This window comes from Felis catus, chromosome F1 (assembly GCF_018350175.1).
Source record: "Felis catus isolate Fca126 chromosome F1, F.catus_Fca126_mat1.0, whole genome shotgun sequence".
In the NCBI taxonomy this organism is placed as follows: domain Eukaryota; kingdom Metazoa; phylum Chordata; class Mammalia; order Carnivora; family Felidae; genus Felis; species Felis catus.
In genome coordinates, this window is record NC_058384.1 from 48,120,826 (window position 1) to 48,265,004 (window position 144,179).

The window sequence follows — 144,179 nt, forward strand, 5'->3', positions numbered from 1 at the left end:
CAAAATATAGAGTTCTCTTCCCTCCACTGGAATGATCCTACATCTTGCCCAAGCAATCAGAATGCTTCTGGCAGAGGAAATGTCTCTACAAGCAAGTACAGAAAAGATCAATTTTTGGGGATAGATATTATGTCAATAAAAATGCTATATTCTCTGAGCTTGGACCTAGTTTGTGGGAATATGGCTAAAATGCACCAGAAGTTCAGAATCATTGGTAATAGGGGATTCATTATGGTGTCTCCCTCAGGAAAATGGCAAAGAAAATTGAAATAAGCCAGCATGCCAAGTACACTTGCTTCTTCTGTGGCAAAAACCAAGATGAAAAGAGGTACTGTAGGCATGTGGCACTGTGGTTCCCAAATGAAAACAGTAGTGGGTGGTACCTGGTCCTACACCACCGGCTCTGCCATCACAATGATGTCTACCATCAGAAGACCGGAAGAATTGAAAGACCAGTAGGAGCTCCACCATCTGAAACATTGCTAACTTATAATAAATGGGTTTCTTTATGTAACAACAACAACAAAACTATAATGGCGGTGTGAACCAAATAACTTGGGAGATCAGAAGAAGTATTCACTCGGCCTGGGGTTTGTCTGTGAAGTTTTAAAGAAATCAATTTTATCAAGAATTTGAAGAAGGAATAAGGAAATCCCCATCAGTGGAAAGAAGGACATTTCAAGCAAGAAAACAATATGTGCCAAGGCCTGGGGTATGGAGCCACCTGAGAAGCTTGTTCTGTCAAGGAATGTTGAGATGTCTGCTTTGATGCGTTAGTGGAGAGTGAAGAGCACAATTTAAGAAACTATCAAAGAATGCTGGAAAAGTACTAATAGATCTGGAACTGATTGTATCAATGACACGGGGTTGCTGAACAGGCTTTCTTAGATGGAGAAGTGAAGTGATTTGACTTTAGGAAGGGAAGGGGAGTTAAATTTAGATGCCTCTATGTGCCCGCACGGTGGTAGGTACAATGCCTGCAATGATTCTTAGATTTCTTAAAACTGTTTATGAAGCTGATATAATTTACAAGGAAAAAAGCAATCTGAGAGAGGTTCAGTGTTGTGCCAAAGGCTGAACGACTAATAAAAACTGTGGAATCGAGTCTGATTAGTCTTTTAGCTTCATGTTCTTTCCACTCCTTTCCTCAGGATGAACTGGAGCGGGTCCAGTCTGAAGGTGGGAGAACTTTCAGGAGAAAGTTGTAGTCAGGAATTCAGCTGAGAGGTGGCAGGAGCCTACCCAAAGGCAGACTGTCTTCATGTAGTGTTTTTTGTTTTTTGTTTTTTGTTTTTTTTTTAGAAAAATGGTGTTATCCTAGAACACTTAAATGCTATTGTTGTTGGTTGTCTTCATGTAAACTTAAGGAGTAGAGTTCTGAGGAGAATCTCTGAGGTTTAGTGACTCAGTAATATGAGTGGGTGAGTTTCTAACTTTCACAAAAAGTGTACATAGTGGCAGGTTTTTGGTCCAGAGGATGGTGTGGGTGATGATGTCAGCAGCATGATAGGGCACTAGCAAAAGAAGCAGGATGCTACCTAAGGAGATAAACCATTAACAATTAATCAGAAGGATGAAAGCCATCTAGAAATGTTAGCCTGGAATGTCAAAATAACATTAGCAAAAAAATTTGGATAAACCTGGTATCTTTAGTGATTTGAGAAATACCTCAATGGACAAGTTATTTTTTAAAACTTAAAAAATACCGAATGTAATATGTTGGTGAAAAAAATTATCATTTTTATGGATAACTATTATTTTGGAATTAGTAAAAGTTATGGCTTAGCTAAAAAAGTTGCATGGCTCTTATTTAAGAGGCTTTGTTGTTGCAAAGCAGAATCAGGCTTTGTTTTAGTTAATCAGTCAGTCAACACAAGTTCAGGGAGCATCTAACAACACTACACAATCCTCCCTGTCTCACCACTTAGTTTATTTCTTTTACAGGCATTTGTCATAATCTAGAAGCATCTTGCTTATTCACTTGTTCATTATATATTGACTCCAGTGGAATGTCAGTTCCACAGAGGCTGGGAACCTCTCTCTTTTATTCAGTGTGGTGTCCCCAGTGCTTTGCACACAGCAGGCACTCAGGAAATTTTTGTTGAATGAAAAATTGGAGGCAGAGATAATAAACTGGTGTGCTGTGGGAACACGAGTTGGTTCTTGAATAGGATATGGGTAGAATAAATGGAGTAGGGGGGCCTGTCCAGACTGGAGGTCAATATGAGTGAAATGATGGCGGCTTTGTGTTATGGGGACCGAGAGCAGAGCAGATGGAATAAACCGATGAGTATGTTAGATTGTTTGGGGAAAAATTTAAAATTGTTAGGGTAGGGTAAATTTCAAGGAATATCCAAAGCTAAGAAGGATTTTAGAGCTGAAAACTTTAGAGTTCCAGTCAACTCCTTACACATGAAATAGTTGAGAGGTAACAATCCCCATGTTAACCAGTTAGTTAACGCTGTTACAACCAGAATCTCATCTGTGGCCTTCCAATCCAGTGCTTTTTCTATGCTACTTAGGAAATAGAGGGAAATGAAACTTTTTTTTGTTTTGTTTTGTTTCTTTAGAAAAAAAAGCGTGAGTGCTAGCAGGGAAGGGGCAGAAAGAGAGTTGGGGGGAGGGAGAGAATTTTGAGCAGGATCCGCATCCAGCGTGGAGCCCAACTTGGGGGGCTCAATCTCACGACTGAGATCTCATGTGAGATCATGACTTGAGCTGAAATTAAGGGTGGAACACTCAACCGACAAAGCCACCCAGACGCCCTGCAATGAAACTTTTTGAATGGAACACAATACATAGTTAAATAAACTGATGTTTATGAGGGATAATCTGCTTCCATATGTAGGGTGAATTGGAAAGAGGAAATTCTAATTCCAAGAGAACAGGCAATAGACTGAAGCAATATTGGCCTGACACAAAGGAGATAATGATGGTAGAGGAGGGGAAAAGGGCAGATAATCACTGAAAGACAAACAGGCTGAACTAGATTAAGTTGTGCTACTTCTAAAATGAACCTTTATGTGATAAAATATTCAACTCTTACCCTTAGAATATTTTTGTTCAGGGGCACCTAGCTGGCCCTGTCGGTAGAGTGTGTGACTCTTGATCTTGGGGTTATAAGTTCAAGTCCTATGTTGGGTATAGAGGTTACATAAAAACAAAATCTTTAAAAAAAATGATTTTTGTTCAATCCCACCTAGAATATTTACATGTTTTGCTTTTAATCTTTGCAGAATGCATTTTGAGTGAAAAAGTGTTTATTTTTTTTAACAGTTTATACAGATTCAAAAGAAATGTATGTAATTGTCTACATAGTAGGTATGAAAAATCATATGTCAACATAGGCCTTTATTAAATCATATCAACAGTAACTAAAGACTTGTCAAATCAAATATACAAGATTGAGAACTGCCTTCCCCAAAACTTGCTGTTTAGCACTTAAAGTTTAAAATTTTCCTGTTAATGATAATAACATGATTTCTATTTTGCATTTAAAGCTTATGAATTTCCTTTGACCCTCTCTAAGACTTGAGGTTAAGAGATGAGCTGAGTGAGAAAACTGTGGGTCATAGAAGTGACATTTCCACACACAAAATTGTAGGAAGTGGAGTTGCAAATCAAATTTCTAAAGCTGTTCCTTGTGTTATTTGCTCATTTAATACTTTCCAGCCTATTTGAACTGATAAAGACAACAATGCATGCAGTCAGGATAAAATCATTTGCATTCTGGGTTTCATTTTACAGTGACCCATTTTGTGAAATTCCCAAGCGTGTACTGGGTCACAGATTGTCTCTTCAGTGACTTTAGAATACTATACCATTATACAAGTTCCTCTCAGCGTTGTGTGATAGACACTGCTGATTGATCACACAGTTTCACCTCCTCCTTTCTAACAAAACCCTAAATTTTTTCAGCTTACCCATCCCTTCCCTAGGCATGAGCCCACTCCTAGACTAAAGTGTGGTATTGGATCCTGGTGATTCTATACCCTCTACCAATGCTCATTCAAAAATCCAGCTGTCCGCCAATGGGCGCTGGATTTCTTCTCTGGACTGCTACAGGTTGACCTAATTAGACTTAAGCAATCAACTTTTCTCCCTAGAGGTAGAGGGGCAATCTTTGGGTGTCCATTGCTCCTCGTGCTAGTGGCAACCATTTTGTGACCACGATGGAGGCCAGGCTCTTGACGAAACTGAAGTACAGAGGACTGAGTGGAAGGGAATGCTGAGTAACAGCAGGAGCTCTGCTTGCATGAGGACTGGTATCTACCCTATCTTTGAATTTCTGTATTTTTCAAGCCAGCTTGAATGGGGTTTTCTAATACTTGCAGACAAAAACCATCCAAGTGATAGATGTAAGCAAGGACAGCATACAGGAGCAATCCACCCAAGCAGAAGCTCCACTCATGACAGAAACCATATATCTTGTCCATTGCTCAGTTGGGTACCTGGATGAATACTGTTGAATACATGAAAGCAACATTCTAATTTGAATAATTCTAATGAGTAAAGGAGTTCTTTCTTTTGAGAAACTGGTTCATTCAAGTCAGGAGTTTCATATTAACTGCGATAGTAGCCTTCCAGTCAACAATATTTGCTGATCTCCATCATGTCTAGAAAATGATACAAAGTAGTGTTAATAGGTAACTGTTAAATAATATTATTAAACATCATTTGCTAACACTGTCATAAGCACTTTACATGTACCAATCCACTTAATTTGAAAAAAATTAAAATAAAAAAACCTGTGTGTGGTGTAAGAAATGCTCCAACTTTATTCTTCATGTCGCTGTCCAGCTCTCCCAGCACCATTTGCTAAAGAGACTGTTTTTTTTTCCATTGGATAATGGAAAAGATTATCTGCTCTGTCAAAGATTAGTTGGCCATACATTTGTGGGTCCAATTCTGGGTTCTCTATTCTATTCCATTGGTCTATGTGTCTGTTTTTGTTTCAATATCATACTCTCTTGATGGTTACAGCTTTGTGTACAGGCTAATGTCTGGGACTGTAATAACTCCAGCTTTGGTTTTCTTTTTCAGCATTACTTTGGCTTTTTGTGGTCTTTTGTGGTTCCATACAAATTTTAGGATTGTTTGTTCTAGTTCTGAGAGGAATGCTCGTGCTATTTTAATTGGGATTGCATTGAATGTGTAGATTGCTTTGGGTAGTATTGACATTTTAACAATATTTGTTCTTCCAATCCATGAGCATGGAATGCTTTTCCATTTCTTTGTGTCTTCTTCAATTTCTTTCATAAGCTTTCTTTAGTTTTCAGTGTACAGAGCCTTTACCTCTTTGGTTCGATTTATTCCTAAGTGTTTTATGGTTCTTGGTGGGATTGTAAATGGGATCAATTCCTTGATATCTCTTTCTGTTGCTTCATTATTGGTGTGTAGAAATGTAACCAATTTCTGTACATTATTTTATATCCTGCGAATTTGCTGAATTCATGTATCAGTTCTTACAGTTTTTTGGTGGAGTCTTTTGGGTTTTCCATATAGAGTGTTATGTCATTTGCAAAAAGTGAAAGTTTGACTTCTTCTTTGCCAATTTGGATGCCTTTTATTTCATTTTGTTGTCTGATTGCTGAGGCTAAGGCATGGGAGACCTAAAGGTGAAACAGGAAACCATCAAAATCCTAGAAGAGAAAACAGACAACAACCTCTTTGACCTCGGCTGCAGCAACTTCTTACTTGACAGGTCTCCAAAGGCAAGGGAAATAAAAGCAAAAATAAATTATTGGGACCTCATCAAGATAAAAAGCTTCTTCCTAGAAAAGGAAACAAGCAACAAAACTAAAAGGCAACTAAGGGAATGGGAGAAGATATTTGCAAGTGATATATTTAAAGAGTTAGTATCCAAAATCTATAAAGAACTTACCAAGCTCAACATCCAAAAATACAGTGAAGAAATGGGCAGAAGACATGAATAGACATTTTTCCAAAGAAGACATCCAAATGACTAACAAACACACGAAAAGATGTTTAATATCGCTCATCGTGAGGGAAATACAAATGAAAACTACACTGAGATATCACCTCACACTGGTCAGAGTGGCTAAAATTAACAACTCAGGAAACAACGGATGTTGGCGAGGATGTGGAAAAATGGGAACCCTCTTGCATTGTTGGTGGGAATGCAACTTATGCAGTTGCTCTGGGAAACAGTATGGAGTTTCCTCAAAAAATTAAAAATCGAATTATCCTTGAAACCAGCAATAGCACTACTAGGAATTTATCCAAATGATACAGGAGTGCTGATTCATAGGGGCACATGTACCCCAATGTTTACAGCAGTGCTATCAACAATAACCAAATTCTGGAAAGAGCCCAAATGTCCATCGATGGATGAATGGATAAAAAGGATGAGGTATACTACTTGGCAATGAGAAAGATTGAAATCTTGCCATTTACAACAATGTGGATGGAACTGGAAGGTATTATGCTAAGTGAAATAAGTCGGTTAGAGAAAGACAGATATCATATGTTTTCACTCATATGAGGAAGTTGAAAAACTTCACAGAAGACCATGGGGAAGGGAAAGAAAAAAATATATAGTTCAAACAGAGAGGGAGGCAAACCATAAGAGACTTTTAGATACAGAGAATAAACTGAGGGTGGAAGGGAGTGGGGGCATGGGGGAGCAGGGACAATGGGTGATGGGCACTGAGGAGGGCACTTGTTGGGATGAGCACTGGGTATTTTATGTAAGTGATGGATCATGCGAATCTACTCCTGAAGCCAAGAGCACACTGTACACACTGTATGTTAGCTAACTTGACAATAAATTATATTTAAAAAAACCTTAAGGGAGTTTATTAGTCCTCTGTTTTATAGATGGGAGACAGTGAAGTTAAAAGTTTCCATGATATATATATATATATATATATATATATATATATATATATATAACATATTTCTTTAATAATTTATTGTATGGATTATTGCAATATATATATTGCAATGATGACACTATTCTGAGTATACTGGGTTATATAAAATATATCGTTAAAGTTAACTTCTGTTTCTTTTTATATACTTTAATGTGGCTATAAAATTAAAAATTATATATGTGGCATATTATATTATTTTTTTACTGGACAGTACTACTTTTCTGATTTTATATTCAATGTTGTTTCTGGGTTCTTTCTACATTCTCTGGATAAAAAAATGACTCAAAGTTTAGAGATACTTCATTAATATTAACATTTTAAACAGTAGATGAATCATTGACTTTAAAAAAAGTTGTATGATGACCAAAATTATTAAAAAAATTTTTTTAATGTTTATTTATTTTTGAGAGAACGTGAGTAAGGGAGGGGCAGAGAGAGAGGGAGACACAGAATCTGAAACAGGCTCCAGGCTCTGAGCTGTCAGCACAGAGCCCAATGCGGGGCTTGAACTCTTGAACTGCAAGACCATGATCTGAGCTGAAGTCAGACGCTTAACCAACTGAGCCACTTAAGCAGTCATGACCAAAATTATTTTTAAAATTATTGTAATTAGCTGTCCTAAAATGTTCATCATGTTACTTGTACCACTCTGTAGAGTGCTTAGGGTTTGTGAGGTTCTGGAATCTGAAAACAGAAGTAGAAGAAATAAGGGAGGAGTGGAGCTTAAGTCCTGACACTGAGGTTACTATGCTCAATGGCCACATCTGTAAAATCACTCTGTATGAGAATGCACTGGTTTGTGCCAAATGGAGTCTTAACGTCATAAGCTTCCCTGCAAGAAGGGCAAAGGTCTACTGAGCACCACCTGTTTGTTAAACCAAAGCTGTATGTCTGGTTTTTCTCAGACTTCACCACAGGTCATATAAACTGCATACTTTTCTTAGCTTTTACAATATTGCAGTTTCAAAATGCACTCATCGTAGAAAACTTGTGGTTGCATTCCAAAGCTAAAGACTGAGAGAATGATTTGGGATGGAAGCAGAATGGCCTATGAGACTGGATGCTGCAAATGCATTAAAATAGAAAACAACCAAGAAAACCAAGTTCCTTCTCATCCCAAAGCAGACGGCAGCAAATAGTTTCTTCTCACTTTCCTATTTGGCCCTTCTCTCTTTTTCATTTATTTTGATTTTGATATGACGTCTGTACATGTCTAAGATATACACCAGCCAAATAAACACACAAGCCTCATTCCTAAGGGAAGCTTCCATATAGGTCAGTGTACTTTTTAAACCATATAAATATCAGATTAACTTGAGGCTCCAGAAAATCTGATGTTAGGATCTTATCCAAGATCCACATAGTTTAGTTTTTTTTTCCTTTAAATTTGCAAGGCAAAAATGTAGAGCCAGACTAAAAAGCTTTCCATACTCTTGAACATTTTTTCTCTTTTTTTGCAAGTGAGTTTAGCAAATTTAAATGAAATCATTTAGATCACTGCATGCATTTTTATGGAAGAGTTTGTGAATCAATCAATTAATTCTTGGGCTAATCAGTTAATCAATCAATGATCAATGTGGACTATCTTCCATGTTTGGAACCTTAGTAGTTACTCTGAAAATCAAGTAGAATAAACCAAAATGGTCCAGTTATCAACCATTTAGTAGGCAGATAAGATGGACACACCCTTGGCAACCTTGCAAGAAGGGGAAACTTGATCTGCGTCTTGAGAAAGGAGTCAAGTTTACCTGAAGGAGAGCAGTTCTAAGCAAGGGCAACAATTTGATCTAATAATGGGAGAAAAATAATATATCTCAGGAACAATAAGAAAATGCAGCACAGATTGCTTCTGGTTAGTGGTGAGAAATAAGACAGGATGGGCAGAAAAAACAAATAGTGGAGAAGATTTAGGCTCAGGTATCGGAGTTTACCTTGATTTTGGGAGATGCCAGAGAGATCTGGTTGTGAGAGTATCATGAAGACATCAAAGTTCACATGGTAGTCTAGTGAGTAAATTCGAAGCAGGACCCAAAACCTGAAGTCTACTCAGATCCGGTTGAGAGAATGATGATCACGGTGTGTAAGTTCGGCTGGGATACCCTGAAGGAAGATTTCATTGAGCCTGATGACTAGGCTGGTTGATGATCTTACCGAAACCTGTTTTTAAGAAAAATAAAGTGTAGATTTTAGTTCTGAGCCTGAGCTTCCAGCCTTTCTCTTCCTTTCTTTCTCAGTAGATGACCATTGCTTCTACTCCTTCACATCTTCCTTACCCAGAGAAACCCTTCGTAAATGGTTGCCAAAAAAACAAATCAACAAAATAGCTTTCAAATATACACCCCCACAAAAAATATCTGCCTGCAAAAATGTCATAGTACAACGCAAGATCTGATCTTGCTTTCCCCTTTGTTTACACTGTTTCTCCCATCCTGAATATTCGCCCCTTCATCCTTATTAGATCTACTCGTTCTTTAAACCTCATCAAAAATGCCCCTTTCCTTTTTTCCTTGGTTGATTCCAGCTAAAGGTATTTGCATTTTGGTAATTAATCACCAGTCATAGCCCACCTTATGTTTTAACTTTTGTATATTATCTCATGAGATGTTTAATGAGTGCCTCTCAGAGGACAAGCTGTATGTCTTACATGTCTTTATATTTAGTCTCTCTATGGTGTAGTGTTCTGCATACAGTTGGTAGTATAATCTGCTATTGTCACATTGAATTATTTATTTGGTGGCTTTGTCCTGGTTTAGGCATGTGGCATTTCTCGTCTGGGCTATTGGTACTGTCTCCCAGCTCATCTCTCTGCCTCTGATTCATCTTCCAAATTGCCACCCAAGTCATTTTCATACATTTTAATTGAGATGGATATTTATTGCCTCAGGATAAAATCCCAACCTTTAATATTCAAAACCCTCTATCACCTGGTCCTGGGCTATTCTTCTATACCCTTCCTGGGCCTTATCCTCCACAAAGAGTGTGGTCTGGTCATGCTGGATCATGGGCCCCAAATGGTTAATAATCAGGTCTTTGTTTAATCCTATCACCTTAGGCTACCATGTACTTCTTACCCTGAAGGTGATTCTTTTTTTTCATTCTTCAGGTCACAGTAGAAGCTCTTTTGGTCTATTATTGTCACTTCAGGCAGCTCCAAGCTACTCCTTAGCTAGAATGCCAAAAACAAGATAAACCTCATTTCTTTGCCATTGACAACAACATAGAAACTTGTTTTCCAAAGTTGTCAAAAGGCATCTAAGCCAACACACAGAAATCTCTGTATAGGTCAAAGCTCACTGTTTAATAGTGGCCATGTTCTCCGTAAAGTCAGACTACCTCCTTTTTTATTTGGGTTTTTGGTATAACACAGGAAAACAAAGTTAGAAGTAGGGTGGTGCCTGATATAGGACGGGGCTTTCCTAGTACAAATGCACAATGCATCCCCATCTGTAAGAGACTCATTGCCAGCACTGATCAAACATTGTGGTAAAACAAACCAACCCTCTCCCAAAGCCCCATTTCCTATGAAATTTTGAGTGATCGCTTTAAGCCATCTCACTGAAACTCATATATTGCTTCTCTGTGCTCACATGACAGATAATACACAATTTCTTCTATTTTTTCCTCATGAAATTGCTGTAGTTAGAAATGCTCCTGAGGTTAAAATATATGAAAATATGAAATATTATCAAAATAAATAGCCTCTAGATCCAAAATGTATGAACTCTGAGAAACTGGAACATTAAGTAATATTTATTTGTGGAGGTATGTGGCTTCCAATCTTAAATCTATTTCTGTTTGTTCCACACTAGAGAACATTGGAAAATACCACCTGAAAAAAGCCTGTGCTTTTAGCAGCCATGAAAAAGTCAAAACTTTTGTTTTTTGTTACCATAATCTGGCTTCTCCCTCAATTAGAGACGAAAAGTTACAGAGAACATGCTGAGTAAGAGGTCTTTACTTTTTGCCAAGGGAACTCTGCAGGTATTTTCAGACATTTGAGCCAATGGGCCTTTTAAAATCTTGTATTTATTTCCTTGTGCATTGGTAGATACTTCTTGTTTCACCAAAATTTGTTTACAAGACCTTTTAATACTCCTTCATTTAGTCAATAGTGATTTACTCAACTTCCACTGCGTGCCAGGCAAGGGGCCAAGTGTTGGGATTCAGCAACGAGCAGAAAAAGACACAGCCCTCAAGTTGTGCTATCCACAATCTGGGGGAGAAGTCAGAGAATTATCAAATAATCATACAAATTAATGAGAACTTTATTAAGACTCTAAATTAGAGAACCTGGTGCTAGGAGAATGCCTAAAAAGGGATCTGACCTCGGTAAGGAGGTCAGGGAGGGTACCTCTGGGGAAGCGACAATTGCACTGACCTATGAATGATGAATAAGAACTAAAATTGCATTCCACACAGAGGGACTATTACATGCAAAGGTCCTGTGGGACCAGAGGCAGGCATCTGCAAGGGAATAGAAGTACGCCAGTGTGTCCAGCAGAGAGAGCTGGGGAAACATGGCAAAGACAAAGTTGGAGTGGAAGAAGGGGTCAAACCATGCAAGGGGTTTGGCCATATTAGGGATAATACCTTTAATTCTAATTGTTTGGAAGACCTGTCAAGGGTTTATAAGCAAGAAGACACAAGATCAGGCTTACGTTTTGAAAAAAAATTCCCAGAGTTTAAAAGCAGGAGACATGTGGGGGTACGGGTAAGAATGAGGGGAGTTGAGACCATCACAGTTGTGCAGGCATCAGGTGTTGGCATCTTTGATCAGGGTGGCCACGGAAAGCAGGCTAGAACTATATTTGAGGTAAAATAAATAGGACTTGGTGACAAGTTGAATATATGGCATGACTGCTGAGTTTCTCTGTTGGCCAAAACCTTTCCAAATAAAGGCTTGTGCAGATATGACATATTTATTTGCTTAAGAAACATCTCTTTTAATGACCCCTCACATTCATGTATTCAACAACTATTTACAGAGCACCTATTATGTGTTATCCTGGCTGCTGGTGACGAAGGAGTGGACGAGGTAGTCTTTCATGGAGCTAATGCCTGCTGGTACCAGAAACTTTGGCTAAAATGAAAATTAGTGCAAACACCATGAAAACCATATTTAAACTATGGGGGGGGGGGGCATGTCAATTTTTCTTTTGGCAAATCAGAATGCTTTTATAGGTACTTTACAATTTCTAAAGCCCCTTACTACCTCACAGGCAGTGGGAAAGACAGGAAGGTATAAATTGAGGAACCAGGGAAGATGAGGACTCCCAAGATCATGAAGCTATGAGAAATTATTACTTCAGCTCAGGTTTTGCAAATCTAAGATGAGGGCTCTCACACCTTTCCAGAATTAAGGCTGTGATCAAGGAGGTTGGAAGAGAAGCCTACAGAAGTGTATTCCTTTTTTAAATAACCATTTGATTAAGAAACAAAAGTGTGCTTGCCTTCATCATTGACAAAGTAACCTAACCAGATTCTTTACTGGCCAGATGAAGGCAGGTGAATCAGGAAGGTCTTGATTTTGTATCAATCATGGAAGTGAGCAGTTGCAGGCATGCATCTTGGAAGTTCATGCCAGTACCCTGTGGGGGGCACTCAGAACCAAGGGAAATAAAAAAGGCAGGCCTATATTCACCTTCTTTGGATTCTTTTTTTCACTTGAGAAGCTGAGTTATGTGAATAATTCTGGTGTTTTGTGTCCATTACATTATTTCACTTTTGATACTTACCTGGCCTTTACTAGATACCCATGAAGGGCTTTAAGGTCATGCCTTTTGTTAGCAAGAAGCTTGACTTTTTTTTTACAAGATTATATTAGAAATTTTGATCCCAGGGTGGTTCTAAGGAGGTGGTCTGACTTTTCTTGGTCCACATACTGCTTATTAGGTTTAAAAAAAGATAATTGCAGGGAAGACATACTCCTATCACTTCTCATTTCTGAGCACTGTCAATTCTCACTGAACAGGCACATCACCTATGATCTCTCTCTCTTTACTGGAAAGAAGTGTCCTTTGTATCTGCCATTTTTCCAATTTAGCCAACCCCCCAACCACAAAAACAAAAAACAAAACTCTTATATCTGAGCCAAATATTCAATGACATTAATTATCAAAATTAATTTATTAAAAGTATTCAAAGACCACGTCAAAGTTTAGCTGCCTTCAGGACAATTTTTGGCACTCAAAATGGACAATGTAGTTTTCTACACAGCAACACTCATTCTATTACACACACCATTTAACAATTCAAACATAGACCATTTCAGTTTTAGTGTTATATGAGATAACAGTACTGATGATCTGTAGTCATAAGAACTTCAACACCCTTGCACACAGTAAACATTTTAATATTACTTACTCGTAAATAACTAAAACTAAAACCACTATGTGGTAACATGGACTGGTTTAGGGAAAGATATACAGCCAGCTAGCTAAGGCCACATAATCCCAGATCTATTGATTTTAAATGCTCTTGGACCAACAGTATCGTATCATACCTTTTATGAGAACTTTTAGCCTCACATTCCTCTCTTTCCAGTGTGAGACACACCACATTTCAACCACTTTCTCCCTGTGTTCCTGACATGGCTATGGAAGCCGTCAGAATACAAGCTTCTCCTAGACAGTTACCAGCTTCCTGATTCACTATCTAACTCTGAATCAATAGTTCTGAGTGATGTTTCCTGAACACCCAGGCTAAATTCAAGGTCAGTCTTTTTGGCAGGTCACAGCCTGTCCCCTTAGGAAAAAAATGAAATGTCCTCCACTTTTGGGCTCCCTTTTTCAGCTCATGTAGCATGGGACTCTGTGGTGATCTGTGGCTTTTTACACAAGTCCTGGTAGAATTCCGACTCCAAGAAACGAGGATAAGAGTTGTTCTCCATCAAGCTGTAGACCCTTTTCTGGGCAGTTGTAAAGCAGCCACTTGTAGCCTCTTGTATATTTTGGGCAATCAGAGTTTTGGTTTGAAAGTCTATGTTTATCTGAAATTTAAAAAAAAAAGTGGTTTAATCCATATTCAAAGTTATAGATTGATACCGGTTTAATATTTGAAAACAAAAAGGAAAAGCTATAATGTGTAATTAGCCTCACTGGCCAAGTCATTGAAGAAATTAAATTCACCTAACTGAAAACAAGAATTAAGTGAAAAACATTTTTACTCCCCCCACCCCTTAAATTTTATGTCTTCTGTTTCGGTGCTAAGAATGTTAAAAATACTCTGAAATGAAGAACTTTTTTCCCCTTTACCTCTTTTGGAGCTTCTTTTTCTATGAAATCAGTATATATTTTTCTTGCTTTTGAGGACAGCTTTTGGGGTGACTTGGTTTTTTTGAAGTCTTCACAGGCCAGCCAGAATTCAATATTTTCTTCACAAAATTCAGATTTTAAAAAAGCCCTGAATGCAGCAAGACCATCTGGGGGGGGGGGGGGCGCAGAGAAGAAAGCACACAGAATGTGAATTGAGTGAGCAATTAATCTCTTATATTTTGTTTCCCAGAACTACCATTCCACCCGCCCTGCCCATATTTTATTATTTCTGGATGATAGCAATTTTCTAGATTTCATTCCAGCCTCTAATCCTCAGAATTTAGATCTTTAAAAGCTAAATTTCTAGTAGGCAAAATGCTTAAGTTGGCACACTGCTACAAGAATATAAATAACTTTGCTGTTAATGTAAATATTTATAGGGGAGCCATAAATTCTCTGGGAACTAAACCTCCTGGTAACATTGCATGCAATGGAAACGCTGATTCAACCTTAAGGAAGAGCCACTGCCAGTACAATCTAGGCTGATTTATGTAAAGTGAATAAACCACACTTGCCCATGGTTAAATAGAAATGAAGGAGAAGGATAGGCCTTATAGTACTAGTGATTGTAACGTTGAATTCCCCTTGGGCAATCTGCTCTTCTGTCATGTGAGCACCTTTCTAGGCTCTTGTGATACTTGACGTAGATCAAATTCAACAGGTTAACTTACATTTACTGGCTAGCAGCTCGTCAAATGCTTCCGACCACAGTTGTGCTTCCTCAGGGGAAGGCCTGCAAAAGAAGGTTTGCATCAGCTTGTGCACTTCACACTTCCCCTGTCCAGTTTAGCAGCTCGCTATTCACATTGGCAAGTATAAGACTTTCAACTTACTTGATGAAGGTTTGCTGTTTGCTTTTCTTGCCATTTTTGGGCTTCCCAGGAGAGGATGAGTTTTGCAAGAAGTAGCTCAAACGGGTCTTCCAATCTTTTAATCTTAAAAAAACAAACAAACAAACAAACCTAACATTTGAAATTGCTCCTGCAGCCGAAGGCATTTTTACCAAATAAAGTCACTCAGTAGCGACCAACTAAATAAGACAAAGACCTCTTCAAGTCGGTCTTACTCATTTAACATTTAAACCTAGCACCTATGCACTGAACACAATTACTTTCATTCATGCATTTGAACATAAATACTACTTTTATAACTGAGGATAAAACTACCTAAAATTACTAGGGTATTTAAATGAATTTAGTTTGCATACTTCAAATGGCAGACGCTATTTCTGGCCCACAAAAGGCAGTAGTTTTTCTGCAGCCTTAATTACAATTCTGAGACATTTCACACTTGATGAAACTGCCTGGAGCCAGCGGGTACTCATTTCCCTCCTACCCTTGGAGCAGGAGGCCCTGGACCACACTAGACGCAGTGAGGTGTGTGTGTGTGTGTGAGAGAGAGAGAGACAAAGAGAGAGAGACTGAGCCCCCTACTCCCACCACAGCACTCATTTTAAGCAGATGATGCATGCTCCACCGACGTTCCTGAATGATATGCCGTTTAATTTTAAAAAACAAAAACGATTTTAAAACGAAAATATTCAGAACCAGCCGAAAGATCTCCATCCCACAAGCTGATCAAAACATACAACGCAAGGTACCAATGCTGGGGATGCGCTTCAGCTGCAGGATCGTCTGATGTTATTTTAAATTCAGGGGACAAAAAGCCAGCTCGCAATTTCTTAGGCGCATCTACCACTGTCTCCGTATCAAGAATATTTTTTTCAGTTGCTAAACTACCCGAGTCCTTCGCTCACGTCACAAAATCGGCACATAACACACAGATTTAACCTTACTTAACGAATTGACCTTTCCCATACATACATATGGAAAAAATATATATATTTTTCCTGCAGAAGCAAAGGTTTCATAGCTTCCTATGCCAAAACCGAGCCCGAATGTGTCGCGTTTGCAGCAGACCCGCAGAGCTAGGTCCGCAGCGGGTGGTGGGAGAGAGAAGAAAGCCGTACTCACAGGGTCCGCTTCATTTTCCCCCTCTTCTCCTCGCTCTTGGGGCTGTTGCCTGCGCTCTTGTCCATGGATCCGCAGTCGTGCTGGACAGCCAGGAACATGGCACTTTGCATTCTCCTGCTCCTGCTGGGGCCGCCGCTGTGTGCGGCCGGGCGCGCGCCGCCGCGGTTATAGGAGGTGAGGCGAGGGGGCGGGGCCTCACGCCTCCGGTCCCGCCTTCAGCGGGCACCGATTGGCCGGCTGCAGACGGGCAGGGGGCGGGGGCAGCCCCGGCCTGTGGCTGGCCCGGTGGCCCGCGAAGGGTCTCGAAGCGAGGCCTGCTGACGTCTACGGCCCTGGCTTCGTGCGCACTCGGGCCAGACGCGGCGGCTTGCGGGGTTTGGTGTGGGATCAAAGACCTTTCGCAGCGACCTTCGTCTTGCGGTGGCGGCCCCCGGCGACGGCAGGGAGCCGAAGTTGGCTGCGGGCCCGGCGGGGGCGCTCGCCGTCTTCTCCCCTACCCCCCCCCCCCCCCCCCCCCCTCCCCGCCAGCCTGCTCCTGGCCGCGTTCGGAGCGAGGATTCCCTGGCTGGCAGGGAAAGCTGCTTGTTGCGAACCAGAGTGCAATTGCCTTATTTCGAATTAAGGTTGTTTTCGCCTCATCTCTTGGTTTGTAAACTGAGGCCGTGCGAGACCCTCACCTATTCCTGTCTGCGACTCCGTTTAGTTTGGGGGGAGGAAACGATGGAGGAACAGTGACGATTCGAGGGGCAGGTGGTGTGACCTACTCTGCAGCTTGCCGGGGCGTCTTGAACACTTTTGGCAATGAACAACAAAACAGGGAAGGAACAGGAGAAAGTGACTTTCTCAGACGACGGTTTTTTTTTTTTTTTTTTTTTTTTTTTTAACTGGGTGTGCACTTTTGGTCACCAAAAGATAACGTGATTGGGATCGTATCTGTCCATGGGGTTGCGAGCTATTTCTCCGGAGTCCTTGGCTGCTTCTTCCAGAGCAGAAATCACAGATCGCTTTATGATGCGATAGAGGGAAACACCAAGACCTCGCAGCTGTAATGCGCCAGAATCGTTGTACTTTCAGAGTGCAAGGATGCAGGATTTCCTCATGAGTCATTCCTGGTTGCTTAGAATTTACCAGAACACTTAATAACTTGCAAGGTGCGGGAGGGTGGGGAGTGGGGGGGTGGGGGTAGAGAGGAGGAGGAGGAGACGTTAGTAGTTTAATAAGTTTAATTTGTTAATTCTTCAAAAATCATCTCTACCGTAGCCGGCTTTAAATGTTTTGATTGGGAAGGACAAATAGATAACCTCAACAAAATTATTTGACTTCAGGTAACATTAGCAGTGTGCAATGGAATATTCAAATGGTTCCCCCAATTAAGCATCTAAGTAGATAATAAGATTAACAGCAATGTATTGATTAGGCTACAGATATTCTCCATACTTTGCGTTAGCGCTGCTAAAAGAAAATTGGAACTAGTTTAAACTTCTGAATGTGAGTTGCCAGAAGTTGGAACAACAAGTTTGGCTTGTAGGGTAAAATCTGCAATGATTACCAAAGAGAACAGCTAGGTACTTGATTATGGAAAGGAAAATCATTTAGATTTTAGTAATAAATACTTTAAAGCAGGTTTGTGAAATGTAAGAACGTTATGTTTTTCATGCATGCACTCTTTATCTCTAAAAGAACTTTCCATCTATTTCCATCTATTTTCACTTTCTGATGATTCAATGCTTGTTTGTTAAATACGTGTAATAAATAGGCATTGGCTTTTTCTTGCCACTCTGAACCTTAATACATCATTCACTTAGAACCTTGGATGGTAGAATTCATTCATAGTGGAATGGCCAGGAGTTCTGACAAAGAGGCAGCAAGGAGACAGAGCTGGACTTGTGTCTGGAGACCTAATTAGAGTCTCAGCTTAACCAATAAATGCTAAGTAACTGTTGGGACTGTCTCATCACACCTCCTTGAGCCCGTTTCTCATTTGTGTTAAGAGTAATGTATCTTTCTTGCCTATCTCTTTAGATGTTACCTGACTCTTGTGATGGGCCTTTGTAAATTCTAAAGTACACAAGTTTGGTATTATTAATTTGCATCTGTGTGAAAAAGGAAATATCTAGAAGCATAGCCATTCAAGGTAGAAAAATCATTGAAGGATTAACTCAGACTTAATTAGGTTATAAATGTGTAATTACTATTAAAGTATCAAAATAATGTCCCAGAGATTTGTAACGTCTCGAGCTCTTGACAGATACTTAATAATTTCTCTCTGGATAATAAATAAGGAAAGTAAACAGTTTTCCATTTAAACTTTTCCAGAGATCTCCAAGCCAGGGAAGTTAAATCATCTCAATATATTCACAAAAGTGCATATATATGTATCCATGTAAGCAATTGGTCTAAATGTAGACTATTCTAGATGTTTCTGATATTTATTCACTTTTTTCATAAACCATTTCAGATTGACAACTGATGCTAAGTAGCAGCAAATTATTTTTTTCCTGAGAATTATGAGGTCAATTGATAGATCCGAATGCATATTGATTTATCATTTCTGTATGTTTAGGTAATTTTAAGAGTTAAGGCAATACCTACTGCAGGCTGAGAAACTCTTCAGTCAAAGAGCTGCCATGTTAATGTCTTTTATAAAGGCAGCAGACATTGTAGCCAAACAAAAGCTACAATGTTTGATGACTTCCCTTTGTTGTTTTTTTTTGTTGTTGTTGCTGCAAGTGGCATTTAGGTAAAAGGGATTGCTCAATATTAAGATGACACATATTTTCCATTCTGTGGTGGAGAGAGAAACAATGCAATAGGTTGTAAAGACTGCACAGCAAAACCACTGTTTTGCTTGAGAATATACATTTTCAATGTTGAATCTACCATGCCCTCTACTGGAGAGGTTCTCTGAACACATTAGTGGTAGAGGTTCTCAGTGTGGTTTTAGAACTTTTTGTATTAAAAAAAAAAAGTTGCAGAAGAAGGCAAACAAAAAAACACAAGTTTCTAGCGATACCAAAAGTAGAATTTGGAAAGCAAGAGTCTCCCCTGCTACAATTCTGCCCCCTCCCCACCACTGCATGCTATTAATAATAAGAATTGTTAATTATTATTAGCTAAACCTTTATACATAAAAGCTTTCATACTTAGGCTTTAGAAATTTAAGAAATAAGAGAAATGCTTTAAAAAACCACAGAAGAATAGTTCTGTGTATTACTCCATGTTTGTTTTTTTTCAGTCAACAAGATACCTTAATTATTAAATTTGTAAAAGGTGTAAACCTGTTGCTTACCTCACAAAATCGTAAATCGGTGGTAAGTTTAAAAGAAAGGGAAAAAAACACTTATAAGGTAAATGCTATGTGGCAAAGGGTGTGATGAGTAATTGGAAAAAATGAAAAGTCTTAGCACTGTAATTGTTGCCAGTTTTTGAGGAAGTGTGATACCTGCCTCCCCCCACCCCCCACTCTCCTTTCCTCACTTTTCTTTCTTTCAGAAGAGCAGGGTTTCATTTAACTTTAGTTGGTAAAACAGTCTTTTAACAGAATGAACACACAACCCGACAAGATTCTGTATTTTTCTTCACCCCTAATATGCTCTGAGATTTAAAAATCATGATTAATGTGTTTCTTAGACTGTAATTTGCATACCCAGAAGCTGGTAAGAGTGAAAGTTAGTGTTTTTGTCATGAGTGAATCAGAGTTGAGCCTAATACTTGAGTGTGTCATAGAGGAGTTAGTAGTTTCACCAATCTTTGAGTTGGTAATTCCAGATAGTGCCCTTCCATAGTTCTGCCTTCAATTCATCCATGGGATGGAGTATGTCATATTTCAAAAGCAGGTGGGGCCTAATAAGTTTGAAAACCCTTTCTTACTAAAGCAACTAGATTCTCTGTGAAAACCAGCATCAGGAGCATCACGATGTTATTGTTTTGTCCCCCAAAATAAAAATTCTGAAATGTATCAAAATATCTCTAATAGGTTTGTGTAGTTATTAGGCCTATAGGTTAAAGGACCAATTGTGTGAGGTCTACATTAGGGGATTATTTCTAGGGGATGCTCCCTTCTGTAATGATGGGCTACACGGAATCTCAAGGGAGAGAGGTGATTATAAATACCTTCTTATAAAATAAGTTACATAGGTACCATATCATCTATAAAGTGCAGAGTTAAAGCTAAAAATTTATTTCCTGGCATTTCTTCTGCTCGGGATTTTAATTTCTGCGCACCGAATTTTGTCAAATCGTTAGAGTGTCAAGTGCCCCTATTGACTACTTTTTTGAAATTTGGGGATGTTTGGTTCATAATAGATTTCAAAGGTCTGTACATGATACCAATCACCAAGAGTCTGTCTTTGTGTGCGTGCGTGCGTGCGTGTGTGTGTGTGTGTGTGTGTGTGAGAGAGAGAGAGAGAGAGAGAGAGAGAGAGAGAGAGAGAAGGGTGGGGGGGGAAGGGCTGCTTTTCATCTAATAAATAACCTCTTTGCATTGGTATTTCCAGTTTACTGACTCTCTGCATGTAGAAGTATTAATCAAGGTTAGATGTTGGCTTTCAAAGGTCTTTGATCCATGGACTACTTCGTAAGAAACTAAAACCTTGTGGATTTTCTCTACCAAAACACATTTTTTTTAATTTATTTTTTATTTTTGGAACAGAGAGAGACAGAGCATGAACAGGGGAGGGGCAGAGAGAGAGAGGGAGACACAGAATCGGAAACAGGCTCCAGGCTCTGAGCCATCAGCCCAGAGCCCGACTCGGGGCTCGAACTCACGGACCGTGAGATCATGACCTGGCTGAAGTCGGACGCTTAACCGACTGCGCCACCCAGGCGCCCCCCAAAACACATTTTTGAAACAAAAATTCTCAAATCTTAACAAAATTAATTGGAAGAACAATGCTTTCAAAGAGATACCAGTAGGCCTTGACACAACTGTTATCTTTTAAATATTGAAGTCTTAAATGCTGAGCTAATGGCACTAGACCTCAAAACATTCTTGGCTTCAAAAGATAAAATAATTTTGCTTTTCTTTGCATAGATTATTTTTAGGAGAGCAGGATGGTTGGAGGGTTTTTCCATAACTGGATGCTTACATTTTGTTGCCAGGACCTGGCACTATTTTGGTTATGATCTCAGGCAAATTGCTTAGCTTTCTTGTGCCTAGGCTTCATATCTTTCAGGTGGAAGTCATTATAGCAACGTTCCTTTCTAAGGAAGTTAAAACAGTGTGGGGAATGCCCTGAGTGAAGTCGTGCAAAGGGGATGGCCTTCAGCAAAAGTTTTCAGCAGGACTAGTTTTTTTCTAGGTGACTCATTGCCAACTTGTTGCTGCTTTTGTAGCACCCACTATTTGGTGCTTCTCCTAGGGTATCATGTCTCCCGTTAAGGTAGAAGGGTAGAATGAAAAGCTTCTTTGGAGGATGCACTGTGTTAAGGATGGGGGTGGCCTCATGAGGGGAATGTTGCCTCTGTAGTCTTTTCCCTGGGAGAATTGCATCCTGGATCCTGTAGCATGATTACATGGTACTCCTCCTTTTGTGGGGGTGTATTCATTCATTGTGTTCCTTGGTGGTCCCTTTGCGCTCTTCCAAATACCCCCTTGGGAACAGGGATGTAAGGTTACTTTTTGAAATGTCTTAAGTTCTTTCTCAAAAATGTTTTAGAAATGTCCAGCTCTTCACGGGCTAATTGTTTCATCTACTTTGGAAGAATTCTTCACTGCCTTTATAGAGTGAATTCCCTCTGTCTCTCAAATACTTGGTGAAAATTCATTTCTTTTTTTTTTTTTTTTTCCTCCATGCAGTTTAGGAGGAAAGAAAGTTGCCTCAGATGCTTTAGTCTGTCCCTTTCTAACTGGTTGTAGTGAAGCTTTCTCATTCAGAGACCAACAGTCTTCCAGTGCATCAGTTGTTGTATCACCTGTGGTTACTTTAATCTACATTTGGTTTAGTGTTCTTCAAGAGTTTTTAAATAGTTTTTAACATAAACCCAGCTAAGACCAGCAAAAGTCAATTGGCCTGACCCCGCTTCAGCCTGCCGTAAGTAGTTCAGCAACATCAGTCAGTTTCTTCAAAACTCCTTTAGAGTCATCTTGGAAGTTTCCATTTTCTGATATATTTGTACATCCCTTTTCAAGGTTCCACCATCTACGTTGTCTTCTTTATGAACAGCAGGGTGATTTCTCATCTTCGGCAGTGATCCGGCTTTCTTATTCATTTAAAATTTGTCCTGTTTGTGGTAGCATTTTGTTTTTCTACCTCCCCACCCCCCGACTAATAAGTTTGCTCACTCTGTTCTTTAGCTTTTTGTGAAAGCAGTTTTGTACCTACTTGAAGATGGGAATTTTCATCTAAAGTGTCATTTTGTGTGTGTGTGTGTGTGTGTGTGTGTGCTGTCTGAAGTTGTTCTTCACTTTTCTGATGTACTTTGAAGGGTGTTTTGCTTGTAGCTACTTGAAATTGGATGTATTTTGATGCATCTTCCTCACACTATTTCTCGTAATGTCAACTTGTTCTAAATGTTTGGATCTTCCTTTGCCAAGTCCTTTACTAAAAGTCTGTACTTTAAACCTAAGCAAAGAATTGGAGATTTCCAGCTCTTTTTTAATGCCCTCTGTTTTTTCTGTTTCTGATAGTTTGTTCTTGAGTCCAGCTCCCATTAAAATTGATTCAGGTCTTAAAATTCTTTTTTGAATTAAGTTAAACTTGTCAGAATTTTGATATCTTTCCTCCAGAAGGGCAGAAACATCAGTGGCTAGTTGTCTGTCTTTCCTTGCGTAGGGTAGGCTTTTAATTGTTAAAAATCTGACTAGGACTACAAACCTCCTTCTATTCTCCATCTCTCCTACATGGAGAGCAGGGGGATGTGGGAGTAGAGAGATTGGTGGGGGTCTGGGTTTGGTTTAAAGTTCTCTGGCAGGGCTGCCCCTGGCTGCCATAGTGTCTCTAGAACCAGTGCAACACAGAGTACCATGGCCATGAGAAGACTCTCCAAGGTCTAGGGTTCTCTGAGCCACTTCAGGTTGGCAAAACTCTGATGGCCACACAAGTTATAGAGAACACCAATGAGCATTCTTCTTGGAACCAGCCCAGTGTCTGATAACTAGGGCAGACCTTAATAAAGGTGAAGGAGTGGAGACAGATACAGCAAATTATTGGCTAATGTTCCTTCTTCTCTTGACTAAAATTTTCATTCTGGGGCCCCAGAGTCCTTATTTACCCATCCAGGCTACAGAAAACTTTCTTTCTTTTTTTTTAAGATAAACATCTTTTTAAAAGTTTATTTATTTATGTTTGAGAGAGAGAGAGAGAGAGAAAGGGAAGGAAAGAGAGAGAGAGCAGGGGAAGGGCAGAGAGAGAAGGAGAGAGAGAATCCCAAGAAGACTCTGCACTGAGAGTGCAGGGCTCAAACTTACAAACCATGAGCTTATAACCTGAGCCCAAGTCAAGAGTTGGATGCCTAACCGACTGAGCCACGCCGGCACCCCAAAAACTTCCTATTCTTAGAGCCTCTCCATGTCTGGCTGGCCTTGAATGCATATGGGAAGGGGTGGGGGGAGATTATGGAGGCCCTACAAAGGTTTCAACTTGCTTCACCAATTTCACCTTTAAAAAATAAGGAAGAAATAAGTGGAATTTAAAAAGTTCTCACATCTCAGGAATGTACAATCCAACTATGAATGAAGAAAACATAACTTTTTTCAAACTGTTCTTACATGTGGTAAAATGTGTGATGATGCAGAAGCCCATCAGGGTGCTTCAGTCCAGGATAATCAGCTCTGGAGGTATTAAAAACTAGATGCAGCTTTCTTCACAGAGGCCCATCCATAGGCCATGAGGCACCCAGACCTTGTCTGGCTCAATTAGAAACTCAATCTTACTGACAGTAAATCTGCAGATTGGATGGGGGTCCACTGGTTCTGTCTGGGCTGGGTGTCCCTGATGACTTGGCTAACACTCAACTTGCGAGTTGATAGAGATGAACTCCTATTGTAGTGAACATCAGGTCAGAGAGGGCCAAAAGAATATTCCCAAAATTACTGCTTTCCACTGACCAGGGGAGGAGAAACTTCACAGTACGTGCTGTCCAGTGGAACCACAGCAGCTTGAGTGTTCAAAATGCTGATTCAGCAGAACTCAATGCTGTGTTACTTCAATATTCCAGGAAAGTCTGTTCATATTTATAGACTTTCATTTCCTTCTCCAAAGAACAGGAAATACGTGAATAAATTCATATCCTGAAACTGCTGGGGCTCAAGCTGGTATAAAAACTTTATCTTTGGCAAAATGGAGACCATTTTTTTCTGAGAGAGCTTTTTTTTTTTTTTTTTTTTTAATTGATCATAGAGTTTCCTTAAATGAATACATCAAGATCAATGCCAGGATGTAAGGAATGGTGCAGTGAGTCATTCCTCCTATTACCTTGCCGAAGGGTGATAAGCCTTTAATTCTTGTCCTGAAATACCCCGCAGGAACTAAGAGCTCCAGAATTTCAATAAACTTGAAATTTCTTTTTTTCACCTCTTTTTTTCCACCTCCTGGAGATCCTGGCTATCCTGCCTATTGGGGAGCATCATGATTCATTGGGCTTAGGAATGATTGAAATAAAATCTAAGGAATAACTGGAGGAAGTTGTCTCTGCTTTGCGAAATTGTTACCAGGATGGAGTATCTCCCTTTCCTTAAATATTAAGTATTCAAGATTTATTTTTGTTATATAATATATAAACAGACCTCCTTAACACACTCTTAATAATAAAACATGTTTATTTATTTATTTTGAGAGAGAAAGTAAGCACATGTACAGACACAACAGACACACACACACACACACACACACACACACACACACACACACGCGCGAGTGGGGGAGGGGCGGGGAGAGAGAGGAGAGAGAGAGAGAATTCCAAACAGGTCCCAAGGTCAGTGTGGAGCTGACTTGGGGCTCGATCTCATGAACCATGAGATCATGATCTGAGCCAAAATCAAGAGTCAGAAGCTTAACCAACTGAGCCACCCAGGCACCCCAACAGACTGCTTTTTGATTTGACAGAGAAGTGCTTAAGTACTCAGGAAAGGAGAACGTGTGTTTGTAAGTATGTGTGTTGGGAGAGGGGACAGGAAGAGAGAGTTGATGATAGCTATGAGAAGTAAGAAAAATTAGCAAATATGTGAGTTTAAGGTAGTCAGGAGTACCTTATCCAACGGTATCTCAGATCTAAGCCAGAAACTTTATGGGGATATCAGATTTACTTTCTGTGTGGGAAGAAGTTGTTTTTCTTGCCCCTTCGAAACATCTGCTCATTTGTCCTTTAAATCTTGAAGTCCCTGAGGTGGCTTCTCTTTGCACACTCACTGCCAGCACCCATGCCTGTAAACTCAAATGTGATCTGTATGCTGGTTAATCCCAGTGCTGTTGTCTCTCCTCATCTCAGACCTTAGTTACTTGTCCACTGGCTTGATTCACTTAGATAACTCAAACGAATTTGTTAAAAATAGCATTTCCCATCTTTGCATGTAAACCTAATTCTTTGCCTTTGTTTTCTATCTCAGTGAACAGTGCTATGTGCACTCAATTGCTTGAGACCAAATGTGGGCGTGGAGGGAGTGGCCACCTTTGAGCTCCACCCTCTCTCCGTCCTGTATTGTATCCATCGGCCTATTAATTTTGCTTCCTAAATGTGTTTTGGAACAATAAATTTCTCTTCATTCCCACTTCCGCTTTTCTTATTATCTATCTTATGGATCCAAGTAAGGCTTCTAACTGATTTCTCATCTTGTAATTGATCCTTTCCAATAAATTTTCTGCTTTTTATAGTCAGCATGATTTTACTAAAACACTTGTCTGATCATTACTGCTTTCCTGATTAAAACCACTTAATGGTTTTCCATTCCCCTTCAGATAAGTTCTAAAATCTTTAAATTTCAACCTACAAGATCCTTTTCATTGGCCCTTGAATGCCTTTCCAGCCTTTTATTACCACTGCCTTGGTTTTAATGCTGTTATTCCGCAACTTTTTTAGTTCCTTCTACATGCCACGCTGCTTCTTTACTCCATTGCTTTGCTCATGCTGTTCCCTCTACTTGGATCTTTTTCATTCTCCTCACTTTTCATCTCTTTTCTGTATTATTCATACTTCTAAAGTATCAATTAAATGAACTTTCTCTCCTGGCTGCCACCTACATGCTTTTCCTTCAACACACAAACAGATCTGGGTAAGGTGCTTCTCCATAATGTTTCCACAGCACCTGTTAATTTACTTACCCCAGTGAATGAAAAGTGTCTGGTTTCTCATCAGTGTTGTCCACTAGACGACTCCTCTTCTTCTTGTTGTCCTCGTTCTTGCTTTTGTTCTCATTCTTCTCCTCCTTCTTTAAATTACTGTATCCTGGAACATGGAGGATATTCAATAAAAATGTGCTGAGGTAATGGATGGACGGAAGCATCAATGAATAAATGAACGATTACACTTCCAGGGAGTCTACCAGCTGTTGTCAGTGTGACTTCTGTCAGAAATTCATATGCTCTTAATACCTGTAATCAAATTCTGGTTATAACCTTATAAAATAACTTCTGTAGGGGCGCCTGGGTGGCGCAGTCGGTTAAGCGTCCGACTTCAGCCAGGTCACAATCTCGCAGTCTGTGAGTTCGAGCCCCGCGTCGGGCTCTGGGCTGATGGCTCAGAGCCTGGAGCCTGTTTCCGATTCTGTGTCTCCCTCTCTCTCTGCCCCTCCCCGTTCATGCTCTGTCTCTCTCTGTCCCAAAAATAAATAAACGTTGAAAAAAAAATAACTTCTGTATAACACTGGATTTCGTTATATTTATAAATTAATTTTTTATTCTTTCTGTTGCTATTATTTCTGTTTGCTCTTATGAGATAATCTATTTACCTAGTGTAAATGGAACACTTTTTTTTGTAAAATTAATGTACAGAGATCCAAATTAGGAGGAAAAATTGACAAGGTAGTGATATATAAGATGTTCATTTAAAACATTATGAATGTGTGAATAATCTCATATTTCTTCTAATAAAAATATTTGAACAACCCCCACAGGATTAAAAAATCACATGATATTATCATTTGTTCTCACTTCACTATCTATTGCAATATGTATTTGAATGGAGTCACCTACATACCATTATTTTTTATTGAAGTATAATTGACATACAGGCTTCTATTAGTTTCATGGGTACAACATAGCAATTTGACATTTGTATACATTGTGCACTGATCATTGCAATAGGTCTAGCTACCATTTTTGATATTGAATTGCTTATGTTCTTTATATATTTTGGATATTAACCCCTTATTGGAAATATGATTTGCAAATGTCTTCTCCCATATATCTATTATTTACATATATATGTCTGTCTGTATTGCCCTAGACAATTTAATAAAAACAATCAAATGTAATATAAAACCAGCTTGTTTCAGGGCACCTGGGTGGCTCAGTTGGTTAAGCATCTGACTCTTGGTTTCGGTTCGGGTTGTGACCTCACAGTTCATAAGTTCAAGCCCCGCTGCAGGCTCTGCACTGCCAGATTCTCTCTCTTCTTCTATCTCCGTCCCTCCCCTGCTCATGCTGTCTCCGCCTCTCTCAAAATAAATAAATAAACTAAAAAAAAATTCTTCGTCCTTTAAAAAAATATTTAAAAGTACCTTGTTTCTGAGACTTTTTAGGAATTTCCATTTTGGACCATTATGTAATGGGATTGCTCTTTTTGCTTCTGTTAGGCAAATGGACAAAACGTTGCTTAATGGTTTTAAATCTCATAATTATGGAAAATACTTTTCTTCATATTTTCATTGTTTTTAAGCTCTGAATTCCTGTTCACACATAGACACTATTGCATTATTTGGCTCATAATGTTCAAATTTATTATAACATTAGTATATAGAATGTATAACATATATAATGATCAAATTAGATAATTGTCTCAGGTTTAAGAAGAGGAAAGCAAACAGGAAAGCCTTACTAAGGGTATGGACACGTGGGTGGCACTTGAAACAGTTAAAATAGATTTTGGGTTTCTGCCTTCACAATCCTGTTCTGAGCCTATGGATTTATCTTCTTTGCTTCTCCACAGTCCATCAAAAGAAGCAAAATTGTAAAAAAAAAAAAAAAAAAAAGAAAGAAAGAAAGAAAGAAAGAAAAAAAGAGGAAACAAGAAAACTTCTATAGGACCACTGGAAAAGAGAGAAAGATACCACTGACACGAGAGAAATGTAGAGCTTCAGGAATGTGTGCAACAGAGTAGATCAACTGAAGCAAAACCCGAGGAGACTTGAACAGCAGGTATGTTGGGGCCTCTTGAGAAGTAAGTGGATGATTCCTCGTTGTAACCTGACAAGGTTTCCATTATAAACCAGTAGAGGTTTAAACAAGGGTGTGCTTCAGGGACAATCGGTGAGGGTAAAGTGACATTAAAGTGGTCAAGTGGTAAAGTGACCAGCGACACACATGGTAAGTTTCCCTAGGTTTTACTTTCTATGGGTATTTTACTAAATGAAGAACTTATAGGCCAAGGAGGAAATAAAAATAAAAGTCAATGGCTATTTAGAAATTATTAAAAAGGGGATAATTACATATGAAAATCTATGGGATTTTGTCAAAGCCATACACAGAAAATAATTCAAATCTTAAATTTATTTCTTTTTTTAAACATGTTTATTTATTTTTGAGAGAGAGAGAGAGAGAGAGAGAGAGAGGTGGGGAAGGACAGAGACAGAGGGGGTAGGACACAGAATCTGAAGCAGGCTCCAGGCTCTGTGCTGAGAGCAGAGAATCTGATGCGAGGCTGGAACCCATGAACTGCAGGATAATGACCTAAGCCGAAGTCGGACACTTAACCAACTGAGCCACCCAGGTGCCCCTTAAATTAATTTATTTTGTTTGTTTGTTTGTTTTTTAATGTTTATTTATTTTTGAGAGAGAGCACACATGCATGCGTGTAAATCAGGGAGGGACAGAGAGAGACAGGGAGACAGAGAATCCCAAGCAGACTCCAGGCTCTGAGCTGTCAGCGTAGACCCCGACATGGGGCTTAAACCCATGAACCGTGAGATCGTGACTTGAGCCAAATTCAGAGGCTTAACCAGCTAAGCCACCCAGGTGCCCCTTAAATTCATCTCTAATACAGTTCACCCTTGAACAATGAGGGGCTTGGTGGTCTCACTCTTTGCAATTGAATATCTGCATATAACTTTTGACTCCCCCAAAACTTAACCACTAATACTGTTGGATGGAAGCCTTACCACCAATATAAACAGTTGATTAACTCATATTTTGTATGTTGTATGTATACTGTATTCTCACACTAGAGTAAGCTAAAGAAAGGAAAATGTTAAGAAAATCATAAGGAAGAAAAAACATTTAGAGTACTGTACTGTATTTATTGAAAAACCATCCACGTGTAAGTGGACCTGCTGCAGTTCAAACTCATGTTGTTCAAGGGTCAACCGTAGAAGAAACATTGAAACTAAATTAACTGATCCATGTTTGTCTTTTAATGGTTATGTGGAATGCTGTGTTAAGAAGGAGTCTGAGGGGTACCTGGGTGGCTCAGTCGGTTGAGCATCTGCCTTTGGCTCAGGTCATGACCTCACTTGTTGCTGTCAGCATGGAGCCCACTTTGGGTCCTCCCTTCTCTTCTCTTCCTACCTTTCCCCCCATTTGTGCTCTCTCTTTATCTCAAAAATAAACATTAAAAAAAAAAGGATTCTGAAGGTGAATCTGTACTGATCAGGCAGCACTGCTGTTAGTAAGTACTGACTTCAGAGTTCCATAGAATTTTTAGAAGAACTGAATAAAACTGTTAGGGGCCAGATAATTCCTATATTGCTCCAAAGCACAGGGTGGTGGGAAGTCTTCTCAATAATTTCCTGAGGCAAGCATAATTCTGATCCCCAAATCTGATGAAGAAAGCACTGAAAAGAAAACTAAAGGAAAATTTCAACTACAAAGATGTAGTTGCTTTAAATAAAATAGTTTAAATAGGTTTACCAGTAAACAGCTTAAAGTAAGCAGAAGCACTCTGTACAGTGAAATGCGGAATTCTTGGCACCTACAAGTCAGAAAAGAAGCTCCTTTTAATTTGTGTGAAGCAGAAATTAAAGAACCTGTATTACAATTTACAGATAAAGTGGTGAATCATATCCCCTTAGCTTTGCTACCTGGTGGTATTCACATCTGTGGAATCATCTGTGGTGGTGTTATTGGCTCGTTACCACATGGGATGTGTGGAATCACTCGCCTCCACGTTGGAAATCTGAAAACCAGCTAAAAGCTGAAGTAGAACATCCAACACTTCATTGTGATACTAAACTCTTTCGCCACTTACGTTTTGAGTTGGTTATCTGTATGTCTGTCTTAGTTCCTCTTGCTTTCATGACAAGAGAACTGTAATTATTCACCTTTGTTTCCACCTACTACAGACTTTTCTGTAAAGCAAGTGCTAAAAAAGTACTTGTAAGTTGAATCTAATCACAGGAGCTATAGTATAGTGAGAAGTTCACTGGTTTTGGGGACAAGGATTTGGTTTCAAGGCCAGGCTGCCACTGATGAACCACTTTTTGTCAGGTTACTTCCATCATGACTCAGCTAGGACATCCCCTTTGGGGAGCCGCCTTGACGCCCACTCTCACTAGCGTCCTGAAGGAGCTCACTCATGTGCTCCCACAACCCTGGGCTTTCTTCTTTGGGGGCATTTAGCATTCTCACGTGTCTCCTCTGTGAGACAGTGAGTGCTTGAGTTTAGTTACTATCCTCTTCATCCTTGTATGTTCAGACACTAGCTCTGGTCAGGCACATAGTAAATGCCAAATAAGTTTGTTACATGGACGAATGATTTAACTTTTCTCTAAGCATTTTCTTTTCGTTTGGAAAATGGGAATATTGATAATACAGGATATCGAGGTTTCTAAGACTCTCCCTTATAAAAAAGTCTGGTCTTGCCTCCTTTAATAATAATAGCAATATGTATTGTTTATTAAGCATCAACTATACAAGCCAAACACTGACCAGGCACTTTAATATGTTAGCATTGTCTCTTATCCTTACATCCCATGAGACAGGTGCTATTATTCCCATTTTATAGATGTTTGGAGAAATTGCTCCAAATAAATAGCAGTCAAGACTGGCAGAGCTGGGATTTGAATTCTAATTCTGTCTACTTAGAATTTCAAATGTTTTTTATTATAGAATTGATGTCTCTATGGGAAATTCAGTTTGGGTTGTCATGGACAGGTCTCCTCTTGGGTACCCTAGCTATGTAATTCTGGTCTGTAAAAGGTTGACCTTGAAAGGTGAGCTAGTAAAACCTAGCCTCTAATACATTGCTTGACACATGTTAATTGCATGCTCAATATCACTATTGAATAGAATAATGAATTAGTTAATTAATGAAAAATCCATGGATGGTATTAGTAATTTATGTAATAAACCAAAAGACCTTGTGTGATTGAAGAGATTTTAAATACCCACAACTTCAGTTCCGATGACAGGTGAATACTCCTGAGAAGATAAAACTGGAATCTGATTCTCATTCAATAGGTGAAAAATTGTGAAGCTGTATACTCATCTAGGTCATTTTATTAAAAATGAAAATTCCAAGATTTCATTCCCAGGATTTGATACACTCTCCTCTTGTGAATGTGGCATAAAATGCTTCATAAATTATGGAGTGTTATATATACTTAATGTATTACTAAGGATTTTTTTTTAAAAATGAAGGTTGGAGAAAGTATCCTTTGAGATCCATTGAATCTCAAGGAACAGAACAGGTCAGAGACCCAATTAAATCGGAAAAGAAAAAGGCTCTTTCATTATGTGAAGGGAGTGTTTCTTTTGTCAGTATCTTCTCAGAGCAGGTCCGGTTGATTAAAATTTAACAAATAGATGGTTTTGTTATTTCAGGGTTGAGACATCTTTTGGTTACCTCAGGTGATAGCAGTCTATTGTCACGATGTCCTCAGAGTCTGCAAAAAGAGCCAGGAAACTGAGCAAGCCCACAGTGTCCCAGATCAGCGAGGGAGCCCAGGGTAATTCTACTTGTCATGCTGGTAACTCAGCACCTCTTTCTTTGCTTTCCCTCTGTAGATTTTTTCCTACCTCACCATTGATTACTTCTTCCATCTCTCCTTGTTTATGCCAAATGGCTTCTGCTTATTGCCTTGTATCTTTAAAAATACAAATAAGCAACATTTATGGAAGCTTACTGTATGCCAAGAACAATTTCATTTTTATACTCACGGCAACCTTTTGAGGTAGGAATAGGGTGTTCTCCTTTCCTGACCATTCATTATCCTGGTTTCTGCATTTAGTACACAGGGATCCAAAAGCCATCAGGATAGGACAACATCCACTAATGGATTGAGAGCCAATACGTTTTCTACTCATGACTGCCTCCCTGCTTAATATCAGTCCTGGTAATTAACTATCACTAATATCCAGGGCAAGTGTAATGCAAAGCTTACCAGCAATATTCACAAAAGATGCAGGATTTCATGAAGTTGAGGTCAACAGGAAAGGCATTGATAAATGAGGGTCTGAGAGTATGACAAGTTAACAGAGAAGAGAAAATTGACAAGGTCTGTGTTAATTTCGCTACGTGAGAACTGGTTTTGCTATTCTGCTATTCTGAGATATATTTTGAAAATGTTTGGTATGTGCACTGTTATATAATGAGTGTAGGCACTAACATAGGTCAGATTTTTATCCTTTTTGGGTCCTCCAGGGTTTTGTGGAATAAGAATTAGGCTCCTGGAACATAATGCTAGTGATTTTTGACTGATACATGCTCAGGGGGTTAGGGAAAGATGAATAACTACTTGGAGTCCTTAAAAACTGAAGGTCATCTAAGATTTATAAATGATAGATGCTATGACGAATTCTTCATAGGCTCAAATAGTCTCTTTAGTTTTTACTTTAAAGTCCTGGCTAATAGCATCTTAGTTTTATGAAGGATATTACAACTTGAGAGTGTTTTTCACATGCCTTATCTCATTTCCTGGTCGTAAAAGTATATGAAGTAGAGAAGGGAAATAATGTTACACTGTGTTAAAGGTGAGGACACTGAGATTTGTCTGATCTCAAGTAGTTAGTGACAGTCTAGTAGGAGAATAGTTTTCCTGACTCCTGGCTCAGTGCTTTTCCTAGTTCCCAGACTAGTTCCTAGACTAAGGAAGGGACAAAGAAAGGAAGAAAGAATGATATCGAACAATTACTAAACACCAACCACATGATTAATATGCTCTTTAAGAAAGTAAATTTTCAATTTGCATATTTATATATTTTTGCATATTTTTCAATTGCATATTTATATATTTGCAAATTTATATATTTTTGCATATTTATATATTTGCAAATTTATATATTTTCAGAATAGATGCTTTAAATTCATCTTATCAGTCCCTGTATGAGAAAGATCAACATCATCTCTATTTGATAAATGAAGAAATTCTAGAAAATCAAACAACGTAGATGCCCTGGAAAAATCAGTTGGCAAATTAAATAGAATAGTCGTGTCTATAATCACGCAGTTACTAGAATAAATAACAAAAGTGGAATTACCCAGACTAATTACCCCTTTTTACCCAGGGAAGCTTTTAAATTTTATCTGATTTTCACATCTTTTTCAGCAATCTGTTTTATAGCAATTTCTTTTCCTTTTAAAAATTGGTTTGTTAACTATGATAAGTCATATAGGTCAGTTCAATTTTTATACTTTTCTCTCTGAGAAAAATAATACTTAGTCCTAAGCATTTACTTGAAAAAACATAAATTAAAAAACAAAACAAAACAAGACAATACCAGCCAGGAGAGACTTCATCTTGGGCAATTGATAGCTGGTCATGCACTCACTGCTTCTCCTGTTCAAAATCAATGATCTATTTTACTTGTAATCCTAGTTTAGGCTGAAGGAATTCTTGGATGGGAAAGAACAATGATCAAAATTTTTGTGAGTCTACGTTTCTGGCTGTTGACCTTTATTATTCTTTACATTTCAGTATTTAGAAAGAGTAGTTTCGGGGCGCCTGGGTGGCGCAGTCGGTTAAGCGTCCGACTTCAGCCAGGTCACGATCTCGCGGTCCGTGAGTTCGAGCCCCGCGTCCGGCTCTGGGCTGATGGCTCAGAGCCTGGAGCCTGTTTCCGATTCTGTGTCTCCCTCTCTCTCTGCCCCTCGCCCGTTCATGCTGTCTCTCTCTGTCCCAAAAATAAATAAACGTTGAAAAAAAAAATTTAGAAAGAGTAGTTTCTGCAGCAAGGCTTGCAACTGGAAGTAACTGGAAGTAACCTGTGAATCTCTCCTGGACAATTCTTTGAAGTGGAAAAGTCCTGAAGTTTGGACTGATGTTATCCTATTACCCAGTTCACATTTAAACCAAATTTATTGACTGAAACATTTAGCTTATGAACCTCTTTTAGTAAGTTCCTGAAATAACCTAAAGCTTTTTTTAGACATATGTCCTTGCTCTGAGTGCTTATCAGAATGGCATTTTTGTGGCTCCTGGCACATTAAGCTTTTCTGACTTTCCTGACTGGGTAAGTGAAGAAAAGATTCAGGATGAAGGGAAAAAAAAAAATGTCTCTGAAGGTAATTGAATCTAAGTCTAAGGCATAGTAAAAGATATTGAAATGCGAAGTCTGACTTTAAAACAGAAAAGTATCTGTGACTTGCTGAGACCTTTATCAAGAGGCAGGGAGAACAGGCCATCAGTCCCTGAGAGTTTCTTTGGGATTGAAGTTCCCATTTTGTTAGGAAAAGCACATGCAGGGGAAAAAATCTGTTCTGCTGAATAGGAAATAAGGGCTTGGTTTCCTCCCAAATTATTTTCTTTTCCCTCTCCCTGAAATTACTAATGGTTATAGTGTATCTATGTAATGGCCTGGGAGATAGGGTGGCGTTTAGGAGACATGGGGAAGACTCCAAAACCTCACGGTGACATTGTTTTTGACAGTTAAATTCTGAAATTAGTACTTAACAGATAAGAGCAGCTATATCGCTTTAAAGAACTGGTTGTCAATTGAGGTCAGTTTTGTGCTCAGGGGATATTTGGCAATGCCTGTGGACATTTTTGATTGGCTTAACTGTTCTTAACTGTTCTTAGCTGTTCTTCCTCCCCCAAACCTTGCTTGGACTCTACTCCTCCCTACCCCCAACCAAACGTCTTTTCATTTAGTCTTATTGCAGTGAACTATGTCAAAACCACGAAGCAAAGTGTTATCATGCATTGCAAAGGTAAATATTAACAGGAAACACACGAGGGTGTGTGTGTTCTACCCGCGTTAGTGCATAGAGGTCAGTGATGCTGCTAAACATCTAACAGTGCACAGGAGAGCGCTTCACAATAAAGAATGATCGGTTTAGAGGTCTCAACAGTATTGAAGGTGGGAAACTGTTCAAAAAAAAATAAAAAAAATTTAATGTTTATTCATTTCTGAGAGAGACAGAGAGAGACAGAGACAGAGACAGAGAGACAGAGCACAAGCTGGGGAGGGGCAGAGAGAGAGGGAGACACAGAATGTGAAGCAGACTCTAGGCTCTGAGCTGTCAGCACAGAGCCTGACGCAGACCAGACCACGAGATCTCATGGACCAGAGCATGAGATCATGACTTGAGCTGAAGTTAGACGCTTAACCGACTAAACCACCCAGGTGCCCCAAGAAACTCTGTTTTAAAAGAACAACTGGCTTTCCAGCTAGTGAATGTTGAGTGTAAAGGATTAAAAGTGTTCATATATCATTTAAAAAATGTGTCAATTGGAATAATGCAATTGAGAACATTTCAGGAAAAATTGTAAAAAAATATAAAGACAAAGTTTGCCAATGATTATCCAAGTGTTGTTCAGGGAAACTTTCACTCATTCATTCAACAAATATTATTAAATGCCTACAGGAAGCCAGACCATGTTCTAGGTGTTCAACATAAATTATGGAGCTATTTGGGGATTCTTTCCTTATTAAGGAAATGGACCCATAAGGCCATTAGATCAAATGTTATTAAACATTCAAATCATAAAATTAACCGCTCTGCCCCTCATTCTGAGCCTGTCCCCACCAAGCTCATCTGAAAATTTTGTTTCTGTGAAGCATGTGTCCAAAGAAATTGTATTATTTAGACCACATTCCTCTATGTGAAGTTGTCCACTGACATTAGTCACTTGTATGCTTGGTTTACATAAATTAACATTCCTGCGTTTGATCATTCTGGGACATTGGTGAGATAGTTTCTAGGTCCTACAGTAATTTACTGAAGTGCTGTAACATTGTGGACCCCGAATGAGTGGTCATCTTATTTTGTCTGGGTTCTTACTGTTGCTCAATGTTGCTCAATGTGCTCAATGTGTAATTGAGGGTGGCTCGGTTGGTTAAGCATCTGACTTCGGCTCAGGTCATGATCTCCTGGTTTGGGAGTTCAGCCCCACATCAGGCTCTCTCCTATCAGCACAAAGTCAGCTTCAGATCTTAGGTCCCCCTTTCTCTCTGCCCCTCCCCCACTTGTTCTCTCTCTCTCAAAATAAATAAATAAACTTTAACCAAAAACATGTACTTTATTTTATTTATTTATTTATTTTTAATTTTTTTAAATGTTTTTGTAATGTTTATTTTTTTGTTTTTTTTTTTTTTTAATATATGAAATTTATTGTCAAATTGGTTTCCATACAACACCCAGTGCTCATCCCGAAAGATGCCCTCTTTAATACGCATCACCTACCCTCCCCTCCCTCCCACCCCCATCAACCCTCAGTTTGTTCTCAGTTTTTAAGAGTCTCTTACGCTTTGGCTTTCTCCCACTCTAACCTCTTTTTTTTTTTTTTCTCTTCCCCTCCCCCATGGGTTTCTGTTAAGTTTCTCAGGATCCACATAAGAGTGAAAACATATGGTATCTGTCTTTCTCTATATGGCTTATTTCACTTAGCATCACACTCTCCAGTTCCATCCATGTTGCTACAAAGGGCCATATTTCATTCTTTCTCATTGCCACGTAAAAAACATGTACTTTAATTGAACTTATAGCAGTAAATTATTTTAAGGGTTAGGAAAATAGGTTAAAACATTAAACTTGTTCTTGGTGCTTACAACTTCCTTTACTGAGATGTTGTTAGCATTATTTTGTTTGTTGACTGAGATTTGTATAGACTATTGTAATCATAAATTCAATAATTTTTATATAAAGAGATATTAACCAGCTCCAAATAATGCCTTTAATTGACCCCCTGCAGCATTTATTGTTGGAATACTTACTTTTGAGCTACTCTCATTTTGACTTTCATTATCATTTAAATTCATTTGTATTCAAGTTACAACCCAAACAGAATGTACAGTCTGAAGGTGTATACAGGAGTCTGTAACTTCTTGGAAACCTGGAGACACCTTACATAGTGTGGGTACTCCTGGTACTACTAGTCAGTGATATTGCCTACTGTTTACCCAGCATGCACTAGGCATCAGGGGCTTTGTAGCAGTTTTCTTGTTAATAGTGTGTGTTCAGATTTATTATGTGTTATGAAGTGTAAGTGAAATGATCAAGAATAGAGTTTAAAAAATGCTAATATTCTTTACTATAAAATGAATATGACTCTAAATCTCTATTTTATAATGTGTGGCAGCCTATTTTTTTCTTTTTCATCTCCAGATATCCTCATGGACCCCAGGGTTACCTACTTAGTCTGATGAGGTTGTCCCAAATTTCTAACTCCTAAAGATTGGGAGTGGGTCGAATGGTATCATTTTGAGCACTATTACACATGTTGCTGCTCTGGGAGTCCCTTCTGAAGCCTTGGTGGTCTGGGCAGATGGAACAAATCCCTTTCACTAACATTGCTGCCAACCCACACAACCTACCCTGCTCCTCAGGGGCTGAATCAGGGCTAAAAGTCATCAGCTGTAATCTGTGCTCAGAATCTGTGCTCTCTTACTAGTTTCCCATAAAAAGGAGGACAATCTTGCTGTAAGACTTCAACGCCCAGCCCAGTAATCCACAGGATATTACCCAAGGTCTTGCCCCGCTGGCAACTACACCAGAAATAGCCTTTCATGGTAGGTTTTGTTTATCTCTCTCTGGTGATCCTACATTAGAGGTAGAAATATTTACTGCATCTCCTTACCATCAACTGAGACCTGGAAAAGTTGGCTCTCCCTAGGCTTTTTTATCCCAGTGTTTGGAAGAACTCAGCTTATTTGTAACTTTTCCTTTGTAAAGGGTCTGAAAAACAGAGAATGCTCGCTGATGGTCATCTTTCAGATTTAACCAGTTTGTTAGGGTAAGAGCTTAGTTCACTGCACATGTGTCTTGTTTAATATTCCACAAGACCAAGGAACTAACTAGAAGTACAAAGTGAAGATCTACCAAGCTCATCCTGGCTTATTAACATCCTGGTAACTGTTAATAAGCCTTGATTTTAAAGCAGAATAATATGTCTGCGACAAATACTAAAGTGGATAGGACATCAGGACAACAGTGACGAACCTGGACCAGCCAGGCAAACTAGGATGTGAACTTATTCTGAGAAAGGTCTTGATCCCAACCAGAAAAGAGAAAAAAGGTCAATATTGCTGAAATGTATTGAGCAATGAGAGAGAGCTGCATAGGATGAGATCATGTAGGTAGAGATGAGACAGTGCAGGGGCTTCTAGGCCATGGTGAACATTTTCTATTTTGTTTTAGGTGTGATGAAAAGTCATCAGGAGATTTTCACCAGGAAAGACACATGATATGATTTGCATTTTTATTTAAATTTTTTTTTTATTTTAGAGAGAAAGTGTGGGTGGGGAAGAGGCACTAAGGGAGAGGGAGAGAGAGAATCTCAAGCAGGCTTCATGCTCAGAACGGAGCCCGATGTCGGGCTTAAGCCCAGCACCCTGGGATCATGACCTCAACTAAAACTCAAGAGTCAGATGCTCAGTGGACTGAGCCACCCAGGCATCCCCTGATTTGCATTTTTAAAGGTCCATTCTTGTTTTTTATGGAGTATAGAATATTTGGTGCAAGAATGATAGATGGACAAACAGGAGGAGATTTTAATAGCATGCGTGAAAGACATTGATGGCTTGGACCACTATGATAAAGAATGGAAAGAAATGGTTAGAGTAGGATATGTTTTTAAAGTTAAGACTTCTGATGAGTTTAATTTGGGATATGAGAAAAAAAAAGAAGAAAACTAACTATTAGGCTTCCGGCTTGAGCAACTGGGTAGGCTGTATATCATGTATTAATAAGGGGAACATGGTAGAAGAACCTATATGGAGGAAAATCAAGAGTTCAGGTTTGAACATGTTAAGATGGAAATGAATGCCTTTTAGACAGAGAGTTGAGGGGAGAGGTCAGAGGTGGAAATAGATATTTGTAAGAATGAAGTGCATGAGGTGGTATTTAAAGATGTGAATGAGGGGCGCCTGGGTGGCGCAGTCGGTTAAGCGTCCGACTTCAGCCAGGTCACGATCTCGTGGTCCGTGAGTTCGAGCCCCGCGTCGGGCTCTGGGCTGATGGCTCGGAGCCTGGAGCCTGTTTCCGATTCTGTGTCTCCCTCTCTCTCTGCCCCTCCCCCGTTCATGCTCTGTCTCTCTCTGTCCCAAAAATAAATAAAAACATTGACGGAAAAAAAAAAATTTAAAGATGTGAATGAGCTGAGAAATAGCAGCTGGTTAGCCAGGAAGAACAGCAGACAACGTGGTGCCACAAAAGGAGAAGATGTTTCAAGGAGAAGGGGTTGTAAAATAGCTGAGTGCTTGAGATAAGGGAAAAGAAGTGACATCAGTTAGGACGTGTTGGGGTTTTGGTGATCTTGCTTAGCACAGTTCCTGTAGAATGGTGGTGACAAACTCCAGTTAGATCAGATTGATGAGAAGCTAGGAAGCAAGGAAATGGAGAGAATGACTTTAGACATCAATCTGGAGAATTATTTCTGGGGAAAGAAGCAAAAAAAAAAAGGGGGGGGGAGGAGTTGTAGCTGCAAGGAGATGTGATCATGGGAACGTAATTCTCTCTCTTCCTCTCCTTATCCATTTGTCTGTCTGTCCGTCCATCCATCCATCCATCCATCCATCCATCCATCCATTATTTATAATTATCAATTTGAGAGAGGAGGAGGTTATTGTATGCCTTAAGTCCTTGAAAAGATGTGATCCAAAGCACAAGTGGAGAAGCATACAGGTGCAGGAATATCTCATCTATTAGAAGGAGAGGCACAAAGGTAGACTTTACAGGTAGAAGTGGTATATTTGATGGTCTTAGAAAGATGAGGAAATTCCCATCTCAGTCCTTGCTTGTACTTGCTTAATGAAGTATGGATCAGATGATAATGAGAGACGTGGGCAGGGGCATTGCAGATTTGAAGGAAGAAAGAAGGTGTGAAATAGTAATTTGGGAAAATGGGAAAACAAATAGTCCAAGGAAGTATAGTGAAATATTCACCAGTGTTTAGTGCCCATTTGGGACTGGAAGTCACGAATTGTAGCTGGATTGTGTAACAATTTTCTTCAGCCACATTCAGCTGTTTTAGAGTTAGACACAGAACAGGCAGACTGCTATAGCCAAAAGGGTCAGAATCTTGCCAAGTACTACAGAGGGAGGAAGGTGTAAAAGAGGGGTGGACACTTCAAGGGGGTGGGCAGTGGGATCGGTTTACCACAGCGGAGGCAGAATATTCTAGAACTGACATTATTTAGAATTGCCAGCAGAGAGTGATAATAAACAGCAGATGGGCTTTTTAGTTTGCTTTCTTATTATTTTAAAATTCTCTTTAGGCAGTGTATCCCTTTGTATCTTATCACTGTCACTGCAAACCTTCTCAGGGCCACCACAAGAGAGTTAAGGATAATTACAAAGGATGAAAAGAAGGATTATGTTATTATATTATTATTATAAAGACCCTTTTCACAAATGGCCAACATTCATGGGTTCTGGGGATTAAGACATGGGCATGTCATTTTTCGGGGATACCTTTCAATTTATCACATTTTATTTATTCACATATCCATTGAAATGCTACCTCCTCAGATGAAATTTTTTCTATTTTATCTTCTTCATACCCTTGTACCTGAAATTTTCTTTTTTTAATGTTTATTTATTTATTTTGAGAGAGAGAGAGAGCAAGAGAGAAAGAAAGCACGAGTGAGTGGGTAAGGGAAGAGCAGAGAGGGAGGAAGAGAGAGAGAATCCCAAGCAGGCTCCATGTCATCAGCACAGAGCTCGATGCAGGGCTTGATCTCACAAACGTGAAATCATGACCTGAGACAAAATCAAGAGTTGGATGCTTAACCAACTGAGCCACCCAGGTACCTCTGTACCTGAAGTTTTCTTAATAACTTGCTAATGTGTTCTTGATTCCCATTTAAAAAAAATGTATCTCTGTGGTAAGGGGCTCTGCCGTATTTATTGCTGTATTCAGGTTGATAGTCTCATAATACATACTGATAAAAGCTTTATCACTTGTTTCTAGCTGGTTGGTATTTATTCTAGTTGTCTATGTAATGTTGTACTAGTGGCTAGATATTTTAAATATCATTCCTGAATTCTAGGAGTATCCTACCTAGTTTTTAGGACAGTGGCTGACTCACAGTAGACTTTCAATAAATAATTGTGTTAGGAGATGGTACAGATCAACACAGATGAAGATAGAGATTAATGCAGAGGCCATGTCCCAGGGAGATTTCTATGGCATGAAAGGAGTTTGGACTTTATCCTGAAAAATGATTGAGATTCATCCCACCATTTTAAGTAGGAAAATAATAGAATTGTATCTGCATTTAAAACACAAAATTCAAAAGAATTACCATTAGATATTTTAGAAAAGGAATTACAGTTAGATATTTTAGAACCTCTGTTGAACCCCTGAAGTGATATTCAGAGGGATGGAAAGGTGCAGAGAAATATGCCTTTTTCTATTGAGGTAGGTAAATGCAAATCAACTACACAAACCAAACTTTTCTTCATTTCTCAAGAAATACTCCCATCACTTCGTGTGTGCATGCAATGTATGGGTGTGTGTGTGTGTGTGTGTGTGTGTGTGTGTGTGTGTGTGTGTGTTTATGTGTGCATGCATGCATTTGACTATGTTTTTAATGTAATTTATTGTCAAATTGGCTAACATACAGCGTGTAAGTGTGCTCTTGGTTTTTGGGGTAGATTTCCGTGGTTCATCGCTTACATACAACACCCAGTGCTCATCCCAACAAGTGTCTTTCTCAATACCCATCACCCATTTTCCCCTCTCCCCCACCCCCCTGACTCTAGCTAATTTCATGGGGGAAAAATATCATCATCCATTGGTTTGATATTGGGGTATATCTCACAGTCTGAAGAGTAAGTGGTCAACTAGATTATGGAAAGGTAAAGATTGGGGGCAGCTCAAAGCCTTAGCAACAAAGGCTTATGGACATTTTCTACAGAATGTGGCCATTATTGGGACTTTGGTGCCAATGATCTCCAGTCTTTGTGTCTTTCAATCTAAATTTTGTAATGGTTTAGGCTGGGGTTTTCCTTAAATCTTTTTTTATCTTGGCTTTGACCTGTAGTGGATGTAGAAGCTGCTGATATTTTGAAATATATATTCTTCTTGTCTCATAGAAATATTTTTTTAGCTGGATGTCTGAATTTACAAAATAAAGACTATATTCCCTAACCCCTCCTGCATAGATGAGGCCTTGTTTCTAAGTTTTAATCAACAAGATGTAAGCAGAAATGCATGTGGTGGTTGTTAGGAACTTTCTTCAGTTAATAGCTCCTTTTTGGACACTTCCTGGAATGGAGATATGGAGGCTGGAGATCTATTGGACATCTTGGACCATAAGGATGACAGCCACACACCAGGGATGGCACTGAAGAACTGAAGGGAATCTGATTTAATGAAGACTTTGGTAGAGCTGCCATACTGAACTCTACCTGTAGGCTTTTATGTGAGATATATGTATATTTATATTCACACATATATATGAGTATATTCATATATTTAATATATATAAAGTCTCACTTAAGCTGTTGTTTTTTGGATACTGTTACTCATAAATATATCTAATTATAACTCCTATATAAGGATTTATTATAGTTTACAGTACACTTAGAGTTTCCTTTGTCTTTCAAGGGCAGTTAAACTTTTAAAAATTATTTTATAATTGTTTTTAAAGTTTCATTTTAATTCCAGTAGAGTTAACATACAGTGTTATATTAGTCGCAGATGTATAACCTTTTGGATTTGCTATAGGATGCAGAGATTGTAACATTTGCTCTGCCTTCTTGATATGGAAGCCCTTTGCTTATCTGTACACTTTTTCTTATTAATTATAAGAACTCTTTACATATTAAGAAAATTTGTTTTTTGTTTATCACATTACTAATATTTCCCAGTATTTGCTTTTTGCATGTTTTCTTATTGTTTAATTTTTTTCTTTTATATAGTTGCTTTACTATTTAAATACTCTTATTTATTGGTTTCTTCCTTCTTACAACTTTGAGATTTATGTCATTCTCCAAAAGCCCTTTTCCACACGTAGATGATAGAAATGTTTGTTCATATTTTTTCTCTGGTACATTTATAGTTTTATGTAAAAATTTAAATCTTTAATCCACTTGGAATTCACTTTTATATAAGGAACAAGATAGTTACAGCTTTCTTCTGCTAAATGACTAGCCAATTATCCCTATATCATTTATTGAATAAATACCATTTATTGAATAAAATTAGGGGTCTTGGGATTGACACATATGGAAATAGCAAAATAGGAACTTATTCTTTACCTATTAAAGCTTAAAATGTCTTTTAAAATTAATTCATTATATAACATATAAAGCTTTACGATACTGGTCCGATAAACACTGTGGGGATACAGAGGAAGGCATAATTGACTTCCTGAGGAAATCCTTGAAGCCTTTTGTGATGGTTTAAAAATATGTCTATAGGGGCACCTGGGTGGCTCAGTGATTAAGCATCCGACTTCAGCTCAAGTCATTATTTCACTCATGGTTTGTGAGTTTGAGCCCTGTGTTGGACTCTCTGTTGACAGCTCAGAGCCTGGAGACTACTTTAAATTCTGTGTCTCTTTTTCTCTCTGCCCCTCCTCTGCTCAAGCTCTGTCTCTCTGTCTCTTTCTCTCTCTCTCTCAAAAATAAATATACAAAAATTAAGATAAAAATATGTCTATAAATTCTTGGACAGTCCTTCATGCAAAACATGGAAGTTTTTTTTTGAGTGTTATCAGGACTTAGTGAAATATTTCCAATGAATAGAATGTGGCAGAATAGATAGTATCTCTCATAAAAGATACTGTAGTTTCCTCCTTGCTCTTTCTCTCTCTGATTTCTCACTCTAGGCCAGCTGTCATTAGGACACTTTAGCAGCCTTATGGAGAGGTTTGTGTTATGAGGAACTGAGGTATCCTGCCAACAGTCAACAAGGAGCTTGTGCCAATAGCCATGTGAGTGAACCATCTTGGAAGTGGATTCTCCAGCCCGGTCAAGACTTCAGATCATTACAGCCCAGCCAACATCCTGACTGCATGAAATTCAAAATGTTCAAAAATCTAATGGATTCAATGGGAGAATACTGTAGAATGCTATACACAGTGGGGGACTGCATGAATTGAGATTAAAGCTTATGAAAGGTCTTTTGCAAAACAAAGGAAGGAAGTTTAGCTTTTGTCTTTATGGTTGTGCAGAAGGAACAACAGGGTTTAATTTAGTATGACCCAATGATATTTGTTTTGGAGAGCAATACATCTTAAGGTATAGCTGGATAGGTAGACATTCTGAAAATAATGCTCTCATGAGAGGTGATGAGTTGGATTTACTGCTCCAGTAGTAGATAGAGGAAAAGTATAATTTAAGATGTTTTTGGAGTGGAATCAATAGGATTTGAAGCCCGAGAGTCAAATTACACAATTGAATCAAATACAATTGGTTACATATTTCTGACAGCTATTGATACTATACAGCATGTGATAGGCATGTATTAATTTACTTCAATGAAGGATGAAATTTGTGAAGAAAAGAAAATGGGGGAGATACAAAACATTATACTTAGACAATACTATTAAATTCTACCTTCGCATGAAAACTCCAGGAAGCCATCAGCAAGAGATTTTCAGCATAATCCCGCCAGTGCTATTCAGTATCGGGAGACATTCTGTTACCCAGAATGTGAGAGTCAAGTGAGAAAGTTGGAACAAGTTGTTCTGCTCTGAGATAACAAAAGTGTGGAGAATGCTTGGGAAACATTTGGTTCAGTACCAGTCAGGAACATTGAGACTGTTCTGTTGGTTATTTTGTTTGTATTTGTTCTCTCAGGAGCCCCCCTTTAAAAACTCTTCCAAAAAGAAATGTGTTTCTCTTCATTTCAGGAGTTCTAAATGGGGGATTGTTTGGGGCTGGAGAAGGATCACTGAGGCCCCTAAACATTCACCCCTCCTCCCCATGCCCCACTAGGCCCTAAGCCTCTTAGAGCACATCAGCTCTGGAGGGGAGAGGGATAGGGATGTGAGCTGGTTTGAAAATTCTCCCTTGGTGATTGTGGTGTCTGGGTGGCTCAGTCAGTTGAGCATCTGACTTCAGCTTAGGTCATGATCTCACGGCTGGTGAGTTGGAGCCCTGTGTTGGGCTCTGTGCTGACAGCTCATAGCCTGGAGCCTGCTTTGGATTCTGCGTTTCTCTCTCTCTCTCTCTCTCTCTCTCTCTCTCTCTCTACCTCCCCGCTTGAGCTCTCTCTCTCTCTCTCTCTCAAAAATAAATAAACATTTTTTAAAAATTAAAAGGAAAAAGAAAATTCTCCCTTGGTGATTTTAATATGCTTTTTTTTGCCTTCTACTATCCCACCCGTCACTCCATCTTGAAAATCACTGTTCTAATGCAAACAGTTACGCACAGGTTTCCCATGCTGAAAAAGGTATGCAATTAAAATCTTGAGGAATTCGTGCTGTGAGAAGGTGCCAAACTGGAAAACGTCATCTTATGTATATAAGCATCACAGATTTTCCTGGGGCCTTAGCGCTGTTTTAAATAGGCTTTATATTTCTTTAGGAATACATCAAGGCGTTGGGAAAGCACACATATTTTTGGTTGTTCTGGGAGACCTCAGTGTGCTTCCCTTACAACCACTTAGGCTTCACTGAGGCGGTGCAGAACTGAATGACTTGGATTCCGAACATACTGACTCGTGCAGCTAAGTGAGACATATTAGTAATTAACTTATGTGTTTGCATTCACAGATAGCCCAATAGTTTTAGCCCAGCTGGAGAGTTATGCCAACATTTTTTCTTGTTCTGTTGATTGTACTTGATAAGGTTCTGCTTTATCCACATTTCTTCTTGAAACTAATTATGTTACTTTTAATACGCAAATCTAAGACACTATTATCTAACCACACACACACACACACACACACACACACACACACACACACCCCAACTGATTTCTGGTACTTCTTGTATGTAGTGGTCTCAAATGAGCAAATGACATTGAGGTTTTCTCAATATGACTAATAGAAAAAGCGTAGATACAATTAATCAATTCTCTTTCTGTTTTGTTTTATTTTGTTTCCTGTAGATGCACATTGCCAGTGTCTCTTTTACATTCAATGGATTTAAATACTAGTTTGTGATGTGTTATCTTTTAAGACCCCAATCTTTCATACCATGCTTTCTATAATGCAGTGAATGAGAGGTCTTAAGAATACACTTAAGAATACCCTTGTCTAACTCAGCAAAGAGTTTGTTTAAATAACAATATGCAAAGCTTACATAGAAATAAGTACCTTTGCGGTAGATGGGTTGAAATGTGGAATTCAAAGAGACAAAGATTGAAGGTGCTGTGTTGGTCGGGGGGGGGGGGGGGGGGGGGAGGGGCCAGCGGTGGTGGTAGGCTATGCCTCAATACAAACCAACCCAGAAATCTCAATGTGCATCCTTCAGGATGCCTAGTGGGTTTTGGGGGCAGCTCACCTTAAGCGATGACTCAAGACTCCATCTTGACTGTGATCTCAGCACTGGTTTTCCATATTCACTGAGGCAAGGGATGAAAACCTGTGCAGTATTCCTCTGGGGAGTTTTTCTGCCTCAGCCTGGAAGTGACACACATTAATTCTGCTCACAATTTGTGGCCAGAACTTGTAATATAGCACACCTATCTCTAGCAGGACTGGAATCATGAAGACGTACATGGAGATTAGGTGAGAATTGCACATCTGTGCCACAGATGTTATATCATTATGGCTGTGATAAAAGTATAAAGTAATGGAATCTTTGTGGAGTCAAAACTTTGTTGTATTTTGTTGATTTTGCTTTTGTCTTTATATACGATTTTTTAAATAGTATGGTACGGTCACATGTGTGGGTCACACAAACAGTGAATGCTCCCTGGGTAAAGGTGCTGGTTGTTTTATGACCTTTAATCCTCCTAAGATCTCACATCTGTTGGAATTTTTATATTTTTTTGACTTCTGGTTGTCTTGCATCCAGGTAATTGATATATTTTTAAATGATATGTACACCTATATACTGTGACATGGCATCTAAAACATAGCAGAATACTTACTAGCATTTTCAGATAACTTTATCCTAAAAAAGAAAAGCATTTTTAATCTGGTAGAAAGAGGTAACTTTTTCAAAGTCACAGAAAGTAAGAGGGAGATTATTGAAATTGAAAGTATTTTGATTCCCCCCTTTTTCCTGCCAGCTACAGTCCTGTTGTTTTTTTTGTTGTTTGTTTTTGTTTTTGTTTTTGCTCCTCTTCTCAACAAATTCCAAAAAACTTCATCTGTGGTCATCATCTCCAATGTTTCTCTCCTTACCTTTCATATTGTCTTAAATCCACTACAATTTTTATCCTTGCCACTCCTCCAAAACTGATTTACTCAACATTTCCAATAGTCCAGTGGTTGAATCCACTCATCATTTCTCAGTCCTCATGTTGCTTTACCTAACTGCAGAGTATAATACAAGTGATTAGTCTCTTCTCCTTGAAATATTTTATTTTCCTTAGTGTCTAGGACATGAGCTTTCTTGATGTATTCATACCTCATGGCCATAATTTCTCAGGTTTGTTTATCACTTTTCTCTCCAACCTGTTAGCCTCAGAATGTGTCTTTAATCTCTACTCACTCCTTTCCTTTAGTGATACCTTTGAACACATGCTATCAATTCCCAAATATTTATCTCCCTCCCAAACCTCTTTCTAGACTTTTATGTCCAACTTCCTACCCAACATCTTCTTTGAAGTGTCTAAAAGGCATCTTATATCAAATACAGTCAATACTAAGCAGCACCTCCAAACCCTCATCTCCTCCCAGAAAAATCTTTATCTCTACTGATGGCAACTCTATCCTTGCAATTGCTCACACCAAAAATTTGGCACCATTCTTGATGCCTGTCTCCCGACTCTTCAGCTAGCAAGTAACTGCTGAGACTCAAATCCAGTTCTCTCCAGCACTAAAGCCTGTGCCAAACATTGAAAACTCACCTTCAGTCTAGCTTGAATATTAGCCTAAAAATGAGTCATCTGGTCAACCACTAGAGTATATGTATATGCAAACCACTAGAACATATATCTATGTGTATCTATATAAGTATATAGATACATATACAAGTATTCCAAAGATTTTCTGAGATGACTGAGTTGTAACTCGAAATTATTATATTGTCCTTAATACATCACACTTCACAGCTGGTAAAAGAAATCTGTTCTGAAGTTTTGTGAGCACACTGACATAAGGACATTTTATCAAAGATTTACTAGGGCCTTCTTTCTTCTCTGTCTTTAGGTAAAGTCACCAGGCACAAAACATTGCCCAGAATTCAGATGAGCAGATTTTCCATGCTCTTTTTATTTTTTTAAAAAGTTTATTTATTTATTTTGAGAGTGAGAAAGAGAGCACATGGGTGGGGGAAAGGCAGAGAGAGAGAGAGAGAGAGAGAGAGAGAGAGAGAGAGAGAGAGAGAGAAAGAGAGAATCTCAAGCAGGCTTGAACCCATGAACTGTGAGATCATGACCTGAGCTGAAATCAAGAGTCAGATGCTTAACCAATTGAGCCACCCAGGCACCCCTGATTTTCCAATGCTCTTACCAGAAGTAACAGCCAAAGACATCCTCTTATCTTCCTTATTCTGACCTCATCTTTTTTCACGTTGTTTTCCAAGTTTGGCATTTGTCAACAGATTTATGAAACCGCGGGAAGACACCAATGACCCCATTCCATTCTTTCTTGCCTCTGGAATTCTTGAACACAAGCATTATCAGATTGTCTCAAAGATGTTATCTGTCTAAATTGTTTTGGTTCTTTGCCCTCAATGTTTTTATTACACATACTCTACATGATGTCAGGACCTATCATTTTCAGAAAAGGGCTTGGAGAAGCCACTTACTTTACTGAGCATAAACATCATGTACAAGAATTATAATGGGTCAGTTCCTTTAATGGAGACTACTTCCAGAATGTTTAATGGCTTCCCCAAAGTTTTTGCAGTTTTCTGGTTTTAAATCCCAATATTTAGCCTCCCCTTTAGGTTTTGGGGAGAGAATGGCCTATATCTTTTAGGGATGGCAGCAGGATATTGGGAGAATAAGTTTAATGAACAGTCATTTTCATGACTCAGGATTATTTTTATATAATGTATTGCAAAGACTGGAAATATTCATGTTATGATTTTTTTTAAAACATCTAACAATTTCTCCTTAGCTCCTTCTTTAGCATGTTTTGAATTTGCTCATTCACCTTCCTTGTTCTGGGAACAATACTCTGTTAAGGCAACAGTGGGTGGTTGCTGTTCCTTACTTTCCTATATAAGGAAGGAATCCAATCCAACAATCCCTTAGAGCTACTGCAAAATGAAAACCAATCATAAGAACCTGTATCTGCACACTCTCTTCTTAAATTCTCCCATCACACTGCCTACTCTCGTGGTCACTCCCAGCTACTTACAGTATCTAAAACGTGGGATAAACTCCTACCAACAACTTGGGTTAAGAAAGGAACTAGCCCAACTTTTTTAGGGTACATTTGTCACACATTAAGTCTGTAGGCCACCAGAACTGCTAAATAATCTGTGACTGTCCAACCAGCCCCTAAACTTTCTTCAATCCTCCATAGGACCAAATTCAAAATTGTGGAGCATTGCTTCCTGTTTTGGGTCTCATAACTTTCCATTGTCCTCACTTCCATCCTCATCAAGGTCCTTACTGGAAGCATCTCTCTCATTCATTCCTCTCCCTCAGCTTGCTTTCACATGCTGCCCACACTGCAGTGTGGAGTCAGGCAGAGAACTTGCTCCGAACCAGTTAGGTGAAGCTGTTAGAAGCTATAGGCCATAGAGAGGCCATTAGCTACCTCTCATATTCCTCATTCTGTGTCTTTAAACACTCAAAAATCCAACAATCCTGTTAGACAGAAGGCATCTTTCCTGTCCCACAATCTCCTTTTCTATTTTTCTTTATGTCACATTTCTGAGACAGACAGTCATTGAGAGCTCCCCTTTAGTATATCTTTGCACTTCAGTTCATTATATACTAAGATACTTTTGATCCTTGTGTTTCGTGTTTTTTTTTTTTAAAGTAGGCTTCACACCCAGTGCAGAACCTAATGTGTGGCTCAAACTCATGATAAGACCTGAGCCCAGATCAAGAGTCAGACGCTCAACTGATTCAGCCACCCAAGTGCTCCAGCTCCTCGTGTTTTAAATTGGCTTGATAAGTACAAGTTCTAAAGATAATGAAGAGAATAGAAGAAAGTTTCAGTTAATCAATGGTCTAAGAACGACAGAGATTCCATTTTATAAAACATAGCAACATGAAGAGAATTCCTAAAGAAAAGTAATTTAGAAAATTGAATAGAATAGACAGTCTAAATTAATATCATGAATAACAAATAAAGTTTAGAACTTGATGAAAGGTCTCTCGATACCACATCCCTTAGAATGTGGGACCCAAAGTCTATGGGAGGAAGGTCAGTTCAAATTTGCAATTTTAAGCCCCCAAGTGCTTTTTATCTTGGCGTTCAACATTGTTAGACAACTCTCATCGCTGAAGTACTCTTGATGAAGAATGTAGGTGACAAACAGGTTGTAGGCACTGTATGGATCTCACTCAGATCTTTGGCCACTATAGCACAAGCATATAGCACTAATTTAGCATAGTGTTTGGCATAGTAGGGGCTCAGTAAGTATTACCTAATATTAATTTTTAATGTATGTATAGCTCATACCATCTCCTATCCATAGTCATTAGCTGAGGAAACATAAAAATGATTTAGATAGCTTTTAAAGATATTTTGAATATGCCATATGTTAAGAAGTAAGCTGATTAAAGTGATCTTAAAAGTTCCTCTTTGATGAGACTAATGTATTTATGCAAAAAGATGATTGGATGTCTGGCCTCAGCTTCAAGAGTAGTTCATATAATTTACTGAAAATTGTAATGGTGTTTGGCAGTGTACCATAAATGGTCAATTCATAAATTTAAACTGATGATTAGGAAAACCACATTGAAAATATTACTAAAGCTTACACAACGTGGATGTTGTTCTATGAAGCCTTTGGCTGCAGTGTGAACATACATTTATCTTGCTCAAAGGAAAGTACTGAAGACAAGCTTACCTTACAAACTGATTTGGTTTAAAATGTTTGCTCTCTGTGAAGAAATTCTTGTATAATTCTCCTTAAATCTTATTCTATTTATATACATTTTTGTTTACGTTTTGCTGAGGGAACTAGAACTTGTTTTCTTGAGGAAAAAAGTCATTAATACTAGTCATCAGAATGTGACTACAAACCTTTATATTAAAACACAGAGTATAATCTTTAGCATTTAGTACAAAATTGCTTTTGCAGTGGTTCCCACTTTCAAAATAAAGGGGAGAGAAGCTTTGTCACCAGGATAGCCTTCCAGCTTAGGTGTCATTCTCTTTTTCTTTTGGACAAAGGAATGACAATACAAGAAAAAGACCCAGAGAACCATTTACTATATCAACATTGGAGTGAAAGAAGTTTTCTATTACAGGTCCATATTATAATTAAAAGTAGGCTCTGGAAGTCAATGCTTGCTTTCTGAAAAGGCAAACAAAAATGTTCCTGGTGCCCTGCCCAATATTCAGAGTCTGGCAATGATCCTTCAGTGTAGCAGCCCAAGATCTCAAGGGTATGACAGGTGCCAGGCCACACTCTTCTTGGCTGAATAGGTATTGGAGTTGGTTAGAGTAGTACCTATTACCACACCAGGAGATAAGAGGCAGGAAGGAAATTACAAATATGCGGAGATTTCCAAGCAATTGGAAGTAGCCAACATGCTCTTAAGCTTTGTTTCTAAAGTCCAATAGCACCTGGTATTAGCATAATTTTTATTGTACAGAAAATAGTTCTTCACATGATTACACAAATTATATAACCATGAGATGAAGGCAACATTACTATCATTGTTGTATAGGTATGAAAACTGAGACCCAAGTTAATTTTGCAAAGATCTAGCTGCTCTAGGATTTGAACATATCCTTTTGAGGTATAATTAACATAAAGTAAAACATTGTATCTTGAGGATAAGCCTTGTAACTTTTTACAAATGTAAATTTTAATCATTGTAACTACCACCAAGATCAAGGGATAGAAAATTTCTAATACCAGGGCACCTGGGTGGCTCAGTGGGTTGTGTCTGACTCTTGATTTTGGCTCAGGTCATGATCTCACAGTTTTGTGAGTTCAAGCCCTGCGTCAGGCTCTGCACTAATAGTATTGAGCCTTCTTGGGATTCTCTATCTCCCTCTCTCTTTGTCCCTCCCCCAATCACACACTCTCTCTCTCAAAATAAATAAACTTGTAAAAAAAAAAAAAAGAAAATCTCCAACACCTTAAAAGCAATAAAAACTGAGTTCATTTGCCACAAGGAGGACATCTGCAATGAAAAGATAAAGGATAATCATTTATTTGGGTTTAAAGACAATTATTTCTGTGCACAGCTTCCATTGTATTATATGTTAACAGAGTTTGTGCGATAAACTTTGCAAGCCAATTTTAAGTTTGAGATTTTTTTGTTCTCATCTCCTTAGCCCTTAAATAGTTTATGGAATATTTGGAAGAAGTTGAAGCAGAAATGTGGTGTTAGATGGTCAGAGGATAGAGAGTTATTGAAAGACATTCATTGAGCTGCTTTTGTTTAGAACAAGTTTTTTTTTTTTTTTTTTTTTTGGCCAAAATATTTTGAGAGAGCCAATTTGATCAATATGAGTAGTTTTTAAATTGTACCTTTGTGTGATATGACCAGAGGTCTGAGGATGTTGAAATTAAAAAAAAAAAACCTGAGAAAAATGAATAGTACTAATTTGTTCAAAGAAATGCAGGTATTCAGAGAAAAATTGACTGTGTGGATAGACCACATAGATGCTAATAGAAAGCTGAATTTTCTTCCATTGCGTGAATGTTCTGATTCCAATGGAACAGTAGATTTTGAAGAATTTCAGAGCTTTCCAGTGGAAACAAAGCCATAGTTTTAGAGATGAGTCACAGGACTGGGGTATCAATTATTTTCAAGGTTTTGCAGGTATATTTCTTGAGCTAACCTTAGAAGTTGTCTCAGTTATCAAGTACTTATTCTTCCAAGAGAGGAGGGACAGTGAATTTTTGAATTCCTAGAATTTAAAAGTTCTGAAATGAGTGTATTAATCTGAGAATATCCTTATGCTTTTTGAACATATGACCAAACTGTAGAAATCAGTCCACATGGCTTTCATACTCCCTTTCATGGAATTTCTAAAATCAAAGTGAAAGCTAATGCAACTCATGTAAATCTTGAGACATGAATGAGATATTCTCAAGTAGAACTCATTTTTTCTACCTCCCCAATCTGCTCTCAGGTTTCAAAAATATTTTAGTCTATTAATGTTTTTATTAAACTGTGAAGAGTATTGGTTTTATAACTGTGTGCTTTTGTAAGCACAAGTTTGATTAAACTTTTAGAACCCTCTTGCATTATTTCTAATAAGTGAAAATATCCAAAATGCCAAGTGGTTTTGATTGTGTATCTCGCTGTAGAAAACATTTGTCTGCAGTGAATAACTGAGATAAATTTACTTTATAAATTTGATACAATTTAAGTCAGCAAACATTATACAATTCCTTGTCTTCAGCGTATGCTGTTGTAAGTAAGAAATGCTACTGAAGGGGACGCCTGGGTGGCTCAGTAGGTTAGGCATCCTACTTCAGATCAGGTCATGATCTCACGGTCTTTGAGTTTGAGCCCTGCATTGGGAGCCTGGAGCATGCTTCAGATTCTGTGTTTCATTCTCTCTCTGCCCCTCCCCGCTTGTGCTCTGTCTCTTTCTCTCTCAAAAATAAATAAATAAAATTAAAAAAAAGAAGAAATGCCACTGAAGATCTTCGAGGAGGGTTCTGCCTTTGAGTCACCTTCAAATGAATAGATCAACATTTATAAATGAAACATGAGTATAATGCTCTGGGTTAGGGAAAACATCCTGTATCCTGTAACTTGAGGATTAACTTTGAGTAACACAAGGGCAATATGAAATTGGAACAAAGCTAGATCAGGAGTGAATCACTCACTTCTGCAGCTGTAGTCAGTGAGCAGAGAAGATAACTTTCTAAATGAATAATAGATACTGCACAGCTCAATCTCAAAGGTAACAATGAGTATGAATGAGTTTGGAGGTGAATCCAAATTTTCATTCTACTCAAGCACAGTGGCATAGCTGCTTCTGAAATGGAGTTTATTTATTTATTTATTTATTTATTTATTTATTTATTTATTTATTTATGTGTTTATATATGTGCATGTATATATTTCTTGTACTTGAAGACCTACAAACAACGAATATTGTATTTTATTTACTATAAAATTCCTCCAAATATAAATGCTAGGAATTTTTATTTAGACTTCTTTGTTAATTTTTAAAGGCAATTTTCTATGAATCCTAGGATAAGTTGGTCACTATTGAATCCTTTAAAAATCTACCCCATTTCCTTGAGTAGTTTGTTAGAATTCTACATTAGTTCATTCATTCTATAAATGTTTACTGAGTGAACACTTACTATGTGTTTGAATCTATGACATGTGCTAGAATTGCAATGACAAGCCAGGTAAATTTCATCCTGGCAGTTACAGAATTTGGAGTTTGACGTGGTGAGATTTGACGTGCTGCTCTGAGAAATGCTGTAGGTTTCAAGGGATGCCTCAGGGCAACCGGTAAAAGTGAGCAGGGTGGGAGGAGGGGGACTGAAGTTTCTGGCTCATCTTTTCTCCAAACTCCAATCAGTTGCCCTTTCTCTGTTTCATCCACTGAGCTGCCTTTGGAAGATTTCAGCTGCATAAAAGATCCTGATGCTAGGCCAGTTTACCATTCACAATCTAATTAGTCCAGCTGCTGTCATCAAGTCCTCCTTTCCCACTCTCTTCAATTTTTTCACTTACTTGCTCAGTAGACATTAGACATCGGGGTTGTGCTGAATGTTACATTGGATTATCAATCATAATGGTTGCACTCAGGATGTTTTTAATCTAGCACTATTTAATACTGATTTCAACTGTTTTAAGACTAGGGCTACTGGGATGACCTCTTACAGCTATTCTGTGAAACCTCTTCCCAAATTCCCGCGCGACTGAAGTTCAATGCACGCTCATGGGCTGGTAGAGAGACATTTAGGAATGATAGTTGCTGTGTGCTCAAGGAAAGCATGGACTATTTTCACCTTGCCAGTCAGTGGCACTTAACCTTTGTTGCATAGCACCACCTGTTCACACACAAGGCGTGGCAGTGATTTGCTGAGATTTGGGCCATCAAGATGAAGAACTAAAGTAAGCTTCCAGGGATGAACAATTCCTTCTGTATTAATTGCAACTCTGCCCCTTTCCCAACATTCACTGTAGCAGGTCATTGTGTCACTAGGCAGCCGGACTGAGAACTGCTGATCCGCATCAGCTCACACAGTGATTTGTTTCCTGCCCTTGGCTGCTGAGTAAATGGTTGTGGATCCAAACAGAATAAGAACAGCGGTGTTTCCTGTATGGACCACTAAGCTGTGTTTAGAGGTCCTAACGTAGAGGAATTGGTGATGTTGACCCTTTACCTAGTGCTTGATTGGGTAGTAAGTAGGGCTAGAATTCCTTTATCCTCATGCAGGGCTGACCTTACTGGTAGAATGACTATGTCATATGAATGAATGGATTTGAAAACATTCTGCTAGAAAGTATCTCTTCCTAAGGACCCTTCTGGTTTTTACAGTCAGCAGCTAACTTCTTTTTCTAATGGTTAAAGCAGGTTGTCTGAAAACATACCCGTTAAAATATAGATCCCTTAGTCCCTGTGCCCTTCCAAGATGTAACTTATCATACATTTGTATCTTAGAGATATTATTTAATTCATCAGATTCACTTCAGTTAATTTACATGGATTTGAGTAACTAGGACTGATTAAAAGAAAGATGTAGAAACATGTTTTCTGAGTACAAGCCTGCTACATTAAAGATCTAGGATACTGTAAAAGGCAGCCTTGTTCTTTCAGGAGGCTGACACATGGGATTGGAGGTATTAAAAAAAAAAACAAACAAAACAAACCTAAAAACCTGATCCCTAAATAATTTTCTCTATCGTTTGTGGCCATTTCTAACTTTTGGTTTTATAATTCCCATCTGTAAAACACTGGTCACTGAAGTTGAGGGCTGTTTCCATTGGTAAAAGATGATAAAATCTTTCATATATCTATGTTTATTGTTTTGTTTTTATTATTTTTTTTTAAGTAGGCTTCACACCCAGAGCAGAGCCCACTGTGGGGCTTGAACTCACGACCCTGAGATCAAGACCCGAGCTGAGATCAAGAGTCAGATGCTTACTGAATCACCCACACGCCCCCATACATCTATATTCAGATATGCTTTGATATCACGTTTTTAGGGTGGTCCTGAACCATATCTATACTGAAGGAAAAGAAAATAATGAATGCAGGTCAGAGAGAATCCATGAGAATTCTCCACGCTTGCCACTAAACTTTTATTCTAGGATAATAAAGGAATTTCCACCAAGACCAAAATCACTCATTTATCTAAGTATGTTATCTATATAAGAACATACATGCCATGATTTAATATTTTTTAGTTAACCACAGACAAAAATAATTAGTTTATATCTGAAATGAAATACATGGAAACCTGTATTAGGTTTTGGATTCAAAATTTTTAAGAGTCCCTGAATTTTAAAACTAAAAACTGTTTTTTAATTTATTTATTATTTTTTTTTTAAATTTTTTTTTTTCTTCAACGTTTATTTATTTTGGGGACAGAGAGAGACAGAGCATGAACGGGGAGGGGCAGAGAGAGGGAGACACAGAATCGGAAACAGGCTCCAGGCTCTGAGCCATCAGCCCAGAGCCCGATGCGGGGCTCGAACTCACGGACCGCGAGATCGTGACCTGGCTGAAGTCGGACGCTTAACCGACTGCGCCACCCAGGCGCCCCTTTTTTTTTTTTTAATTTATTTTTATTTTTTATGTTTGAGAAGACATAAAATATCTAAGAATCTTTGGTATGCCCTAAAATCACTTTGGGTTAAGTGTTATGAAACTTAATTTGGTATGCTTATCTAATAATGAGATCTGATGAATAGCTGACTTGCCAGAGTGATGTAATACTGAAGACATTTTTTTTTCAAGACCAGACACACAGTTGACTCGTTAAGCAATTTCTGTTTACCATTGTATTATCCTCTTCTTAGACCACAGTAGGCCAGATATGTTAAACATCTTAGGTAAAAATAGATTAATTATCCCATTTTTACATTAAAAGCCAAAGAGCCCTGTACATCTATCTGAAAATGAAATGTGATAGGGTGGAGACATACATATGAAGCGTACTTTAGAAAATCTACATATGCTTTTAAATGAATCAGTTACTCCAATTACCATGTTGGATATTATTTTTGAAAGTGTGTTGTCAAGGGGCACCTGGGTGGCTCAGTTGGTTGAGCATCCTACTTTGGCTCAGGTCATGATCTCATGATCTCACAGTTCATGAGATCGAGCGCCCCCCCCCCCCCCCCCCCCCCCCCCCCCCCCCCGTCAGGCTCTGTGCCAACAGCTCAGAGCCTGGAGCCTGCTTCAGATTCTGTGTCTCCCTCTCTCTGCCTCTGTCCCACTCATGCTCTGTCTCTGTCTCTCAGAAAATGAATAAACGTTAAAAAAAAATTTTAGAAAGTTTGCTGTCAAAAGCTAAACTCCATAAATTTATGTGAATTTTTTTTTCAACGTTTTTTTATTTATTTTTGGGACAGAGAGAGACAGAGCATGAACGGGGGAGGGGCAGAGAGAGAGGGAGACACAGAATCGGAAACAGGCTCCAGGCTCCGAGCCATCAGCCCAGAGCCTGAGGCGGGGCTCGAACTCACAGACCGCGAGATCGTGACCTGGCTGAAGTCGGACGCTTAACCGACTGCGCCACCCAGGCGCCCCTGAATATTTTTGATAATATGCAGTCAGCAACCTCTAATTACTCCCTGTTATCTATGAAGTGCAGATTATTTTGCCTCTTATTCAAAGTGCCTCATAATTTGGCCTCTGCTTCCTTTTCCAATATTACATCCTAATAAACCTCAACCTAACCTAAACCTAAAATAATAAACCTAAACCTTCTACTCTAGTTAGACTGGTTTGGCAAATATGATGTTCTATCCTTCGTCCCTTGGTCCACTCCACCAGACTGCAATACTACCCCAGTCTTCTCTGCCGATTCAGATCCTAACCATCTTTCAGTCCTAGCTGGAGTCCTCCCTCATGCTTGAAGTTCCTTTTTATCTGCTCTGTTCTTATCTGCTCTGTTCATAGCACTTCTGCTGCATTTCCAAGTCCTTAGGATCTTGTCTGTATTGGTCATTTGACACCTAATGACAATAGACAACATTTACTCAGTGCTTATTAAGTGCTGAGCATTGTGCTAAGAGCATTATCTTATTTAATCCTCAAACCTCATGGGAAAGGTACTGTTCTTATCCTCATTTTGCAGATGAGGAAACATCCCAGAGAATTAAAAAAAATGTTTTAAATGTATATTTATTTTTGTGTGAGAGAGACAGAGTGCAAGTGGGGAGGGGCAGAGAGAGAGGGAGACACAGAATTTGAAGCAGGCTCCTGGCTCTGAGCTGTCAGCACAGAGCCCCATGTGGGGCTCAAACTCACGGACCGTGAGATCATGACCTGAGCAAAGTCGGACGCTTAACCGACTGAACTACCCAGGTATCCCTACATCCCAGAGAATTTGGATGAAGGTCACCAGCTGAAATTGGTGAAACCTGGATTCAAATGCACATTCTTATTCACTAAATAATATTACTTTACATTAATAATTGGCCTTTCATCCATTTTAATCCCCCTCATTGTAAATTCTTTTGGAATTTTGGAGTGTTGCAATGCATATTTTCAATCTTTCTGACACTTCCCTTCTTCTGCACATGGTTTCTAGCATAATGCTTTGTATTTGGTTGAATCTCAATAAATATTCGTTCATTGAAGAGAAACATATAAGGACTACTTTTACCATGGATTTATATTTTGTTTTCTCATATTTTTTTGAAAAGTGTACTTTTTTCTGTAATAAGAAATGACTTATTGAACCACCTCAGTGATATGAGATTTTCAGTCAATGAGTGCCTTAAAAATGTTATCAAATGTTTTACCTCAGAAATATCGAGATATTCTCGACTCTGGGGCACTTTATTGATGTTGCCATATGATATAGACTTAGAATGTATACAATAAATTTTAGGCAAAATTCTCTTCACGGCAAAGTATGTTTACCTTATCATAGGCCAGTGAATGTTTGTTGAAAAAAATTAAACTGTTTCCATGGAGAATTAGCATCTTCACAAGAGAAAAAAGTTTCCATGGAGTCTCCAATATCTTGAATATTTTTCTCGGACTCTATGGTCATGATTTGATCACTGTAGTGTTGGGACAGAGGAAGGAGTCTGAAACTGAAGGTGATAAGAAAGAAGAAATGAATATTAAAGATGTTCATATACTACAAGTTCATTGTGTTTTTTCATAAAAAGAAAATAAATGTCTAGTTTTTGTTTGATAGAAAAAAAAGAAAAAAAGATGAATGAATAAGACCTGAAACCATAGCGGTGCATCTCTGCCAAAGATATTGAAAATGGGGATAATGTCTGTGTACATCACTATTTTTAGTGTCAATTGCCAAATAAAACCTTGATGTCTTGTTTACTTCGTCTCTTTACAACCTCTTACTATTCATCATTACTGTAGGAACAAAATGTTGTATTTATCTGAAAGTTAAAATGGACATTATCTGTGGTATCACTGAAATATTCTATAATTCCATGTCAGCATTTCATCACGCATGATTAAGCTTATCTTATTTCCCCAGAGGCCAGTGTGGCCTCTTGTGTTCCAGGGTAACTATCAACAAAAAGTTATAAACAATAGCACAGAACATTGCCCTGGCAGATAAAATACTCTTCCCTCATGAGTCTGATTTCTAAACTGATTCACCTTGGGGCTTGACTATGAATTGGGTGGGTGGGGAGAACTTTTGCCAAAATGCCTTTCCAAATTAAATGAATACATTAGGCTATTTAGGAGGGTCAGAGAGGTGGGGGAGAGGGGAGGAGAAAGAATTAATTTATAAAAACTATCTTAGCAAGATTATTTATACATACACAAACATGATTAATTATTTAATTTCAGCTCTTGAGTTAAAACATTACAGACTCTTAAAGACTCTCATATAACACTTTGCATTGAAAATGCTTTATGGGGGCACCTGGGTGGCTCAGTCAGTTCGAGCCCTCTTTTGGGCTCTGTGCTGTTAGCGTGGAGCCTGCTTGGGATTCTCTTTCTCCTTCTCTGCCCCTCTCTGGCTTGCACTTTCTCTCTCTCTCTCTCTCTCTCTAAATAAACATTTTTTAAAAAATAAAATGGTTTCTAGGTAGTACTACATTATTTGTGGATGTGCCATTAATTCACACATGGACTACTAACTCTATTCTAATGCCAGAAATTCTTGTTGGATTACTTCCAGGTGGTATGCATCATTGTAAGTAATTATATAAGTAAAAACTAGCTTATCATCTGGATAGTGGAGAAAATCATATTTATATTTATATTTATATTCACTGAGATTGGTCAAGCTCCTAACTTCATCTCTCCTACCCTTAACCATCTCCATTTTCACCATCAGATAGAAAATCTTGATTGTTAGTCTTGCTGGAATGACTAGAAACTTTCTCATTTGAGGACACCAGAGGAAATCCTTACTCGACGATGACAATGCCACCCAACTTCCCTTTGAAAGACATTATGATAAAGCAAAAATTCAGAATTCATAAATAAAATGAAATCTGATACATGTTCTTGCTCAAATGCTCTCCTTTTTAAAATGACATTTTAAAATAATATTCCCTTAGATAGCTCCTCAAAGCTGCTTTTTGAAAAAGAGGATCCACAGATGTTCAACGAATTCTGTTTTCATTTCCACTGACATGCCGTCTGGGAGTAGAAATGGTGTGCCATAATGACTGGCTGTTTCTTAATTCTTGTAGAAGAATGACTTTTCAGATTATCAATACATTTTTCCATTCTTTGAACTAGAGTGACATACATAAGGATTAAATTAATAATTTTCTGTAATTGCTTTTGTTTTAGACAATCATTTCAAGCGTTTTTGCTAAATATATTTACCACAGTGTTTTTTTTTTTTTTAAATTTGCATTCTCCTTTTATGAAATTCCACTGCAGGGTAATTCAACAAATGTGTGCCTGTTAAAGGGTTGTGACTGTGGGCAGAGTCGTACATTTTAGCTTTGGTATAAATGGTTTTGCTATATTTGGTAAGAAAGATGTAAAAAGAACCTTGGACTTTCCCTCATATGATACAGAAAAGAAATGAAAAGTTTAAAAAAATTTAAAAAGAAAACCATCCAAACGGACTTAGTTACTGAGTCAGAGGCTGTCAGGGTTTCAGAGCAGTGAGAGCTCAGTCACACAAGATACCTTGTCTGTGAGGTTAGGCAGTGTCCTTCTCACTTCAAAGCTGATGAAAGTCAAGTGACCCAACAGGTAGGCTGGGAGGAGAGTTGTGTTAAGACTTCATCTGGTGCTTTTATATACTTCATTCTAGACTCTGCTGTCATTTCTTTTCCCGTGAGTTACGCAAACAAAACTTTAGATCAATGTGAAAGACTTTGAATTTCTACATTTCTGGCAGTTGAGGTAATCCTTGAGAAAAATGTTAATCAAAGTGCGAGAGTTTGTGATATCACTAATCAAAGAATAGTAATGAGAGTATATAGGGTATAGGTAGAAAGATATTATTTTGTATAATAGATTTATTACAGCTGAGTTGGCTATAAAATATATTTCTATGAAGCCAACCAGTAGGATTTCCCTACTGATTTCTGTTTTTAAGTGAGTGAAATATTTTCACTTATAACATCTCTTGAAATGTAATGAGATAAGAACTGAGCATCTGGTAACATGTTGGTGACAGAGTGGCTAATGTGACTTTTGTTTACCAGAGCACTAGTTGAAATTTTCTCTGTGGGGTACTGTAGTTCCAATTTAGCAGTTTATTTTGTTGCGGCACAATGTTCCAGTATCTCATTTCAACCATCAACTGCTTCTCTGTTCTTCTTTTCCGTCTCATTTTGTTTATATTACATTTCAGAAATAGAATTCTCAAGATTTTCTTCTTTGACCACGAGTAGAGTGACAAATAGGCCCAAAGCAAAATCAGATTTTACCAGTAGGTCCTGTGTTGGTCAGGCTAATGACTAACAGAGTGGCACCCACATGGTGTGTTTGAAGACGATACTGAGAAATACTCTTTGCTCAGAAAAGAGATCTCACTCACTATTCTGTCATAGTGTCTACATCCCAGAAGTGAGATTTTATTTCTTTGAATCTGGAAGGACCTTTAACTTGTAGTCTGTTCTTGCTGTGGTTCAAGTGCAGTTACTCCTGGAATGAACTCTTGTTTGTTTTTTATTTTACCAATATCAACAACTCTTACCTGGTGGAGATGAATTGAGACTAAGACATTCTAGGAAAGGGGAGGTAATTGGCTTGAAGGACTATTTTCATGATTCTTTTATGAATATTGCAATTGAAGGTTTTTAATTATATTTTTTTGGATGATGGGGGGAAAAAAAGCACCCTGGAGGGCTTATAGTTGTTTTTTTAACATGTAGTGAGATATATTTTTTTAAGCAATTACTTTTGCAAGAATGAGATATGATATGTGGCAGGAAATAAAATGGAATTGGTCAAAATAATTTCAGCCAACTCACAGTTTAAGGTCTTCCCCATTTTATTGCTTTTTAAATGTCATGTCATAAAACCAAAGGTTAGAGGTACTCTACGTGGAGTAAATGCTCTAATTAATCTGATTTGGATTTATAGTAAGTGTTGACTAGGGTTGATTTCTTCCGAGGATTTCCTGCTTTGATTTTGTGGTGGAGCCTACTGGGTCAAGAAGCTTAACTAACACTTTTCCAGTGTGTTATAATTCTTTGTATTTCTCTTACTAGTTTCCTTAGTCATTTCCTTGTTGGAAATGAAAAGCATTTGGCAATCATGGAAATAATCTGTCTGATCACAATCTGCCTCATGGGCTCAGGTAGAATGAAGGAAAAAGTGACTATGTCATTTTGGGGACTCCACCGATGAAAATTGTTGCTATGTGTACATTAAGAAAATAGTTACCTGAAACAGATTACTCACCTGGGGGAGCCTTTAAACTTATCTGAAGAGTCTATTCTAGGAGATCCAAAATTTAGCAATTGCCTTAAGTTGTCACTTAAGTTGCCACTTCCCTAGTTCTTGATTTACATAGACTACTACCTCTTGGAAAAGTTGATTTCAGTGGTTTCCCCACCTAAAATGAGCTTTCTCAAAAGTGACTGGAGTTTATTTTTTAAATAAAATTGTTGAGTTTACATGACAATAATAATTTTTCAATTCTACTGTCACTTGTAGAATGAGTCATGACTAATAGTGGAATTTAAGTATCCAACTGAAAAGTCATGTGTGAAATTCTGGCTAAAAAACAGGTTTCCAAAGAAATGCTATAGTGGTAATGGTGATGATCGGGATAGTGCTTGTGTTTGGAAAAACTATATGCAAAAGCAACATTTAAATAATTGACATTTTTGTATACACTTAATTTAAAAAAGAGTTTTCAGATATTATAAAAGTTTATCATTTGGATTTAAAATAAAAACTATTTTCAGGGGACCTGGGTGGCTCAGTTGGTTAAGTGCCTGACTCTTGGTCTCAGATGAGGTCTTGGTCTCAGGGCTATGAGTTCAAGCCCCACATTGGGCTTCGCACTGGGGTGAAGCCTACTTAAAAAGTAAATCAATAAAAATAAAAAAATAAAATAAAACTATTTTTAAAAACCTTAATCTGTTATATATTTAAAAACATGTCTTTATGTAGCTGTTTTAAAATATATTTATTTGAATGAATGAGTTATAAAGATTTTGAAAAATCTATATTAATTGCTATTAATAACTGTATTTATAGCTCTGACATTCTGTTTTTTTATAATACTCTTGATTTTAATGTCAATTTCTGGATGATACAGATGTCATTTTTATAACAACTTACAGTTTAAAAAGCTATAGCCAATTATCTTTATAGGTATATCTAATCTATCTTGTTTCAATTGCAGGAAGCATATAGGATCCAAGTCTAATTTGTTCTTAAGTATAGAGCAAGATTACCTACATGTGAATCTGAGCAATAGCACTTAATATCGGTATGACTTCAGACAATGTAAACTGTAGCTAAGTTTTCTCATCAGTAAGTGGGTTGACAATAGTATCACTTTCACTGGCTTATTGTGAGGAATAAATGTGTTGATTAATGAATTACCCTAAGCTCCTGAGACTGTGCCAGGTACCCAGTAAGAAGGCATTAAACAATTACCGTTATTGATTATAAAGAATATATTGCTGGAGTCATAGAGGTCTGAGTTAAATTCCCAATCCTAGATTTGTTAATTAAATGACATTGGGCAAGTTAGCAAACCTGTTTGATCTCAGTCTTAACATAAATCTAATGGGATTGCTGTATTAGATAAGCGTATCTCATGTAACTTATTAGCACATGTTTTGGCACGTTTAGATGTGTGATAAATGGTAGCTCAAAAAAGAATGTAGTTAAACGCAGATGGTAAAACAGTTGCAGGTAACTGTAAAATACTGGATTAAAAAATCTATATAAAGACACTAAAAGGCATTTAAAGTAAACAGAAATGTGTAACTGGCAGGGTTTTAAAAACCTGTAACTGGAATGTGTAAGAATTGCGTTTACAGCTTATGGTCCCAGGGTGAGACCCAACTCTCACAGATATGGCTGTGGAAATAAATTGCAGCCTTACTAGCTAATGATATCAAGATCAGAGCTTGGGATTGGGAAACAGCTAGAAATTTAAAGGAAAACTTGGACAGCACAAAACTTAGAAGTAAGACAAATTCAGAGCATAAACTGTCCAAATCCATGGTTGGCTGCTGAACTACATACGTACAGACAAGAGGCTTGATGAAAATTAAACAGACGCTAGAGAGAAGTCTGAAAAATGTAAGTATTTAGATCCAGATCTGTGATTTGGATGCTTTTCTTAACTGAGTGCAATTTTCAACTGTGCACAGCACAGGTGGCAGAAAGCTGAAGCTGGGCGGATTTGAGATATGATGATACGGAACCCCAATGCAGAATAGCACCTGGAAAATAGGGAAGAGTCCCTAGAAGCAAGAAATCACAGAAAGTGAGTCTCATCTCTGCCCTAAGTTTTGGCTTAACAGAGAATTTTGTGGCAACAGGGAGTCTTACAGGGATCTGTAAGAAAGAAGTAAGAAACCACAGGCTGTGTTCCATAGGGGGAAGCTATATTTTTAGTTAAATACCAGGCAAGTTAACTGCCTAGGAAAATAAAGCTCCAATAATTCTCAGAAGAACAAAACAGCACTATGAATACCTATATCATATTGTCTACAATGCCAGTTTTCAGCCAAAAATTTATAAGATGTGCAAGAAGACAGGAAATTGTGACCCATATTTGGGAAAAAAAGGTAGCCAATAGAAGCTGACCCTGAGATGGCCCAGGTGTTGGATTTACTAGATAAAGCCTTCCAAGTAGCTATTATAAATATGTTTTAAAGATTAAAAGAGGGGCACCTGGGTGGCTCAGTCCATTAAGCCTCCAACTTTGGCTCAGGTCATGATCTTGAGTTTTCATGAGTTTGAGCCCTGTGTCAGACTGTGTACTGACAGCTTGGAGTCTGGAGCCTGCTTCAGATTCTGTGTCTCCTTCTCTCTCTCTCCGCCCTTCCCCTGCTCACGCTCTGTCTCTTTCTGTCTCTCAAAAACAGATGTTAAAAAAAATTTTTTTTTAAACATTGAAAGAAAATATATTCAAATATTTCTTGACAGGGAAGTGGTAACTATATAAAAATTAAGTTCTAGACCTGAAAAATAAAGTAACTAAAATTTAAAAAAACTTCTAGATGGGTTTAACAAAAGATCAGAAATGGAGTAAGAGATAATTAGTGAATTCGAAAAAGGATCAATAGAAATTACATAAATATTAAGAAGGGGGGGAGGAGATTAAAGAAAAATGAACAAAACCTCAAAAACTTCTGGGGCATTCCGAAGCAATCTAACATATGGAAGTGTAATTCCATAAGGAAAGGGAAGAGAAAAGAATCAGAAAAAGTATTTGAAGAAATAATGGCCAAAACTTCCTCAAATTTCATGGAAAACAATAATTTATAGTTCATGAAACTCAACAAACCTAAAGCAAGATAAACAGAGAATGTTACCCTCATAGTCATGTAGGATAGGGGACAATAATATTAAGAATGGAGGTGGGGCTCCTGGGTGGCTGTTGACTGAGAGACTGACTTTGGCTTGGGTCATGATGTCATGGTTCATGAGTTCGAGCCCCGCATTGGGCTCTGTGTTGACAGCTCAGAGCCTGGAGCCTGCTTTGGATTCTGTGTCTCCCTCTCTCTCTGACCCTCCCCCGTTCATGCTCTGTCTCTCTCTGTCTCAAAAATAAATAAACATTAAAAAAAATTTTTTTAAATAAGAAAAAAATGTTAATCCTATGAGACTTTTTGCCTGTTGTTTTACAGTCCTTCCTAAAGATTAAGATATAAAAGGAGGAAGCATAAGGATCATAAAAATACCCACTAAATGCCCTAATACTAAGAACAAAATAAAACCAAACAACAAATACTATGGAGTAGAACAAAGCACAGAAAGAGAGAGGGAGAGAGAGAATACCAAGCAGGCTCCTCACTGTCAGCTCAGAGCTCAGTGTAGGACTTGAACTCACCAAATGTGAGATCATGACCTGAGCCCAAATCCAGAGTCAGATGCTCAACTAACTGAGCCACCCAGGTGCCCCATGATTTTTGTTTTTAAGGTTGTTAAACCTATGATGGGGAAAACATGCACTCAAAACAATTAGGAAAGTTCCAAAGTATGTAGACAAGCATTTGTTTAAACATGAAGTGCTTGAAGCACCTGCATCAAAACTACCTAGGGCACTTAATGAAAACACAGATTTCTTGGCTCTAATCTCTACCTACTGAATGCCAGTCTCTTGAGGTGTGGTTTTGGGGTTGTACAGTTTGGAAGCATCCCCAGCTGATTCCTAATGCTCTTCAAAGTGTTAACACTGTGAATCTAGAAGGGTAGGGCAGTGAGAGATTCTTCCAACACGGACTGGTTAGCAGACAAGATGGTGCTTCACTTGGGCTGTAAGTGGAAGGATAAGTTGAGATGAGAGTAGAGGATATTCCAAGAGGATACGGGAGTGAACAGCCCCAAATTTTATCTTTTTGTGAAAGAATGAGTCACAAGAATGATTTTTGTCAAGTATAAAAGTTTAAAAGGATAAAAAGATCAAGGATAAAACTTTAAAAAATACTGGAAAATTGGGTTGGTGTCATATTGAAAGGGCCCATAGTTTCTCTTCATAGATAAAAAAAAGGAAGGAGTATTTTGTACCCGCTAACAAAAGGCCTCAAGGATCGAAAGTACTTTTAGAACTACTTATGCACCTTTGTTTTTGGTAGCTTCTTTCCCTTATATACACATACCATAAACTTTTGCTGTATTTGTTTCCTCTTTTATTTGTAAAGATACTGTAATATAAATACTAAACATCCTACTTATCCCAAATACTTCTTCTATAACCATTGTAGCATCTACTTAAAATTAATCTAATTGTCTTATATTACTAAATGCCCATATTCAAATTATTTTCCCCATTATATCATACTGTTTTATACAGCTATTTTTTTTCTCCCCAAAACGAGATCTAGTTAAGAATCACTCACTGCACTTGGTTCTAAAGTTGCTTTCAATTTAGAACACTAACCTTCCTGCCCAACTGCCCTTCTTTTTCCTCTTATTCCCGACATGGTAGCTTTTGAATTGTAACTAACAGGATTAGAGAGAGTTTACCTTTTCCCCCCATTCAACCATTCATTTACTCATTCACTCTAATTTTTTTAAAAACAGTTATTTGTTGAACCACTTTTGTGTGTTCAACGCACATGAAGCTGGACATACAAGAGAACAGCAGTGTCTTCTCTATCGCATATCAGGAATTATTTTGAAGGAAATATTGTTTTTCTAATGAAAATAGAAGTACTGAGAATGTCATAAAAAATACATGCACACATGCACACACATACCCGCATGTTAAACAGATCACAGCAAACTTTCAGAGCATAAAGTAATTTTTGCTTATGAAAACTCTTTTTCAGAGTTTACGATACATAGCCACAACATTTCAATTACAAGAATCCAATGATATGATTTTCTAAGTTGCAACTTAAAAACCCAAACTTGTGGTTAAAACCAAGAATGAGATTCCTCTTAGGCATCTAGATTTGGAATCTAGACCAAACAAGTATACACAACAAGCAAGACTCATTCAGAAATGAACATCACACAAACACAGTTCTGTTCCAAGTGTGGGAAAGTATCAGGAAGTTGGGAGAGTTTCTTTTGCTCTTAGAGCCTTAACTGAGGTCGAAAAGAAAAGCCGATGGAGGGATCCTGGCAGAGAAGATGGCAGGGACTGATTCAGAGGGAGAAGTTTATTTCTGCTGTTAAATAATCTCCTTTTTATGTAAAAACATTTTTAAAGATGTTCATGAGTGCTTAGGCATGTCCTTGGAGCTATTCTGTCCTTCGCCCATCTGGACCTTTATGGAGCTGCCTCGGGAATGGGCAATGGGAAACCTTCCCTGGGAAGGTTTTAAAACTGGAACTGAGAAAAGTATACCATTCTCTGAGTTTCTAGAATTTAGGACATAAGGCTTGTGACGTGTCAGCCCCGTGTTTCCCAGCAGGGGTTCAGAGAGGAGGAAGCTGCTTTGCAAAGAGAAAGAGAAAGAGGGAAGCTGTCCTGAAGAATGAAGGAGAGAGTCTGGGGATGTTTGAGTCGTCTATGGTTCCACTGTTTACCAAGGATCACCCAAGCACCTTCTTGTCCCCGTGTTTCATGAGATACAGCCCTTCCCAAAGCTCTCTGAGCATAATTTCCATTTTAAAAAAAGTCCAATTTGAGTTGGGTTTCTGTTTCCAACAAATCATTTTATTTTCACCTAGTTCTCTCCAATTATTTGGATGTTAAATACAAATTAATATAAAACGAACATCAGATAACAATAATAGCAATGACTATTTGTATAATGCAATATGCCAGGCACTATTCTTTGCGTTAACTTATTTAATCCTCAAAATGATCCTATGAAGTAGATGCTGATATACTTCCAATTTACACAAGAAGCAAGATGAAGTAATTTGTAAGTTAAGTTTATCCATATATGTATTGGTGTCAACGTTAAAACCAGGGTCTGGCTCTGCCATGCTGTAACCATTATGCTTCTCTGCATGATTGATTCGGTGTGCTTCCTTTCCTCCTTACTGTCCTTCTTTCCTACTATGACTGCAATGCTATCTCACCATTTTAAGAAAATGTTTATTTATTTTGAGAGAGAGAGAGAGAGAGAGAGTGTGAGCATGAGCAGGAAAGGCAGCAGGAGAGGGAGAAAGAGAGAGGCAGTGAGGGGGAGAGAGAGAGAGAGAGAGAGAGAGAGAGAGAGAGAGAGAGAGAGAGAGAATCCCAAGCAGGCTCCATGCAGTCAGCACAGAGCCCAACACAGGGCTTGATCTCACAAACCATGAAATCAAGAGTCGGATACTTCACTGACTGAGCCACCCAGGTGCCTCCATCTCACCATTTTTAAATGAGCAAATGAAATACAAATGCCTGGTTTGAAAGCAACAGCCCTGTTTCATAAGTTTATGTGTTTGTGATCCCCGCTGTGCTTATTCTCCTCTTCTACACTGATTAAGTCTGTCACTTCTCACCTAACAAAGTTCTGATACAGACTGTTCGGTCTGGGAGATACAAGAATAAACCAGGCACAAAAACTCACTTTGAAAGCAGTGCCAAGTAGCTGTATGAGTATTCTCAGAAAGGAAAACTCATCAACTAGGAATTAGACTTCAGTAGAAGATAATGTTCTCTGAATGTCTGGGACTGTTTGGTTCCAGACTAAGAAATTTCCTACATTGTTTAAAGATATTTTAACTTTTCAAAAAGCTTATCAGTCTCACAGTCTCTCTCTCTCTCTCTCTCTCTCTCTCTCTCTCTCTCTCACACACACACACACACACACACACACAGTTATTACCTCCCTTTATTCCCCAACAACTGGGAATTGCCACAACTCATGCATCACCAGAGATTTGCTATGATGCCACTGACGTCTTCTAGTAAAATCTGCACGATCTTGTCTGTATCTTGTGGCCAGACCTTTTGTTGCCTGATCAATTATATTATTTCATGTGATGCTCCCTATACAAATCATTCTTCAGTTTTTATAAGGTCTTTATGTTAAAAATATATGATCATAAAAGATTTGTTTCAAACAATTCTGTTCCTTGAATATTAAAGTGTTTAGATTCCAGGGAGATATTCTGATAGTCACAATATAATTGAGGGTGTAAACTCAGAAATTTTCTTTAGAAGTGATCTTCAAGGAGGTGTGTGGGGGGGTAGTGGTGGTGGGGATTAGTACCTTTTAAGTAAATTATTTTATGAACTATTGAGTATGGGGCCTAATTTGCCTAGGAACTTCTGTTTCTTTGAATATTTGTGTCAAATTATTAGTGCCTTCTTGTTCTAAAATGTCATGATCATAGTATACTGAATGCTTATGCATAGGTATTTTATAAAGAGTTGCTTTTTATTTTTTGAGATCGTCTGTGAGGATATATCTGTTGACATCCTTCTATGTTGGAATCACTCCCTATATAAGAACAGTCGCCAATAGGATTTGTTATGTAGAAAAGGCGAAAAATAGTAGTTTAGGGAATGAGATGATTTCTACTCAAAGCTGGAAGATAAGAGCCTTGCTGAAACTTAATTAAGATAACAAGGTGAAGCTGGAGGTGTTAAATATCATTTACATGCAAGCAATCTGCAGTTATGTGGCAATTACACGGCAACCTAACTGAAAAAAGAATTTTTTGTATAACAGGGTTGCAAAGGGGAACAAGTTAGCTTTTAGGGGTGGTGGAGATATGTGTTCATTATCTTGATTGGCCTGATGGTTTCTAAATTTGGGGGTTTTGTCAAAGAAGATAATATTTTCAGGGGTAAAATATTGAGTTACATGATACCTGAGTATTTTTCAGAACAGGCTTATCCGTGTTCTTCAGGTGTTGAGTGTCTCAGGTTTTCCCTTGAGCACCTGGTAGGCTATCTCTGCCCTGAAAAAGGAGGAGATTCATTTTGGCCCTTTGGAGGTTTTGAGTTTAGCACTTTTGCCTTCCATTCTCAAGTCAGTGATTATCAACATCACCTGGGAAGGAATCGGCCCTTCCTGTGATTTTAGCATATTTTATCCTCATTGTTCCCATAGCTCTTCCATGTCTAGAGAGGTGTGAGTTTTAGTAATTTATCTGCTTTTCCCAGTTGTTGTATGAGTTGCCTTGCCATGACCCACCACATCCTTCATGGCACGGAAGTCCTGCATACTGTGCTTAAAACCTCATTTTGATGTTGTGTGTAATGTTGATAGTGTATCTGATGTGAAGTATTTCACAAGAAGTTTCTGCCTGCAACTGGGAACATAATTGTATGTATGGCCTATGGGCTGAGTTTCCTCATACAGAATGTGTTCTTGGTGTCATGTTTCTTCTAGGGCTGGGTACACACACCTGGGGGTCTGCTGGGGACCTGCCTTCTCTCTGTTTGCCACAGGCCCCACCACAACCCTGATGTATCACGCTGCACTCAATCCACACCCTCTGCGACCTGCCCGGACCCTGTAGTCTTCAGAATTTGTGATCTTTATCTGCTCTGGTCCAAGAAAATAATATCCATTCTGTCTTTGTTTTAGCATCTTTGTGCAGGTGATCCTGTCATCTTGGAGCTTCTGGAAAGCTTAAGTTGTCATCATAGTCCATCTCCCCAGAGACATTCTGGTTTATGTTTTGAAGATTATTCAGAGGGTCTCTATGAGTATCTGTGCCTTTTTTTCTTTTTTTTTTTTAATTCACCAATTCTCTTTCCTTAACCTTTAAACTCTTGGTTTGAATTTAGTGCCAGGAAAAATTCTTCTTTAAAGAGTTGACATGTTTCTTTCTGTGTAGTAATGGCGAAATGGCAGCCACCTGATTTAGTATTCTATCTATCATGTATTGGACCTTATTCTGAGGACATACAAAACCAAATTTGAATTTTAGTAGCATCAAAGTGTTTTACTGTAATAAAAATGTTTTTTGTTTGTTTTTTGTTTTTTTAGTTGTCTGGAAATTTTCTCCTTTTCTCTCTTGTATCTTTTGCTTTAATCTACTTTGAATCCTTTTGGAAAGAGGAGGGATGGACGCCTAGATGGCTCAGTAGGTTGAGCATCCAATTCTTGATTCGGCTCAGGTCAGAATTTCACAGTTGTGAAATGGAGCCCCCGTCAGATTCTGTGTTGAGTATGGAACTTGCTTGGGATGCTCTCTCTGCACCCCCCTCTGCCCCTCCCCTGCTTGCACTCACTCTCTCTCTCTCTCTCTCTCTCTCTCTCTTGCTATCAAAATAAATAAATAAACATTAAACAATGAAGAGGAAGGATATAAGTCATTTGAAATATGAAATTACATTAACAAAGTCATTTAAATATGAAATTACATAAAAAGTAATTTGTGTAAAAATTTAACAAGTACACTTAATATAAATTTGAGTTGGCTTAATTCTCATGCAGAGCAACAAAAATTATGCATATCTTTAAATGCTAATCAGCTGAACATTTTCTTAAGGCATATTTGATTATAGGATTGAATTCTACTCACATTTATGAATTATTTATAATTCCCAAGGTAAACTTATTCTTTTTAAGAAAAAAATTTTAATGTTTATTTATTATATAGAGAGACAGAGAATGAGCAGGGGAGGGGCAAAGAGAGAGGGAGACACGGAATCCAAAGCAGGCTCCAGGCTCTGAGGTGTCAGCACAAAGCCTGACATGGGGCTCGAACCCACAAACCATGAGAGCACGACATGAGCCGAAGTCAGACACTTAACTGACTAAGCAACCCAGTCACCCCCAAGGTAAACTTATTCTTATAACAAAACAAATAGAGCCAACATTTGTTGTCTGTTTATCTCTGAATGTATCATTTTCCTTATTCTTTAGAATAATCTTGGGAAATAGAAAATATCCATAAGGAAACTGAAAGAAAAAATGAATAGTGTCTTAGAGTTTAGGATACCCCAGTTTGTTGCATTACACTTCAAATGGAGCCAAGATTATTCACTATTTATACCTTGGTGGAGAGACAGAAATTGCTTTCTATTATGATTTGTTCAAAAACAGAAGACATCTGGTGTAAGATTGTGTTAAAATCATTTGGCTGGGGAAAAAAAAAAGATCCATTTTAAAAGCCTGCCAGATGGTTGACAAAGAATGCCTTTGCTGATTGGTAGGACAATTTTTCTTAACTATTGGGCTGTTTCTGAGAACAAAATGCTCAAATGAGCAGAGAGCTTCAGAAAAAAAATATAGCCATACCACAATGGCTCAGTAGGAGTTAACCAAACTTTTCAGTTCTCTACCAAGTATCTTAAGAGCACAGATTTTTCTGAGTGGAAGGAGCATATAGTACTTTAGATTTTAAACTCCAAATCTTGATATAATACACTGTCACTAAATTTTAAGCATCGAGTCATTACCAGTTCTCACACTTACCTGAAAGGGAATGTGACCCACGAAGAATAACGAAGCATGTGATTCTCTTTGATCAAAGTTCCTTTTAGAATCTTTTGAGGTCGATGGCCCTTTCCGTGTGCAACTTTGGTTGATGCTTTTTTTTTTTTTAATTCACCCTGGATTGATTTAAAAAGGAGAATCAAACAAGAAGCTGCTGTTTTCCTTCGTTTTGGCAGGAGCTAAAAAGGAGGATCTTACTGTTTTTTTCTGAAAGCCTTGAATCTAGGCATTGTTTGCTGGCTTTCTGCTCTCGCGAGTTTCAGCTTCTCTGGAAGCTTTGCCAGCAAAACCCAGACCTGTCCTGCTACCTCCTCCATGATCAGGGCGGAGGCAACGGCTTTGTAGTCAGAGCTAAAGTCTAGTCTTTGTCCTGAGGTTACTGCTATGGGCTCTGGGGAAATTACCTAGTCTATTTTAATTTTCCATAGGGTTGTTTGAGGACTAAGTGAGAAAATGTTTTGTTAAATATTCAGTAAGTGGTAGCAATAGTAATAAGGATAATCATTATCTGCCTTAATGACAAACGTCCATCCTTCCCTATTTACCTGTTCTATTAAGATACATAAATACTTCTACCAAAGTATTTGGTAGAATCTCTAAATAGGATTTCTTGCTCCTGTATGAATCTCTCCTGTGAATACACAGATTGGAATGCCTGTCCTATTTCTGTCATTAAATACTGTCTGTGTCTACCTTAGCTTGGGCTGCCATAACAAAATTCGTGGACTGGGTGGTTTAAAACACAGAAATTTGTTTTCTCATAGTTCTACAGCTGCAAGTTGGGGATCAAGGTGCCAGCTTTGTTGGTTTTTGGTGAGTACTCTCTCCTTGGGTTACAAATGGCCACTTTCTCACTGTGTCCTCACATATGGGAGAGAGAGAGAGAAAGAGAGAGAGAGAGAGACTCTTGGGTATGTCTTTTTCTAAGGGCACTAATGCCATCATGAGGACCCCACCCTATGACCTCATCTAAACCTAATTACCCCCAAAGTTCCTATCTCTTAATATTATCACATTAAAGGTTAGGGCTTCAACATATGAATTTGAGGGTATACAATTCAGTCCGCAGCACTGAGTACAATGGCCATTCCCTCTTTACCTTTGGAAGTTCTTAGTGCTCAGGGCAGTGTTTCCCAGGGAACAGGAAGTTACACTTGTGCTTTTGCCTAATTAAGTGACCAGTTCAATCTCTGAACTTCTCAAAGTGACACAGGAGCTCTGCCAGAGTAGGCTGCAGACACCATAAGTCTGAAAAATCTTAAGGCCATAGGATCACCTGAAAAATACGAGACAACACTTTGTGTGGTGGTACTTCAGGGAAATGACTTGAGGTGGGATCTCCGACTGGTGTCCTGCTTGGGTGAATGTCCATTCCAGGCAGTAGAGTGTAGCAATTAGAAGCACAGACCCCAGAGTTCAGATGGCCTGAGTATAAAGACCAGGTCTGCCACTTCTAAGCAGTGTAAACTTGGGCCTTAATTTTCCATCTGTAAAGAGTAATAATAGTAGCTTCCTCAGAGGATTGTTGTGAAGATTCTGTGACATACACTCACACACACACACACACACACACACACACACACACACACACACACACACAGTCTCTCTCTCTCTTTCTAAAAATGTTTATTTATTTTGAGAGCGGGCGCGCGCGCGAGAGAGGAGAACAAGTTGGGGGAGAGGCAGAGAGAGGGGGAGAGACAGAATCCCAAGCAGGCTCCACACTGTCAGCACAGAGCCCGACACGGGGCTCCATCTCACCAACCAGAGATCATGACCTGAGTTGAAATCAAGAGTCAGACACTTAACTGACTGAGCCACCCAGGTGCCCTCTCTCTCTCTTATACTCCATGCTTAGAGCAGTCTCTGGTGCACAGTAAGTGTTGCATAAATGTAGTGGTTATTACTGGGGAGACAAAACTTTGAATATTTATGCAAATACACTTGCATAAATGTAGTGGTTACATATATGGGGAGACACAACTTTGAATATGTGTCCGTGTCATCAGTTTTCCTAAATACCTACAGAGGGGACCAGAACCTGGTTTGCTGATGTCAGACTGACTCCAACTGACTAACCACATTGCATTCTTTTTATTATTATTATTATTTTATTATTATTTGAGAGAGAAAGATAGCATGCTGTGTGCAGGTGAGTGGGGGAGAGGCAGAGGGAAAGAGAGAACCCCAAGCAGGATCCACGCTCAGCATGGAACCTGATGTGGGGCTCGATCCCACGCATGTGAGATCATGACCTGAGCTGAAATTGAGTCAGACACTCAACCGACTGAGCCCCCAGGTGCCCCGCATGTTCCGTTCTTGAGCATCTTTCATCAGTCTCTTTGGACAAAGGAAAAGGAGTTAGAATTCAACTCTAGGCTCTAGGATTAAAATAAATGTATAGTTTTCTGTCTTATTTGTTAGTGAACTGATTAGTATATATACACAATGGAGGAATTTATCCAAAGGCTAAGCATCTGATTTCAATTTATTCTACCTTTATGAGCTTTTTTTTCTCTCCCAAGAATCAATATAGGCAGGACAATTCTAGTTACTGGTGCAAATATGCACTGTTATCATTTTATATTGTTAGTCAACACATTATGGACATTTACTTGCAAATGGAACTTTTGTAGATGGGGAACAATAGAAAAAGCTTGATCTGGACTATTACATAAGAGTGTGTGGTAGCAATAGCACTGATTTTTAAATAAATATGTAGATGGCTAAGAAATGGAAATACATGCTGGTTGCTATTCAATGTGGTTATTCCTACATCTGCTTAAAAAGCTGACCAGCAGAATCTGTACACTGTGTGATTATGTTTCTAATAGCAATAGCTACTTTTCGTTAAACTTTCACTAATAAATAGTTATGTGCAAGGCATTTTACATATGCTATCTTTAAAAAAAGACATTTTAGCTGTGCCAGGATGTCTGCTCAGGATGTAGGGGGAGATTTTACTCCACTTTTCTGACACTTGTTGAACTATAGCATTTAATTATGCCAGGGGTCATTGGGAGAAACCCTCCATTATGAATTTATCTGTAACCATAAATTTACATCGAAGTAAAGTAGTATCCTCTGGGCAAAGCTGCCTGCATTGATGCCTTCCTTTTGAAATTCAAAGGTGTTACACACTTTTAAAAATATTTATTCATTTTTGAGAGAGAGAGAGAGGCAAAGAGAGAGAAGGGAGACACAGAATCCGAAGCAGGCTCCAGGCTCCAAGCTGTCAGTACAGAGCCCAATATGGGGCTTGAACCCACAAACCGCAAGATCATGACCTGAGCTGAAGTCAGGTGCTCCTCTGACTGAGCCACCCAGGTGCCCCAGGTGTTACACATTTTTAATTGACTTATGCAAACTGCATTATAGCTTGCTTGTGGGAAAGAACATTGAGACTCCTGAGAGTGAATTCACTTTGACCACAGTAGATGTGACTAGTGGGTAAGGCTCAGCCTCAGGGTTGAGAGATTGAAGGGAAACACAGGTGCTGATGGAGGTAGCTGACACCAGAAGCACATAATTCTAGTCAAAATATTCGAAACCGAGAGCAGTGTCTGTGTTATTAAGTCAAAGCCTCATCACATTTGGCACCTGGGTCAGTTTTGTCATGGAGCACCTTCTATCTGAACCTACTTTTTAAAGAAGGTGCATTTACCAAGACTCGAGGAATTACAACAGTCTAAGGAAGTTGCTAGGAGCCCTACCCCAGCTATGGTGGAGGTAATTAGGACCCCAGATTTAGTGACTGTGACACCAACGACTACAGGAGCTCTTGGTCTGATTGAGTCTACACCTCTGAAGCTTGCTTAATTTTAGCAGGTGGTGATATCCAGCTTCTGCTTGAGGGACAATGCAGAGTTGGCACCTGGAGATAATCTCTGCCAAGTATTATTATGGCAGATGGCCACTACAGTAAGAGCTATACCATTGCATGGCTCTAAAGTCACTTTGTGCCATGAGTGACCTTCTTCCTGGATCACCAACCTCTCCTGTTGTTCCTCTTTGCCTCCTTTTAGCTGAATGTAACCCAGAGCTACCTCTTTGTGGGAGTCATAGTAGGAGCGGGATCTGAAGACACGCTAATTCTCAGGTGGGGGGAGAATATGGCTGTCTGAGGGAAACTAGGGTGCAGAGGAGTCAGTATTTGAGCCAGAGGTTTGGAATCCTCCTCCCTGGTGAGCACATTCAGTCTCAACTCCTCTTGTAACTGGCAGGGACAGTCAGCACCAACCCTAGACCATGAATCAGCCATTCTGGAGATGCTTAAGCTTAAAGGGCAAGGGGAGGCAGAGCCTGCAGAGGAATGGAGGCTTTAAATAACTTCCCCAATGTCACAGAGTTTGTCATCGTCTGAGCCAGGATTTACCTAGGCAGCCTGACTCTGGAGGCTGTGTCTTCAACCACGCAGCTGGCTTTACACCTAGGCCTGTGTGAGCCTGAGACCTTTAAATCTGCATCAAGATTCTCTCTTGGAGTGTGGAAAGGGGGGATGCTTTGGGTCACAGTCTGAATGTGGATTCTGCAGACAGTTTCAAGGCTTGGTACTTTTGCTGGTGGCTTAGTTTATCTTTTTCTTGGGACATTAAATAATCTTCTGAAAAAAAATTTATGGCTTTTTCCAGCAAGAACTCTGGCCACAACCTTATGTCATATTAATGAGAAAAGGCCATAATATATGTTAATACCAGCTTGAATACATGTTGGACCATTTGTTGTCAGAATCACAGGACTAAACTTCGCTTGTCAGTGTGTGCCCCAAGATATGGGCATAGCAGACATCCTTTTATAGGGAGAATAAAAAGTAGTATTGGTAAAAATCAAGGATTATCATGAATAGATCCTTGAACCTCAGAGCTGAAATGGTGCTCAAAGAATAGCTTAGCTCTCCTAACGTTAGATCATGGCTGGTTCAGAAAAGTTAGCTGGCAGGAATTAAATCCATATGGTGCTTATGATTAAACGCACATTTGTTGGTCGTTGATCTTTGGGGCACCTGTTGGTGAGATCCAAATTTCTTGTGGCTGTTAGCCATGTGGAGAGAATGACAGGAGCAGTATGTGAGATCTTGATCCTATTCGACACGTTCTCTCTGGTTCTGGGCCTTATAATGTCTGAGGCAGAAACTCTGATTTTGAGTGTTTATAATGCTGGCTGACTAAGGCACTGGGAAATTTTTTCAGATAATACTGTTATTTCTTATATCCTGAACAAAGATGTCTTATTTGAGACATTATGTCAAGGGTTGTTATTTCATTTTCCTTCAAAGATGATTAAAATTCAGTCTATTTTTAAACCTGGAGGGCCATTGTAATTCACGTTCATTGATTTTGGCAAGCATGCTCCTACTGTTACGATTTTCCATTTACTTACTAGGTACTTTCCAACATGAGAAGCAAAAAAAGATTTGATATTAAGTAAACATGTTCTTGAGTCACATGTACAGCCACACACACAAAAAATCAGTGGAACATTTAGGTAAATGAGGGCTTTGTAACTGGGCTTGATCTATTTATAATGGGTGCATGAGACAATTTGAGGTCAAATACCATGAATGAGGTAGATGATTTTTAGCCCATAACAAAGAGCTTTTTGATATTGATGATTTGAGAAGGACTTCATCTGGCTTCTTGCCTGTTACCTTAGAGGAGTGATAAAAACTAAGAAGATAAACCAGGTATGAATGACTAGTGATACTTCCAGATATTAATCCAAAGTGACTCTATTTATAGATCATTTGGAATTAGTTTTTCATTATTGATTTGGAATTAGTGATGGTATTCAGTTCAACATTTTTATTGTTATGTTACTTTACCATTTAAAGGTCTTACCATTTTGGCTTAACGTATTCAAAGATTAATTATAATAAATCCCAGCAAGCTGAAATAATGACTGGTTTCCACCTTGTTTATGGTCGGTAGTGTTGAATAATTGAAAAAAAATCTGAGAAGTTAGTTTTATAGAAAGAATAAGTCAAAATATTAACCATCTTCTAAATATTTGATTGGAAATTATAGCACATGTTAATATTGATAGGGGATCGTTCAGCGTAATGGCCAAGAAAGAATTCTTGACATGCTGTATGGTGCAACTTAGTAAGTTTATTTAAGTAGCACGGGGACAGGACCCATGGGCAAAAAGAGCTGCACTTTTACTGTATGAAGCTGGTGGTTCTATGTTTAATGCTCAAGGAGGAGAGGATGTGCAGCAAGTATCAGATCATAAATATCTTCTTTCGATTTTTACTTGTAAAACTACTTTTGCGAGATTTCTCTGGTACTTATTCAGTCCAATGTTAATGATCGGTGGGATGTGCAGGCAGTCATGAGACCCTTTAAGGTTGTAGCAGCCAGAATGTGTTTGATCCTTATTGGAACTGTGCAGGCTATAGGTCAGCCTTCTGGGCTAACGGTGAACATTTTTCTGCTTTTAACCCTCATCAATATGAGTCCCTCCCATTAAAATTCTTATTATTTTTGCACTATCAGATTTTATATAAGATTAATAAAAAGTATAGGAAAATTGAGCTGTGACGTGGTTTCATGATATTATGTACTCTAGGTCAAAATGTTCTTTAAATTCTTAAAACTTCGTAAATCTGACTCATCAAGTTATCGAATGTACTTTTATGAAAAGGGCACAATTATTAGATTTTTTAAAGATACTGCACTATTTAACTTCTTTCTTCAGGCTACCGTAATGCATTAAAATAGACTTCATATCTTGATATTTGATTTGCTCTATTTGCCTCAGATTACCTTGATTATTAAGTAAATCAAATAAAAGACTAATATGTTCTGGAAGAATAGAAGGTGAATGAAATCAGTGAAGATGGATAATATCTATGAATAAAAATTTTCAAGGCATCAATTTAATTTTTTATGATGACAAAGAGGTGGTGGTTATATTCTCAAATCAAATCATTACAATAAAATTTCTATACATTTTCTATGTTTAAAATGGGAAACTTCTTACAAAAGTCTCATTGATGTTGTTACCTTTCACATATCTGGCAAACTCAATCACCAAAATAAAAAGGCATGTAAAAATAAATAAGAAAGACTTTTGGCTAGACAAATATAGTAACACAAATTCCACATGTACTCTTACTTATAGATGAACATTCGAGCTGTAACTTAGAGGCATTTTCCTTCCATTTTGCACTCAGAACTACCCTTCTCTTTTTTTTTTTATCCATCCCTCAGAAGGTTAGAAATGGGAAATGAAAACAGAGGAGAATGAAAGCTGACAGAGGCACATAAAATGCCTTTAGTAAAAAAGCAATACCTAGAGCTAAGCAGGAAAAGAAAGACATAATAATAAACATTATCTATTGATGATGATTATCTATCTATCTATCTCCTATAGATCTTCGATAATTTTATGTATTAACTTAGTCAGGCTGTGGGACTCAGAAATTTGATCAAAAACTAGTCTAGATGTTGCTGTAAAGGTATTATTTAGATGAGGTTAATATTTAAATCAGTAGACATTGAGTAAAGCAGATTACCTTCCGTAATGTGTGTGGGTGGGCTTTATCCAATCAATTGAACACCTTAGAAAAAAAAAAGACTGATATGTCCCAAGGAAGATGAAATTCTGACAGTAGACTGCCTTTGGATTCAAGCTTTAATATTAACTCTTTCCAGAATCTCCAGCCTGCTGACCTGGACTTTGGACTTGCCAGCCTCCACAATTACATACCCAACTCCTAAAATAAATATCAGCCTCTCTCTGTGTATTTATACACATACTATTGGTTCTGTTTCTCTGGAGAACTCTGATAAATCTGTCATCTATCTATCTATCTATCTATCTATTTGTCTATCATGTATTTACAGCAGTCATAAAAACCTAAAAGGAGTTTTGGGAAGGTGCTATTTAACATAGAAGTTAAAAAATGAGAAGACATTTGAAAGGCCTATTTTAATTATAAAACACCATCCAAATTATTAGCAAATAGTTTTACCTATCTCAGAAGGAACTGAAATTATCAATGAATTAAATCACAGCATATTAAGCTAATTGTTATAATAAACATCAAAGAAATATCATTTTCATTATTACTACTTAAGGAACATCATCATATGACCATGTACTTGAATTTTTTAAAACTTTTGATTTTATTAAGAAGAAATTTGGCTTTTTTTGGCTAAAAGTATATGAATACAATCATTTTTATCACAGATGATTTAATTCATTCTTAGTCCATGTAATGTGATTGGCTGAGTTCTTTTTTCTTTTTAATGTTTTTTAGTGTTTATTTATTTTTGAGATATAGAGAGAACACAAGTCAGGGAGGGGCAGAGAGAGAGGGAGACACAGAATCCAAAGCAGGCTCCAGGCTCTGAGCTGTCAGCACAAAGCCCCATGTGGGGCTCCAACTCATGAACCGCGAGTTCATGACTTGAGCCAAAGTCCAACCGACTGAGCCACCCAGGCGCTCCAATTGGCTAAGTTCTTTTAAACCTCTGAGATATAGTCCACAATCTGCACTTTATTACTGGCTCTAGTTGATGGAGCTTTACAAACTAAAATGAATACACACATACCTACAGTGCCCACATCTCCTTTGCTTAAGTAAGCAAGAGTATTTAATGCTACTTGAACAGTTAATGATGAAGAGACACTAATGAAATGAATGTTTTTTGAGTAGGAAGCCCAAGAGCAAATTGAAGAATAAAAGGATAACAAGCAACACTTACATCCCAAAAAGATATCCTCTAAGCAAAAATAACTTAAAGACCCAACTTGTTAACAGAATTCAGTAGGGCAGGTGAATAAAAAGAAACAAAGTGTTATTCTACTACTTTTGTAAAATTTTTGATATATGACAAGAATTTAAGTTTCTAGTAGAGTAAGGATGTTGCTAAAGGGCTAAGGTCATAGTAGTTAATCTATATATGCTCCAAAGCATATAAAAATGCTAAACAAATTCATGCCTCTTGAATAAATGAAAGGCAGTAATTTAGATACCATTCCCCCACATTTTCCCCCACCTCACAGAATACCTCACTATCCAAAAACCAGGTGCAAAGTTTTTTAGATTGTTAACCTGGTTGAAATTTTTAAAAAAGAATTTTGAAATAAGGAATAACTACAAAGAAATACCTCTGTTTGCTTCTCTCATGAGGACTTCCAAATTGTCCTAACATTCAGTTGAACATGTGGTCCTATTCTTGTGGCCCTAACAGTTTCGCTCATGGTTAGCTTCTTCTTATAGAGGACATAGATAGAAGGAAGGTGGGATTAAATGATTAGATACTCCATTACTTTCTTCAAATGTTGGGAAGATTAGTTTGTTACAAAATGTTAAAATGTAATGCTAAACATTACAAAATGCTACAAATATAGGGTAGAGGTTACTTCTTGATCCTTAATTTTGAATAATCTTAAGGTGTATTTGTTAATTGTAATCATCACTGAGATAATATCTTATCAGGCAACAAATTGCCTTTCTATTCTATTAGTGTGCTGAATCAAATGGTGGCAGTTTAAGGTTTCAAAAAGATTTAGAATATAATATTTATCTTTTGCAAAAAAAGTCATTCACAATTTTATTAAAAATTTTTAAAAAATATTTTATTTATTTTTGACAGAGAGAGAGAGAGACAGCATGAGCAGGGAAGGGACAGAGACAGAGAGGGAGACACAGAATCTGAAGCAGGCTCCAGGCTCTGAGCTGTCAGCAAAGAGCCCCACGTGGGGCTGGAACTCACGATGTGAGATCATGACCTGAGTTGAAGTCTGACACTCAACCAACTGAACCACCCAGGTACCCCAACATTCACGATTTTAAAACTATTGACAATTGCTTAAGTTCAAATCATGTTCAAAGGGTCTAATTGGCTGATGAGTCATGTTCTATTCAGATATTATAATAGATTCTAAGAATGTGTGGAAATTTTAGCATCATTCCGTTGAAGGAGGTGACCGCCTTGGGGCTGCTAGTGCATAAAGGGCCCTTTGTGTGAGTTAGTCCAGGGCACCTCCCCTGGACTCTTGAAGGCCTTATAGGTACATGGTTTGGGCGGTTGGTTCAGGCTGGCTTACAGCCCCCAATCATCCCATTGGCTTTGTCCCTTTGTACAAAGAACAACCTGTAGAACCCTTGAGCTGTCCCTGACAAGCTTCATTTAGAAATGGAAAAAATAGCATCCTATATGTGTTCTATTAGTTGACTGCTTCACAGGAAGGATCATCATCATTTGAATAAACCACTTTAACCAATAACATGATTTTGTTTGCACTATTTTAATGTTTAAGATAGATTATGTGACAATTAAATCAGCTGCTTTTATATAACTGTTATAATCAAGAAAGTGAGTTAACAGAAAATGTCATTTGAGTGATCTAGATTTAGTTTTGTTTTTCCTTTAATAATTTACTTCATCAACTAATAAATTATACAAAGTCATCTGAGAATTTTGACAATGGTAGAATTGTTGCTCATAAATATCCATCCCGGATCACTAGAACATGGTGCCTATGAAGTTTGGCCTCTTTTGAATGTAATATGAGTGGGTATACATCATTATTTTTTTTAATGTTTATTTGAAAGAGAGAGAGAGAGAGAGAATGAGCAGGGGAGGGGCAGAGAGAGAGGGGGACAGAGGATTTGAAGCAGGGTTCTCTGAAAACGCAGAGCCCAATGTGGGGTTGGAACTCATGAACCACGAAATTACGACCTGACCCAAAGTCAGACTCTTAACGAGCTGAGCCACCCAGAAACCCCTACATTATTATTTTTAACAGTCATATACAGTAAGTGCTTAAGCCTAGTCAGTTTTTCAAATAAATCTTACATTATAATTCCTATCACTAATTTGGTAAGTTATGCTTAGTTTCACTTACACCTAATTTGTTACACAAGAATTTGTATTTTGTTCACTATAGATAAACAAAAGTTGCTCAACATTCTTTTTATAGCATGCACTATAGCATAAATTGTGCCATAGAGCAGTGGACTTATACTCACAGTTGACCCTTGAACAATGTAGAAGTTAGGGGTGACAATCCCCCTGATCCCACAGTCAAAAATCTATATATGTTGACTCCCCAGGAGACTACTGTTAGTAGTCTATTGTTGATCAGTAGCCTTACTGATAACATAAATGGTCAATTAATACATATTTTGTGTTAATCTTATATGCATTATATATCATATTCTTACAATAAAGTAAGCTAGGCAAAAGAAAATGTTATTAAGAAAATCATAAGAGGAAATATATTCATAGTACTGTACCATATTTATCAAAAAAGATCTGCATGTAAATGGACCCATGCAATTCAAATTTGTGCTGTTTAAGGGTCAACTATATTTATTTACTTAAAAAAATGTCTTTTCTTTAAACATTTATTTATTTTTGAGACAGAGAGAGACAGAGCATGAAAGGGGGAGGGTCAGAGAGAGAGCGAGACAGAGAATCTGAAGCAGGCTCCAGGCTCTGAGCTGTCAGCACAGAGCCTGATGCGGGGCTCGAACCCATAGACCGCGAGATCATGACCTGAGCTGAGTCGGACGCTTAACTACCGAGCCACCCAAGCGCCCCTATATTTATTTACTTTTGGCAAGAAACAAGAATGCCATGCGTAGTTATTTTAAAAAATCAGAACATTAAACATTTTTAATTACCATTTTAGTATTAAGTCATTTAGGAAGATTTTTGGGGAATGTACTCTCAAAAAATGTCCAAATTCAGATCTGCATTAGTAAAAAACTATGCCAAACACTGAAGAGTATGGATGTTAGCTATTTGATTAATAGAGCTGGATATAGAGATCCAAACTATTAATGACCCAAGAAAGCTGCAAAAGGGGATGCTATTCAAGCTGATTCCAATGTTTTAAAAAAACCTACTAGAATCACATGCTTACCTGTAATGTGACTGCATGGCTTAGTTGAAATGTCAAGCTAATCATACCTCGATGAAAAATATGCTCAGATGTACACTACCACCTCCATTTTCTTTAATACATAGGAAAACAATATACTTTTTTTTGATAGATCAAGCAAACACAATTAGCAACAAATACTTGTGGCCCAAGGTAGAAAATAAATAATAAGGAATACATTGGGGCAAATGACTAGAATCCTTAATTAAGCTCATGTTTCTATATACATGGTGTCATAATTCCCTTTGGTTATGTAAACCTTACCCAATCTTACTATTTTGCTTTTATAATGTGTAGACCATACAAATTACATAGTTTATTTTTCAATGATGTGCTTATTTTCTAATTTTCTGTTTTCTGTGTGTTAACTTCCCTCTTTTCCCTGCTTTTTTTTGGATATGTAGTGTATTAATTTCCCAGGGCTTTCATAACCAAATACCACAGAGTGGGTGACTTAAACAACAGAAATTTAATTCTCATGATTCTGGAGGCTAGAAGTCCAAGAGCAAGGTGTCAGCAAATTTGGTTTCTTTTAAGGCTCCTCTCCTTGTCTTGCAGATGGCCGCCACATCCTTATGTAGTCTTCTTTCCTCCATAAGCACACCTCCCTGGTGTCTCTTTGTGTATCCAAATTTCCTCTTATAAAGACATCAGCTAGATTAGATTAGGGATTAAGGACCACCTTAACAACCTCATTTTAATTTAAAGGCCCCATCTCTAAATACAGTCACATTCCGAGGTTTTAGGGGTCATGACTTCAACATATGAATTTTGAGGAGACATAATTCAGTCCATAACATGCAGTCAATGTATTTTGATCGACCTTCAAATTAGTTTAAAAAATTCTGTTCAATAAATATTTACTGTCTGACATAAACCATGATATGTGTGTATGTTGTTTGTTATTGTGTGTGTAAGAAAGCGTGAGAGGAGAGAGAGAGGAAGAAAAAGAGAGAGAGGAGAGGTAGTTCTTGCCCTTTTCTGGGAAAGAGAGACAAAGATTTAAGTCTTCCCAGTACCTGTTTGTATCTTTTTTAGGATATAAAATTTGCCTGCTGAGTTGATGGTTTGCATTATACATTTTTGAGGAGAGATGCTGTCTGACTCATTTAATTTTTCCTATGACTGACTTGATACAGGGGAGACTCTCAAAAATATTTATTGGATTGAATAAGACCTAATATAACTTAAAGTGCTATGTGGTGGGTATCAGGGCAGAGATGCAAACCAAGTGTAATGAAGACAAGAGGAGGAAGGCAATTATTCTAACTCAGGGAGCTGAGAAGAGTTTCCAGTTAGAGAACATGACAGTAGCTAAGATTTCAAGATGGAAGTAAGGACCAGAGTGATCAATGGTGGTAGCTGAAAAGATAAATGGAGTAGTCTTAGGTAACAGAAAGTGTGTAATTGGAATTGGAATCGGCATAATGATTAGTTCACTGTAGAGACCAGGAAAAAGCAGTAGGCTGGGAGATACAACTGAAAAGTTGTGTTGGGGCCGCATAGAGAAAGTTCTTGAATACCCAAGCCAGATATTCGAATCTTATTTTTTGGATGTTGGGAGATATACAAATTTGGGGAGGCATGAAGTGGTCAGATCTTAATTTTGGGAAGATAACTGTAACGCTGTAAGGGATAAAGGGATGGAGAAGAGGCCTGGGTTCCTGGAAGGATGAATAGTAGGGAACTTGTTGAAGCAAAGCCAGAGATGTTGGTGGCTAGACCCAGGAAGGGAGGGTGGGAACGCTGTGGCAATGAATTCAGGGAGTGCCTAGGATGCTTAGAAGACACTGATTAGATGAGGAGGATGAAGGGGGCGTGGAGATGATTGGAATTCTGATATTTTTGACAAGGGCAACTGGGAATGCTACCAGACGCTATCAGGAGACCCAGATGCAAGAGGAAGACTGAATTTAGGAAGAAAAGGAGAAGTTTGAAGTTGTGAGGCAATTGATCTGCTTCTGGGAGAATTCATATTTTAGAGGTCCACCTGAAAACTGGATTTGTGGGCTTGGAGTTAAGGAGAATACACAAAATGAGAGGTGTAGATTTAGAAGTTGACTGTGAAGGTGGATAATTGGAGATGAAATTGTTCAGAGAGTTAAAGAGAAAAGCATTGAACTTTAAAAATATTTAAAATAGTTAAATTAGGCAATTAGTAAAACTCTGTGCTGTGTGTGTGTGTGTATGTGTGTGTGTTCATGTATATGAGTACATAGGAATATATATCAGGAAATTAATGAAGAAAAGGTTAAAAGGGAGCAATCAATGATTACTTTCAAAGTACCAATTTGTGGCTAAGTCAAACCCATGGCTGAAAATATGAAAGACAGTAGATCCATCAGATTCATTTTATTTTTCTTTTTAAATTTTTTATTTTTAAAAATATTTTTTAAATGTTTTTATTTATTTTTGAGACAGAGACAGAGCATGAGCAGGGGAGGGGCAGAGAGAGACAGAGACACAGAATGCTCAACCTACTGAGCCACCCAGGTGCCCCCCCCCCCGTTTTTAAAAAACTTTTCTAAATATTTATTTTTGAGGGTCAGAGAGACAGAGTGCAAGCAGGGGTGGGGCAGAGAGAGAGAGGGAGACACAGAATCTCAAGCAGACTCCAGGCTCTGAGCTGTCAGCACAGAGCCCGACCTGGGGATCGAACTCATGAACCACGAGATCATGACTTGAGCCGGAATCAGACACTTAACCGACTGAGCCACCCAGGCGCCCCTCTTTTTAAAATTTTTTTAATGTTTATTTTTGAGAGAGAGGGAGAGAGAGAGGGAGAGAGAGACAGACAGACAGAATCCGAAGTAGGCTCCAGGCTCTGAGCTGTCAGCACAGAGTCTGACGTGGAGCTCAAACCTGTGAACCATGAGATCATGACTTGAGGGGATGTAGGACGCCTAATCGACTGAGCCACCCAGGTGCCCCCTTCAGACCCATTTTCAATATAAAACAAGTAGTCAGTCATGCTGCATTCTACTGCAAGTCTACACAGTTAGTACTAATCAAAATGGAAATTTTTTTTGTCCAAAAGGCTCTAGAAATCTCTATGTAAGGCCTAAATTCCATTATGTCATATTGATAAAATAAAAATGCAGATAGAATCCTGTCTTAAATTTATTGATGGATTCAGACTTCAGTTATTATTGCTAAAATATACCTGGTGATGGGGGAAGCAGAATTGTTTATAAATGCAAAAAAACATTGCATATATAAAAGAAATACTTTTGCTAAGAAACTTAAGTCTTACCCTTTTTGTTTCCTCCTTGGGCAATGATTATTCTCCTGAAACTAGAAACTTCCAAATATGAGGGTAACTTCTGTACTATTGAGATAGAAGTTTGTGAGTGTGTTGTTTAATAAAATTCATTATAATCAGACAAGCTAAGCATTTAAAAAAAACTATTATACTGGCATATAAGGACTATGGAAATGGTTTTGTGTTACAGAACCACAGAAGGGTCTCTACATACAGTACAGCAGCTGAGTTTCCCAAAGTGCAATATGACCTTAATCCTCATTCTTTGGTAATGATTTAGCCTCATTTTATTTATTTATTTACTTATTTATTTATTTATTTATTTATTTATTTTTAGCGAAATAGAGTGCATGAGTGAGGGAGAGGGACAGAGGGAGAGAGAGAGAGAGAAAGAAAGAGGGACAAAATCTTAAGCAGGCTCCATGATCAGCACAGAGCCTGATACGGGGTTTGATCTCACGTCCCTGGGACCATGACCTGACCTGAAACCAAGTGTCGGATGCTCAGCTGACTGAGCCTCCCGAGTGCCTTGATTTATCCTCATTTTTAAAGGGCTTGCCTGCCTTAGAAAACACAGGTCTAATCTGAGACCTGAGTTTAATTTCCAGGAGACCCTTGAGCTTCCTGAGTTATTGTTTACTCACTTATAAAATGGAGATTATAATAATAACAGTCTCTTCAAGGAGTGACTATAAAGATCAGATATGTTTGTGCATGAGAAAGATGATGTAATATTGCCGAGGAACACTGATTCTATCACTTTTAGAATTAATGACATATGATCCTGGAATTTAGTTAGTGTTTTGAAATTTAAGAATACTTGTTATTTTCTTTTTCACTACAACATGGCAATCTTTTTTTCAAATCCTGTTTTGTGTGTACTCCATGATTATCCCTTTAGCTAGTGAACCAGTTTTTTTTTTTTGAGCTTTATCAATTTATGTAAAGAGCAATAATCTGGGGTCCTGGGGAATGGTTGGAAAAGGACACAATGATTACAAAAGCGTGTGAGGAAACAACATACAAGAAACACAGAGTTTGAAAACGTAACAATTGACTGGTTTGTGGTGGAATGTTGCTATGACTTTAGGTGTTTATACAGGTACCATTTAATCTTCCAAAGATGGGTTTTCTCAATCTATATTTAGCATTTCTCTTCCTCCTGGCAAGGATTTTGGAAGATTGCCACTCACGCATTCTATTTATAAAAAAAAAGATATGAGCACTTCATGTCTTAAAATGCCTTCCAGGACAGGAATCTTCCCATGTACAGGAAGTATTTAACTGTAAATAATAGATGTAGTCATCCCTGCCAAATATGTGGATTTTGGCTAAAATACATTCACTTGTAATAGATCTCTGATATGTACCTTTCAGCATACTGCTTTTTAAATATTTAGGGAAAAAAAACTTGACTAAATATCCAGGGGGTAAATATCCACTGCAGAAATAAATTTCTCGGTATAAACTTTAATGCAACATTTAAGGGGTGCCTGGGTGGCTCAGTTGGTTAAGCATCCAACTCTTGATTTGGCTCAGGTCATGGTGTCTTAGTTCGTGAGTTCAAGCCCCACCAGGCTCTGTGCTGACAGCACAGAACCTGCGTGCGATTCTCTGTCTCCCTTTCTTTCTGTCCCTCCTCTGCTCTCTCTCTCCCTGAAAATAAATAAATAAACATTAAAAAAAAATCTGGAAGGTATATTCTTCTCCATAGAAAAACATTAGCCCTCCTTCCTTTAAAGGGATCTGACTCTTTACTTTGGTACAAAGAGTAGTTGCCTCACTCAGGACACAGAATGCTACGTAAACAGAGGAGTGGAATAGGTCTAGGTTAGCATGTGAAGCATGCAGCTGACATTTCACAAAGGTTCTTTGTAGAGAAACATTCCCTCCTCAGCTGTACCACGAGCTGAGTATACAGCTTGGAATTAGTTCCGCATCTCATTTCCAACCTACCATTTCCCAGCTGTGTGACGTTCAAATTCATACAATACCTGTAAGCCTCAATTTCCTCAATTAGAAAATGATAGTAAAAAGATTTATAATACAATATGAGATAGTAAATGATATGAGATAGTAAATGAAATATATTTAGTGCAGTGATTGGCAAATATTAATATGATACGGGATAGTAAATGAAATATATTGGCAGTGATTGACAAACATCGAGTAGTCATTATGAGTAAATATTGTTAGATTGTAATGATAGAGCTCATAATTGAACTATCAGCATGTGAAAAAATAAAGATCCTCATGTTTAATAAACCAACATTCCATAATAGACCAGGATGGCACAAAAACAGTGAGATATTCATTAAAGAAGAACATGAATAAAAAGAGAAATCCAGACCAGAATGGAGACTATTCTCCTAATCACATCAATTAAAGTGTTTTACCAGTTCCACTGTGAGAAGCACATGGAAATTTACTCAGATCCTCATGTTCATCCATTGAATGCTTATAAATATTATGTATATGATGGATGCTATTCATTTATTTAATGCATTCTAACATGTATAGTAATATCTCTATACATATCCATATATATTTTACTCATACTAGGGAATACTTTTTATTCCCATTCTCAATTAAAGTTCTGCTAATCTTATATAATGCCAAAAAATTCACACAAAGAACACTCTAGGATAACTATATAGAGGTAACTGAACTAGGCGGACCCTACTGACCACGATAGTCAAGATTCCTTTGCTAAGAGTGAGAAAACTGATGGTGGCATGAGTAGCTCCAAGACTATTCATTTGAAGTCAGGTAGGCCAAAGTTTGGGTTCTGCATTTTCTACCTAAAAAGTCAGGCAATATTCTTGGGTGCCTGGGTGGTTCAGTTGGTTGAGCGTCCAACTTCTGCTCATGTCATGATCTCATGGTTGATGGGTTCAAGCCCCACACTGGGCTTTGAGCTGACAGTTCAGAGCCTTCTTGGGATTTTCTGTCTCCCTCTTTCTCTGTCCCTCCCGCATCCATTCTCTCTCTCTCTCTCTCAAAAATAAACGTGAAAAATTTTTAATAAAAAATTTCAAAAAATTTAAACAGACAAAATTCTTAAATTCTCTGAGATTTCATCTTCCCATCTGTAAGCTCAATATAACTATCTCCAAGGGTGGTTGTGAGAATTAGCAAATGCCACATTATCTAAGAAGAGGTCTTCTTGGAGGAGGAGTGTCTGGCTGTGCTGTAACATTATAAAATGTTTGATGCAAGAATAAAAAAAGAGGTGTAGAATGACTTCAATTGGAAAAGGAGAGGGGTGAGGTAATCACCATTGATCATCACGTATATTTACAAAAAGTAGATAATTCACAAAGATCATAGCACATTACTTCAGTTTGGGAATATTTTTTGTATTGTTAAAGACTTTTGATATAGAACAGATATGAAGATAATAAGATATTACCATAAAATGTTGTCAAATTTTTATCTCATTTGCATTTTAGGGAAAACTATAAAACCTGCACATATTATAAACTGGATTCAGATAGGGCTACTTTGATCAATTTAACCTGCATTTATAATATGTGCATAGGTATATCATTGCATCTTCACAGTGCTTTTATTAATCATTAATTTGTTGCAACTCCTGCTATGTTTATTAAACCTTGCTGAGAACAGCTATGGTTCACCTAACTATATTTTGCCAACATTTGCTTTTATGATGTTCTTGATGTAATATGATAGGATTTATTTTTAGAAACAAGAAAGTTAAAAAATAATTTTTAGCTAGTAGTGCATAAAATTATTACCTATACCCTTCACCTAATACAAATGGCTTCGTAGATTGCTATGTAAGTGGGCCCTCCCACCTGAATTTTTATTAAGAACTCTGTCTTCCATGGGTGTTGATCCTCTAAAAATTGCAGGACTGTTCATACTCTATATATTAATGTAGATGAACAATTTTTTTTTCTTAGCTAACCTAACAACTGGTGATTTCTGGGACTATTTTAAAGAATAAATGATTTTTGTATATTGTGGTTTAATAGTTTACTTCTGTTAACAGAAGCCAATTAAGTTGCAGGAGATTTTGGTACCAGAATGTGTTCATTTCTTTTCTTCAGAGTGCAAAGTTCCTCCAGGAAAGGGAGAGGTTAGGTAAGGACATAATGAGTGGGAAATTTCCTGGAAGAATGATTTATACTTCACATTAATGTATAGATGTCACAGCAAATTCTTAAAGGGTCAGCCAAGTAACATACATGAGGCACATAGGATGAGTAGGGAACTATAAGATAACCAGAGCTGTGGGGACTATAGTGATCTGGAAACTGCATTCACCAGACTAAACAAAGCACTTCTGACAGCTTCCTGTGGTTTTTTGAGTTGTCTGTAGCTACCTTGTCTTAGAGGATGGGTCATATTCGAGTAAGAGAGTGGAAGAGACAACTTCTAAGACTGGAGGTTCATGCAAGCAAAAGAAAGAAAAATATCCTAGTGGCTGGGGATGGCCTTAAGGAGTAAGCCTAGCTTAAAGCCGTAGTGCTTGACTAGGAGTGGCTTTTCCTCCCTGGGATGTTTGGTAATGTTTGTAGACATTTTTGCTTATTAGAGCTGGAGGCGGGTGCTACTGGCATTTCATGCATAGACACCAGGTGTGTACCAAATACCCTACAATGTACAAGTCGTCCCCCACAACAGAGAATTATCTAGCCCAAATGTCAGTAGTGCCAACCAAGGTTAAGAAACCCTGCTCTAGATGAGTGTGTGTGTTGGGGAATAGGGGAAGGTATATTAGATGTTATATTCTGCAGTTTATGTTTAAATACTTCAGCATAGAAAGTGTAAATTTAACTTTACCCTAAGGTCTATTAGTGAACATTTGAGGTATCTTAGAAATATGCACTGCAGAGGCGACTTGTCAATATATGAAAGAGAGAGAGAGAGAAAGAGACACACACACACACACACACACACACACACACACACACACACACACAGAATCCAAAGCAGGCTCCTGGCTCTGCAGCACAGAGCCTGACATGCAGCTCCATCTCACAAACTGCAAGATCATGACCTGAACCAAAGTTGGATGTTTGATGGAGCCACCCAGGTGCCCAGAACTAATAGTTTTTAGATTATAGTGTTACTGAAGCTTCTATTCCTTCCTTTATGCATGCCCTCCCAAACTCCGAGGGTGAGGCAGGGTCTTGCTTAGAATTTTCTGAAAGACTGTCATAGTTCCTAGCTGGGGCTTAAAAGTATCTGGGGCACAACTAATTGGATTGTGTGTATTTATATATTATATATAATTATAGATGGAAGCATTTAATCTATAGATCATTCCAAGCTCACAATGAAAAATCAGGTAAACTATTCTATCCTGTCTTTCGCCTTCAAGCCCAGACACTGAAAAGCCAGTGGGTATTCTCAAGGATCCTTCTTATCGTGTCTTAGAGACTCTCCCAGACAATTTACAAAATGATATTTTCTTATAATGTCCTCATTAATGAATTTGCTCTGATATTTATTTCCCTAGCAACTTACACTTCTTGAAAAGACTTGTTCCATGTAATATCATATTCAAAGTTGTTTTTATTGCTTGAGTAGAAGCTTCTTGAAGGCAGGGAACTTGTCTTGTTCACAGCTATATCTTAATGCCTAAATTAATATCTGAAATTGCATGAGGTGAGAAATGAAACAAATCCCAATTCCTATGTTAAATGACACTGGGACCAAGCAAAAATTATTATTATTATTACTATTTTTGTTTTGTTCCAGGAAACTAAGACCACAAACTAACTAAAACACTTTATGTATAAAAACAAATAGGTTGCTCCTCAGGACTGCTTTGAAGAACAGCCTGCTTACCAGTGTTCATTTTAAGACCTCAACTTCACTGTGACCAACAATCCAATGTTATGTCATTAACTCTACCCATTCTCACATGGTTCTCTGATTTTTGAAACCCACCTTAAAATCATTCAGCATGCATCTTCTAACCCTGTAACGTATATAACCTATAATCATATAAATATCCTTTTTTCCCCTAATTTTACTTTTGGAGATTTTAAGACATAAAGGTGGTGTTCTTGCTTGCTGCAGTAAGTTCAGGAAACTTATCTTTTTTTTAAGTAAAGAAATTCTCTTATTTTAGAGAGGGAGAGAGAGCATGTGAATTGGGGAGAGGGACGGAGGGAGGGAGAGAGAGAATCCCAAGCAGGCTCCATACTCAGCGCCAAGCCTGATGCAGGGCTTGATTACATGACCACATGACCCTGGGATCATAACCTGAGCTGGCATCAAGAATTGAATACAACCGACTGAGCCACCCAGGTGCTCCAGGAAAGTTATCTTTTTTTGATGATTAGGTATTTTGATTGTCTTCATAGGGGCTATTGACCAAGCTAACAAATATTTGTTAAATGAATGAATGGGAGAGAGATAACTACTGGTATTTCCATTTAATAGATGCGAACACTAATGCTTCATTAAAGTAAGTAGCCTATAGATTCAAGCTCATTCAGCCTTTCTGCAAAGCACAATTTGCATGTGGCTCTTCTGAGATTTCTTTCTTCTTTCAAGATTGCCTTAAGGTTGCTTAAGCCTGGGTCAGCATGTGTTATTTGGGAGGGTGGAAAAAGGGGATAAAGTATGTTTGTACCATGTGAATTGTCTTTACTACCTCATTTAGGGAGTGAAACTAGACTTGGGGCGTATGCCTATTACTATTACTCTTTCACCAGTTTACATGGGAAACATAAGATATAGAGGAGTTCAGGGGCACCTGGGTGGCTCAGTCGGTTAAACATCTGACTTCGATTCAGGTCATAATGTTATGGTCTGTGAATTCGAGCTCCACATCGGGCTCTGTGCTGACAGCTCAGAACCTGGAGCCTGCTTCAGATTCCGTGTATCCCTCCCTCTGCCCCTCCCCTGCTAACACTATCTCTCTCTCTCTCTCAAAAAATAAATAAACATTAAAATTTTTTAAAAACATATAGAGAGGAGTTCATGATGAAATATAGAATATGAGAATATGGTGAAGAGGAAATACACTGAAGACTCTAATGAATGCATTCTCACCAGGGGATGATATTGCCCCCAAGGGGTAAAAATTGGTTTCTGGAGGATCAAAAAATCTCAGCTATTACAATGGTTGGTAGCCTTATAAAGGGCTATAGTACATAATCAGATATACCAGATATGTATCTAACATATCGAAATTTCATGGGGAGGGGGCAATTAGGAAAAAAAAAATGTCTAAGAGGTCTTCTTAGGCAGATGACAATGAAAGGAAAGGTTGAGAAGTGCTGCTCCAGTGACAATTTCTTCTAGATGGCCATGATTAAACACTCTTCACGTTCAGTTCAAAGATTTTAGATCTAATACTGGATTGGGTGCAATCATGCATGGGCCCACAAAAGGAATTTAGTTGTTAAAAAAAACCCTGCACATTTTAAAAAAAGATATTCTTAAGTAGAAAGAAAGGTAGCTGGGATTTCTTAGTACTTCCATAAGCTTGGTTATATATGTTGTTAAGTCAGAAACTGCAGTGTGTGTGTGTGTGTGTGTGTGTGTGTGTGTGTGTGTGAGAGAGAGAGAGAGAGAGAGAGAGAGAGAGAGAGAGAGAGAGAGAGAGATCCAACATTTCTAAGACAGAAGTCTCTGAAAACTTAGCAGACTCACCTGACCTTGATGATGGGTCTGGTAAAACAAAATTCACAGAAATTTATTGGTAAAGAGATTAACCTGAGTACACCAACACTTTAGCAGACTGTGGAAAAGGCTATAAATGAAGTAAATCATTAGAGACCATGGTTTCCTTGTTCTGGAAAAAATAACAAGCCCCAATATTTACTGTACTCTATCACATTAGCAAGATGTACCAGGCAACACTAATCAATCACAGCTGCTGGAGAGCAAATAATTAATATGTCTCATTATAGTATTCATCCTCTCAGCTAGCAGAAGAACTTGATAATGGGGTCTCTGTGTGCCACTTGACTGTTTGCATTTAATTTGGATTGTAGTCAGAAAATGCTCAAATATTCTTAAAACATGAAATGGCAAAAGATGCTAGTCTGAATTTATTGACATATGGTCAACTAATTTCTTTCTAAATAATTAATTTCCAGGAAATATGAGGTGCTAAAATAGATACCATCTACATAAACATATTTTACTGAAGTAAATTATCCTGAAAAGTGGTCCTTCAACTACCTTGATATTGTGTAGGTATGATACGGGAGATAAGACTTAGTTTATAATGTAATAAAGACCATAACAATATGAGTTTTTGTGAGGTTATTTTCTTTTTCTGCAGAACCCCAGATACAGATTATTATTTTAAACAATGCAAACTAATAGACCTACACTTTCAATTTGTAAACTAACAATTATTGTGTTTCATACCTCTCAGACTGCAGTTTTAAATGATCATATTCTAGGCAGCTATATTTTTCCATTTGCATAAAGTAAAAAAGATACAGCAATAGAAAAAGAAGCTTATTTATGAACATTTATTGAAGTCCTATCATAAGCTGGCCAGTTTATTAGATACTTTACATGTGTTATTGAGAATAATATAATCTTCACAGCAACTCTGTGAAGTAGCTTTTATCCACTGATACTACTTAAAAAAAAAAGACTTTATTTTTTGGGGAAGTTTTAGGTTCATAGCAAAATATAGAGGAAGATTAGACAGGTGTGGTGGTAGGTGCTGATGGGCCTTGTAGTCCGTGTCAAAGATTTTGGAATTTTTCCTTGAGTGCAATTGATGTCACTGGAGAATTTTGAAGGGTGATATAATCCTGCACATTTTCAAGTGAACACTCTGTTGTGTGTGTGTGTGTGTGTGTGTGTGTGTGTGCGCGCGCCCGTGCGCGTGCGGGCACGCACTTTGGAAAATGGTGAGAGTGGAGGGGTAGAAGCTGGAAGGCCAATTAGGAGACTACTGCAGTAATCCAGTTACAATATGGCAGTGGCTTGGAGTAGGTCAATGTAGTGAAGATGATAAGTAGTGATAGACTTCAGCATCATTTCAAAGGAAAGATGATGGGATTGCCTGATGCATTGCATGTGGCATGTGACAGAGCAAGCTCAGGAGGAGTCTAGGGTTTGGACTAAATCTTTGTGTTTCATGCATTGCATTGCCAGGGGTTGCTGTGAACATTCAGAAGTGAGAGAGAGGTGATGTTCTAACCTGGGGTGATCATGGAGGACTTTGGGAAAACATGGTGGGATTTAAACTGGATATTGAGGAACAGGATACGTTTAAGCTAAGAAGAAAGGGGACAGAAATTTCGGTCTGGTGAAATGTAACAGAGAAAAGAGCAGAACTTGGGGTGCCTGGGTAGCTCAGTCTGTTAAGCATCCAACTTCAGTTCAGGTCACGGTCTCACGGTTTGTGGGTTCAAGCCCCGCATTGTGCTCTGTGCTGACAGCTCAGAGTCTGGAACCTGCTTCCAATTCTGTGTCTCCCTCTTTTTCTGCCCCTCCTCTGCTCGCACTTTGTTTCTCTCTCTCTGTCTCTCAAAAATAAATAAAACATCACAAAAAAGAAGAAGTGCAGAACTTGGAAGAGGCAATGATGTTTCCCGAAATGAGGAAAGTTGAGAAGGAATAGACTTTGGAGGAAGAGCAAGATTTTGGATATATTAGTTTTGAAAGTTCTTATTAGATACCCAAACTATTTATGGATCCTCAAACATTTCATACTCCTTTTATTTGTGAGAGTTGTTTGTCAGAAGCAGTAAACCAAGAACAAATAGTACTGTGCTCAAAGTACTTTATAATCTCTTTGTCTTTATTTTCTTTAGTTATGATTCACATGTAAATGATTTTAGCAATTCCAGATCCTATTAGGAGATTGTTTAAAAAACACTTTTCTCTCTCACAGTGATTTAGTTGACAACGATACTCCATGTTGTCCTTTTAAACCACTTAGTTATTTTTCAGAATTATCCCTAGCTCTGATATTTAGAAATCCTTGTCTACTATTTATCATTATTTATTGTAGAGGGATGGTTCATTATGTTTTCTATTAATATGATTTAGTTTTTCCCTGAAAATTTATATTACTTCGTTAAAGCCATGAAGCAACTTTAACATCATTGAGTTCTTACTTATGAAGCCCGTTTCAGAGTGCTTTTTCATTGCTTTTGGGAGATACAGATACTTGAATGGAGATTTGTTATTGATAATGAATGCTTTTCCTAAATCAATGACCTCAAGAAGTATTTAGGGGCGCCTGGGTGGCGCAGTCGGTTAAGCGTCCGACTTCAGCCAGGTTACAATCTCGCGGTCCGTGAGTTCAAGCCCTGTGTCAGGCTCTGGGCTGATGGCTCAGAGCCTGGAGCCTGTTTCTGATTCTGTGTCTCCCTCCCTCTCTGCCCCTCCCCCGTTCATGCTCTGTCTCTCTCTGTCCCAAAAATAAATAAACGTTGAAAAAAAAATTAAAAAAAAAAGAAGTATTTAATAACATTTTGTCCACCTGGCACTAGATGTGGATTTCTCCAAGCAGAAATTTAGCTTAAAGGATAAAAGTAAGTTCTGGTTTTTCCACTTCTAGCTGTGTGGCTAGAATAAATTGCTTAATGCCTCTACAGTCTCAGTTTTACCTGCTATACAACAAAGGTAACAGTGGAACCAAATTCATAAGTTTGTTGTGAGAATTGGAGGAGATCATCTGCATGTAGTGATTGGCACAGCACCTGGTACATAGTAAGTGCTTGCTAAATTATATTATTATTATTATTATTATTATTATTATTATTATTATTATGGTTGTCATCATCACAAAAGGGCAGAATACCGTATCAAATGTGTTTTGTTGCATTTACTCCTTATGAAGTGTTGATGTGGTTTTTGGTGGATGTGAAGATGGAATCTGTTCTTTCCAAAATTTTATAATCTACTTGCAGAAATAGAGTACTATTCTTGAAAAGAACATAATGATAAAATATTGAGAAGTAGTTCAAGTAGTTCAAGAGAAAAATTATGATGAAATAGCATGAGATTTATGAACCACGAATTTCACTGATAATTATTATGGTGAGCATCTGGAGAGAGAGATGGTTTTCTACACAGAAGTGATCATGGAAACTTTGGGAAAATATAGTGGGATTCAAACTGTATCTTGAAGAGGAACAGGAGTTGTTTAAAGCCAAGAGAAAGGGGGCAGAAATCTCAGGCAGGTGAAATTTAACAGCGAAAAAGGCAAAACAGGGAAGAGGCAAGTGTGTTTATAGAAACAATATAAGAGTGTTATGATTTCTTTAAAAAATTTTTTTTAGTGTTTATATATTTTTGAGAGACAGAGTGTGAGCAGGGGAGGGTCAGAGAGAGAGAGGGACTGAGGATCCAAAGTGGGCTGTGTGCTGACAGCAGTGAGCCCAATGTGGGGCTCAAACTCACAAACCGTGATATCATGACCTGAGACAAAGTTGGACGCTCAACCCCTTGAGCCACCCAGGTGCTAGAGTGCTATGATTTCTATTAAAGTACAGCAGGCTTTTTTGATGAGACATCTTTCTAAAGTTCTATTGGCAAAATAAAGTATGCTTAGGTGTGGGATTTAAGATACAAAACAGATGTAAATTAGGGAAGGGAAGCAAAAATAGTATAAAAACAGGAAGGGGGACAAAACATAAGAGACTTAAATACAGAGAACAAACTGAGGGTTGCTGGAGGGGTTGTGGGAGGGGGAATGGGTTAAGTGGGCTAGGGGCATTACAGAGGACACTTGTTGGGATGAGCACGGGGTGTTATATGTAGGGGATGAATCACTGGATTCTACTCCTGAAATCATTATTGCACTATATGCTAACAAACTTGGATGTATATTAAAAAAATATTAAAAAAGTATGAAAACTAGAAAGGTAAATGAATAAATATAACTCACAGGAAATAAACTCAAATTAAAAATTTCCATACTAAAGATAAAAAGTTTGGAAAACTTCAGTGGGATTCCAAGCACTCCTTATTCAAAATTTTAAAATTTATTTTTCTAACGGCATAACCATTATGCCTGGGTTTTCAAGACAACCACTTGAAAGTAGAGAAAAGTCTGTCTGTGCTTGCAAATAAAAACCTTTTTAAACAAATGTTTATTTATTTGCCTTCTTGAGAGAGAGAGAGAGAGAGAGAGAGAGAGAGCACAAGTTGGGGAGGGGCAGAGAGAGAGGGAGAGACAGAATTCAAAGCAGGCTCTAGGCTCTGAGCTGTCAGCACAGAGCCTGATGTGGGGCTTGAACTCATCAATTGGGAGATCACGACCTGAGCCAAAGTCAGCGCTTAACTGACTGATTCACCCAGGCGCCCGGCAAATAAAAAACTTTTAAGATCTTTGTTATTGCAACAAGTTTCAGGTCTTTATTTTCGAATTCAACTGCCAAGGCTGACCGTTTGCTTTCTGTGCTCTAAGTGCTCCCTTGAGCCACTTCTTGTTAATCGTGAAGCAGGGGAACGCCAGAGAAATGCAAGTAAAACATCTTGGTTATTATTTCACATTTTTTTTCCTGCTACAAATGCTACCTAATAATGAGGGTCAGATTGACTGAAATATAAAAACAATGACAGATAAGATAAAATGCTTGGTGATATTTTAATGAAAGCAATAAATTTCCATATTTTGCACATATAAAATTAGATACACATAGTTTGACGATGAGAAGTTCTATGTGAGAGTATACTTGTCAGAAGACTGTGACTTTAAAGGGATGACAAATGATTAACTTTTGGTTGTGTAATTTGGAATTTATGAGGCAAGTAAATGAGAAAAGTACATTTCATGTACAGGAAATGACACAGTGGAGAGAAGTCATGTGGGTTTGAGGGGCTTGTGAGCAGTTTCTAATAGCTAGAGCACACACACTGTGTGTGTGTGTGTGTGTGTGTGTGTGTGTGTGTGTGTGTGACAGAGAGAGAGAGAGAGAGAGAGAGACTAGAGAGATGACTGCCAGACCAACAGAGACAGACAGTCAGAGAGAGCCAGCACAAGAAAGCATGAGAGAGCAAGCAAATGAGATTGGAATGGTAATCAATCCTGGTGGATGCAATGCGGAGTTACTGTTTGACAGGGTTGTGGTTGGGAGCCACCTCAGGGAGAAGAGTGTTCCCATCTTTCAGAAGAAAACTGTCGTAATCCATGCAAGAATGGTGGGAATAAGAACTAAGGTAGCCACTAAGTGGAAAAATGAAGACAGCGAGACATTTAAAGCAGAGCTGACAAAACTTGGTTACAAACTGGGCTTTGGGGCCGAAGGAGAGGAAGGAGTCTCAGATGACTCTCTGGGTTCTGACTAAAGTGACTGGGTAGCGTCATTTAGTTAGCAAATATTTACATATTAAGTGTTTTTAAACTCTTTGCTGGGCTGACAGCTTCTCAGCACATAAAGGTAACTGAGAGTTTAGTGGAAGGGTAGGCAAGTGAACATAACAATTATATTACGGGTGATGCCATTTGTTCTGATAAAGAATACAGGAAGTACAGGAAGCAGAGACGAATTACAAGGAAAAACTATGCATTCAGTTCTAGATGCAAAAAACTGAGAGAGCTCTGGAACCCCAAAGTGAGCGCTGGAGGTTATACTGAAAGGCAGTGAGAGCTGGAGAAACAAGAATGAACAAGCAACTGGAATCAGAAGGACCTGGGCTTGAATTGTTGCCTGGCTCCATCACTTGTTAGGTTTATGATTTCAGGGAAGTAACAGTTTCTTCATCTGAAAAATGGGATTCAGATCACCCACCTTTCTGAGTTATTAAGGTTGAGTGATGATAAAAGGGTGCGCCTTAAATGGTTACAAAATGGGTCTGGAGTTCAGGTAAGAGATCTAGGCTGGGGAACTTACATGATTGATGATGCTTCAGGAGGAGAGAGGAGACTGTTTTGGGCATATCTAGCTTAGGAAGAGGGGCCTTGGTGATTTCTGAGCATCTGTTATCTGAATGATTGTTCAGTTCACATACTCAGATTATTCAGTTCAGTTTGAATGATTTCCCTGCCTTTGGGAAGACAGAGAATTACTGAAGACAGTAATCTCTTAAAATTAGGTGTTTATGATGTTTTTTCTTAGGGTGCACATAAGAGCACACATAGCAGGAACTGTTGCGTATTTCGTGGAAAGAATTTTCTAACCTATATTTCTCTAAGATGATGCCTGCACCCATCATTATTGAAATGATGACAATAGCTCATTTGAGATCTGTCAAGAAGAGCAATTATCACTTAGTCACGTGGCAGTCCCCTCAATGTCAGGCTGATTTGCAAGCATATGACTGAAAAAAAAAGTTGCAGTTTTGGTCTTTAATAAGCAAAACTTCATTTGATTTATGGCAAGAGCATGGATGTGAGTCAGAAAGTGCTTAATTTTACTGCTGGCTTGGTTTCTTGATTCCTTGAGTGAACCGAGACATGTTTTAAATCTCTCTGAACCTGTTTTCTCAAGGTTAAAATGTAGTTAATAATAACTTCCTTGCACATGTATTGTGAGTCCTGAATGAGATAAGAAATGCAAAATGACTATCACAGTGTCTGGCACCTAGAAGCTTCCAAGTTTTATTCCTGAAAACAGAACCTCAGAATCCTTTTCGGTTTTTTTCCTCTCAAAGAATACACACTGATGGCACTCTTCCCCAAAGCTTGAAGCTAATAATAATCATTCCTTTGTGGCAACCTTAGAAACAAACTGCCAAACTGAAACATAAAAACTGGGCGAGCACATACACTCCAATTTTAGATTTAGTTCCTGGGGATGTAACTTGCATATGAGTCCTCTAGAGTCCGGGATGCTGGGAGATAGTGTTAGGCACACAAACAGGCTGTATTTACCTTAACTGTCTTTTATTCTTCCCGCTAGTTGAGGTCTGTGAGAAAGAACTCAGTTGCAAGTGCTGTCAGAGAAACACATCAAAGTGTCTGATAGAGCTAAATGCATTATTAATTAGAAGCAGTAACATGAGCTGTAGTCCTGTCTAGAAGTCAAATTATCCAGTAGATTTTCCCACCTCGTTGCGGGTGCCATTCCTTTTAAAGTATAAGTTTCAAACTAGGTATGTTTATAGATATGGCATATTCCTTTCTTGCATTGAAACGTTTCCTTTCCTTATTAAGAATGGAAGCTCTCTAAGGAAGGGGGTTTACCTTTACAAGAGCCGCTTCTGTACTGTCATAACACTTCTGCAGGGCTCTTATTTCTTCCTTTCTCTTCCCTCTCTTCTAGCCTTTGACACCTGACGCTGCTGGTCTCTCGGTTTACACTCCTACTCCCTCTGCTTCCTCTTACATACTGCCTTTTGTTTTTCTCTCGCGTGCGAACTCTTCTTTCTTCCTTTTTAATTCTCTTAAGCCATTCCTTTCTGAAAACACAATCTCTCTCTTCATAACTACCTTTTAAGGATCACAACAATCCACCAGGTACCACCGTCTGCACATCTGAGTCCATCAATTCACTTATTCCTGTAGCTCTCCGGCAGGGAAGTTTCCATTACCGCCCTGCTACTGGATTTTTATTTGCATGCTTGAATCTCGCCACTCAAGCACTGGCCTATAGAGCAGCAAACACCCTGCTCTTGGGGCCCTGTCACTCTCCGGCTCTGTGCACTGAGGGTGAAAATGCATCCTGGTAGGATTATTTGGAGGTTCAAGTAAAATAGCGAACTATTCTTTCTAAGGCCCATAAACTGCTAAAATTCGAAAATGCCCTTGATCAAATCTTTTTTATAAACATACTAGGTTGTACTTGGATAGATGATCTAAGCCCTAAGTGAATTGGTTCCTCATTTTAAGCAAAACTGTAGGGCAAGGCAACAATGGCAGGGACTAGATGTTGGATGGTGTCTTTAAAAGGGACAAATGCTGGGTGTATGGTTAACCGATAAGAACTGCCTCCGATGAGAAAGATGCTGCTTATTAAAATTAAATAAAATGCTCTCCTGATTTCTTATTTTATTTTCTCCAGATTCTTTGGCCATACCCTCTAGATTCTTTTTTTTTTTTTTTTTTAATTTTTTTTCAACGTTTTTATTTATTTTTGGGACAGAGAGAGACAGAGCATGAACGGGGGAGGGGCAGAGAGAGAGGGAGACACAGAATCGGAAACAGGCTCCAGGCTCCGAGCCATCAGCCCAGAGCCCGACGCGGGGCTCGAACTCACAGACCGCGAGATCGTGACCTGGCTGAAGTTGGACGCTTAACCGACTGCGCCACCCAGGCGCCCCGCATACCCTCTAGATTCTTTTAGCACTTTGTTTCTTTGGCTTTGGGGCTTCCAATGATATTTTCCACTATTTGCCCACATCTCTTTCCCCAGGACCTCAAACTGAAGATGCAGCCAGTTGGTACTGACTATGGCCATAGCCCTGCTCTTTTTTCTCCCAGGATAACGGGGACAGCTGTGGGTTGCTGCATGGTGAGGACCGTGACCTCCAACCTCTTGGTAGGCTCATAGCTTGGCTCCTTTACAATTGCCTTCCCTGTCATCCATAAATGTATATGTGTATTTAAATATCTGGTTTTAGCAACATATTTGCCAATTAAATGGAAGATGTTCCATCCTATTACTGGAACCTGAGCATAATTATATCAGCTCCCTTGTAAGTCTTTCTAGCAGAGACCCAAGCATCAATGGTATTTTAAACCAATTCTCGTGAGTTTATTAGCAGTAACTAGAGATAGTTTTAATAGTGATCCTCCATATTAAAATGGTCTGTATAATAATGGCATTTTAAATTTGAACGCATATTTTTGTATATTAGGTCACTGTACACTTACTTTCCATGTGGCTTATTTGTGGGAGGCTGTACTTATAATGATGAAAGTATTAGAGTTAGAAAAATCTTGGTTCTAGTGAGAGGTACTGAAAAAATTATTTAACTTCTCAAAACCTCAGATTTGTCACCTTTGGTTAGCCTTGTCAGGAGGGAGGAGCATAACAGTTATGTAGGGAGGATCCCTTGACTTTCTCTAGAGCATCCCCACCCCTTTCACCTTGCTACTCTCTATGCTAGTATCTTGTGTTTTTTTTTCCTAGCATTTCTCAAACCTGATACGGTTTTCTAGAATTACTATCTTATTACATAAAGACAATGTAAGCCCCTTGAGGGCAGACACATTTTCTGCTTGGTTTGTTGGTGAGTTCTTATCTCTGACAACTGTACTGATGTATGGCAAATGCTCAATAACTATTTATTGGATGTGTGAATAACATATGCAAATACTTAGCACAGTATCCACTACATATTACAACTCAGTAAACAATCATTAGTAGTACTATAAATGTTGTGATGAGCTTCCATGAGAATTAATGAAGAGTTATTAATGTTATCTTGCTCCTTAAGGTTCCTTTGGGTTTCTACTCTCTGTCCTGCACGATTTCACTATAAGATCTCTTCTGGTCATTGAGTCAGCCATGCTAACAGTTCCCTTTCTACATTTCTGCTCTGGAATCCCGCTTACAACACACACGGGCACCTCATACTCAACCTGTTTCCCAATCCCGCTCATCCTTCTGAGATGCTTTTTTTTTTTTTTTTTTTTTTTTTTTCCGGCTAATGGCATCTGTACTCACCTTGATACTCAGATTAGAAACTTTGGATCAACCTTGATCATTCCCTGTATCTGATCAGTTCACTATTTCTCCCTTGCTTTTCCTCGCTTGCCTAGCTTAGACTATCGTTATCTCTCATTTGAACTTTTACAGTAACTAATAAAATGGTTACATTTTATTAAGCACACTCTCAGGACTTTATATGCACATGTAAAAGCCTACAAGGTAGCTGTTATAAATGTTATTGCTATTATCATCTAACAGATGAAGAAAAAACAAGGCTCAGAGAGATTAAACAGTTTCCTTAAATTCTCACAGTTGCTATGTGTTAGAGCCAGGATTTGGACTTAAATTGGTCTGATTCAAGAGCCTCCAACCATCTGTTAAATCTTCCTAATTGCCACAAGATTTCCCTTTTTCAGCCCTTGTTCCAATCCACTCTGTTTTCTCCTTTCCTCTGAGTGATCTGTTAGTTATTCTTCAAGAGTCATCTTAAACATCACCTCTTCTTTTTTTTCTAAATTCTGCTAGGCAGAAGTAGATGCTTCTGCTGGGACTGCACAGCACTCTGTAAACAGGTCAACCTCGGCCATTATTATTTTGGGTTATTATTTTGTATTTCAGTTATCAGCTTACATCCTTGACAGCAGAAGCCTCACCTAATTAATGTTTGTACATACAATATCTGTACTCAGCAGGAGCTAGATAAAGTTTTGTTAAAAGAATATTTCTATAAATATTTAATGAGGAATTTAATACTTGCTCTTTATTTCTATGAGAATGCTATTAATTTTTTTATACAAAAATGTATAATTAGCATTTAAAATACTTATTTAAAAAAATATTTTATTTCTTTTTGGGAGAAAGAGAGCATAGTCAGGAGAGGGGAAGAGAGAGAGGGGGACAGACGATCCCAAGCAGACTCTGTGCTGACAGTAGTGAGCCCAATGTGGGGCTTGAACTCATGAACCACAAGATCACAATCTGAGCTGAAGTCTGAAGCTCAACCAACGGGGCCACCAAGGTACTCCTAGAATACTTGCTTTTTTAAAAAAAAAAATTTAATTAACGTTCATTTATTTTTTGAGACAGAGAGAGACAGAGCATGAATGGGGGAGGGTCAGAGAGAGAGAGGGAGACACAGAATCTGAAACAGGCTCCAGGCTCTGAGCTGTCAGCACGGAGCCCGATGCAGGGCTCGAACTCACAGACTATGAGATCATGACCTGAGCCGAAGTCGGACGCTCAACCGACTGAGCCACCCAGGCGCCCCAGAATACTTGCTTTTTAAGCTAAGTCTGTTCTCCTTTGGTTTTCTACTAACAACATAGGAAGATTTTAGTAAGCAATCCCTTTCCATTTGTGTCCCCAATTTCCATGTCCTGTTTGGTATCTGGTGACTTCTAGTTACCCTGATATCTTTCTTCTCTCAGACTATTTTCCTATACCACCCTATAGGCCTACATTCTATTTCTCAAGCTTTCCTTTCTGCTAGGCAACAGGTAACGTGTCAACACTAGTGTTTCATTCTTCACTTACAGCTTGAATTTCAAACCCGTTTTCATCTTCTATGACCAATGATGGATTTCAGGTCCTAGATATAGGGAAGATATTTTTGGGCAGTGGTATCTTATGATTTCTTCAAATCACACCCTATTATGTCTTTGGAGAAAGCTTTACATATCTCTTTTCTATAATCGTTCTTCCAAAATTGGTAAAAAGTCCTTAGCAGTTGATGAAACTATGGTGTGACTGATGAATTATAAATAGGAAAGTGTTCATCTCTGCCAACATGTTTGAATCTGAATTGTACAAATCTCTGTCGCTATCTTCTTTGGAGAAGATAAGATTTTATTTTTATGCAGATACAATGAAAGCTTATCTCATATATCTCCAGAGTTTGAAAATGTATATCTAAAAATAGAAGAAAGTCATAAATATATCCATGTTCTGATATCAGAAATTTAACAGTATGTTTTTAACTTATTAATCTCAGAGTACTTACGATAAAACAAATACAATGTAAAAAATATGTTTATATGGGTTTATCCTTATAGCCATTTGATAAATATCATCAAGTTTTGAACTATTTTAATAAATATCCTAAGGAAAATGAACAAGATTTAGTAAGTTATTAGTTTAAAATGATCTGAAAAATATTTTAATTGTTATTAACATAAAACACATACTTCCATGTAGAATTCTTGAAAGGAAAACAGTTTAAATTCTGTTACTAAGTAAAAAATTTCAGAACTCCCTTAACCAGTGTTAAATGCAAAATAGTTCATTATCTACTTCCTCATGAACACATTGATTTTTGGAAGAATTTCTTCCCAAAATGAGCCCAAACTTGTTACAGAGAAAAAGAATGAATACATTAGTAATGGGATGTAATAAAGCGCTCACTGTGTGTGGCCCAGTCAAACCAAGTAGTCCCTTCCCTTTGTTTGATGGATGAGACAAATGAGAGCTCCTGTTACTAATGGTACAACATCAGCTGAGTGATCGGGCACCAATCCATGGCTTTGTTCCTCAGCCCAAAGCTTTTCGTTTCATGTTACCACGTGGCACCTTGTTGACCCAACGTGAGATGAAGGTCTTGGGATAGCTAAACAGAGAGAGACCCTATTCGGGAGGAAAAATCAGTGCATAAGCAATACTGAAAGTTCTAGACTTATCCTGTATTGGAGTATAAATACCCCCTAGAGGGGACAGATAAGTAGTAAAGAAGGCTGATTATTCCAATTCAATTTATTGGTTGTGTCAGTGGCTGACTTGGTACAATTTGAATGATAAGGGCTCCAGGTCTTCTGAAACTGCTCAAACTATATGTATTATGACTATGCATGTATAACACTTCTTAAATATATGTCCATAAATATATTAATTTGCTGAAAGAGTGGGATAAAACTGTTTGAAACATGTGTAAACTTTTTTTTTTTTTATGGCTAGGCATCATCATCAACTTCAGGTATCTAAGATGTCAATCTGTATTCTTATATTGGTATTTTTAACAGAAAATAAAACTCAGTGAACTATGTAAAATTAGACTACTATGGTAACACTTTTTACTTTAACTAAGATCCATATTAATGAATGATATACTTTTTCATGGAAATATCTTTTAAACAGTTTCTTTCTCAGAGATAACCCCCAAATATTTATTGTGTTATAATAACCCTTTGCTGATTGAGAAGAATTATCGTTAGTATTCATTTTCATGCCATACAGCATAAGTTTATAGGTATTTTAAAATAGTAATGCTATTTCAGTCAAATCTGAGACATGAGAAACACTTTTCATAGTAAAACTAAAAATCCTGAACAACAATTTTATATGGTTAAATTTTTGGAAAATTCATAGTAAATATTTTATGTATTTTGTTCTTCATTAAAAACATAGAATATATGGGGCGCCTGGGTGGCTCAGTTGGTTAAGCGTCCGACTTGGCTCAGGTCATGATCTCCACGGTCCCTGAGTTCAAGCCCCGTGTCGGGCTCTGTGCTGACAGCTCAGAGCCTGGAGCCTGTTTCAGATTCTGTGCCTCCCTCTCTCTCTCTGACCCTTCCCCGTTCATGCTCTGTCTCTCTCTGTCTCAAAAATAAATAAACGTTAAAAAAAAACATAGAGGGGTGCCTGGGTGGCTCAGTCGGTTAGGCGGCCGACTTCAGCTCAGGTCATGATCTCGCGGTCCGTGAGTTCAAGCCCCACGTCGGGCTCTGTGCTGACAGCTCAGAGCCTGGAGCCTGTTTCAGATTCTGTGTCTCCCTCTCTCTGACCCTCCCCCGTTCATGCTCTGTCTCTCTCTGTCTCAAAAATAAATAAACGTTAAAAAAAAAACATAGAATATTTATCCATCTGTATGGAAAATTTATATGCTATGCTATATGCTAAACAAAACAAGTGAAATTGATATGAGTTCTTCCCTCTGTTATCTTCTGACAAATTCTAAGAAGTTGCTATGACAGGATAGATAAGAAACTGTTTTGCTATAAAAATAACTTCATTGTGTCTTTAAAAGAGGCACAGATTTAAAAGTTTTTAGATTATATTTGGATTTATTGATTACCAGGACCATTATAAATTCACATTGTGAGGACAATTCTTAAAATATAGGAACCAAATTTTCTACTTTTATATCAATATAAGAATAAATGAAGTATTTTATACGTTCTTAATAGCTTACAATCACCATGATTTTTTCACATGTAGAAGATATTTGTTATATATTATATTTAGTTTGAGTATAATAGTAGAAAAATTTTACAGATAAAATATCTCTCAAGAACACATCTTTTTATATTGCTCATGATATTATACCATTGACTGTCTTCAAATACCAAGTTTGTCTACTGATTAGTTAACACAAACACTCCATCTATGGAGTGCACTCATGCCAGAGACAACTCATATAGCTACATTTCTAAAGAACTGATCTATGCATTATGCGAGCAAAATTTTATTAATAAGAAAACATCCACTTGTTGACTACTACAGTAAAAACTTTCTAATATTGGTGTAATGAAGACCTTCCTTCTCCTCATATGTTAACTGAGCTACATAGGCATGCCATAAATTATGTTATTCATATTGTAACTCTTCTGGACCCCATCCCTTTGGGGATCTGTTTTTTTTTTTTTTGAGAATTAGAAGAAATTAATTTATAGTTTTTTTTTCTATTTCATTCCTATTCTACTTCTGATAGTGTGTGTGTGTGTGTGTGTGTGTGTGTGTGTGTGTGTGTGTGAATTAAGAAAACAAAGCCAGTACTTTCAATACACCATCTTCAATTTAAACTTTTGAGTATTAGTTAGGAATTGTTGGGCTGAATAGTCTTCAAAAGGTTCTGGTACATTTCTGACTTTAGAAACCTGGGATACGAGTCCCTTTCCATGTGCATATACACTATCTTTTGAGCCTCTTCAAAACACGTTTGAGTGGGTTCTTGAATATTCCTGATGATAGTCTCTCTTGTTGAACTGTCAATGTTAATCTGAAAAGTGAAATTACACGTACAGCATAAGTAGGTATAATTGAAGACAGAAACTGTAATGGAAAGGTTTAATTTATTCCCCACTCTCCTTTTTTTCCCCTTAGTGGAATAGGGTAATTTTGTCTCAGGTTTCATAGGTATCTAAAACGACTTATAAGAGACAAACATTGCTTTTTTTTTTTTAAACTAAACACCCACCTCCATATCCCAGTTTGAAAAAACAAGACAAAACAAAAAAGCCCAAGACCAGGGAAATCTCAGTAACCATTGCTTACTTAAGCAGATGCAAGTGGTCTGTTAGTGGAGTCTACAAACAAGGAAGTTTATGAGATGAATATCTCTTTTAAGGAAAAGGGAAGTCGGTACTATTTTAAAGTTTATCTTAGTAGTCATGAATGTTGTTCACTGAATATGCCGTGAAATGGGAAGAGAGTGAAGAGAAGTGGAGAAATAAAGGAGAGAAGTGGTTATTTCAATAAACCAAGTGATTTCCAGACAAGAGTTTTGAGGAACAAGATGATAATGTAGGACTGTCCTGCGTGATAGGAATCTCATATATCATAGCCTACCCTTATCTCCTTGACAAGAGTTCTCATTCCTTATTCTCTCTCTACCAGAAGGGGTCTTAGCGCGTCATTCGCTCATGGGGTTATTTCTTCAGGCAGTTGTAAGTGACCGGCGGTGGCGTCAGTGTGAATGTTTGCTGGATTTGCCGGTTTGGAACTGAGGTGAGCAGTGAGCTTTGGTGCCGTGGTGCAGACTCTTCCCAACACTACTGGGCTTGTCAACACGCCCATTTATGGTATCTGTAGTTCCTTCTAGCAAAGTCAATTCTTCTTACAAGGACTTCTTTTTTTAAAAAAGAAACTTTCCAAGAAATTAAGATAATTTAATGACAAGAGGCTCTGGAGCCAGACAGGCCTAACTTTGAATCCTAACTTTCACTTAACTGATATGTGACACTGAACAAGGTAATTAGTTTCTCAGATTCTCAGGCTTCTTATCTGTAAAATAAGATTAACAATACTGATTTTGTAGCATAATAGGAGGTACTGGATATAAAGAGCCTGGCGCATATGTGTGCTTGACAGATATTAGCATCCTTCCCTGGGATGTACTGATTTCCATTAGCCATCATTGTCATGTAGTTACCTCTCTAGGGGACTGTGGCCGGATGTAAATCTTATAAAGCTTTTTTGCCCTAGAAATTCTGCTCCATCGTGAGGCAATTTTCTTATAGGTTTCACATGCCATCCAGAATTTAATATTCTCATCACTGTGCTCCATTTTTAAGTATGCTGCATAGACTACTGGACCATCTAAAAGTAATGGAGAAATTAGTTTATTTTGGGGGGTCAAATCATCAAAAAATCTGAACAACATTTAATGCAGATTAAAACTAAAGTTTAAATCAAAGCTCCAAATTATTTAACAAGTGAGTATTATATAATGACACACACAAATGCACACACACACGCACACATCACACCTTAGATCTATAAATCTGAAGCATGTTTTGACAATGCCAGTCAGTGGTGTGGTTACCCCTTCGTTCTTTTATTCTGAGTCACTCAGGAGAATGTCTACTGATGTGGGTAGGTCTAGGATAGAAGAGGTCACAAGGACCCAGAAAGAAGACTTAAGTTGCATCAGTGGACAGAGCTCTGATCATGAAACTGAAACAAAAAAATCTAAGCCCTCAAAGCCAAACTGGAGGGTCAGAGCAAGGTTTAGAATCTCAACAGGCAGGTCAAGGTTGAAAGAAAAATACCCAAGTCATGTAGGAGTAATAAATTGATCAAGTTGTACATCCTGGGTTGTTTCTCAATATCCAATCTGAGCAGGAGAACACAGATGGATGAAAAGTTCAACTTTATATTCATACATTATGTTTCAAACCAGAAATGAAGGACCAGGTAAAGAATGGAATTCAGATGGGGCGTTGGAAACTATCTCAAAATCAAGAGCAGGACAATTGGTATGTGCAGCACAATCATCAAATGACATTTGATGCCAGAGATGTTTATTCTTAGTTTTTGTCTTAAACTGCATTTCTGGACTGAGTGGCTAATGACATGCATGTGGAAGGAGCTTTTCTGATTGAGGCTCTATTTTGTAGGAGCTAGTGTTTGAAGAAGAGGGTTAGACAAGCTCTCACAAATCTGACACATTAATATGAATCTTTGGGAGGACCAAGTACTCTCAGTATCGAAGATGAACACTCTCAGAACTTCATTGGTGACTAGGAAGTCTCTTGGCATATCTGAGAAATTGAATTTCTAAATGATGAAATGACATAGCTTTTAACTGACAGTAAGAGAAATGTGTGTGTAGGCACATTGAATATGTGACCAAATATAGAATTTTGATTAAAAATATTTTATCAGTATTATTAACTGTTATAAGAAATAATGGTAATCAGATGGAATAGCAATGTAAAATCAGATTTTCCTGGATCTTCACGTAAGAGATTGGATTGAATTTTCTAGCACTAGAAAGCCTTGACTCCTTGGCTTCTACTTGGCTCTGTTGGCAGTAATACAAAAATAAAGATAACAATTAAGATATTTTTATTCAAGAGATAAACTCAAATAGAGGCAGATCCCTTCTAAGGAGGATTAGGGTTGGGAAAAACTGGTAATCTGCAAGAAGTGTGCCATTTTAGTAATACACAAAATTAGAGCATGTCTCATTATCATGTAAGTGAAGCCTCCATGACATTGAGTGGGAAAGGGTTTGAAAGGAACATCACTTGAGTTGAGAGGACAGATGAAATGGGGGTAGAGCGTGTATAAAACTGTAACATAGGAAGTAATATGGATTAGATACTTCTACCCAATGGGGGAATATATTTTATCTTAGATTTCAAACAAGAAGTTTATTTTCACACCAAACTAACTTTAAGATGTGCCTTGCCTCATCACAGACACAAAGCTGAGGTCAGAACCAATACCTGTAGCAGTTGGAGCTCCTGTTGGAGAAACAGCTGAATGGAAAGGCAAACCAAAAACAAACAAAACAAAACAACAACAACAACGACAACAAAAAACAAATCAAAACAGAAAGGTATTTCTGGCTTAATAAGCCAGACTTAAAGCTGGCTTAAAGTCTGGATATTGTACTTAGTACTTTGTACTTAGTAGAATTTTGAGTGCATACCTCATTAGGGACAGAAAATAAGTCCTAAAATAAAGAAATGAGCTATGGAACAGGGAAAAAATGAGATACCAGATAAAACCTGTAGATCCTGGAATGATAGGTGCCAGGTACTCGGATGGGTGAGTGCATGGGTGAGTGGGGACTAGGGAGATGACTTGGAAACCAATATTAGAGTCTGTGTTATAGTATTCTGAATTTGTGTTTATGTTTAGCTTAAATGTATAGTAAAATATTTAGAGATTCTCATTTCAGAACCTGCCGGCATCTGTATGGCCTTCTCTAATTTCTCTCCTGATTGCAAGTGGAGGAAGGATCTTTTCGGGCTGGCCAAATGATTCAACAATTCTCCATATACTCAAGTCCTTTGCTAATGAGGCAATTTGTATTTTGCAATTTTGCAATTTGTATTTTATATAGATATTTGATAATATGGTAGATTATAGTATTGATCTTAGTTACTCCCTGCCATTCTCATAGGAGGATTATACTTTTATGTCCCATTTATATCGGCCTTGCCCATTGGATTTGTTTTACCCAATGAAATACATGCAAATTGCCATACGCAGGTGTAAGCAAAAGGCTTTAAGCAGAAGTTTCAAGCAGGTGGCCTGCTGTTGAGCTTTCAAACGGTCATGCAAAGAGTACATTCTGGAAAAGACCTGCTTCTTTTGCCTGAAGGCCAGAATGAAGACATAGAATGGAGGTGGAGCTGAACTCAGTCACTGTGTGGCACAAACAAGAAATGAATGTTTCTTATAAATAAATTAGTGGGATTTTAATGTCGTGTTTTACTGCATCATAACCTGACCTGGACCTGAAAGCAGACGTGGACCATTTGAACTTATCTGATATTTCACGTAACATTCTGGTGTGTAGAATAAGTAAACTCACATGGCTGGTGTGTTTTACAGAATTTTTATAAGTTAACAAAGGCAAGCAGCTGAAAGTGCATTTGTATATGGTGTTCCAAGAATCTGAGTAATTATTAAAGTTGGAACTGAATTGCTTAATTTAGAACTTCTAATGACTCATACAAGTGAATTTAAAGGTAGAAAAGCATTTTCCAAATTAGGCCATGTAGCCCAAAGTAGCCCATTCTGAAGTTGTAAATGATTCTCCTTCCTGAGCATTAAAGAGACGGTGACTCTGTTGGCACAGAGTGAATAAAGATAAACAACAGAATTGCTCATTAAGTTGAGAGGATGGAAAAAGTAGGTTTATGTCATACATAGTGTATGCTTTTCCCTTAAGAATGAGAGTGATGCTTTTGGGACTCTGTAGCTTGTTTTTTGTTTTTTGTTTTTTTTTAACCAGTCATGGAAATTAGTATTTTCTATGACACACAAGGTGACACATGTCAGTTTCTTGATGTGGAAGGGAAACGTGGCATTCCTCTTGGCTGAGTCAGAGCAGTGGCCCATCTGTTCCAGGATTGTTTTCTGCAAGGGGAAAAAGCTTACACCATGAAATAAATCCTAAAATCGTGCTATGCAGCAGTCTTTCATCAGAAATGTGCCTAAAACGATTTTACATCTAGTTTATTTTCAATCTGTACCACTTGGGATAATAAATTCTATAACTGTACTAGCTTTTTCCTGAAGTTTGAAAGTAAATCTGCTTTATTGAGTTTCTCTAGTTTCGCTTCTGTGATATTAATCCTTTATGATTTTTCTCTCTTATAAATGTAACTTGAAGTACTATAAGTCATTTTTAAATACAGAGAACCTCTAAAAAAGATAATAATGATTGTTGACGATTTAATATATTTTCTTTATTCTTTCAGTCCTTTGTTAATGTTTAACTTTCTATCTAACTAGAATTCATTTGTCTATACAAACACAGATGCACATGCAAATTACTGGCATTATAATGTGAAAGCAATTCTGTGTCACTCATTCATACTTAATATGTAGAAACAGTTTTTATAAAATTTTTTTTAATATTTATTTTTGAGAGAGAGTGAGCGCGTGCGAGAGTGGGGGAGGGGCAGAGAGAGAGGGGGAGACACAGAATCTGAAGCAGGCTCCAGGCTCTGAGCTGTCAACACAGATCCAGTCGCGGAGCTCGAACGCATGAACCGTGAGATCATGACCTGAGCCGAAGTCGGATGCTTAACCGACTGAGCTGCCCAGAAATGTGCCCCAGAAACATTTTCTCCTTTTTATTTTCAAGGGTCACATAGTAGTCCATTGCAAGACAACTCTATATTATATTAGGCTACCCTACTATTGTTGAATATTTATATTGTTTCCCATTTTTTGTTATAAATTATTTTACATTGAATATTTGGTGTGTAAATCTTTGCATCAGTAATAATTTTATTATAATGAATTTAAAAGAGTGGAATTCCTAAATTATTGGATGTAATGTTTTTGGAAACTCTTGATATCTATTGTAAAATTGCTTTTAGAAAGATTTCATTAGTTCTCATTACTAACAGCAGTGTGAAAGTGTCTGCTTACTCCATCCTTTCCAATCTGATGGGGTAAAACCAGTGACTTGTAACTGTTTAGTTTGCACTTTTAAAATATTAATGCCTAGGGGCGCCTGGGTGGCGCAGTCGGTTAAGCGTCCGACTTCAGCCAGGTCACGATCTCGCGGTCCGGGAGTTCGAGCCCCGCGTCGGGCTCTGTGCTGACCGCTCAGAGCCTGGAGCCTGTTTCCGATTCTGTGTCTCCCTCTCTCTCTGCCCCTCCCCCGTTCATGCTCTGTCTCTCTCTGTCCCAAAAATAAATAAACGTTGAAAAAATTTTTTTTAAATATCAATGCCTAAACATTTTTTCTTTCCTACTGAATTTCAAATCTTTTGGAATTTTTTTTTTGCATTGTTAGTCTTTTTGGAATTTTCCAGACTTCTTTGTATATTAAAGAAGCTATCTGTTATATTTATTATGTTATCTTCTGTTCTCTTTTTACAGATTATTTTTTAATGATTTTTGAGAAATATTTGTAAGCCACCTAATCTGAAAAAGCCTCAGTTCATCTACCTGGCCTGCTTTCAATCTGTTTTGCACTTTTATCAGAGAAAAATCTCTAAGGCAAAAATCTGGCCACAACCCTTTATTTATAACCTTTCAACCTTTTCCCATTGCCCTAATTAAAAAAAAAAAAAAGCCGGACTTTGGCAGTGGCTACAGGGCCCACTAGGATACAGTGCTCCCTACCTCCCTATCCTCTTCCCTTGTCACTTCTGGAAATACTCTTTGTTTGAGCCTTGCTCCTGGCCAAGCAGTGTGCGACCCCCACGCTGTTGTATATGCAGTTCCCTCCTGTGTGGTAGGCTTTGTACTAGGATCTAAGACTGAGGTTAAATATCTGTTTCTGGAAAAATTTCTCTGGAACAACCTCCTCCTCCCCATCTAGGTAAGTGCTTCCTGTCAGCTGACAAATAGCACCTAGTCTACAATTATTTTAATGATAGTTCCCTCTCACCCTATACCACAGTGTGTTGTATCTACTGATTTACTTTGATTACTCTCCTACTCACAGGCAAACACTTTGATAACTAGGACCCCAGTTCCACCTTCCTATGCCCAGTGCCTATGCACTGCCTGATGGACAGCAGGTACTGACTAAAAAAGGTCAGTTCAGGCTTTCAGATTCCTCGTGCTTCTATGTTTTCAAGTGAATCTCCATACGTTTTGAAAAGTGAAGAAGCGTGCCCTAATTGTTAGCATCCAGGAAGCACCAAGGACCAGAGGATTATACCTGGCATGTTGTTACTTTTTTTTTTTTTGGACAGGGAGACAAACATGCACTAATTGAACAGTGGTGTCTATAAAAGGCCAGGTTTTGTTGTTTTGTTTTTCTTCCTGCAAGGTGAACAAGTGCATGAGAAGTTAGAGAAGAGAAACAGTACCGTGGGAAGGGGCTGTGGCCTGGCCGTGCAGGGAATGTGAGGGCTGCTGACGGGAGCCGTGGCAACAGCAGTGGTTAGCAGAGGGTAGAATAAATGATAGTGTAGGAGGCTGTCGATGCACAGTGAGCAGTACAGAATCTGTCACAGAGGAAGTGTCACATAGGAAGGAGGGGCTCTGCCTTAGAGATCAGGATGTACGTGATGGGACAGCAATATCCATTAGTAGCTTCTAATCTGCTTTGTGTCAGGATGAGGATGCACTGGCCAGTGTAAATCAGAGCAGTCTTCATTGCCTTTAGCAGTAAAATAATCCCATAGTATCCAACCTGGCATTTCTGAGGCTGTTGGCAGGAGGTTGTGATAACTGAGAAAGGGAGGAAAGTACACCATACACTGAAGGTTGATTTTGACCAAAATTAATAGTGATGCCAACTCTGTGACTCAGAACACCTGCTTATTTAGAATGGCTGAACTCTATGTCTGGTCTGGAGCAAACTGAAGAGGCCATAGAAAAATATGTAACTGGGCTTTCGCACTTGAAATCATCTCTGCAGATTTTAAGTGGGCACTCAACATGACCCAGTCATCCTACCACCCTTCCATGGTATCTTGGTTTATAGATAAAATATCTCTCAAGAACACATCTATCTATGTTGCTCATGGTACTATACCATTGATTGTACTGTGAATACTAAGTTTGTCTGCTAATTAAAGTTATTCTGAGCACTCCATCTATAGAGTAAACTCATGTGAGAGACAACTTATATAGCTACAATTTTTAAATTGGTTCTTTAACTCTCCAGAAGCTATTTCATATCGTCTTTCTTTTTTTTAATTTTTTTTAAATGTTTTTATTTATTTTTGAGACAGAGAGAGACAGAGCATGAGCAGGGGAGGGGCAGAGAGAGGGAGACAGAATCTGAAGCAGGCTTCAGGCTCTGAGCTGTCAGCACAGAGCCTGATGCAGGGCTCGATCTCACAGACTGTGAGATCATGACCTGAGCTGAAGTCGGACACTCAACCGACTGAGCCACCCAGGCGCCCCTCTTCTTCCTTTTTAAGGTCCCAGCACATCTCTCCTCAGCTCTCTGCTGATGACCTTGCTTCAGTCTTCACTGAGAACACTGATTTATTCATGCAGAGATTCCCTCATTTTCTCTCTACCAAATCAACCGACCTACCTCTACTGGTACATGTCCTTTCTAACTTTCCTTCTGATAGGAAAACAATGTCCAAACAGTTCTTTTTTGTCTTCTACCTAATTATGCTTTCCCATGGCTTTGCATTTCTCTGTTGCTCTTAAAATTGTCTCCACTGTCTTCCCCGTCATCTCTTTCTTCCTCTCTGATGGTTGCCATCATCCACAATGATGCTGCTGTATTTCCCAAATAAAATCAACAAGGTCTGTTGCCTATATTTCCAATATTGACCTCATGACTCTTTCTAGCTGCTACTCTTTTCTCTGTTGACCTTCATCTCAAAACTTATGTAAATAATCCCCTACACCCTCGGCCTTGCTTCCTCTTGTCCTATCCATCCCCATGCCTCTGCAACTGTTCCTCCCAAGGCACCATTGGCTTTCATATTGCCATATCCAATGGTCACTGCTCTTTCATCATATTACCTGACTTCTCAGCAGTCTCTGACCACAGTTCACAGCTCCCTTCCTGAAACATGCTCTTTTTGGCCTTTCATGATGATGTACTGTTTGGTCACCCTTAACTCACCTGATGATCTTTTTCCATTTCCTTTGCTGACTCTTCCTCTTCTCTGGATTTAGAAATATTAGTGTCCACCTAAGCTCCATCTCTGGATCTCTCCTCTCCTCTCTCTGAACTCTCCTGCTAAGTAATCTCATAGTCCCATGGCTTTGATTAGAGTTTATATATTAAGTACTCTTGGCTCTGTCTTCCCCACTGACTTCTGGTCTTATGTGGTTTATTTCAATAGCCTTCCAACTGGTCTTTCTGCTTCTTTTTTTCAGAAGAGAACCGGAAAATACATTGACTCTTGTTATTCTTCAGTTTAAAGACACTCATGTGGCCAATCAGGCTCTATACTCTTGTCATGTTGAACTTCTTTAGTTATTTGAAGACACTAACCTCAGTCACATCTCAGGGTCTTTTGAACATGGCTTTCCTTTGTGTGGGCCACTGTGCCCCCCAGATCCCAGCCTGACTGCTCATCAGCTTGATGATACTTCTCATCATTCAGCAATTGGCTCAAATTTTGTGCCTCCTGACAGTTCTCCTCTAATTATCCAATTGAACTACCCTCTCATACTTGCCTTTCTTTGTTATACCACTTGGTTTTTATTTTGTTCAAAGCATTTAACACTTACTGGAATGAATGTTTTCATTAATTTATTTGCTTGTTTGTCTATCTCCTCCCTCTAGAGGGAGCACATGAGCTGAGCACAATGACCTTACAGGTCTTTTTCACCTCTGTCTCAGCGCTTGGTAGGATTGCCAGACACTTGGAAGCATTGAATGAATCATCCAAAGAAGTTAGTTGCAGTCTTAGTGATTTCTTTTAATTTATATTAAACACAGTTTACTCAAATATCAATGAGCAACCTCTACCCTCACCTTTTGAGGTTTAGCAGATATGCATATGTGTTATTTTTTCTGGTACCATTTTTTGTCATTTTAATTAAAAGGAAAACTGATCAGTCAAAATTTTGATTTGATTATTTTTCACTCTTGAATCTTTCCAGTTTGTAGAGCCTTTGGGTTTTAGGTGATTGTCGGTCCCCTTGTCATTGCAAAAGCATATTTCTGTATCTTTTCTAGTTCTACCAGATTTAGCCATCAGAACTACAGATTTCTACTAGGTTTAGTTAGCAGATATATTCACAGGATTTTCTTTCTATTTTTCATCTTGGTGATGCCCAACGTTCTGATGATGTTTGAGGCACAGTGTCTATTTTGGGTCAATATAATTTAAGAAAACAAATTTTGTGATTCTCAGATACTTTTGTCAACAGGTCTGACAAATTTTTTTTCTGACCCATTAAATAACTTACTACTTTTATGTCCATTTGCAAATAATGTAACTCCTTCCTAAAAATTTGGGTGTTTGGAAACTTGGAGGACTTTTTATCATCTGTAGACTTGGAAATTTCTGCTTAATTCATTATGGAGATTTTTTAATAAGACCATTTTTTTTACACTAAATCCTGAGGAATCCTACATACTGTATCTCTTCCTTCAAAGAAGCTTTTATCTATATTGGACTTACTTCTAAAATAGTTGACTATCTTTAACATACTGCCAGTCACACCTCCTCATCATTTTACAACAGTCTGAATCAAGTTCCAGCTCAAATTTGCCTCTTGTGAGAAGCTTTTCCCAAAGACCTGCCATTCCTTCTCATCTATCTTCACCTTTTAGCCCATACATAGTAGGTTTGTGCTAGGTGACCTGTATTTCTAGTCTCCCTTTGTTACAGTGATTCACAAATATATGGTGCACATATATTTTATCTATTCTTATCTGTGCCTTCATGAAAGCACTCTCCAGGGTGCCTGGTGGCTCAATCGGTTAAGTGGCTACTTTGGTGCAGGTCATGATCTTAAAGCTCTTGGGTTCAAGCCCCACATTGGGTTCTGTGCTGATAGCTCAAGGCCTGGAGCCTGCTTCAGATTCTGTGTCTCCCCCTCTCTCTCTACCCCTACCCTACTCACGCTCTGTCTCTCTCTCTCACTCAAAATAAATGAACATTTAAAAAAATTTAAATAATAAAAAAAAGAAAGCACTTCCACTGTCCTTCTGTCATACATAGTAGGAACTCAATAAATACTTAATTGCTCAGAGATCACACTCCATAATGTATGCTAAAACTCAAAGCAGTTTGCTCTTGGCAGTTTTTTGAGCCCTCAAGATTCTCAGCCTTTTACATAGGGCACTTCATAAGCACACATTTTACTATCACAAGTCGTATGTATTTTAGATGCTGGTCTTCTATGAGGCTGTCCTAACTGGACCTTGCAAGTAATTTTATGTCAAAGAAAGGTGGGTGTATGTTTTTCTTTCTGGATTTAGAGCTTCCTTCTGCTTGTTGAATGTAACAATAGACTCTTCAAGGGAAAGATATAGCTTCATAAAACCATTTTTACTCTGGAAGCAAAAGCCAAAAACCAAAAACCAAACCAAACCCTGACATTCAGTGTTTAGTGAAAAATTTGCCAAAGGCCATTATTTTTAAAAAGTGTGTATATATGCTAACTAATTTGGATGTAAATTAAAAAAATAAAATTAAAAAAATTAAAAAAAATATGTATTTGCCTTGCCTTTAAAATGCCATTCGAGCTGTTCCTAGAAGTTGTTTCCATCACCATTTTCTACTTTACCCCAATGTGCTATAAATAGCAGGCTTCCCTGTTCTCTTCTGGGAGATTTTCAGTCTTCGTTAAAAAAAAAAAAAATCTACCTTTTTTTTCTGTGTTATCTCATGTGGTAGATGGGCACAGGGAATTTTGTTTTTTTCAAGCACATTGCCTGGTACCTAAGGGCTTAAGATTCACTAAATGGATATTGAGCACACGTACTGTTTTTAAAAAATTAACTTGTTTGCCAATTAATGTATCATTAAACAATATCTAGACTACTAGAGTTCTTAATTTCTTTTTTTTTTAAACTTTTTTTTAACGTTTATTTATTTTTGAGACAGAGAGAAACAGAGCATGAACGGGGGAGGGTCAGAGAGAGGGAGACACAGAATCTGAAACAGGCTCCAGGCTCTGAGCTGTCAGCACAGAGCCCGACGCGGGGCTCGGGCTCATGGACCGCGAGATCATGGCCTGAGCCAGTCAGCCACTTAACCAACCGACTGAGCCACCCAGGCGCCCCTAGAGTTCTTAATTTCTAACTAAGGTCTTAATTTTACCAGGGTTCTGCCCTAAACTGATGCTTTTCTTGGATCCTCTCTCCCCATGAAGAAGTTGATTTAATTCAGTGTTGTGATGACTATTACTTAATGACTGTCCAGCAAACATGGGTTAAACCAATTCCTGTTCATCTATTGGGACTACACTTAATACATTTCCTTCCTAAGTGGGTTTCTGACTACATGTTCTTAGAAACAGTCTTTTAATCTATGTAGAAAGAGGCATCTACATATCTTAGCTAGAGAACACATTTTACCAGTGTCCTTGGTTAATGTAAACACACTTTATTTTCTGGCATTTAATGTCTGTTTTTTTAGTTTTATCTTTCTGATTGGATGGTCCATAGAATGAATTGTTTTATCATCTTTTTTATTATGTGATTATTAAATTTTTACATAAATTTCACAGTAATTAGATTGCTCTTAAGATTCTTATCCTGCTTTTGCTGGTTTTTATAAAAAGCAGTATGCTATCTTCCTGTCCTCATCTTTTCTGTAAACTTTGCTTATTTTCATGACACTAGATGTCGAAGTAGCTAGTTCTAGCTAGGCTCTCCTTTGAGATCATTACCGAACAATTAACTTTATTTACTTTGTCTATGAGGGCTCCAGGACTGGCACAGAAACTTTTACATAATGTGGCTTAATACATTTTGATATTTTCTTACTAGTATTTGTCTTGTATTTATTCATTGAACACTTATTGGGTGCCCATTAGATACAAAGCACATTATTTTTAGTCTCTGGGATGGGAGATGAAAGGTGAATGCGTCTTGATCTGTGTTCTCAGGGAATTTAAGATCTACTGAGAAAGTGCGGAAAAAAACCCAATACACCAAATAGCTGTACTAAGAAGAAGAATAAATAATGATACTAATGGAAGAGAGAAGGCAAGTATTTCTAAGAAGTTTCATGGAAAAGGTGGAAGTTGAATTTTACTACCCAAGATGTGTGGATAACAGAGTAGACAGGACTTAGCGGGGGAAGCCTGGAACAGGTGTGTTGCCGGTGTAGCCAACGGAACAACGGTCACCCTGGCCGACAGGTGTGTTATGTGAAGGGGCAGAGCTTTGGCTAAATCGTGAAAAGTGCACTGAGTTTGGGTGTAGAGAGTCTTGAATGCCAAGTTAGGGATTTTGAACTTCTTGGTAAGCCTCAGAGAAAAAGGAATGGTATTCAGAGACATGCACCTTGTTACTAATAAAAAGAACTACCAATTATTGTGTGCCTAACCTGCTCAGCCATTAAGCTAGGTGTTTTATGTCTAACCTGAACAATAATGCTGAAAACATGGGTGATATTACTCTCATGTTACAGATGGAGAATTTGTTACTTCAAGAGAGAGATTAACCTGCGATATGGCAAAACAGGAATTATTGGGAGTTGAGACTGAAATCCAAATTCTTTAGCAGTGGATCAATCAATATAGCTGACTAAACATATGCCTTTGTCTCTTCCTCTCATCCCATTGTTCTAAAATTGACATATATATACACACACACACACGTATATGTATGTGTATATATATATATATATATATATATATATATATATAATGTTTATTTTTGAGAGAGAGAGAGAGAGAGAGAGAGAGAGAGAGAGAGAGAGAGAGAGCGCGCGCAGGGGAAGAGCAGAGAAAGAGGGAGACACAGAATCTGAAGCAGACTCCAGGCTCTGAGCTGTCAGCACAGAGCCCAATGCAGGGCTCGAACTCACAAACCGCGAGATCATGACCTGACCCAAAGTCCAAAGCTTAACCTACTGAGCCATCCAGGCACCCTGCAAAAAATATATTTTTAAAAATTCACATGTTGGCAACTTGGATCACAAACTATGAGGAATACTTGAAAAGTAAAAGGCAGGGTTCACAAGTAAATCATGGTCTCAAATGCTTATTGGAAAGGCCTGTTATGATAGGTGGGAGTTCAGGTAGTGATCCAAGTCTGCAGGTGCTATGGAGGGGCCATGAAGTAATTGCCAGAATATCTGATGAAGGTGTTCCTGTAGGAGGAGCCAGGGGTCTACACCTCCCCTATTTGCCCTCTGGGTCAGACAGTGATAGTTGTCTCCATATCAAGAGGGGCCCTTGTGCAGAGAGAGCAGGAAGTGCCCCAGAAGCATGGTCACCCCCAGGAGTAACAGGAAGTACTTTACCCAGAGTTACCACCTGCATATCTCATCAATTGAACCATCAAGTAGCATAGCTAAGTCCCCTTCCATAGTCAATAGGTATAAACAGATGAAATATTCACACAGAGGCTAATAAGGAATCTCAAATAAAAAGAGATGTATAGGCAAAAATTAGCAACCATTTGATGGGGACAAACTCCATTAAAAAATATCAAATTCAGCAAACAAGAGAATTTTCTTTGATGGGGCGGTCAGTTGAGTGTCTGACTTCGGCTCGTGTCATGATCTCACGGTTTGTGGGTTTGAGCCCCGCATCGGGCTCTGTGCTGACAGCTTGGAGCCTGGAGCCTGCTTTGGATTCTTTGTCTCCTTCTCTCTGCCCCATCCCCATTAGCACTCGGTCTCTCTCTCAAAGAAAAATAAACATTAAAAAAAAAAAATTTTCTTTGAGTACTTACAATATTTTTTCCTGTACTGTCTTCTGATATTTATCATTTTCTACAACTTCCCAATTTTGTACCCAAATACAGTTGACTGCTCCCATGAATACAAATGCTTCTCATTTCTTGAATTGAGCCTATGACTCTGTGTCCCTAATATCCATTGTTGTTAGCTTTCATTTATACCATCTGAATGTTGATACTTATACACAACTATATGTAGACTTATATAAAGTCCCACTGAAATCAGACACTGATAAAGTTGAAAACTAACTCTGAGGAGTTTTAGAACATCAAGACTCAAAATTTATTCTTACTTTTGAAGGCACTAAGAGCAGCAAATTTTTGAGTTTTCTAAAATTCTAACTTTAGAAGGCTATGATAAGACAGTATATTTCAGTATGTGTTACGATTTAGACATATTTTCCAAGGGATTTTACACATACACTTGTGAAGACTAAATATTCACAGTGACTAATCTTGTTTTAATTAACAGCAAAGAAAATAATAGTGGTTGACACGACAAACTATTTTCAGGTTTTCTTTTTGTGACTGGGGCAGCTGCCATTCTGAAGGCTGTGAGAAGAGCTGCATACGTTCATCACCTAGGGCCACTTTTTTCTCTTAGGAATGAAACTGGCTATTCAAACATATACATCATACTCACATTTCGTAGCCATCAACTTTTCAAACGACTGGGCCCACTGTAACACTTCCTCCAAAGTAATGCTTTGAAAAGAAGCAAAAGGTGCTCATTGCATCAAAATATTCTCAAGGTTTTGCTGAATTAAATAGAAATATATGATCCTGAAAATAATGCCACAATATAGCTATACTCTATTTGTATGTGTTTTTTTTTAATTTTTTAATGTTTATTTATTTTTGAGAGACAGAGCATGAGTGGGGGAAGGGTAGAGAGAGAGAGGGAGACACAGAATCCCAAGAAGGCTCCAGGCTCTGAGCTGTCAGCACAGAGCCCAACGTGGGGCTCTAACCCATGAACTCTGAGATCGTGACCTGAGCTGAAGTCAGATGCTTAACCGACTGAGCCACCTAGGTGCCCCATATTTGTATGTGATTTTAAAAGGAAATTTATCTTTCTGTGATCTTTTACATTTTATTTTTACTTTCTAAATTGTTAAAATTAAACAAAATTATGAAAGTAATGTAAATTTGAAAATATGATAAATTTTTACAAGATAATGATCTATAGCACCCTTAGTCCTGTAATTTACCTATTCCTGAATTACTACTATTAATATTTTTGATTTCTTTTTAGTGTTTTTGTTATGTGTGTGTTAGTGTGTTTTAACCAAGAAGTAGCCATACTCTGCGTGTGTGTTTGTGTGTGTGCATACTTTGTGAGTGTGTACATATATATGTATATATTATTTTTAATAAGTTTTTATATGTCATCACAATTATCTTAATAACCACTTATTATGTTATAACTTATAATTATAGATTTATAATCACTGCTAGTCACCGAGGAGTGTTGAGTATTCCACAAGGGAGTATTCTATAGTTTACATATTCTCAATGAGCATTTTGATTATTTCTCACTTTTTAGCATAAAAACTTGTGATTAAGGCTTGCTATGATCAAATAAGGTAATTGTTGAGGGAATTCACAGAAGTAGAATTAAGTGGGTCAAAAATGCACATTTTTAAGGTTCTTGGTGTAAGTTGCCAAATTGCATTTGGGTTTGTATTGTGTGCTGCTGTCACCAGCAATGTGTTTGCCATTTAGACTCTTCACATCTTGGATTCATCCACAAAGCTTCTTTGCATGCATTCATAGAATAAAGTTATTAACTCTATATCTACTTGATGTAGGTATTTTCTCTATTATTTGCTATAAATTTTTTTACGTGTTGAAGGTTTGAATTTTTAGTACTGCGAATAATATGTAAATAAACAGTATAAGAAACCATTTACAATTTCAAAAATATCTGTGAAAGATATAGGTTTGAAGCTTCATTTCTGTTCATTTTTTCTGGGCTTTGTGAGGTGAATTGGCAAGTGGCTATGTATTCTTACATTTAAATCATTTTATTTTCTCTCCTTTAAAATAATCATTGTGTTCACTGCCATTCAGTTTATGATTGTTTCAGTTTACAATGGTTCATTCTTAATTTTCCAGTTTTCAATAACATCATATAATCAGATAGCTCTAGATACAAGCAAACCCTGTCCATTGGCTACTTTTGGTATAGTTTGCTCAATAATTGGTTTTGAGGGAACAGCCATCAGCATTAGTAGGTACTTAACACAATGAAGGAAGATTAGTTAAAGAGGTTAAAAAATGACCTAGAACATGGAAAAATATCAAGATCTTAAAAAGGTCAAGTATCTTTTGTTTTCTGCTAATTCAGATGGCTCTTGCCAGTTTTAGATGGACTATGTGCATCAGCACTGAGGCTTAACAGTATACTGCTGTAAAGATTGCTTAAAAAAAAAAAAACATTTCCATGGAATGGTATCTGACTCACTGTTCTTTTCTGTTATTAAGAACTTTAAAAACAGTAACCTCAGGTAACCTTTCCATCCAGTAAAATGGTAAGTGCTAGGTAAGGTATGTGGCATGCCTCTCTGTCCCACCCATTCTCATTATATAGGAAAAAATAAAATCTACAACATGAGTGAAGAGGCCATCATTGTCTTGGCTTAGCTTAAAATAAAGTGTTGGTACTTTGCTGGCTAGAGAATTCTTCTGCCTCTAAGATTCATGAGATTTAGGGAGATAGACCATGATTGGAATGGTTATCGTTGGTGTTAAAATTATGCAATGAGGGGTGCCTGGGTGGCTCAGTTGGTTAAGTGACCAACTCTTAATTTTGGTTTAGGTCATGATCTCATGGTTCATGAGTTCGAGCCTCCATCAGGCTCTGCACTATCCTAGTGTGGAGGCTACTTGGGATTCTCTCTCTCTCTCTCTCTCTCTCTCTCTCTCTCTCCCTCTCTCTCTCTGCTTCTCCCATGTGCTCTCTCTCTGTCAAAATAAATAAACTTAAAAAACTGTGAAAATGAAATTTGGTTTTGGCTTAATCCCATTTGGCTTGTAATTTTTTCTGAGCATCTCACAAACTTCATGCTGTCCCATGGCTATTCAGCTGTCTGTATGCTAATAATTCTAAACACCTCTGTCTCCTCACCTACCTGGATTTCCTAATAAAAAACAGGGGAGTATTCTGAGACCTCATGTCATTATGGAAACAAGAATGGAGAGTGTTTGGAATCTGACAGTCCTAAATTCTAATTCCAGTGCTGCATTTAATAAATTTTAGTTTTACCTCAAATCTTTGAGCCCCTGCTTTATAATCTATAAAATGGGGATAATATCTATTTCTCAAAGCTATCTATCTGGAAAATTAAAGTAGTTCGTGAAAGTAAAGCACCTAGCAAGTGACTGTTATCTACCAGCTTGCCAGGAATGTGAATTCTCTTTCCTTGGTCTCTCCCTTCCCTGATGGGGGTGGGGGGTCTGCAAGGCAAGTAGAAAGACATGTGAGCCCAGATGGTGATACTCGATGGGAGTCACCAGCAGAAGAGAAGGAAGCTATTCCCAAATTAACCTGTTTCATCTTCCTCTTTGCACGTGCCTGTTCAGTGTAGTAGCTTCACCTGGTTGTTTAAAATGCTGAGCTTTGGGCCTTATTGTCTCTTCCACCTACCACTGCAGCCTCCTCCCCACCTCACACAAATGCTTTTAAGTGTTTTTGGACATTTAGGTACTAGGGGGTGGAGCATGCATGCCAGGAGCTCTGACCTAGCAAGGGAGATGTGGCTACGACTGAGTATTCCAGAGTATTCCACGTGGACTAAAGTTAGGCACTCTGGTTAAACTCCTGGGAACCCTGAAGTGGAAACTCCAATCAAATGGTTTGTTACCCTCCTGAGGCATTCTGCTTTTTATTTCAACAGTCACCGTTCCCATCCAAATAGCTACATTTTTTCCTTTGGCAAAATATCCAAGAGCCTCAGGAGCTTGGTAAGCATTTGGTTACCTCCCCAGTCTCACTTCTTCCAACTGGACATGAGGTTTCTGGCACTTTGTAGATGGAGGGTTTGAATCATGAAAACAATATTTTGGATAAAGAATCTCATTTTAACATAAAAATATAAAATGTTAGAAAAAGTCTCAGTATTTATTCATAATAGACACTGTAGAAACATTAAACTTGCTTAATTCTCAAGTGTAAACCATAACTAATGAAAATGAAACCTTAGTGTAATACATGATTGCTCTTCTGGTGGAATTACTCATGTGTAAATGCAAATTCTACATTCTGAACAAAATATATTAAATTAGCAGTTGAGTAAATGTACACCTATTTATCATGTGGTAAATATGCATTATGGTGGCCATAGAATTTAAATGCTACTTACTTTGACGGGAGCCTCTGAGATTCATCTCTGCAAGGCTTGCAAATCCAACAAGTCCGCCTGCTCATTTTTCTAAAGCAATACAGAAATATACTTAGTATAATTTAGTCATTTAAAATAATTATATGCTACAGTCAATGTCTCAGGAATACCCAAAATTATAAGTCATGAAAAAATAAGCATGGGTTTTTGAAATTAATGGAATACAGTCACTGGCGGGGGCAGAGAGAAGAGAGGAGAACAAAAAGACTCATCTCATAAATATTTTTTAGGAATATAGGTTCTTAGAGTTGTGACTTTAGAACCCATCTGGGCCACTTATTCATCATAATGGTGTTTAAAAAAATGCAGCTTACTGAGAAAGAGCTTCCCATTTAGGGCCCACTAACAACAAAGTCAACTCCCACATCTTCCCTTTTTTGGATAATTCTTAGTTTTAGAAAGAGCTCTCAATCTATTAAATAAGAATTTGCTTTTTTTTTTGTCATTAGCCACATAAAATAGTGTAAAAGGTTAAAAAAAAACAAGCCTCCTTAGGGGTGAATTCTGAGAGGGGGGTTGCTTACCTGGTTTTCCCCACTCTCAGCAGTGTGACCTTGGCTTTAAAATTCAGGTACTCAGCCCAATACTCAGCCTGTACTCAGCCCAGGCTTTATATAACAATGTATGTCATAGAAGGTTTTCAACTTGGGACTTTGAAAAACAACTCAAAAATTTAAGAATAATTAAATCTACAATTTATAATGAGAGCTGGAAATATTTTGCTAAACATATGCACACTTACATACAATGAATTATTAAGGATAACAGTGAGTTCTTATATCAATCTTTATTGACTCCTTCAAAACATCTGCTGAACATTTATTATGTGCAAAGATCCTGCCTTTTTCTCTTCCTGTCCTCACTAGCAAGCACTTAAAATCCATGTGATGGGGACTTTGAGACAGGAAGTCCAGGAGCCCATGAGTACACACAGGAGGAGAAGCTAAGCAGCCTTGGTGGTGGTTAGAGATGACATTCCAGTAAACTAATAGCTGAGCTGGAACCTACAGGATGTGCAGGAATGTGCTGAGTGGAGGGGATGGGGAAGCTTGGGCAATGGGTTATGTCCTAATTGAGGAAATGAATGTAGTCATTACTTGAATATAGAATTTGGCAGGGAGAAAGTGGAGGGAAAAGGCTAGAGAGTTAAGACTGGACCAATAATCACATTCAAAAATGCTTGTTGCCACAAGAAAGTGATGAGAGATAAAGTTGGAAGATAGGCAGAAGCTGGGCATGTTAGGTCATACACACCATCAGTTTCATAGTAAGACACTGGAAAATCATTGAAGGTTTTAAAATATTTGACAAGTTAACATTTGAAATTGGTTCTGTGAGTAGACTTGATTGTAATGGTGCAGAGGCGGAATCCAGAAGACTAGTTAAGGGGTGCCTGCAGGAGCGCAGGTGAGGATATTATAGGCTTAAATTAGGAAGGTGGCAGTAGAGATGGAGGGAAGGGGATAGATTTTAGATGGGGTAGAGGAGGAACTACCAGAACTTGATGTACTGGATATGGAAGGTGGGAGAAAGAAAGGAAACACGTTCAGGTGAAAGATTTGACCTCAAGGTAGAGGTGGTAGTTTTTATAAAACACATAGAAGCCAAAAGAAAAAACAAGGTGGCCCAAGAAGAGAGTATGTACTGAGAAAAACAGATTTCCCAAGACAGGTGACTCAGAGACAGACTGAAAAAGGGAGCCTGTAGGAGGATAATCAGGGTAATGTGGTACCAAGACACCAAAGAATGAGTTATCAAAAAGCAAAGACTGGCCAATTGAGTGTTAAGAGCTGGGAAGAGATGAAGAGAACAAAGGACTGAAAACTATCCATCGATTTGCTAACAAGAAGGTTATCAAGAACCTTGGTGAGAAGGCTTTTGGCAGAACAGGGAGGGCAGCAGCAAGAGGGGAGAAAAAGCAAGAGGAAATGGAGACCTGGACAAATATAGGGCTACTTATACTTCCTCTCTCTCCTTCTCCCTCCCTCCATCCCTTCCTTTTTCCCTCCCTCTCTCCCTTTCTTCCTTTCCTTCTGATGAAAGCCACTGACCGAGTATTATAACAGAGACAGAGAAGCAGGACTATGCTGTTTGGCCATTCTGGCCTGCACATCTCTAGGAGTATAGTTTATAAAGTCTCCAATGTGGCTGACATGCCCTGAGATTGGCAAATGGTGTCCGTGGAAAAAAGTTGCAGACAGCTGAAAGGAGGAAAACCAATAGATTTTCAGGTTTCTGAAAAAGGAAAAAAAAGGAACCAGAATTCAGATTGTGGGCGACAGGACATTAAAGAACTAGAGGAAGAAATTACTGTTTTCTCGTCATTGGAGTGGGCATAGATCTAAGTATATTTGCAGTTTTGGGGATAGGAATTTATGGGTGTTGTGGGTTGATGGACTTCATTTTCTGTATGGGTCTCTCTACTGTAAGGAGGAACAAGGGACAAGGTAGCTAAGTAGATCTACAGGAAAAAAACAAAAACAAAGTTGGGACTCTTTTGATTGCAAATATAAATTCAAACTAGTTCAAGCAAAAAAGAGAGCTGATTATAAGGATATATCTGTGTGTGCTGTTAGATTCTGGATAGCCTTAAATGTTGAGCTCTATTTTGTTGTAGTAATAATTCACTGAGGTCTGTAAATAATAGCTGTGTTGAAAACAAGAGTTTTTTTTTTATAGAAAGATAAATCTGACTGAAGATGATTAATACTGAAATCATTGAGGCTAAGAAATATCTTACATTGGCTGTTAATAACTGATCTTTTTCATAATTGGGCCCTGAATGAAAATTAAGATTCTTCATCTCTGTAATCACTTCTATGATGTAGGTTACCCAGTGACTCTTTGCTTCTCTTCTTCTAAGTAGGAGGATGGTAAAGAAGTTCCTTCCATCCTGTGTCAGGGTAATTAGTCATCACTGTCTTCTGCTCGGCATTGACCTCTCCCTATCTACTACATTTAACAATTTTTTATATCTCTTTGTCTCTTCATTTGGTGTATTAGAGCTATGTGTGCACATTAGTGATTTCTGTAACTAAATTCATGTCTAGGGGTGCCTGTGTGGCGCAGTCAGTTAAGCAACCGACTCTCAAGTTTGTGAGTTCAAGCCCTGCACTGGGCTCTGTGCTGATGGTGTGGAGCCTGCTTGGGATTCTCTCTCTCTCTCTTTCTCTCTGCCCCTATCCTGTTTGTGTGCACTCCTTGTCTGTCTCTCACTCAAAATAAATAAATAAACTTAAACAAATTAAGAAAAGGTACAATTCATGTCTATTTACAAGTTAGTATGTACTTTTAAAGAGCTTTAATGGAACTGTTTGGTAAAGATAGAACTGTCTTAGTATTCAACACTCACTGGGGTCAGAAGCATGGCAAAGGTAAAGTGATTTCCAGATGCATTAGAGTTTAGGGGGTTCCCACAGCTCCTGACAGGTGACTGGGTATATTAAAATAATTCTAGGTTCTGGAAGCAAATAAACATGTGCATGAATTCGGGGTCTTATTAGCTGTATGACCTTGCACACAGTAAGTAAACTTTTAGATTTTTGATTTCCTTTTCCCTAAAATGGAATTGTAAAGATTAGAAAAATGCTTATATGCAAAAACTTTCTGTTCCAGTTAATCTGAACTTCTTTCAGCTTCTTGCACTCTGTCACTCAGGAAATAGTTCCTAAGCTCTTTTGTATGCGCAGGAAACACACATCTATCAGACTGCATTCCTTCCTCTTTTTGAATTTCAGCTCAGACCTTGTAAGTTTTCCAATTAACCTTATCCATTCTTCAATGTGTTAGCATACTTCCTGCAACTCTTCCTTCTTTTCATTTGTTTGCTGCTGTGTTCCTAGATTTCAATTTTCGCACATTATATTAGCAGCTGGGTTCCAGCTTTAGAACTAGCTGGTCTGCTACATCAGGGCAGACACTTTGGGGCAAGTGTGTCCTGTTGAAGCGACGGGGCGGCTGGGAAGGATTTGTTTGGCCAGAGGAGCTCAGAGAGGACAGACCAGCAGAGCTAACCCTTACAATTAGGCAGATTTCTCCTCTATGGAGATGCCTGGTCTGGCGGAGAGGAGAGGTCAAGCTATGGGCCTCCATGTGGGGCTTCATCCATTCATCCATGTGGTGGAAAGGCTATCTTTTAAAATTCCAACAAAGGCTCTGAATAGACCAGTAGCAGCCCTGCATTCAGCTACGTGTCTGAATCAGAGGTTCTCTGGCCCCAGGCGCTCATTAGTTGGGTGACCTTTGGAAAAAGAGTGTGATATAAATGTATGAAAATAATGTTATTTATATTTCTGACTTTTCTACTCCTAATAGACTATAAATTCGCTGAAGTGTTATGTTCAAATACTATTTGATAATCCTGTGTAAGTAGTTGTTTATATGTTGTTTAGTATTCTAGGTCATTCACAAATTGATTAACTTATAGAATACCAATAGAATATAATGATATAAAAACATCCAAAGTAAATAAAATATTTGGTGACAGAATTATGTAAGAGATGTATTATGCATAAAATAAATAGATCACAAAGCAGTTTTGTTTTACAAAGTTCTTTGGTTTTCTAGTCCATTAAGAGCTGGAGTTTGTTGGGGGCTGTCCCAGTATAGGAGTCCCTGCGCACCATGTCCCTGCTCACCTGCTGGAGATTTACTGCTCATCTTCTAAGATCTCAGAAACCAAATGTCCACTGCACCTCCCTCTTTTGATTACTAGTGGATTTGCTATCACTGTGCACTACTCCTTTGCTGAAATACCACAGAACATTCTCCATATCCTCATAATGCCTTCTACTTTGAAACCAAGAGATAAATTCACAAACAGGTTACCCAGCTTCTGATAATAGAACAGATTGGCCGCCTTAAGCTTATTGGTTCTTTTAGCCAAAACACTGCTAAAATTATAGTTAACCTTAACTTAACATGAAGAAGAATAGAGATTAAACAGGGAGACAAAAAACAACAAAATCTTTTAAACTAATTTTGGAAGATGGAAAGTGGATGAAGAAATAGAAATTAAAATTCTCATACCTCTAAAATTAGAAAAGAATTTTTTCTGACAAAATGAAGAAAATAAAATTCAGTCTGAAGACAAAGAATTTCCAAGAACAGCTAGTGCTTTAAAAAGAAATATCTGCAATCCTGCTCTCGACAGTATGTACCATTAAGTAATAGACCTGCATCTACAGTTTGTTACTGCCAAAATTTAGAGTGACAGGGTGAAACCTTTTCATATTTATAATTGAGAACTTTGAAGAAATAATTTTGGTAATTCCAAAAAAAATGTAAATTAATAAACTTACTTGGAATTAGAGAATACCTTGTCATTTACTGGTAAAAATAAAAATTATCCTCAAATATCCCATAAAACTAAAATTCTATTTTGGCAAAAAGAGAGTTCCTGTGAAAGAATGAGCTAAATGGATATGAAATAGAATTTATTTAAATTGGAGAAACTCACCAAGCTTCAAATCAACAACAATCATTTTTTTCTCATGTTAGTAGTATGGTATGTGGAAAAATTCCATTGACCTAAAAATAAGATAAATAACAAAAGCAAAAAATTATTGTGTGCTTCCTGGAGAATGCATATTTTGCAAAATATTTCTATAAATACCTTGCTTATATTTTAAGTAAATAATTTTTTCACTTTGTAAGTGCTAGATTATGGTTATCCTTATTTTTGATTTAACTCCTTATCTAAAACTTTATTAATTTCATACATTGATATTGTAAAAATTCCTATACTTTTTATTTGTATTTTCCATTAGGTTTTCTTTAAATTTTTTTTTTGTTTATCTTATGTTAACAATATACATTAATTTTCTTATCTTTAAAAAATTTTCAATATCCTCTTGGTAAGACTAGTATGGTCTTTTACACTCTAAGCATAGTATTTAGTTAGGTTTTCAAAATGATTTTGCCTCCAATGTTTTCTCTTGATTATGAAAGCATACATTTCATCTATATAATCTAATTTTTAGAGTGGTTTATAAATACTTTAGTGATGAATTGAGTTGGATATATATTATGCCAGAACAATCCAAGCTTTAGCTAGCATTTAAATGAAATCTTTCTCAAAGCAATACGAAAATAAATTAATTGTCTTCATTTTCACCTTTTCACATATTTAAATGTTTTTATTATCCTGACAGGTGATAAATTCATTCTGTTCAATATAATCTCTGCATTTAAATGTGTTTATTTTATGATATAGAATATCCCATAGAATTTAGAAAAACCTAGAGCAATTTACATTTTGGTGAGGTTTTGTTTGCCACAGTACATAGAATTCTTGCTTTTCAAAAAGCAAGTAATTTGTGCGTAGTTGTGGTTAGGCATAACATTAAGGAATGAAGAAATTCTGTAAAATCAAAATTAACGATATCTCATGTAAACCTTACAACAATCCATACATGGAGTCAGCACAGCTAATCCAGTGTTGGAACTAATTACTTAATAACGTATGATGTTTGAAGCAAACAATTCTGAGATACTTGATTTTGTTAAATATCTTCATCTAAACATGTACATCCCACCCAAAAAACACATAAAATGAGAGTATCCCTTACTCTAAGCCAGTAATATTTCTTTTACTGCCCAATTTAGAACCTTCATTTATACATGTGTGACTATAAGTATTTTTTAATTATAGAAAGCCTAGGCCAGGCAAACATGTGTTTGGCAGTTTGTTTGTTTTCCTTAGAAGAAAGCTAACACTTCCAGCGGTCCTGCTGTTAAAGTAAACATCCACTAGTCATTTACATCGAGCCAACATTATTGTAGTCATCAACTATTTTATGGAATCGTATACTTACAAATATATCCTGTAGAACGGTCCACCATGCTAAATTTTATTTTCTATCGGTATGATCCTTTTGAAATCAGGTGCTGAAGGTCCATGAGACAGCCAGCATTATATTTTTCCTGGCATAAAATAACTTTACTGTCTCTATAATTACCTTTGATGGCACTCTGCCCTCTCTATGAATGTTCTGTTTTTACACATGTATCTATGCAAAAAGAGGTTTGGCTGAATATGGAAAATAGTGCTGTGGGACGCTAGTGCATTGCTGATAAAGAGGTTGTATCTAACATTATCAACCCATCGGAAGCGATCAGATGATTGGAAGCAGTAGCTCTATGTAGCTTCAATGTAATATTCAAAATTTTTCCAAAATGGCTTTTAGAAATTTTTTTCTTGTTTAGCTTAAAGTGAAACCCCCCTTTTAAAAAACAGAGAACTGAATACCAATAAATAGGCTGAGCCTGAAAGCACTTGCTATTAAATTATTGAAAACTATTAAAATCAATCTGTTTAGAATAGTCAAATTACTAAGGACTTGTAATAACCGAAGGGTCTAGAGAGGTCTCCTTTCTAGTTAAGCCTTTCTAGTTCCCTCAGCTGGTCCTCATAGGGTCACTTCTGGACTCACCATTATTCTTCAGTTAGTATACCTGTTAAAATCTGAACTGAACACAGAGCTCCAGATGAGGATTAATGAACGCATAGTATGGTGAGATTGTTAATACCCTTATCCTATGTCTAATCTAAACTTATGTGTGTGAGAGAGACAGACAGACAGAGACAGAGAGAGAGAAAGAGAATGGTGGGATTTGAGGAATGCTAGAACAAAATAGCAGGAAAGGAGATCAGAATATGATTGATGGAGTATTTCCTAAAGTATTTAGGAGACTAGGGGTGCCTGGGTGGCTCAGTTGGTTAGGTCTCTGACTCTTGGTTTCAGCTGAGGTAATGATCTCACTGTTCGTGAGTTTGAGTCCAGCATCAGGCTCTGGACTGAGAGCATGGAGCCTACTTGGGATTCTCTGTCTCCCTCTCCCTGCCTTTCCCCTGCATGCGCTCTATCTCTTTCTGTCTCAAAATAAATAAATAAACATTAAAAAATTATTTAGGGGTGCCTGCGTGGCTCAGTCAGTTAACCATTGGACTCTGGTTTTGGCTCAGGTCATGATCTCGCAGTGTTGTGAGTTCAAGGCCTGTGTTGGGCTCTACATTGGCAACGCACATCCTGCTTCGGATTCTGTCTCCTCTGTCTCTGCCCCTCTCCCACCCATGCTGTCTCTGTCTCTCTCAAGATAAATAAATAAACTTAAAAAAAGTATTTAGGAGCCTAACAAGGCAGAAGATTATTTTTACTTGTATTTCATGATTCTGAGGTACAAACCCAGAGAAATTGAATCTATCAAATATAGAGGATAAGTTTGGGACTAGAAAAGGCAGACAAACTTGAAGGTTAGAAGCCAGGATGAGGTTTGGATCAGTTGTGAAGGATCCAGGTTGTTTGCTGATAGCACTCATTTTCATTGGTTTCTAGTTCTCCAATTCTTTCCCTACCTCAGGACATTTGGGAGTCTCTCTGGGCACTGTGCCTGAGATTTCTTTTTCTTCTGGTTTGGGTGCAAGGACCGGACAGGACAATTCTGAAAGTAGCACCCTGGAAGAATGCCAATGGAAAGCTTGGTGAACAGAATACAACATGAACGTCTTCTTATGGAGTGAAAATTGTATATCAACAGGGCTGAGAAGCAAAAAGCCACGGAGTGAAGAGTAGCAGAATGGCTATGTATGAGATGTTCCCGGAAAAATTCCAGGACAAAGTGTAGATATTTGTGGCAGGTACCTAAGCATTTTTAATTTTTCTGGAAAAAGGTAGTCTAGGAATTAAAGGTGGACCCGACAGATTCAGAGGCGTCAGGTCGGGGCAGGTGACAGGAGCATTGAGCCTTTTCATTGGCCCAGTCTGCAAAAGCTCTTTTCTTTAAAAGGCTGTCTTTGATTAATTGTGATCTATTCACTCCTGAGCACATTCATTCCAATTCTATTTCAGCCCAGCTAAGACTGAAGTAACACAAGTTCAAATGTGCATAGTTACAGAATATTTACTGTTTTTGCATGGTTAAAATTCAACTTCTTTACATGAATAGAATAATGAAATGTTAGAAATGGGTTACTGGTGGTGGTGGTGGTTTAAGAAATAGGCTATTTACAGCGCATCCTCTTCTTTTGTATGATTGTTGCCATTTGTTCACAGTAAATATATTCTATATATTTTAATTAAATATATAATTTAATATTTTAATATATATTTTAATAATTAATAAATATATTTAATATTTAATATATTTAATATATTTAATATGTGGTCTTTAAAATACATAATTAAGATATAACACTTTAATGTAATATGATATATACTTAATATATATAGTTAATACATAATACTTTTAAGTATATTCTAGAAGCATGATAAACAACTGGTGAATTCACTCATAGATACTGGGGAGTTCTTCAGTGAAATGTATCCAATTGGCAGCAGTTTGGGCCAATGTTTTCATTCTCACAAAGGAGAGATTTTCTGATGTGTCTGTAAATATAACCACCTGCGTTGAGACCGTGTGGAGTAGTTACTACCTTAACTGCTACGGAGAGTTTTCTATTTAGATGGAAACACAAACTCTATAGTTTTATTTTCTATCCCCTGGCAAAAGTGTATTTCTTTTCAAACCAGATTTTATAATGATATTCAGCAGCTATTTCTGACTATGTACCTCTGATACTTAAATGAACTTAGAATATATTTTTGTATACTTTAAATAAACCACAAATTAGTCAGATAATAAATTATGAAAACCTTTACTATGGTGCTTAACACTTAAGTACTATATGAAAATGCTTGTTCCTGCTTACTAATTTCAGTAGAGAAAATGAAAAGAAAGATGTACTGAAACAGTCTGTGAAAGACAGTATGTGATGTGAATATGTCAGCTATTGCCTCCTTAGTCTTTAACAGGTTTTTAACAACACAATTATTTTAGCTCTATATTCCTTAAAGAATTTTTAAAAATATTGTATTCAAGTTTTTGTTTACAACATCATAGTTTTTACTAAAAAGTTTAGAAACATGTGAGTTCTGTGTGCTTTGTAGGTAGCACCTTGCTTAAGAAACCTCTCAAAGTACTGATTTTTTTTTTTTTTTAACCAGAAACTTCATTTTATCACCAAGAAGTATAGCCCTTCTCCTAGAGTGAGCAGATATGTGTGATCTGTCTTCTGTGAGGGCCCAATTGCCTTTTACAGATCCTGAGATATCCATCTATGTGGATTTCCCCGTGTTCCACGGCCACCCTTTGTGTCAGGATCCTGAGAGTCTGCTCCTGCTTTTCTCGAATTCTGGATCTGATCCCCTTAGCCTTTCTTTTTTTTTTTTTTTTTTTTTAAATTTTTTTTTTTTTCAACGTTTATTTATTTTTGGGACAGAGAGAGACAGAGCATGAACGGGGGAGGGGCAGAGAGAGAGGGAGATACAGAATCGGAAACAGGCTCCAGGCTCCGAGCCAGCAGTCCAGAGCCTGACGCGGGGCTCGAACTCACGGACCGCGAGATCGTGACCTGGCTGAAGTCGGACGCTTAACCGACTGCGCCACCCAGGCGCCCCCCCTTAGCTTTTCGACTCTGTCCCTTCAGCCTGCAATTCCTTCCCATGTTGTATCTTTGTAGAGCAACCTCTGTCATAATAGACTCAATGCCCATATCTTAAATTTTTTTAATGTTTGTTTATTTTTGAGAGAGAGAGAGAGAGAGAGAGAGAGACAGAGCATGAGAGGGGGAGGAGCAGAGAGAGAGGGAGACACAGAATCCAAAACAGGCTCCAGGCTCTGAGCTGTCAGCACAGAGCCTGACGCGGGGCTCGAACTCAAAAACCATGAGATCATGACCTGAGCTGAAGCTGGACGCTCAACTGACTGAACCACCCAGGCGCATCAATGCCCAGATCTTAGAGAATGGTGGAATATTCTGTAACCCAGACTTGACTCACCTCCTCTTCTTGGCTTCTCTGCTTGCTGCTAACTAGAAACAACCTAACTTTGGCTTCTGCCTTGTGTAAACCAGAAACATGGTGACAATGTAAATTAAAAACGGATTACTGAACACCCCACACTATTGCCAGCACAAAAAATGCACTTAAAAACAGTTAAAACTAGCTACCAACTTGTCTGCATTTATTCAAATGACTTACTCTAAAGATGCCTTTATGACAATTGTGGTTCTGTCAGTCTATAAAGTCCAGTCATTAACTCCCAATCATTACAGCTTCCATTTCATGGTGGCTCTACATCCATTCTCTTGACTTTCCCAGGAAATTAGTAATGCTTTCAGGTTTCTGATCTCTAGTTTGTAATGGAAAAGGAACAGCAGCCCTGCTTGGTTTCCATTTTCTCCTGAGCACTTAGTGGTTGGTCTTTTTGTGTCTTAGCCAACTGGATTACAGAGATCAGTTAGAATCTCAGTGTCTGCCCCCCCCGCCCCCCTCCCCCCCCACCACCTCCACCCTCCAGTCTATTTAAGACAACATTAGCAACTAGAAAAGCGAAGTTCTTCTCCTGGAAAAAAGAAGACAGCTTACAGTTGTTTAATTTGGACTGGGTTGTGTTCTTAGCTTTATTGTACATTCATGATGTTTATCTGTGGAACCCGCTGAGAACAAGGTTGAGGATACATTCCTTGAAGACAATGTGCATTGGCTTTGTCAGGCAGCCCAGACACTTCTAACCTAGGACTTCTTTCCTATTTTCTTGGCTTGTTGTCATGAGGAAAGAGGAGGTTCCAGGACCATATACATAGGGTAAATTTAAATTATAAATCCAGGAGAGCACAGAATACCCTGGTATTATGCTGAATCCAGGTTTCCTTGTCATCAGTCTTTGCAGGTAACTGTGTTTTCCTCTCCAGTCTTTCACTGAAAATGTAGCACTTTGAAGTCCTTGGCTCATCTTCCTACCTGGAGCTGCCTGGAATCTCTTTTTCTGACATGCAAAGGCTCCTAAAAGCCAACCCTTCAGATATCTGAAAATAGCAAATGCTGAGCTCAACCATATGTTAAATGCTAGTTTACTACTCTGGTTTAGGATTCCCTCTGTTTTTCTGTAGGGATTTTCTTTCCTTTTTTTTTTTTTTTTTTTTTTTTTTTTTGGTAAGCTTAAATATATGTTTAAATGGGAGGGGAGAGGTATTTTGTTACATGTATTTTTCTAACATTTCTAGGTGTCTGATAGGCGATATTTCAAGATATGTCTTATCTACCATTATCCATATTTTCTTTTATCTGAAATAATGTGATGTATTCATTTTTAATGTAATAAACTATCAAGGAAACTGGAACTTTTCTTTATTATCTTTATCTTTGTAGTTCTTGTTTCTTTGTATTTCTTTGTTATCACAGATGGAAATCACGACTATTTGCTTCTTTAAGTCACCATATATGTGTTAAACATACTGGGCTTACCAGTATGTGGTTGAAAAGCGGGGGTCTGTCTGGTTTCTTTCATTTAAACAAAATTTTTTTAATGTTTATTTATTTTTGAGAGAGAGAGAGAATCTGAAGTAGGCTCCAGACTCTGAGCTGTCAGCACAGAGAAACTCAGGAGCTGTGAGATCATGACCTGAGCCAAAGTTGGACGCTTAACTGACAGAGCCACCCAGGCACCCCTGTCTGGTTTGTCATCCCCTAAATATCTCACTGCCCTTATTCTTTAATATGAGCCTGTTACTTTCTGCATGGTATCTGAATTTCCTGCTATGGAAGGGCAGGACATGGCAATTTATTTATTTTTTTAATCATAGAGAGTAAAATGGCTCTGATGCAGATTTCTATTTAAAAACTTGACAATCTTGGGGCATCTGGGTGGCTCAGTCGGTTGAGCGTCTGACTTCGGCTCAGGTCATGATCTCACAGTTCGTGAGTTCCAGCCCTGCGTAGGGCTCTGTGCTGACAGCTCAGAGCCTGGAGCCTGCTTTGGATTCTGTGTCTCCCTTTCTCTCTGCCCCATCCCCACTCATTCTCTGTCACTCTCTGTCTTAAAAATAAATAAAACATTAAAAAAATTTAAAAATAAAAAAAATAAAAACTTTACAATCTTGAAACGAATCTATCTCCAGGGTAATGGTAATGCTGAGCCCCATGTGACCCATCTATGGAGGTCTATGTGATGTCCGGGGACTCAGGGAAGCAGATGGCTAGGTAGTACCGAGGGGCAAGGCAATTTAAGAAGAATAGTTCCTTCCATTAGCTGGTAGGTGGTACAAAAAAGGTGGAGAACGGGGGACTGGCCTGCGAGGTCTCTCCCTCCTTTACTAAAGGAATCACCCA

At 38.1% G+C, this 144,179-nt stretch overlaps 2 protein-coding genes and 1 long non-coding RNA gene across 5 annotated transcripts; all 3 read right to left on the reverse strand.

Annotated features, from left to right (window-relative positions):
• Nucleotides 1-12,993: 12,993 nt before the first annotated feature.
• RGS2 (regulator of G protein signaling 2) lies at nt 12,994-16,341 on the reverse strand. Its single transcript, XM_003999491.6, has 5 exons — nt 16,183-16,341; nt 15,043-15,144; nt 14,881-14,942; nt 14,150-14,316; nt 12,994-13,884 (listed from the first exon to the last, which is right to left on the reverse strand). Exons 1-5 carry the CDS (start codon nt 16,290-16,292, stop codon nt 13,690-13,692), a joined length of 636 nt encoding a protein of 211 aa, XP_003999540.1. The 5' UTR covers nt 16,293-16,341; the 3' UTR covers nt 12,994-13,689.
• A 354-nt stretch (nt 16,342-16,695) lies between these two features.
• LOC109495733 lies at nt 16,696-74,744 on the reverse strand. Of its 2 annotated transcripts, none has more exons than XR_006591643.1 (3): nt 74,434-74,744; nt 26,439-26,562; nt 16,696-17,298 (listed from the first exon to the last, which is right to left on the reverse strand). It is a non-coding gene; the product is annotated as an uncharacterized LOC109495733 (long non-coding RNA). The 2 variants fall into 2 exon arrangements; XR_006591642.1 differs by lacking the exons at nt 16,696-17,298; nt 26,439-26,562 and adding exons at nt 59,802-60,111; nt 71,873-71,962.
• A 36,401-nt stretch (nt 74,745-111,145) lies between these two features.
• Nucleotides 111,146-137,979, reverse strand: RGS13 (regulator of G protein signaling 13). 2 transcript variants are annotated; one of them, XM_019822167.3, is made up of 7 exons: nt 137,826-137,979; nt 136,469-136,539; nt 133,062-133,245; nt 130,972-131,040; nt 127,251-127,312; nt 113,261-113,427; nt 111,146-112,108 (listed from the first exon to the last, which is right to left on the reverse strand). In XM_019822167.3, exons 3-7 carry the CDS (start codon nt 133,121-133,123, stop codon nt 111,926-111,928), a joined length of 543 nt encoding a protein of 180 aa, XP_019677726.1. In that variant the 5' UTR covers nt 133,124-133,245; nt 136,469-136,539; nt 137,826-137,979; the 3' UTR covers nt 111,146-111,925. The 2 variants fall into 2 exon arrangements, with proteins under 2 accessions (XP_019677726.1, XP_003999541.1); XM_003999492.6 differs by lacking the exon at nt 133,062-133,245 and having other exon boundaries at nt 137,826-137,978.
• Nucleotides 137,980-144,179: the final 6,200 nt, after the last annotated feature.

Coding starts and splice junctions, on each gene's coding strand:
- RGS2 (XM_003999491.6), bottom strand. CDS start 16,292: ATGCAAAGTGCCATGTTCCTGGCTGTCCAGCACGACTGCGGATCCATG. Junction 14,943..15,042: donor AAACAGCAAACCTTCATCAA/GTAAGTTGAAAG, acceptor CTTCTTTTGCAG/GCCTTCCCCTGAGGAAGCAC. Junction 14,317..14,880: donor CGAGCTGCTAGCCAGTAAAT/GTAAGTTAACCT, acceptor CCCCCCCCCCAG/ATGGTCTTGCTGCATTCAGG.
- RGS13 (XM_019822167.3), bottom strand. CDS start 133,123: ATGTGCAGGCCAGAATGGCCAAACAGCATAGTCCTGCTTCTCTGTCTC. Junction 131,041..133,061: donor TGTCTCTGTTATAATACTCG/GTCAGTGGCTTT, acceptor GTATTGCTTTAG/AAAAATGAGCAGGCGGACTT. Junction 112,109..113,260: donor GGCCACAGTCCCCTAGAGAG/GTAACTACATGA, acceptor TTCACTTTTCAG/ATTAACATTGACAGTTCAAC.